The sequence below is a fragment of the Sinohyriopsis cumingii genome, chromosome 12 (genome assembly GCF_028554795.1).
Source record: "Sinohyriopsis cumingii isolate HCF-2022 chromosome 12, ASM2855479v2, whole genome shotgun sequence".
Taxonomy (NCBI): domain Eukaryota; kingdom Metazoa; phylum Mollusca; class Bivalvia; order Unionida; family Unionidae; genus Sinohyriopsis; species Sinohyriopsis cumingii.
The window spans coordinates 73,126,984-73,271,162 of NC_142972.1; the positions used below are offsets into that span (position 1 = coordinate 73,126,984).

General features: G+C 35.1%; 2 protein-coding genes across 6 annotated transcripts in view; both read right to left on the reverse strand.

Annotated features, from left to right (window-relative positions):
* Positions 1–1,406: 1,406 nt before the first annotated feature.
* LOC149786741 (uncharacterized) lies at positions 1,407–72,547 on the reverse strand. Of its 4 annotated transcripts, none has more exons than XM_089977249.1 (14): positions 72,393–72,547; positions 43,364–43,462; positions 42,027–42,065; positions 33,373–33,502; positions 26,563–26,681; positions 22,822–22,951; positions 20,539–20,690; positions 18,342–18,468; positions 16,316–16,467; positions 13,774–13,900; positions 11,544–11,695; positions 6,742–6,831; positions 5,871–5,960; positions 1,407–5,298 (listed from the first exon to the last, which is right to left on the reverse strand). In XM_089977249.1, exons 2-14 carry the CDS (start codon positions 43,364–43,366, stop codon positions 5,191–5,193), a joined length of 1,419 nt encoding a protein of 472 aa, XP_089833375.1. In that variant the 5' UTR covers positions 43,367–43,462; positions 72,393–72,547; the 3' UTR covers positions 1,407–5,190. The 4 variants fall into 4 exon arrangements, with proteins under 4 accessions (XP_089833375.1, XP_089833374.1, XP_089833376.1 ...); XM_089977248.1 differs by having other exon boundaries at positions 26,563–26,684; positions 72,393–72,546; XM_089977250.1 differs by lacking the exon at positions 42,027–42,065 and having other exon boundaries at positions 26,563–26,684; positions 72,393–72,546.
* Positions 72,548–131,004: 58,457 nt separating this feature from the next.
* Positions 131,005–144,179, reverse strand: part of LOC149786742 (uncharacterized) — a 48,381-nt gene continuing 35,206 nt past the window's right edge. For both annotated transcript variants that reach the window (XM_089977253.1, XM_089977252.1), the window contains exons 8-10: positions 142,472–142,623; positions 137,733–137,822; positions 131,005–137,229 (exon numbers count right to left, since the gene is read on the reverse strand). In XM_089977253.1, the coding sequence (XP_089833379.1) occupies positions 137,146–137,229; positions 137,733–137,822; positions 142,472–142,623 (326 nt within the window). In that variant the 3' untranslated portion in view covers positions 131,005–137,145. The remainder of the gene's footprint in view (positions 137,230–137,732; positions 137,823–142,471; positions 142,624–144,179) is intronic.

Consider the following 144,179-nt stretch of genomic DNA (forward strand, 5'->3'; position numbering starts at 1 on the left):
TGCCGCCATGGATACGTTGTGAAAATCTCGAATTTTGCAGCACTGAACACAGGCAGCCTGTACGCACCAGTAACTGTTACGGTACGTTTGAGAGTTTTATTTTGCTGTGGCCATGTTGAGAATACAGATGATACTGTGTATGCCAAGTTGGTAATCTGCTTGTGTGACATTTAAATCAGACTAACATTGTTAACGATCTCAGGAATTCCACCCACGATGTCTTCAAGTGTTTTTTTTTAATCGTGTCAATGTTAGGCTTGATATCAGGGAGTTTAGCGTCAACGGTGAACGGATGACCAAATAATTCATCTGCGATTTCATTCAGATTCCAAACATTTCGACGGAGATTTATCAACACGCTTACGTGAACATCATACTTGGCCGGCAACATAGATAGTTTACCATCTACGGTGTTTAGTTAACGTCAACGTATTGTTTCGTTGCGGGATCTTCGTCGGATGTTGGATCTCTCAAAACCACTGTCTTATTCCCGTTCATGCTGAGTTCGCCCGTCATTGTGTCGCCACATATTTTTTCAAACGATTAGCAACGCTTCTGGTAATGTCATCTCTGATGGTTGCAAACGATATATTTGAGTCTCTGATTCTACCGTCGTCGGTAAATGCTGTAATGTTATCCGTGTCCTCACCAAGCACTCGTCGAACTATATCATTCCATTGAATGTTGCTCCTTTTTAAAACACCATGCTGGCATTGACTTGACTGCGTAAAGCGGAGCGATTATCAGCGACACTCTCACAGCTGTCAGGGTCAATGTCTAATTTCTTCAGCGAGTCCTTGATGGTGTCATTTCACCTATTTGTAAATTGCCAAGAAATAAATTGTATTCACAGTATACAAATAATGTATTTATCTAGAAGAGAAAACGAAAATGTAAAAAATACTAAGGATTTTTTAAATGAAATCCAAGATTGTCCATAAAGTTCTATCACAACTCCAAATGTATACGATTCTAATTGAATTCGATTTGTGTTCTGAATAAATTCAAATATTGAATGTGATGATATACATGTAGACTCGAATGTGCATTGTCTGTTTACTGCAATCGTTAACATTTGTTTGATATATCAAAATAATAAATGACCCTAATCGATTTCACATTAATCCCGGTTAATGCTTTTGTCGACGAATATTATTGATGGCTTTGAAATTTCAGTGATAATTATTAAAACAAATAAATACACCAAAACTAAAACCTTAACACACCAATAATTGTAATTCCGATTCCGATATCATGCCTGAAATTAATATTATTTTGTGCACATATCATTGATATGTAATGATAAAACACACCAATATAACCAGGACATAGGTCAGTTACCTTTATGGAATATTCAAAGTTATCGCAGATTTAGGAATTTCCAAGTTTAAAAATAATGCACTACATTTAGAAAGAAATAAGGATGTTTATTTAAAATAATGAAAATCTGAAACTCAATATAAAACTAAAGAGAAAAAAAAGTATGATGTATTATCTTGTTTACAAAATAAATGCTATTGATCATATCTACCATTACCTTTATTTCGGACTTCGTTTACTTACAAAATACATATATACATAGCATATACTCATTACGAAGAGTCAGCAAACGGTATACGTAACGGAATATGTAATGTGTGTTTCGTGAAGTCAACTCACTTCAGACTTGTCATCATTTCTTTGACATCAGATACTAGAATACCATGTTGAAATAATATTAACATCTATGACAAACCAAAATAAAAATTGTTTTCTCTCTTCAAAAGCGATATATTATATATACATTAACATTCAATTTGAGATCAATACTATTTTAACCAGATATAAATCTATGTAATTTATATGATTGATAAATGAGAGTTCATAAATTAGGTTTCCAATAAGACGCATCTCTTTATAAGGTATATCGTCAACAAAACTGATTTAAGTTATAATAGCAAATCAGATGACATAAATCATATGTTAACCATCATTGGCTTATTAATCATCTCATTCTCATGACTTTCACCATAATAACGAATAACATGTATAATATAACTATCGAAAGAACACATGCCAATGAAATTTCGTGTTTCCGCTTCAAAGTATTATGAATTTTTTCAATATACTTTTCCATATTTTATGAACTATATTGCAGATTTATGTTCCTCTATCTTATATTTAGAAAAAAAGAATAAATGCTTTTGTACCTTTGATAAATGTGTATATTGTGTATTTGTTCACTTACAAAACGTATTGGCTAGTTCTTAACAGCTGTTAACCAGTCCTTCGAAAGAGGGGAAACTAATATTTGATGAAAATGATGGAATGTATTGTATAATGACAACAACTGTTACTGACATTAAACAATGTGTTTTATGCAAATAAATGCATGTCATATATATTTAATTTCCATGTATATCACATATCTTTACCCAACGCATGTCTCTCATAAAAAGATATCTCGTTTCTCAAGAGTCGTTCCTTCTGAATCAGTGGTATATTTGATCTTTAATTGTAAAACCAATATACCTATATTTTCTATTTTTGGAAGGTGTATATATGTATATCCTTATCATGAGTTATATCCAGTAGCAATTACTATTAACACAAACTCATCGCTTATATGGTCAACTTTCTAAATTGTAAATACGCATGTCAACATTTTTAGGAAACCCTTATAATAGCTTTTTGACTTTCATTGAGCAGGATCTGTACTCGAGACCATATAACATGAACACTATTTGATTTTTTTATATTTCTTTTCACCTGATGAAAATTTCAAAGTTTCTTTCCTGAAAATACCTTGAATTTAGTCTCGCCACAGATCGTGATCAGCTTCAAGCATTATTTTCATAATTTGTCTACACTGTCTTTGTATTATTTGTCAAATTGAAAGTTATCATTTAACTTAAAGTATCCTGGACAGTGCTTGCTCTTAAAAGACTCCATATATCGAGCGTCCCCTTGCAAAGATATGCAATGGTTACTTATCTTCCATTATCTCGGATTGATATCGCAACGTGTTTATTGCGCCTTTAGTAACCATCTGACAACATATTTGTTTTCTTCAAGAACCGATTAGTTTTAATCAATGATAGAATATAACGATCTTTGTAGCATTAGTACATTAAAATTACACACTTTCCTGGTCTAGTACTGAGTTTAACAAAATGTCGTAAAAAGAGATCCAAAGTGCGTGTGCAATCATAAACCCGACTTGTGTGCCTCTACAGTTTCTTCCACATAACATACTATAGCATGGTGCCTCTCCATGTAAAAGGTAATTTTCATTGTCTTTGGAAGATTAAAGGTATATATTATTATATGCCGGTGTTTATTCTGGAACTATAAATTAATACAGTTTTATATTCTTCTTCATTTTTCTTCTTCTTCTTCTTCGTCTTCTTATTCTTCTTTTCTTTATTATTATTATTACTATTATTTTTATTATTATTATTATTTTTATTATTATTATTATTATTATTATTATTATTACTATTATTATTATTGTCTTTCTGTTGGTGTTATTGTTGTCTGGGTATAATTACCAATATGCATGAAAAGTAGATTATTTGAAAAATCGTAAATTTCCTGTGTCCGTTGAAAAGAGATAATAACCACTTTAATATATTTTCTGGGTTGCATGCCATAATAGTACCCAATGAGTGTACACACTACTAACATCAGTCAGTTCCAATTATAAACATAACCTTTGTACATCATTGCTAGTTTCTAAGCAGCTGTAATCTGCTAAACGTTCAATAAGATTTGAACACAGCTCAGCTGCTACTTTCGAATAAAGATGTTGAATCAGCCACCTAAGTATCTATTCAAGTTCGTGAGAAATGAAAAGTCATTTTGCAACAGGAAGAAGGCACATTGTTTGGACAAAGGTCTGGAACAATGCTAAAAAGAACGACTTGAGGCGGGCGAAAAAAATGGGTCTGCTTAGTCACAAAATGCATGCCGCCATGCCATTATAAAATGAGAACCGTATCGCAAAACGGTCATAGATTCATAGTAACTCACCCTAATTAATTAATATATAAGTACATGTTAAAGATTGTGACCATAACTTTAATGTCCAAGGGCAAGGGTGCATGTAAACATCTGAATGGTTTTAGCGTTATTATTACAGACATATTTAAACAAGTTTTAAACAAATGAAAATGCTTTTTAACCATAGCCATAACATAAAATGTATTTGGCTATCAACTTAATATCATTATTATTAATGTTAAGAATGAGGAAAATACATCAAGGTGTTTAGGGTAAAAGTAGAAAGAAAAAACTAATCAAAACATTAATAATTGGTGTCATAATGATTAGTGTCATCATAATTGGTTTCAGTTATGATAATAATGTATAAAGGGGTTCAGGGAATCTGCGCAAGGTAACACATTTTGCAGACAATTTACCGTTGAAAACGCTAATGCTTTACAAACGTAAGTGTAGGTAATATATTACTTGAAATGTGTATTGTGCTATATACAAACAAATGCCAAATCATTAAATACAGTAAGCCAGCTCTTGAATAATGTGTTTAATTATATGACAAACAACTGTTCTAACTACAATATATGTCTTTTGTACTTGTAATATAAGGCTAGATTAGAATATTAAAATATTAGTAAAGGGCATTTAAATTTGGAATTTCGAGACATGTAAGAAGATTTATTTGTATGATTGTATCGATACCTTAAAGAGCACAAGTAAAACAGTGTATACATTGGTATGTGTATGTTGAGATTATAATTTGAGGAACATAGTAGATGAAAATGTCGAAAATCAATTTTTTTCAGTGCCTATTGTTTCAACTATAGAATAACGCCAAATCATATTTTTCATATTTGTAAGTGAATTATATTTGACTGTTTCGTTCCCACAACTGTAAATTCATTTAGCACAAAACAGATGCTACTTTTTTGAACAGAAGCAGATTAATGAATCACACCAGAAAGGTGCTTCATCTCTGTAAATGAGATGTGCTTAAAGAAAAAGAACTCCAGTGAACGTTTACGTACAGTATCAGTACACTTGAAAATCAGTATATTGTTTACGAATTTCATTCTTTTTCGTGAAATATATAGTGCCCCAAATAACATGGTTATGCAACTCATACATAAAGAAGACAAAAATCGGCATTTAGATACACTGTTTTCAATTTTTCTGTAGACATCATGTTTTATGTTTGATAATGTTCCTACTCTACTCTGTTAACATTATTACATTCAAACACTCCTCTATAAAGTCACTCCCACGTTCAGCTTCATACTCCATGTTTAGACACAGGTCATCTCTCAGTTCGACTTGCCCCTACAATATTAAAGATACAGTGTAGAATAACGTATACAGTTGCATTAACGGTTTCATGGTATCACTTTCCACATGATGAAACAAATGCTTCTGCTTAATAAACACAGATATAATCTTACAAATATTAGCATAAACGTTATTTGAGTAATTAGGTATGCGATGTCGAATTTTGCTTTAGTATACAAGAAAATAAAAAAAAATGTTACAATGATCCATGAAACTATCAGTTGTTAAATGACTTAGGACAACCTTTTCAATCTAGGTAACGGAGCTATATTTTGATCTTCTATCAGTACGCTAAGAATGTAATAAATATTTTAGCCATTGTGTCATTATACATCAAATATTTATTGCCTTCAATGACAAGAACATAGGTATGTATGTCGGTTTAAGGGTTAAGGGGCCGATATATATATATATATATATATATATATATATATATATATATATATATATATATATATATATATATATATATATATATTTAGATTCAGGATCTTTGATTTAATATGTATATGTCGTGCTTTACAGTTGTCTAATGTAATGCTGTGTTCCATCTCTGTTGGTATTACCTGGTCAAAGAATTCTTCTATAATGTCACTCCCCAGTTCAACTTCACACTCGCTGTTTATGTGTGAGACATCCCTTGATGATCCTTGCCCCTAAAATATTTAAACATATTGGTATTATTATTTAACACCAAATGAGAAGCTTAACTCAGTTAAATAAAAACTGATATTTGTGTAAAAATAAGCAAATACTCTTTGTATGAAAAAGTGAATAAGAAATATGGTATTTCGCTTTAATCGCACGTAAATAAAATATGAGATGTTACGATGAAAATGTGTGTCAGGGCATACCGTTACTGTCAGAACATCAGCGTTTACATATTTTTCAAAGCAAGGCAATAATTGTTCATTCATATGATTAAAGCTAGCGTAATTTATTTACTGAAGTCTGCTTACGATAAAAATTCATTCTGTCAAACAATGACCACAAATGTTAATTTACAGTTGTCTGTTAAATGAAGACGTAAAACTTATAAAATATTTAATGATGTGAAAATCAATACTTTGAAAAATAATTCCAATCCGACCACTAAAATCTAAGATCAATAGATAATGTAACATTCAATTTCCCTAAAATGGCAATAAAGTTTATTATTATTATTAAGTTTTGGCGCCACCAATAAAGGAAGTAGAATTAAGCAATGATAACAAGACCCATGACAATATTTAATTACTTACCTTAAGCTATTTAATTTTGAAAGTCTTTTGAAATACTTTGAAGGGTATCCTGTTTGCTGTTGAACATAGGTATATATGTCTTTTTAAGGGAACGATACATATCAGGATTTAGATTCAGGATCTTTGATTTCATATGTATATGTCGTTCGTTACAGTTGTCTAATGTAATGCTGTGTTCCATCTCTGTTAGTATTACCTGGTCAAAGCATTCTTCTATAAAGTCACTCCCCAGTTCAACTTCACACTCGCTGTTTAGGTATGAGTCTTCACTTGATGTTATTTGCCCCTAAAATATGGAAACATATTGGTATTATTATTTAGCACCAAATGAGAAGGTTAACTCAGTTAAAATAAGCGAATACTCTTTGCATGAACAAATGAATATGAAATATGGTATTTTACTTTAATCGCAAGTAAATAATACTTGAGATGTTTACAATGATAATGTGTCAGGGCATTTCGTTACTGTCGGAACATCAGCGTTTATATATTTTTCAAAGCTAGGCACTAATGTTTCAGTCACACGTGTCATATGACTACAGCTAGCGCAATTTATTTACTGATGCCTGCTTACTATTCAAATTCCTGCTGTCAAACAATGACCATAAATGCTAAGTTAATGTTGTCTGTAAAATCAAGACGCACAACTTATAAATTGTTAAAATGATGTGAGAATCCCTACAGTGGCAATGCAGTTTCTTATTATTATCAAGTTTTGACGCAACCAATAAAGGAAGTATAATTAGGATATGGTAACAGGAGCCAGGAAAATATTTAATTACTTGCCTAAAGCTATTTAATTTTGTAAGTTATTTGAAATACTTTAAAGGTTGTCCTGTTTGCTATTAAAGCAAGGGTGTTGACGACGCTTTTTGTTCAAATTTCACCAAGCTAGTTTTTCTTTTATTTGACAGAGAGAGATGCTTATAAATTGCTTCATTAGTTCAACAGTGCTACTGTTTCCGTCCGGATTCAAAGAAGTGTGTCTCAACGTTGAATTGTAATGTGAGATCATATTTAGCATCATATTTTTAACCTTATCAAACATAGTAGCAATCTGATAAGTATGATATGTACGTTTCAATTTGAATGAGTAATTTAAAATTGTTTTTAATGGTATGTGTTATATTTCAGTTGTTAGTTTAGGTATTCATTATATTAATTATTTTCATGATTGTATTTCACTTTTGACATTTCTATTAATCGACTGATATTTTATATGATTTGTTCTTCATGGTTTTTGTTGATATACTTTGTGCAGAAATTTTGAAACTCTATTTCATTAATTGATTTTTCATTATTTGTTGACTGAGGTTGACAAATATATATTTACCTGTATTTAGTTATTTTGTCTTGAATTTTGGGCTGGTTTTGATTTGTGTTAAATTTGGTATTGTTTTGTTGGTTTCTGTCTAGATTGTTTTGATATTTGTAACTTGAAAGGTTTGATAATTTTGGTCAGTTTGATTTTAACAACGTATTTACAACTCTCTTTTAATTTTTTTGTTATATTTTCAATCGTTGTCAATTATGCACTCTGTTTTGCATGCTTTAAAATATACATTGTTATATGCTTCATTGTTTCTCTAATTCTATTATTTAAAGACTTGATTTAAAATTAATATGTTTTTGTCTTTTATGCTGTGCGATTACTAAGAATGTTTAGTTCAAAGATTTTTAATTGGTTTTATCTGCTGTGTTCGTTAACATGTTTCATTCGTTTGTATTTTATGTAGCTACTACTCTCTTTTACTAGGTCTCATGGTTTTTGTGTTTACATAGATGATGCCAACAAGCATGCTACAACTATACACGGAGTCACATGTTTACTTTTAGTGAAAGGTTGCAAGATATATAGTCAAACTTACAACTTACAAAACAACCCAAACACCAAATACATTAAACTATATCGAACTACATTATTATCCTATCGGATTAATTGAATAAACTGTATACCAGGCTTAAAATAGTCTACCTAATGGGATATTTACATTAAGTTGTAGGTAAATGCTTGCAATGGAAACCTGGACCTATATATAACCCTAATTATCTTCATATTTTATTATGCGGTTTAGTAATTTTGGTTCTTATTTGGGGATATTGGTAAAAATTACGGTGATATTTATTGTCATAAATAAGAATACAATACATACTAACACACCCAAATACATACACTAATATGTTATATCCCTATTGTTGCCACATTTATGCCCTCGTATGTATTGTAAAATATTAGAAACGCATTATATTTATCCTTTATATTATCTCAAAGCTGCAAGACTTATGAATGTTATTGTGTGCCAAATAGACAGCAACATGTCAATGCGAAGTATTTCTGATACATTGTATACTCATGATATAAATAAGTGAAAACATAATTTTATATTGCTATTGTAATATTTATATTTTCTATTCAGTAAGAGTGTGTTAAGTGTTAAGTATGTTTACTTTGTACTGTTTGTTGCATTTTCAATAATTATTTCTTACGTACGTCTATATTTTGTAACAGACCTTAGTCCCAAAAGTCAAGTTAATTGACTATTAGACCAGTGGAATTTATTCTGTAAACAACATAGTACGTATTTAATATTTCTATAGCATTATATAATAAACACACGGATACTTATTAAATGTAAATATATTTGCTTCATATTGGCTTAAAGATACACCCTTGATTACAATGTTAGAAAGTTCCAGAAAAGAAACTTTCCGTAAAGTTGACAGAATGCTTCCAGAAAATGTTCATTGCCATCTAAGTCAAGTGGCTGGGTATATGCAATTGTTTCCTTATGGCTGTTCATTCCTGCCTTAACATAATGTTGCCTTCAGTTTTTAACTGGAATGTACTTATTTATTCAAATTATTATTCAATGAAATTAGAAAGAGCTCAATAATGTTTTGGAATAAAATACAAATTATTTTGGCATTATAGTAAATACAGTCAAAGAAACCGTGGATCATATTATTGTGATACATCACAAGACTGTTTAGTCCAGGGAATAGGCACCGTAGCTTATTCGAGACAACAAGGGCATAGACATACTCAATATGAAATTCACTTGGAACTTCACATACCTGGACTTGTGATACAGCTTTAAAGACACTCTGAGATTTAATTAACAAAACAATAAGAACCTTTTATATTTTCACTTCGTACTCTATGGAAATAAATTGCTTGCTATATTGTACAAATCTTGAGGGTTTATTTTCGTTTATAATATTTAATTTGATCATAGAGTATTATAAGATCAAGTCTTAACTAACAAGATAAACTGAAAGTGTCAGTACCAGTCACAATTGGTCAAACTGGACTGAAATCTGTATTCCGATATAATGGTCATTGCAAGAACTATCTCCGACATGGCCTAAATCTACATCGTATGTTCATTATTATCTTGGAACCGATGATAAGTCCTTCTAAAAGTGATGTATGTAAAGTTAATTACAAGAACATCTTCATAATGCACTTGCCTGACTTGTGATTCAGCTCAGTGACTGTGTACGCGTAATGTGCTTTAACGTATACTGCATAACATTTAGCTCTCCAATGCATACACTCAAAAATTGATATGGGTACATCCTTCGAAAATAAAGTTCGCTGAGACGACCCCATTAATCACATTAGTAGTTTACTATGTAAACGGACCGCACATATGAAAAGACTTTCTTCTTATTATTGTTGACAACAAGAAGTCAGAGTAAAAAGAAAACTGATTACAAGTTTTGCGTAGAATTACATATATTGTTCAAATAAACAAGGGGGTATTAATATTTTAGAACGCTAATTAGCGATCGAATGCAAAATAATCGGAATAAAGAAGCCACATTTTCATGCGGAGTTAGATACCTGTGATATACAGGACTATTGAAGGCCATTGGATTGGTTAATGAAAACGACCACTGAAGCTCTCAGTTCAACCACTAGTACAACTTTCATTCGATGGTCTTTTATTAAGAGAACATAAGCATCATACCAGCTTTAATGCAACTCCCTCACAACTAGTCTTCTTTATATTTCCAACATGAAGTACAACCCATCCTTAAGCAGTAACAAAAAACTCATCATCAACGATCTATCACATAGATGATGCGTATTCATGCGGTGACTGCATATATTCGTCGGAAAACATGAAACAGTTATTTTCACTCAGCTATATATACTTCTTCGAACTGACAACCTCATATGAAACATGTGTGTCTGAGACAACCTAAGCTAAGAACAACATTACACAGTGTCACATCATGAATGCTATATATGTAATGCCTCTTTGCAACCAACATATAGAGATCAACATACTGACGGTTGGAAAGTGGGAATCACTTTACTTTCGGCCGAACTGTGAGGATAGCATATCTGCATATATGAGCAATCGAGGTGTATGACATGTCTATTAAAAGTCCAGAAGGTTCTCATCAAAGGCATGTGCACTGCAAGCAGCACATTGCAGCGATTCTGATTATATCAGACATGGGAAACGCACACCCTACCATCATCGTCAGATAATTATCATGGAAGCAAGATAACTTCAAACCTTTATGAATGTCCACTCGTCAGTTCAAGAGGAGGCACGGTAACAGACAGACGTACGGAGGGAAAGTGGGCAGCACGTTATCATTGTTGGACATGCTCATGCGAACATGACTTCATGGATGAGTGGTCAATACATGTGACATAGCGATCAGAAATACTTCTTTATGTAGAAATTAAAGCGATCTTAAGTGCATCATGCAAACTTGTTAGAACAATTGAGATTTTCTCTTTTACTGTTTGTATGATGCATTCCTACTGGATGGTCAGGCTGATCAAATTACCAGAAGCTGACTTCGAACTAAGTAGCATATAATCATTATAATTAGCCTCTCTGGTGAAAATAATATTTACCTCAGTAAAGTTATCAAAGCTTTAAGTAGTTAACTACAAACCTACACAACTATCAGATCACTATCTTTACTGAAAAACATTACAAATATTCGAGCACCAAAACGCTTCCAACATACCTCATTTTCTGTTGGCGTATAATCTGCCACTGGCTTTGCAGAGGTCCCTATTTTGGGAATTTCTTTTGGAACACTTTCAACATTTTCGCTCCCAATATCCTCAATACAACTTGGTCCTGTTAGGAGTGGTTTATCGTTGATATCTCTTTTAACTGCACCAACATAAAATTAGAGTAGCACTAAGGGTTTACTGATATTGTAAATGTTAAATGGTAACACAGTATCACCGTTGTTGCAATAATTATCTAGGACTCTGCATTGCATAGCCAAGACCATGATAAGTTCTCATTAAGTATATTCTACTATACTTATGTCGTAATAATATAATGATATTCACATTGTTTGAACTGACCAAGTGCAAAATACTTTTACAAACGTCAAACAGTGCACTATGCGCAGCATATACAGATAGAGAGGGAGATATAGGTATGGAGGGAGGGAGGGAAGGGCCGATAGAGAGACATTGATGAAAGAAACGTTGTGTTGTTCAAGTTGCAATGTCAATTCCCTGCTTGAGATATATTGCTTTAACGCCTTCAGAGATGCCTAATGACTAGATGTTCGTATACACAAAATGTGCCCAAGGTAATCATGAGAAACATCCTATGTGTTTACACGGAAATGTAGTTTCTGCTAGGGATGATTTGACAATGTGAATCATAAGATAATATAACGATCTACTTTTTATCTCCGATATTGTCATGGTTGCATGACTGAAAAAATGTGTCTATGTTAACATCGATAATAGTGCTAACACTACCAAATCAAGATACATCAATCAAGTTCCTACTTTAAGTAATAACAAATAAAAAGCTTTTTACAAAAAGGATCCATCTGATATTTCTGTAAAAGTATGATTCAATAATTGCGGATTTGGTTGGAATATATACGGTGTCTCCGTGAAAAAGGCTGTGGTAATGACGGCAAATACCTTGACAACTCCTACTTTCGCTGGCGATCTACTGATCACCAATATTTCCATGGACATCAGAGAAACAGGGAAAGTGTTGAAAGCGTTTTCAGCAGGAAACGTTACTGCTATGACACTCCCAGTTCCGAACAAAGATTGAAAATTGGCATTCCTAACTGTGCACTTCTTAAATTTAGGTTGACGATTCCTGCTAACAGGTGTGTTACTTGCCATACTTTACGTTAAATCAACAGTTTGTTAGCACATTGCGATAATGTGGGCCAATGGTACATTAGGATGTTAGAGACTACAGGCAATTCAAAACTTTGAATGTGGCAACTTATTTGGAATACGACTGGACTTTAGTTAGAACATGATACATTTGGACTAGTGATCGATCATTTAGAGCTATGTGGGATTTAATTCACAATAATCTAAGTTCTTTTTAATTTGTTTACTTTTTTTCTCGGAAAATAAATTATTTCTTGAATGTTAAAGAACGTGTCAGTTTCCGCTCTCTTCTCTTACTTAGCTTACAACCATACAATTGTAAAATTACACTGGGGGCTGATCCAAGGTACACAATTTGCGATAACGGTACCTGACAGCTAGCCGAAAAGCAAGACCTTTTTATTAAATAACGGAATAAAGAGTTGTTATTTCATTAATGCTGAGTAGTGTACAGTCTTTCTTTGGTTCAGATTCAATCACCTTCACTTCCTCGAAATGCAGAAAGAAAGCGTGTTATTTCTCATTTTCAATTAGCAACGTAAAACAACAGTAATGTAGTAAGATGGTGCTTTCTATAAAACATCAACACAAGTTTGATGATTATGTATAATTGAATTTACCTTTAATCTAAAGAATGCCAGGCGAAATTTCATATACGACCTCGGGAAAATTGGTATAATTACACTAGTTTGTAGTCCATTCGTGATCATATTGAAATAATCTGGAAGGTCTAGGTTTATTGAATTGCAGGTATATATGAGTGGTCCGTATTTCATCAAGTACAAATAAAACGATAAGAGTAAGGTCTTAGCAGTCGATAAAGAATTCCAGAGTAACTTATTTTGGAAGCTTTTAAATAGTATAATTTATATCGCATCTACATTTGCTGTTTCGATTTTTAGCTCATATTTTGGCAGAAAGAGAAATAAATGTTGCCCACAAATTTAATAGCAGTGTTAACACAGCATGGTAGCATTGCCCGAGGAAAGTGTATACCATCAGCTCATTCGGCTTACGTGGTTTATACAGAAAATATAAGACAAAACATTCACAACGGAAAAATCGGAAATACAGAAGTGTTTCCTCTACCTATTTCGTCCTCAGGTTTCTCAACAGAGCTATCTGTCACATCTTTAACATAATCAACCGTTCTTGTCAAGACGATTGAAGTCGAATCATGCACAAAAGTATCATCTGTGTTGTTTTCGTCTATCACCTGAAGAAATTGGAATACATATTTCATGCGTAACTGAACCTAACATAACGATACAGATTTTTATGTTATTTGTATCTATGTTTACAATGTACTTAAACAGTTGGCATGAAGTTTCTTTTTGAGAACATATATATATATATATATATATATATATATATATATATATATATATATATATATATATATATATATATATATATATATATATATATATATATATATATATATATATATATATATATATATATATCTTTCCTTTATCTATCCTGAAAAGAATGTATGTTTAGTTGGTTTTAACGACAGTTGAGGCACATTGTTTGATATATCGTTCCGAGGAAACGGGAGCGCAATGTCGTTTCGTATGGAAATGACAAGGTAATCGACCCAGGAACGTTCGAATGTGTGTAGAAGCCATGATCTTTGATTACAAATATTACTATTTTAAAAGATAATTAATGATTGATCACAACATATAAGTAACGTATGTATTAAGGTCCACATACATATGAATATACTGGCGTGATCTTTTAATTAATAAACGTTGGATTATTACTACTGGTGAATACATTATATTAACAAAATTGAACTAAGATCAATTATCCACTTATCCAAATTATAATACTTAATTTCACCATATAGTATTATTTGATAAGTTTTAACTAACAAGATAAACTGAAAGTGTCAGTACTAGTAATCACTGATCAAACTGGACTAAAATCTGTATTCCGATATAATGGTAATTGCCACAACTATCTCCGACTTGGCCTAAATCTATATCGCATGCGCGTTATTATCTTGGGACCGATGATTAGTCCTTCTAAAAGTGATGTATGTAAAATTAATTACAAGCACATCCTCATAATGCAATTGCCTGACAAGGGATTGAGCTCAGTGACTGTGAATTAGTAATATGCTTTAGCTTATACTGCAGAATGTTTAATTCTCATATGCTTAGACTCAAACATTGATATGGGTACATTCAACGAATTAATCTTCACTGAGACGACCCCAGTAATCCCAAAAGTAGTTTACTAACAAAACGGACCGCACATATGAAACTACTTTCTTCTTATTATTGATGACAACATGAAGTCAGAGTAACAAGAAAAACGATTTCAAATGTTTCGTAGAATTACATATATTGTTAAAATAAACAAGGTGATATTAATATTTTAGAACGCTAATTAGCGATCGAATGCAAAATAATCGGAATGAAGAAGCCACATTTTCATGCGGAGTTAGATACCTGTGATATTCATGACTAATGAAGGCCATTGGATTCGTTAATGAAAATGACCACTGCAGCTCTCAGTTCAAATTCTAGTACAACTTTCATTCAATGGTCTTTTATTAAGAGAACATAAGCACCATAACAGCTTTAATGCATCTCCCTCACAACACGTTCTTTTTACATTTCCAACATGAAGTGCAACCAGTCCTTAAGCAGAACAAAAACCTCATCATCCACGATCTACACAAAGATGATGCGTATACATGCGGTGACTGCATATATTCGTCCGAGCATATGAAACTATTATTTTCACTCAGCTATATGCACTTCGTCCAACTGACAACCTGATACGAATCCTACGTGTCTGTGTCAAGCTAAAGCTATGAACAACATCACACAGAGTCACAACGAGAATAATACTTTTGTAACGCCTCTTTGCAACTGACAAAAAAGATCAACATAATGACGGTTGGAAAGTGGGAATTACTTTACTTCCGGCCGAACTGTGAGGATAGCATATCTGTATTTATGAGCGATTAAGGTGTATGATGTCTACTAAAAACACAGAAAGTATCTATCAAAGGCAGTTGCTCTGTAAGCAGCACAGTGCAGTGATTCTAATTATAGCAGCCAGGGCATACGCCCAATCTACCCTCATCTTCAGATGGTTATCTTGGAAGCAAGATCACTTCAAACCGTTATGAATGTCCACTCGTTAGGTCAAGAGGAGTTACGGTAATATACAGACGTACGGAGAGAAAGTGGGCTGCTTATTATCATTGTTGAACATACTGATGCGAATATGATTTAATGGATGAATGGTCAATACATGTGACATGGCGATCACAAATACCTTTTTTATGTAGAAATTCTAGCGATCTTAAGTGTATCATGCAACCAAGTTAGGACATTTGAGATTTTACCTTTTACTGTTTAGATGATGCACCCCTAGTGGATAATCAGGCTGATCCAATAACCAGTAGTTAACTTCGAACTAAATAGTATGTGATTATTATAATTAGACTATACTGCTGAAAATGTTGTTTGCCTCAGTAAAGTTATCAAAGCTTTTAGTAGTTAACTACGTACATCCGAATCCATCACAAGCCTTATACAACTATCAGATCACTATCTGTACTGAAATACATTAGAAATATTCGACCACCAAAATGCTTCCAACATACCTCATTTTCTGTTGGCGTATCATCTGACGTTGGCTTTGCAGAGGTCCCTGTTTTTGGAAGTTTGCTGGGCGCACTTTCAACATTTTTGCTCTCAGTATCCCCAGTACTTCTTCGTCCTGTTGTGAGTGGCTTATCGTTGATGTCTCTGTTAACTGCACCAACATAAAATTAGAGTAGCACTAAGGGTTTACTGATATTGTAAATGTTAAATGGTAACACAGTATCACCGATGTTGTAAAATGTATGTAGTCCTCTGCTTTGTATAGCCAATAACATGTTAAGTTCTCATTAAGTATATTCTACTATACGTATGTCGTAATAATATAATGATATTCACATTGTTTGAACTGACGAAGTCCAAAATACCTTTACGCACGTCAAATAGTGCACTATGCGGAGCATATACAGATAGAGAGGGAGATAGAATTATGGATGGAGGACGTAAGGGGGAAAAAGAGAGACATTGATGAAGTGAACGTTGTGTTGATCAAGTTGCAATGTAAACTTACTGCTCGATATAAATTACTCCAACGTAACCAGAGACCCCTAATAACCAGATGTTTGCATACACAAAATATGCTCAAGATTATCATGAGAAACATTCTATGTGTTTACACTGAAATGTAGTTTCTGCTAGGGATGATTTCACAAAGTGAAACATAAAATAATATAACGTTCTATAGAGTACCCATAATAATTTCATGGTTGCAGGCATGAAGAAATGTGTCTATGTTAACAGCTATAACAGATCTAACACTACCAAATCAACATACACCCCTCAAGTGCCTTTTTTAAGCAGTAACAAATAAAAGGCTTTTTACAAAAAGGATCCATCTGATATTTCTGTAACAAAAGTATGATTCAATAATTCCCGATTTGATTGTAATATATATGGTGTCCCATGGAAAAGGCTATGGTATTCACGGCAAATACCTCGACAACACATGCTCTCTCTGGCGATCTCCAGATCACCATTATTTCCATGGATATTAGTGAAACAGGGAAATGTGTTGAAAGCGTTTTCAGCACGACACGATGCTGCTAAGGCACTCGCAGTTCCAAACAAAGATTGAGAATTAGCAATTCTCATTAGGCACATGTCAAATTCATGTGGAAAATTAATGCTGACAGGTATGTTACGTGCCATACTTTATGCTACATCAACAGACTATTAGCACATTACCATAATCTGGGACATTCATACATTAGCATGTTAGAGACTACAGGCAATTCAAAACTTTGAATGCGGCAACTTGTTTGGAATACGACTGAACTTCAGTTGGAACTTCATACATTTGACTTGTGATCGAAATTTTAGAGCTTTGTGGGATTGAAATAACAATAATCTACGTTCTTTTTTATATTTACATTATTTTCCGTACACTTTTGCTTTGCTTCAGATTCAAACATCTGTCACTTCTTCGAAATGCAGAAAGGAGACGTGTCAGTTCTTATTTTCAATCAGCCACATAAACCAACAGTAATATAGTGAGATGGTGCCTTTATAAAACATAAATACAAGTTTGATGATTATGTATAATTACTTTTACCTTTAAGCTAAAGAATGCCAGTCAACATTTTTTATAATTTCTTGGGAAAGTGTGTATAATTACACTATGTTTTTGTCAATTCGTAATCATATTGAAGTAAACTGTATGTCTAGTTTTATTGAATTGCAGGTGTATATGATTGTTCAATATTTCATCCTGTACAAGTAAAACGATAAGACTAAGGTCTTAGTAGTCGATAAATAATTCTAGAGCAACTTTTTTGGAAGGTTTTTAAATAGTATACTTTATATCGCATCTACGTTTGCTGTTACGCTTTTTTACTCATTTTTTGGCAGAAGAAGAAATAAATTTTTCCCACAAATTTAATGGTAGTGTTAATACAGCATGGTAGCATGGCCCGAGGAAAGTATATACCGTCATCACATTTGGCTTACGTGGTTTGTAAAGAAAATACAAAGAAGGAAGACAAAATATTCACAACGGAAAAGTCGCAAATACAGAAGTGTTTCCTCTACCTATTTCGTCCTCAGGTTTCTCAACAGACCCATCTGTCACATCTTTAACATTATCAGCCGTTCTTATCAAGACGACTGTTGTCGAATCATGCACAAAAGTATCATCTTTGTTGTTTTCGTCTATCACCTGAAGAAATTTTAATATTGTTTTCATGAGCAACTGAACCTAACATAACTATACAGATTTTTATTTTATTTTGTACCTATATTTACAATGTTCTTAAACAGTTGGCATGAAATTTCTTTTTGAGAACATATATATCCCTTTCCTTTATCTATCCTGAAAAGAATGTCTGTTTAGTTGGATTTAATGACATTTAAAGCACATTGTTTGATATATCATTCCGAAGAAACGGGAGCGCAATGACGTTTTGTATGGGAATGTCAAGGTAATCGACCCAGGAAGATAGGGTTTGTGTAGAAACCATGATCCGTTGATAACGAATATTACTTTTTTAAAAGACAATTAATCATTATCACAACATATAAGTAACGTATGTATTAAGGTTCACATACTCACATATGAATATACTGGCGTGATTCTTTAATTAATAAACGTTGGATTATTACTACTTGTGAATACATTATGTTAACAACATTGAACTAAGGTCAATTATCTACTTATCCAAATCATAATATTTAATTTGACCATATAGCATTGTTTGACCAAGTCTTAACTAACAAGATAAACTTAAAGTGTCAGTACTAGTAACCACTTGTCAAATGCTTACACTCACAAATTAATATTGATACATTTATTGGAATTAATCTTCACCGAGACGAACCCATTAATCCCATTAGAAGTTTACTATGAAAACGGACCGCGCTTATGAAACTATTATCTTCTTACTATGGATGACAACAAGAAGTGAGAGTAATAAGAAAAACGATAAGAAATGTTGCATAGGAATTACATATATTGTTAAAATAAACAAGGTGATATTAATAATTTAGAACGCTAATTAGCGATCGAATGCAAAATAATCGGAATGAAGAAGCCACATTTTCATGCGGAGTTAGATACATGGGACATACATGACTAATGAAGGCCGTTGGAATGGTTAATGAAAACGACCACTGCATCTCTCAGTTCAACCTCTAGTACAACTTTCATTTGATGGTCCTTTATTAAGATAACATAAGCATCATAACAGATTTAATGCATCTCCCTAAAAACTCGTTATCTGTACACTTCCAACATGTAGTACAACCCATCCTTAAGCAGTAACAAAAAACTCATCATCAACGATCTATCACATAGATGATGCGTATTCATGCGGTGACTGCATATATTCGTATGAAAACAAGAAACTGTTATTTTCACTCAGCTATATGCTCTTCTTGGAACTGACAACCTGATACGAAACCTATGTGTCTGATCCAAGCTAAAGCTAAGACCATCATTACACTGTGTCACATTATGAATACTATATATGTAATGCCTCCTTGCAACTGACAAATACAGATTAACATAATGACGGTTGGAAAGTGGGAATTACTTTACCTCCGGCCGAGCTGTGAGGATATCATGTCTGCATTTATGAGCAGTCAAGGGGTATGACATGTGTACTAAACGTATAGAAAGTATCTATCAAAGGCAGTTGCTTTGCCAGCAGCACATTGCAGCGATTCTGATTATAGTAGCCACGAGACACGCCCACTATGCCCTCATCTTCAGATGGTTATCTTAGTATGAAGATCACTTCCAGCCTTTATGAATGTCCACTAATCAGTTTAAGAGGAGTTACGGTAACAGACAGACGTACGGAGGGAAAGTGGGCAGCACATTATCATTGTTGAACATAATGATGCGAATATGATTTCATGCATGAATGGTCAATACATGTGACATGGCGATCACAAATAATTGTATATGTAGAAATTAAAGCCATCTTAAGTGTAACATGCAACCAATTTAGAACAATTGAGATTTTACCTTTTACTGTTCATATGATGCACCCTTAGTGGATAGACAGGCTGGTCCAATTACCAGTACTTAACTTCGAACGAAATAGCATGTGATTATTATAATTAGACTCGTCCAGTGAAAATGTTATTTGCCTCTGTAAAGTTATCAAAGCTTTATATAGCTAACTACAAACGTCCGACAACATCACAAACCTACACAACTATCAGAGCACTATCTTTACTGAGAAACATTAGAATTATTCGACAACCAAAATGCTTCCAAACATACCTCATTTTCTGTTGTCGTATCATCTGACATTGGCTTTGAAGAGGTCCCTGTTTTTGGAAGTTTGTTTTGACCACTTTCAATATTTTCGCTCTCAATGTCCCCAATACCACTTCGTCCTGTTATGAGTGGCGTATCGTTTATGTCTCTTTTAACTGCACCAATACAAAAGCAAAGTATCACTTAGGGTTTACTGATATTGTAAATGTTAAATGGTAACACAGTATCACCGTTGTTGTAATAATTATCTAGGTCTCTGCTTTGTATAGCCAAGAACATGTTAAGTTCTCATTAAATATATTCTATTATACTTATGTCGTAAAAATATTATGCTATTCACATTGTTTGAACTGACCAAGTCCAAACTACCTTTACAAACGTCAAGCAGTGCACTACGCTCAGGATGTCCAGAGAGAGAGAGAGAAAGCGAGAGAGAGAGAGATAGAGAGAGAGAAATGGAGGGAGGGAAAGATGGAGGGAGGTAAAGAGGGAGGGATGGAGGGATAGAGAGACATTGATCAAGGGAAGTTGTGTTGTTCAAGTTGCAATTTCAACTTACTGCTCGATGTAAATTGGTCCAACGTCATTTAGAGACTCCTAATAATTAGATGTTTGCATATACGGAATATGCCCAATTTAATCATGAGAAACATCCTATGTGTTTACACTGTAATGTAGTTTCTGCTAGGGATTATTTGACAAAATGAAGCATACAATGATATAACGATCTACATTGTATCCCCAATATTGTCATGGTGTCAGACCTGGAAGAAATTATATATGTTAACGGCGATAACACATCTAACACTACCAAATGAAGATAAACCCATCAAGTGCCTGCTTTAAGTAGTAACAAATAAAGGCTACAAACAGGATCCATCTGATATTTCTGTAACAAAATTATGATTCAAAAGTTGCGGATTTGTTTGTAATATATACAGTGTCTCCGTGTAAAAGGCTATGGTAATGACGTCGAATACCTTGATAACATATACTATCGCTGGGGATTTCCAGATCACCAATATTTATATGGACATTAGAGAAAGGGGAACATGTGTTGAAAGCGTTTTCAGCACGACACGTTGCTGCTAAGACACTTTCAGGTCCGTACAAAATTGAGAATTGGCAATCCTAATTGTGCACTTGTTAAATTCATTTGGACAATTCCTGCTAACAGTTATGTTACATGTCATACCTTACGCTACGTCAATATACTATTAGTACATTACCATAGTCTGGGCCAATGGTACATTAGCATGTTAATGACTACAGGTAAATCAACACTCTGAATGCGGCAACTTATTTGGAATACGACTGGACTTTAGTTGGAACTTCATACATTTGGACTTGTGATTGATCTTTTAGACCTATGTGGGATTTAAGTCACAATAATCTACGTTCTATTTACATTTTAACTTTAATTTCTCGGAAAATTAATTATTTGTTGAATGGTACAAACCGTGTTATTTTCCGCTCTCTTCTCTTATTTAGTTTAAAACCATATAGTTGTAAAATTACGTGGTGGGTCGATGTGTTGTACATAGTACGCGATTACGGTATCTGACAGCTACCAGATAAATCAAGACCATTTGATAAACTAACGGCATAAACAGCTGTTCTTTTGTTTATGCTGATTAGTATTCCCTCTTGCTTTGCGTCAGATTCAAACACCTGTCACCAATTCGAAATGCAGAAAGAAAGCTTGTCATTTCTCATTTTCAATCAGCAATGTAAATCAACTGTAATATAGTAAGATGGTGCTTTCTATCAAACATTAATACAAGTTTGATGATTATGTATAATTACTTTTACCTTTAAGCTAAAGAATGCCAGCCGAATTTGTATATAAGAGCTTGGGAAAGTCGGTATAATTACACTACTTTGTAGTCAATTCCTAATCATATTGAAGTAATCTGGAAGGTCTAGTTTTACTGAATTGCAGGTAAATATGATTGTTCAGTATTTCATCCAGTACAAGTAAAACGATAGGACTAAGGTCTTAGTATTCGAGAAAGAATTCCAGAGTAACTTATTTTGGAAGCTTTTTAAATAGCATAATTTATATCGCATCTACATTTGCTGTTACCTTTTTTGACTCATATTGTAGCAGAAGAAGAAATAAATTCTGCCACAAATTTAAGGGCAGTGTTAACACAGCATGGTAGCATTGCCCGAGGAATGTGTATAGCATCATCTCATTCGGCTTAAGTGGTTTATACAGAAAATACAAGAAAGAAAATAATATTTACAACGAAATATTTGGAAATACAAAAGTGCTTCGTCTACCTATCTCGTCCTCTGGTTTCTCAATGGACCCGTCTGTCACAACATCTTGAACATTATCCACCGTTCTTATCAAGACGATCGTAGTCGAATCATGCACAGAAGTATCATCTTTGTTGTTTTCGTCTATCACCTGAAGAAATTGGAATACATATTTCATGAGTAACTGAACCTAACTTAACGATACATATTTATATTTCAATTTATTCCCATGTTTACAATTTACTTAAATAGTTGGCAGGAAATTTCTTTTTGAGAACATATATATCTCTTTCCTTTTTATATCTTGAAAAGATTGTATGTATAATTGCTTTTAACGGCAGTTGAAGCACATTATTTGATATCATAATGTCGTTTGTATTGGAATGTCAAGGCAATCGACCGAGGAACGTGTGTAGAAACCATGATCAGTTGATTACAAATATCACTTTTTTAAAAGACAATTAATCATTGATCACAACAGATAAGTAACGTATGTATTAAGGTCCACATACTCACATATGAATATACTGGCGTGATTCTATAATTAATGAGCGTTGGATTACTACTACGGGTGAATACATTATGTTAAAAAAATTGAAATAAGGTCAATTATCCAGTTTTGGACTTTACAATTTAATTACTTTTTCGATATCAGGATCATTAATCTTTATCATACTAAACTTTAGCTTGATAATGTAAATCCATTTCCCAAATTTGACCAAAATATTATCAATACTATGACCTCTAGAAAAAAAGGTGAGCATATGAAACGCATGATCACCCAACTCAATAATGTTTGTCAAAAAATACTCCTCCGTAATATTCATAATCCAAGCTGAAATTTTAACTTGTATTACAAGTACATCATACATATGGTCTATAGAGTGAAAAGAAAAACATTCAATCAAGTTTAATATCATTACATTAATATGTGATCAATGCTTTCAGTATCAAACACTTCGACATAGTTGATGAAATTAACCCAAATTCCAAGGTTGATAAAAATCGTCTTCAGAGTGATAAGCAGCTCATTCAATCACTGAAGAAACATTTCATTAATATGGCCAGATGTTGGACTATGTCTACTACTTCGAATACAATTACAACCAGAGCAAATATTTAAAATATAATTAACATTAGTTCAAAATCTGTATTGATAGAATTGTTCCAACCTAAGGAACTCAGATCCAAAATCATTTAATTAGTAAGGTTATTCATCACACATACGAAATAGTTCGACATCTCCTTGATGTACACTTTACATGTTAAGTTTCCTCAAAATCGTAACTGGAAAATGACCTCCATATTAGTAACAAAGGAATGCTGGCGCACAGACTATGGAAAAAAGACTCAAGGTAATCAGAAACGTTCACATGGATATAGGTCCAGGTGAGTAAATAATGTTCAGTAATGCAAGTAGTTATGTCAAAGATGCAAACGTTAAAGTTGATGCTTCCCGCCATTGTTATAATGTGATAAGCATAATGTGATTAGAATCTTTAGTTTGAATCTTAATCGTAATTTAAGTCGTAACACAGTCATCCGAAATTGAATTTAGCACATTCACCGACCCTGAGAGACCCAAACATAATAAAACATGGCAACAAAATATCTGCAATTTTAGATAACAAGAAAAAACATGTAAACGACATCAAAATATTGATTATATAAGTGTTACATTAAATCACCAGCGAAGTTATTATGAATACAAGGTATTCGTAAAAGAGAAATAAAACAATTAACGATGCGATGGCAGAAAATTCGATTAAAAGAAATAGTCTGTTGGAGGGGCCATGTAAGAACAAGATTATTGATCAATAAATGTAGATCATCAAAATTTGTGGGCTATATGTCTCATATCAGCTTGCAACAGACTGTTGATAGGAATTTTAGTAAACAGTGTTACACTGGCTACTAAAATCGATACATTTCCTTGTTGAGTCATGTTGGTGAGAGATACGAGATTGCTGAAAGTCACTGATTTGGTTCATACAAACGTACATTGAAGTTCTCAGTTCAAATTCTAGTACAACTGTTAATGAGATATTTGTTTATAGAACGTACACATCATATTAACTGCAATGTCTCGCCATCGCAGTTCTTTCTCTCTTTCTAGTGTATATTCTAATCTCAATTTCTCTTCGCTAAGCAGCGAACAACGAATCATGATGCAAAACTGCATAGATGATGAGACTTATAAAACGTGGTCCAAGTATATGTGAAAATCAATTTTGCTTAACTATTGGTACATCTACCAATTGCCACCCTGACAGGCACCTCAAGGCGTGTGAGCCAATACTAGTGTACATGGCTATGACATGAACCCTATAATTGCAATGCCATTTGAAAGTCTGCTCTGCAGTTTAAGCGTAGGTTTTGCAACTAAAGGACAGATGGAAATATCAACGGATGGAAAGGGTGTATCATATTAGCTCAGGCCCACGCATGTCTGCATAGATGCGTGATCAATGTTGATTAATGTCTACCATAAGTACAGAAACTATACTTGCAATACAGTCTTTTCAAGCGTCCCATTACATCAGCCCCGATCATAACAGACAGCAGACATGCCGGCTAACCCCCAGTTTACAAATCATTATCTTATAGGCATCGTAGCTTCAAACTTTTCTGAGTCTCCACTCCTCAGTTGAAGAGGAGATATGATAATAGACAGACGATGGGACAGTAGGCAGCACAATATAATCGTTCAAGCGTGTGAATACTTCCCTGTTGTGGGGTGTTTGTTTGGACAATTTTAAACACTCTTGTCCACACAGTGCCTAGCCCTGTTTCTACTTGTATTGAGCGGTTTATGTTTGATATGTTGTTTAGCTGCAAGAAATTTAAATGTATCATATTCGCACAGAGAGAATAGAAAATAACATGAAACTATCTGTCTAATATTTCATCTTTGATTACAAGAAAACCATTTAACTAAAATCAAAATGTTAAAAGAAAATACTGCAAGCGTAGTTAAGATAAATAAAACGATATTTGCCAACAAAGCTAAATAAAACAAGTAGAGATCCAATACGAGATATTCCGAATAAAAAAACTGATTCCTGTGGCGCCATGTACAAAGAGGTTAATTAATCGCAAACGGTTATTGGAGTGATTTGTCAACACTGTTATACGAAATTTCGTATTAGCTTTCAATACGATTGATGCTAGGATAATTCGTAAACACAGCCCACACTAACAACCACTCACACGTAAAGTAACATAGTGCATCTTAACTAAAATATGCTCCAAGTTTCATGATTAACGTATTAAATTTATGATATGTATTTATTCCTGCTTTGACTGCATGCAACATTTGACCCCTAATTATTTGAAATTGTTGTGGTCATTTAAATTATTGTACTAATCTTTAATATCATCCAAATGATGGCATTGGTGGGATCTTATACAAAGAACACCTCTTGAAGTTGGTGAAAGAGGGAAGAATCACTCCAAAGTTGTGTGAATTTCCACTGACAACGTTATGATTAGATGTTATAAGAGACACATGGATGGAATGCAGATGGGTGGACAGTGAGTATAACATCACGTCTTAAACATGTGAAAGCCATACATAGATTTGTAAGTTATAAACGTGGATTACATGTCTACCTCAGGTATACAGACTTTACTTTTGATAATTTATATTATCTTCGAATAGCGCTTTAACGTTCCCTTGGCCATCTGGACCAAACAATAACATCTAAATATATGCCAGGATATTATATCGATTGGATATTAAGCAATAAGTTTACAACACACCGTACCACCTGGAACCAGCTTTTCCAAATTCCCACGGTTGCGTTTTATTGGATTATCTTTACAAATGTTTCCGAATCCAGGACGAAGTATGTTCTTTCCGCTATGAGTAGCTGTATCGTCTTCTGCAAATAAGGTAACACTATTTACTTTTCATCCTTTCCTTTCATCTCCCGTAATAAATCGATGCATTAAAGGAAAGTATAGTGATTAAGATAACTGCGATCCGATGGAAGTGCAGAAACTTAAGATAAAGAGTTATTTTTATTTTGAACTATTTGCAGAAGTACAATAATATTTAACGTACCTCACTATAGTGGTGTCATTGTCGCGGCATAAATGGTAACTTGATATGATTATTTTTCTTTACAACATGGTCGATATTCACATCGACCTAAATGCGCCAGTCTACATATACATCTATACAATGATACAATTTACTATACATATTGCAAAACAAAAACACAGACAGAGAGCATGATAGACCATTGCCAGCGAAGCATTACATTCCCATTAAATTCATGGACATTTTGTTGCCTTCCCCACCAATGGAACCTAACTATACACATACTAATTTAGGCCAAAGTACACTTTTGTATTGTTGCTAGAATGGAGAATTTCCGAGGATAATTGGACAAAGTAAAAAACGCAACATAATTAATTCAATATCATGGTTTAAATACTCTCACCAAGGTCGTTATGACTACAAAACTGACATCAAGGTTTCTTTCACAATTAACATATATAAAACAATCACTAACAGTAGGAAAACACCATATGCATAGCTAAAGGCACAAGAGGAAATCTCGAAAAGGGATATAAAACGGAGAACTTCTAATATTCAAACTTGTGAGAAAAATAGAAATATTTCAGTGACAGCAGAATCTTAATGTTGATGACTCAGACTCCATGATCATCGTTGAAGTGAATAGGAACATCAAGAGGTATTTGCGTAGTAACATAACTGGAAGCATTGTAAAAACTATATACCAGCGCTCAAAGCTGCATCATATTAGTTGCATTTGTTACTAACTAGTATACTTTTCGAGTGAAAGTGTCCTCTCGCAGACATGAGACTAGCACAAATACGCTATAGTACCTTATATGAATCGTTTTACACTCATGAAATCAGCAGATGCAATTTACAGGAGTACATCGTTATCCTCAATTGTTTTCGTACCAATCGGAAGGCCACTGTTATTAATTAGCTCCTTCATTTGACTCTTTCGATTTCTCACTTGACTACAGTGACCAGTGGCGTTCAAATTCGACAAAATTAAGGCCATGTTATGCACTAGCTGGTTTCTTAGCTATGGATTATGTCTACTTTATTTATTTGTATCATCAGTCGTGTAGTTCGGTTCCTCAACTCATAACAATGAATCAAAACTGTCAAAATTATAAAATTCAAAGTTTTATTGTATGTGTCTCATCCTGTGCATTCCTCACCGAGCTAGTCTTTACCATGAAATTTAGAATAGTCAAACAAGGGTTATGTTTTATCAAATGTTGGTTCCCTACCAAGTGAATATAATTTATGGAATTATTTTTTCATTATTCGGTTCGTTTGAATATGTGCTTCATTAGAATACCCCTTTAATGTCTAGAACACGATATGTGTTATATTTTCAGCAGTTGGTTCAGTACACCTGTGAATGCCCACTGCATGTATTTGTGACATCATTTGCAAATTGTCCCATGACTTAAAAAATAGTTATGTAAGAGTTATATTTTCACTAGTTGCTTTTATACTGCAGTATACGTATGTTGTATGTACTTGTTTATTCGTTTTTGTAACTGTGCTCTGTGCCTAACTGGACTGGCAATTTTATTTATATAATTAAATATGATATATGTTATTCAACAGTTCTTTCTGTACACAAACTATGTTTACTGTACATATTCTCTTCATTATGTTTGTACTTTGTTTTCGCCCTTCACCTCTGTGTATCATCTCTTTAAAAATGGTTTTAAATATTTATCCACCAGTTGTTTCTGTTCTACTGGCTATGTTTACTGTATTTTTTCTACACTGACCTATTACTTTAACAATAGTCAAATGAAGGTCCATTTTCCACTATTGTGTAGTATTACTCAGCAAATATCGGCATCCCATTTAATATAATTCTGCATGTGCCTATTTCTATATGAATACTTGTGTATGGATATGCAAACTGATTATTACAGTAACCAATTGTTTCGTCCTTTCGACGCCGCAGTCATTTATGAGGTATTACAATCGGGAAAATATGCCCAGTTCACACCATGGAGCAGGAAAGCTCTAAAGTGTCTACATGAACACGTATGCACACACGATTGTTAGCTAAGTATAATACAACCAATGTTCAGTACCTATCTTCCACAACATATCGAAATTGTCATCAAACTGGAAGAGAAGCAAGCGTGTTGGTGGTGTTATAATCCAAGCTGTCATCCTATATTAACAAGAGATGAAGCTCAGGTTGAAACAATACACGAGTAATATGTTCTAGTAAAATCTCTCACTGCTTGCAATCCTTAAACAAACAAGCTCCTTGGGTCATAACCTCCAAGACCCATCTGGCAGCTCGGCCTATGAAAGAGTTCCAATGATTATCACTTTATTATGAATTAAAATAATAATGTAAAGTATTTATAAACGAGAAGGTCAGGGTCTGCTTTATGAACAAGAGACATGATTGCATTATTCCAGGTTGTCATTTCGGTTTCTTTTGACAAACTAATATTATGGTATTATTTTAATAAATGCCTACCAGTGAGTTGTAGTTCAAACAGTCAAACAGGTGTATTTGATAAACTCTTATCAAATCCTCTAATGTACACAAGCATTAGTTATCTGATATATATATATATATATATATATATATATATATATATATATATATATATATATATATATATATATATATATATATATATGACACGTATGTTGAACAACATTTTAATAACCTAAACCTAGTGACAAAAATACCTTTGATCGCTACCTGACAGAATGTACGGCAACGGCCTTTCCAAGGCAGAGCATACAAATTTTGCGTGCTGAACAACCATACCTCTCCTGGAATACGAATTGGTTTAAGTGAAAATGGAGATTCAGTATGCACCTGGATAAATGCATCAATGTAATGCATTAATACAATCGTGTCTATCTAGAGATGAAATCACCCTCAAGACAGCTGCGATAAGTCATATGTATCTTTAACATTGCTTGTTCTGTTGTTGTTTCTAGCCCGGGCTTTCATGAGTCGGCTTATCTAGTTGGCAGTCTTCATTCCAAATCGAATCTTGTATTAAAAATGAATCGGAAGAACATTTGGTGGTTTATATTCAATGTTAAGCTGTTCTAACCATATATATTTATACTAGCCAGATCATTGTGTGATTTCGGACTTTCTGTAAGATGTAGATACATCCAGCACTGTGGGGAAGTGGGATGAGTTACCTATGCATTATACAAGGACACCTGTGATCAGATCTGGGTTTTATCAAAATAGTAAGCGTCCAAAATTGCACCTCATCGTCCCTGCAGTTGGGATCCGGGGAGGAACACTTATCCAATGAATACTTATATTTCAACACCGACGGTTAAACCTAACTTGAAAGATAAACGTTTAATTTTCCAGAGATTAAAAAAAAAACATGTGATACTTTTGTCAAAATCGCTATTTCAGACTTAAATTCATTTGTTCATGGCAAGTTAGGCAACAGATAATACAAACAAATTGTCAATGCCCTTTATAGCAAAGTCATCCCAGTTGAAGACAATCCTATTAAAAGTTACACTAATATGTTTTGTTAAAACATGCTTAACGCCGCGATTCAAAATATGTTTGAGGAGTTTACTTTAAACACTTCGAGTGATCTTGTTTCTACTAATTCTAATAACTCATCTCGCCTTCTTTATAGATCATTTAATCATTCAAGCATACACTGCATGTTCAAGTTCTACTTTGCTTCACCATTTGGGTATGACCATGAGTCTAATGGCCTGAAAGACCTTTTTTTCCATTTTCGGTATTCAAACACTCCTCCAAACCATGGCAAATACTATGATGTTCCAAACGTGTATTCGTCAAAATTCCAGATATCGTATTACATAGCATGTCGACCAATTTCTCGTAATAACTGTAATATACATTGTTTAGCGTAGTTGTTCATACTTTTCGTAGACGTTTAATAATTATGGTGAGTAAAATAGCAAAACACAATTATATATGTATCCATATATCTGAAGCTGCCTTGGATGAATAATAACTATCAAAAACTTTAAAAAACACAGCGCAGGACAACCCTATATGTTGTCTATTGCAGCCTAACTCATTACTCGTGTCCGTCCATAAGGCCGTTTGCTAGTTTATTTCTCCATCAGTAGTAATACACCAGAACGGCTGTTTATGTGGTGAAGCAGGCAGCCAGAAGCCAGGGATATAATTTAATACAGAACTTAGACGAGTAATGCCTTTGAGGCTTTTAACCATGATCATCTTTAATCCAGCAATTTCAGAACTGGGGCTTCTTTTGAGATTGACATTATTGGAACATGTTCTCTCCATTTCATAAGCGTTTTTATGCAAATTTTAAATAGCATTTTTGTGAGTTTTATAAGTTCTTTTAGTTCGTTACATGTTATTTTGATGCAAACTTCTATGATGGGCTTGAAACTGTTTAAAACTGTGTTTACTTCTTTTTGACCTGAATTCGCTGTTCTGTAAGCAGCTAATATGTTGTTTAAGTATTGTATATGTGTATGGGTTTAAAGTTAGAATTATTGTTAACAAACGTAAAGATTTTTTTGGGGTTTAAGTCTAGATTTCGGACTTTCCTTGCTGTATTTCATATAATACAGGTTCTGTATTTTTTTAATGATAACTAATATTCGCTTTTTTTATAAACATCATCATTATTCTAAAAGCTTATTTTCCATTAAGGAAATAGGTTTTTGTTTTAGACAATGCTAATTGTGATCTGACGTCAAGTAGAGAGCTATATTAATTTTCAATTGAAATGATTTTTCAGTCATGCTTTAGGATCTAGCCCTTTCAAGTTCTATTCTATCTTGTATCCGTTTGAGCTGAACTTTCTTTCGTCAGATTATTGAATTCACATGTTTATATTTTCTTGAAATACAAAAGTGCTCTGATACAATTCTTGGATGGAGACATTCACTGGAATATATAGTGAATTCGAATCAATAATTATGTTACTGTGAATCAGTAAAAAGCCTTTGGCATATCAACCCTCTGTAAGCTACCACATACATATCATCACCTTAAGTTTTGGATCTAATTTGGAATTCTGCTCAATTGTATTCAGGACTTTAAAGTCTTAGAACCTGAGTCTCAAATTCTTAGATTATTTTGGGATTTAGTTTGCTAATACCTTAAGTGCCCGAGTTATAGATGCTAGGGAGCAGACTATGCATAACTTTTATAATATGACCTTTCCATTGTGATCCATTTGCGTATACCGTACATTAACCTCCTGAGAAGTGTACCAGAGTCAGTTGCAAAGTTTCGTTTTTGACCTGCATAATCCACTCTTAGATTGGATCATTGCGATACACGGGCGGTACGATTCAAACATGGTCCATGTAGGTATAACTGCCATTTTAACTGCCAGGACGTATGTAGGTGCTTCTGCGAACTTTCCGCTAATTAGTAGAAACCACCTCGATTAGACTATACTATACCACCTGAGCGGTCATAAACACAGCATATCTCTGTTTCAGGTATTACCTCATAATGATAAAACCGCAAAATGTAAAGATAACGTCATTTGTCTAATGATTCAATTTATATCACGTCTACTTATATAGACTTTGTAGAAACAATTTTGCTATGATGTTAGTATATACTGTCTTGTCTTAAATATCAATAGCATTCAATAGAATGTTAAAAAAGAGGCTAGAATCAAGGATATTTTAAGTATGTATTATATTTGTGTAGGACGCTATGTTTCCTTTATATTTCTGCTATGAATGATATTGGGGTGCAGGTGTGTCTTCGCTAAATTTCTCTTCCTGCAAAGTAGTAAGTACATAAATAATCTGCTTGTGTGTGCATCTCTTTCCATCATCTCATCATTCGTAATTATGTTATAGCGTTCATTTGTATTCCTACCCAGTTTTCTTCTCTCTGTTGTACCTTTTGAAATGTACTGTGCTCATGCCAACGCATAATGTAGGTACCATTATGGTCTAGGCTTTGTTAACAGAAAATGTCATGAGAATAAAACGAAAGTTCGTTTATAGGTGAATAGGAAGCCAGGTGAAACGTCTACATAAGGTTTAGAGAACCCTAATCATGCATTTAAATGGATGCGCAGATGCTGATTTAGATGTTATCCGTGGAATTATTGTCAGATTAATATCTTATTAAAATATCATCATAATGTAATAAAAAGTTCTTTTAGTTTTCTATATTAACATCTAATTTTAATATCCTGACATTAGTGCCACATTCAGCTGAGTTCTCCTATGTATGCCTAAAGGCGATCAAATTATTTGACCACTGCAAATCGAACTTCAATTGATCACCTAAACCTAGGTTGCTTTTTATCCTAGATTTACATATCTTGTAGTGAAAACGTTTCAAACCAAATGTCAACAATCAAACTATTTTAACTGTAATAATCCATGCAGTGTAGTTACCCACGTTATGGCAGGAAAGGCAAGTAATTTTACCTTTTAATATACGAACTCTGTTTTATATCATTCCCCGTGGAAGACCAACACTCACTGCTCACTCAGACAACACAGGGCAACAACAAAATCATTTTGAATAGAAGACAAAACACATATTTGTAGTACTGTACCTTCTTTATCTTCATTTGCCCGGCCAGGTTCATTTCTCATAAGTCCTTCGAACATAGCAGCTAGTTGTTTTACTTTGGGTTTAGTTGAAACCTCTACAACTATGTCATCTTCGTTGTTTTCGTTTAACTTCTGAACAGATAAAAAATATATTTTGAAGTGTTAATCGGCTACTAGTTTTATTCTTTGATAATTGGTAATGATTCATTGTTCACATCGTATAAATAGGGAGTCTTTCAATCCGTACATACTTACCTATAAATTTAGTGATATTCTGTAATATATGGAAGAACGTTTCTTACTACGGATGAAAATATATCATACCAGAAGTGAAACGAAAACGAAACATTTCTTTGTAGCTAACATTAATTACATTATCTGTGTCTATATAAAAGTATTGTTCCAAATCGTTGCAGAGTTTGCTAATATAAGATTATATTTCAAATTCGACCAAAACATGATATGGATATGACCTTCTGAGTAAAAACCAGCTCAGAAAACGAGATGCAAAACCTCAAAACTCTCTCAGTGAAATATTGTTTTTGATATAGCTTTGACAAAAGCCCAATTTTCAGGTTTATTTAAAAAGATATAAAAATATGGTCTGCAAAGCAGAAAAAAAGCTGAGCCAGACTGATGCATAATATAAGTTATGAATAGTTGTGTACGTTGCTCAAAATCAAACAATACTGAGCGATTGATGATGTAAATCCAAATTGATCAATATGATTGGATCAGAAATAATGTCTTCAGAATAGCCAAAAGTTCAACTGATAAGGTGGAAGATTACCTCATTAAGTTGTGTTAATTTGCTATTGACTAAACTTTCTATTATCATTATAATATAAAATCACATTTCCATTTTAATGGATATCGATTCAAACTAAGGTCTTCAAAGTAGTGACATGCACAGGAAACCCATGCACAATCCCGCACTACTGTGCATGAATATCAGTCATATCGAGAAAGAAATCATCTTTATTTACTCCTATGTTGCATGTTTGTTAACACAATAATCCGGCAAATGTACTTCATTGTGTAAACGAACAAATCGTGGCAACGCAGGATCATCACATAAGCTCACTTGTCTCTACGACTAAATGCGTTAATAATGTCCAGCTAACAAAACGTATGAGCACTTTTAGATTTATAACCTTTGGAGATACATTAGTCAGTCTGTGAAAGGTGAATTGTTATGTAGAATTAGACACTTTTAAATACTTAACTTCGCGATTAACTCTATGACGTAATTTTACTTACGCCATTTTGTTTATAAGTTTACTCAAATGGTTTAATAAAGTAAATAATTATTTTAATTCAGTATGACTCAGCAATATTTGCTTTATTTATTAAAAAAAAAACTTTTGGAAAAATGTAGAAATTTGCATACGATAAATGTTTTAAAAAAACCAAGATAGAGTAAGACATGTTTAATGATGCAATAAATACACATTTTCTTCATTGGGTTCAGATTGTAGAGTAAATTGATTATTGATGCTTGAAAAATTCGTCTCCTATTTGGGGCATACATATTATGAACCGCAGCCTGACGATATTTATCCTTATACATTCTGCCAAAATAATATCACAACGATATGCATTTCGCTTAGATGGAAAACGCGAGGAGCCCCAGTTTATATAAGCCACTGGGGTCACAGAGATTGTGATATTAAATCTTCGAAGATTCGCCCTATGTTCTTTATAAACCCTGTATGAGGTACAATCCTTACACAATATGGGGGGGGGGGTTAATGCTCAGATCATTTAATTGACAAGGCTATTCCGGGTCAACGAAACGGTGAGAAAAAATATGGATGTATATGTCAATCATTCCCACTCATTAAAACTAAGTACTTATTTTCAACCGCTTTGTGATGTTGGAATAAAAGTTGTAGATATAACAGGCCAAAAAATGCATGGAATAATTCTTAAAAATATATCGCAGAATGATATATTAACGTGTGGTGTAATTTTATGACTGAACGGTTTACATGCAGAGTTAATAGCTTAACGGGTATTGGCAAATAATACAGGATATGATATATGATGTTGGAATATATCTACATACATAGTATTAAAATTAGAGACCAAGAGAAATAAGTAATATAAAAGTAAGTTGTTTGTATGTAGTATTTATTAAAAGGTACTTATAATGGACATAAATTAATTGAACCAATAAATGCTTACCCGCTTAAAAAAGTCCCCTTTCTATCGATAACACATCCGATTTACAAACTGAACGGAATTGATATGGTGTCATCAAGTCGTCGATATATATATATATAGATATATATATATATATATATATATATATATATATATATATATATATATATATATATATATATATATATATATATATATATATATATATATATATATATATATATATATATATATATATACATTACACACATTTTTTATATATATCTCGAATAGCATCTACGTACAGCATACAACAGTTCTGTAGACATGAAACAGGAACACAATCAGAGTGAACGAGACCAAAATTGAACTTAATTTGATTGCTTAATTTTCTCCTTATGCACGCCGTTTATTTCGGAATATACACCAATTGACAGAATACGCTACTCATTTTCATCGATTTGGCATTTTCACATGACTTCGCCCAGCCAATAGGATGTTTCAGAATTAATTCTAGAAAAGTTTAAACACCATCAGCCAATGAGAAATAATACCAAATGTACCATTTAAGACTTATTATAAAGATTATGGTTACTAATTTTCAACACGTACGTAAACATTTATGTATAGATCGATAGAATATGATGCTCCTATATGAAAAGACCGTGTATGTTTCATGGACGTCACCGTCAACCAAAATTGTTTGTGTAGAAAGCACTAGGCTCTCATAATGTTCCTCGACCATATTAAAAGTATACAATGGTAACTACATGGAATATACTATCAATCAACTGTGGTTGCAAATCATAGGCCATCATAATAATATAGTATCCACAATTGTTTATTTTTTCAATACCTAGTAATTAATCATTTAGAAAGTAAATAATACCATTATTCAGACAATAATTAGCGTATTTGAACGTCGCAACGCAGTCAAATTAACCTTAAACAGGGTACCTTGAAAAGCATATGTTTTATAATTTGTAACAAACCGAATATAAAAATGTGAAAATTGCCAATGAGGAATTAATATCTCTTGTATTAAATACGATTTTTTGTTCAATTCGGTTGTATAATATATATTATCTCTAACTCTGCCTTGTACAATTTAACCTGGTTTTCCTCTGTGATAAAAAGATAAGAATTAGGAAATGGGAATTTGCAAAATCGTGTAATGTAGCTCATAAAACTAATTTTTAAATATAATCAACCCAATAGAATCAATGCTTGAACATTTGTATTCATCTTATGCTCACATACTCGTTCCAAAGAAGTAAATTGCTTATTATGGCAATATGTACAATCGACACCTCTTTTAGTCGTTGTAGCTGAATAAGTTTTCATGGATATGAAGGGTTTGGCTTTTTCGTATATTGCCTTCAATATATGAAACTCCATAATTCAATGTTTTGTTTAAAAATTAAATTATTGTATTTTGAATTAATATAATGTTTAATCCAATCATAATGTACAAATGTGAATATATAATAGATGTAATTTAAATATAGTTGGAAAGGAATCTTAACTTTGATTCGGTTGATATTTTCTCTCGAAAACTGGATATTACATTGTGTGCTATATATATTAACTAAATCATCACGGTCAAAGTTCAAATTTAATTCGTTACAATCATTCAGTGGATTGCTTATTTAACAATAGTATTCTGTATAACACTTTGTTATTTTTTGATTCGGGTATGACTACTATGTCAGGCAATAGTTGATAATCTAAATGAGTTTGGCATGAGTATAATCGTTCGAAGAAACTTGTATATTTTCGAGAAAAGATTTTAATCTTTTGAAATAACCTTTGCAAAAGCGCTCTGAATTTCTGAGATTTCTTTATTCTATATATTTCAAATCCATCCATTTACAATTTACATCAATCATATGAAGAACTGTGATACGGGAAAATATAATTCGTGCTCAGTTTTAGTTATTTAGGCAATTCAAGACCAAATAAAACAAGAAAAACTGACGCAGAGTCACCGGGTTTGTGAATTGAGGATTTATAATCACTTCAAATATTTTATTATTCGACCCAGCTGAAAAACATGAAAAATCCATTTATATAACAATCTACATTTTATCCCAGCAGTTTTATGACTGCAGACTTGACAACAATGTTTCAGTCCCATTGGTCAAAATATAGCCAAAACTATGAAAACATGATACAAACATCATAAAATCGTTAAACAATATAAGTACAAAAATATCAACGAACACACAGGCATATAGATTGTTCATGACTACTTCAAATGCAAAATGTGAAAATGGACGTCACGTTCTAAAGACACTAGCTTAATTTCTTCCTCCAATATTATCAAACGTACAATTAATTCCTCATCTCTAATTTAATCAGCGTTTCTTAGTATTATATGACGTCTGCAGCGGTTTCGGGTAAATTGTAAGCAATCTGGCTTACAGTAGCTAATAATAACAGTGCTATCAATTTTTTTACTCTAACACCCGATGTCTGTATCTACTTGATAACTATAGCAGTAAGAAAACGCACTACAATAGCATGAACATCTACAACAGTTATAACGAAATCAAAGTAAAGAAGACGAAATTAATAGGTTAAATCATATCCATATCCACATACTCTGCCTATATATAAGCAGAAGAAGTATTATGCTACGTATTAAACACATACTATTTACCAGTTTGTACCTTTCATATCTGTATTGTGCCACTTAATGAGGTTCGACACAGACAACATTCAGAGAAACAAGCAAATTAGCTAGCAAGTCACCTTTAATGGAATAAATGGGGATGACCAAACGTTGAATTCGCATCACAACATAAACATTGTGCTTGCTAGATAAAAATATGAATCGAAATTACTGTGTTCTTTAGATTCAAAATGATGTTAATGTATAAAATACATAGCTAAAAGTTACCAAATTTCCAAATTATTGAGATCAAGAACACGTTGCATTATCTCAAATTGATGTTAAATGAACAATTAAATATGCTATATGATGACATTTACACAATTATACTTTAATGGTTTATGTTTGAAAATTAAAAGTTCCATGATTAAGAACTTACAAACTTCGCAAATGTGTATACTGAAATAATACAAAGAATTGAAATATGTTAAATGTGAATGCATATTCATGGCTATCCTTATCTATGCTTAAATATGCAAAACGCAAAACTGTTCAACACTGTATAGGTACAATATCTACTGACTCTCTGCGAATGCAGTCCATGTCTAAACAAATACCATGTTGGTGAACCTAGGGAAGCCTACAATAAAGCAATAATTAATCTTACCTATGCACTTGACACTTTGTTAGCTGTATAAAGTTTAGGAAGGTACGACATATTATATTAGGATATACGGTAAGCTACAAGTTGTATTGTTTACAAAAGAACATGACATAATGAAATGTAACCATTATAAAATATTTTTAATCCTGTTACTTGGTACACGCTGTATGCAAAATCATGACATCACAAAATGGAAATAAGAGTTTGAGGCTTAATATAGCTTAAGGGGAAAACGTACCTTTAAACTATCCATTTTATTAAGTAGTCTGAAGAAAATCAACTCAGGTTGGCCACGATCAACTAGTATCCATATAGTGGATCAACATAGACGAATATAATGGCCTTTGTCGAAAATTAATACCACCGACAATAATACAATGTACATAAAGGACTTAAATAATGTACATTAGGTGGCAGTAAATTAAGAGTGTTATTATGGAGAAAATCTTTGCCCTACCAACCTCAGAGTAAATTAGCGTTGATTTCTATTACGATTAAACAAAGAATTTCTATCTGGTTCTTAATGCATACATAAAACATGAGCAATTATTAAAAATATTGTAAAACACATGAACAGAAGACTGTATGAATGAGGTCTAACATAGTGTCTAAAACAAACACAAGATCACTCATTTCCATGGACAACAGTAATAGATGGAAACATAATGTATTAGATTAGTTACAGTATAAACTAAAGTTTCATGGTACCAGCGATAACCGGCAACTAATATATTTGATGTGATTGAGACGAATACAAAGATTGATAAAAATGATTTATGGATATGCGTCATGAAGAAGATATATTCAAGAGCGTTGTAGTATACAATCAACAATTTAATAATTTAAGACAGACATACAAAGAGATGATATACAAAAGTAAAGAAAATGTAACATGAAAGAGATTATTAAATTCAACGCATCCCAAAAAATGCATTTTAATCAAATGGAAAATATTTTAACATAAATATGATAAGATCATACAATCATGAAATTCAGTTATGCTGGTAATTTATAATACAAAGGTTAGATTAGCTGATAAGTATGCGTAGGTATTATAAACACAAGCGCAATATACAACAAGATACTAGCTCTTTCTGGAGAGCATAATTCATCCACGATTATCCCAAGAGCACCAAATGCATCGCCCCCATAACCATACCCAACTGAAAACATTATTTTTTGTGCATTTTGTTTGATGCCGTTATTGTTGTTTCCAACCGAATAACTATCTCAGTCTATCTAACCAAAAAATATTTCACTTTTTTCTGCAAGCCAGTACTAAGACTGATTATCTTTTGCTCGTGCTTCATTGTCTGAAACTAATGGAGGTAGAGCTGATCAGACAAATATAGTTGCTTGCAATTGTATGTCTATTTAGTCAAATATGTATATTAATTATACATTAATTACATTCGCGCAGTTCACGAACTGGGATCTGTAATTTAGGTGTTACAGCAGCCTGTTTACTTTTTACCTAATCAATCAAAAAATATTTCAGATTAATACCTTGCTTTATAAAATTGAAATGAATTTGTGATTTAGATTGTCAATATTTATTTCGCGTCGCTTAGTATCAAAATGTCTATATAAACTTTGATAACTAGATCTCTTAAAATTACTTATTATGATATAGCTCTTTGTGAAGTTACTAACCAAAATCTGAATAATTAGTGTTAACATTTATTCCACGTCTATACTTGTTTGCAGAAATTGAATTTAATTTCGCAAAAGAACTAAAACATGAGAACACGATATGAAACTGTTACAAATGAATGAGCTTGGAAAGACGTTTTATGAAAACACAGAAAGCCTAAATGATAAACATATCGATAAACCAGATTATAACGCCTGTATAATGTTTTCCATATCTGCTGATATCACGTTGGTATTTAGTTATATTGCTTATGTGACGTTGTGAACATGTTTTTCTTGCTTTGTCTTATGCCTCTGATTGTGTTGGCACTGGACTAGTCCTTACATGTTGTAAATTATGGATTATGGATTAACATTGAACAGTCTAACACATTCTGCTAATTGGATGCATCACATATCGAAATGGTTATTATCTTGTACCTGGAACTGTCTGCTCAATCATAGGTTGATTACAAAGTATAAGGGTCAACACCAGTTACCATGCTAAAGTAGATGTCTACTATGCACTAAATGATTTGACCATCCAAATCTGTTGTTTACACAGAGTTACGATTAAATAAAACATTTCAATTCCACATAATCATTTTCATATCCTCAGCTTATCAGCACTAGTGTATTCAACACGTATTGCACCTATGATAGGAATGACCGCCTTGAAATAGTAAGTTCGGTTATTACAGGGAGGAAACACTTGTAGACACATATCCGCTCACCCATGATTATAATTAACTACCATTGCAGCTATGTACTATGGTCTCACAGGATAGTTTCTTATTTTGATACCTTCATATTGTTAAGGTATAATGCATGAACCTAATTATCATAAGCCTAGCATTTATACATTCACAGAGAAGCAAAATATGCAATGTGGTTTAGATTTACTTTTGAGTTAGGCTTGGAAATGGGTTGACTTGTTTGGTGACTGCCTGTCACAGTGTGACTAGCATTGGAAATCAAACGCCTAACTTGGACTGCAAATGAACAGCCGACCTGGCTTACCTATTTACGTATGTCTGCTACAGACGTAAATATCTAACACTCGAGATGCTTGAGGGGTGATGAAAAGTATGCTAATTTCTTATAGTACTAGTGAATTTTATTCATTTATAACGCGTATATGGATTCGTGTAGCCACCTTGTCAGAGAAAACTATTCATAATAGCTCTTTGCTGTCAGAATGAATGTAAAAAAGAGGGGCTGGTGGCAGTGTTGGTTCAGTACAAAAGCCACCAGTTGTATAAGGACATAACCTGACTAACACTGTCAAAAACTCAATTCCTAATCTGCAAAAACATCTTACTAATTTAGATGTAACAGTAAGCACGAAGCACTTGGTTCGGACTTACTGAGATTACTCAGTAAACATCATGTTCATCTGCATATTGGTTATTCGTTCCGAAGCAACTTAGGAATATCGTCACAAATTAATATCTTCCTATAAGGTATGCACAAAAATAAGGCAATGCACACGACTACGCATTCCCAATATGGGAAGACACACACAGTAAATGTAAAACTGTAAATTTATATCTTTAACGCAGTTTTACACCTATAACATATGATCAAATGCTTTAACGTACCCCATTGTCCACCTTGCTTCCCACCTTTAGGTTGATGGCCTGAAAATTTTTTAAAAACATAGAGCAAATCTCTTTCTCTTTATATCTATCTATCTATCTATCTATCTATCTATCTATCTATATATATATATATATATATATATATATATATATATATATATATATATATATATATATATATATATATATATATATATATGTGTGTGTGTGTGTGTGTGTGTGTGTGTGTATAATCCCACTCTTCAATTAAATTGAACCATTATGCCTTGTGAACTTTCTATTAGGCACATCGTCGTAGATAATTGTTTCCAATTGAAAATTCAAAGCCATACATTTGCATAGATTTGCTTGGACACGTTCTTTGTTTTATTATACCCATCTGAGAACAGATAATTTTACCTTGCAGATTTACGATTGTCCACAAACAATATGTGATAATTTAAAAACATGATAGATTCATTTAGTTTCCATTTCATTTTGACTTGCTATATTGCGTTATACCTTCAAATTAATGTTGAGGAATTATGTATGTAGAGAAAGAAGTCACAAAGCTCAGAAGGAAGAGAAATCGCCTTTCTCACCATAAACACAGTGCTTTTTACATTTAAAATATAATACACTTTGTGTTTATTACCAAACGTATATACATATATATACATATATAGATATATACATACAGAAACACATACATACATACATACATACATACATACATACAAGCATACATACATACATACATACATACATACACACATACATACACACATACATACATGCATACATACATACATACATACATACATACATACATACATACATACATACATACATACATACCTACATACATACATACAAACAGACAGACAGACAGACAGACATACAGACATACTTACATACATACAGACGTACAGACGTACAAACATACATACATACATACATACATACACACATACATACATACATACATACATACATACATACATACATACATACATACATACATACATACGTGCATACATACAGACAGACAGAAAGACAGACATATATACATACGTATAAGTTAAAACATAATTTAACACTTGTCGCAATTTAACAACTGCCTTTCTCTATTGTTAATAATAAAACAGAAATGCCAAGATGAGTGAGGTCAGAATATTCTTTTCCGATTTATTTACCGTCCTATCCATTTTGTTTCTATATATTAGTATGTATTATGTAAGTTTATTACCTGAGAACGTTTCTAGGAATGTATATTGCGCAATGTTTAGTAATATAAAATGTCATCTATCGAAACACCAAATCGTAATGTAAGTTCTCATTATGTACAACTGAATTACCATAGTGATGATTATTCTTTCTTTGGTGCTCTATTTGATCACTTCTGATCTGGAATTAACACCAACCCACCAAGATGTGATGTGCATGCAACGATGGAACTGAAAGAAAGAAAAACAAGTTTCCACAATATTTATCTCTTTGATTGCACAGCAGAACTATTTCAGAAATAGCCTCTTTTGCAATAAAATGAAAATGATAATATTTAAAATGTCGAAAATTTTAGCATGAATGTCAGAATATGGGGACAATAGGAAATTAGTAGCCCAGATCGTAATTTGAGTAATAAAGTGTGATCAACAGGAATACAGTATCAACGGAGAAAGCAAATACGCAAAATATGCGCAATCGTTCCACCTGCACACACACTTTAGCTGATCAATAAGCAGTCGAATTAACTTGCAAGGTACTCTTACACAAATACTAGAGTGTAAAAGAAGGGAGCCAAACAAACGTTAAACCCTTGTCAACAAAACTAAACGTTTCCCTACTGTTTCACGTCATATAACTTCCCCAACTTAATTTTATGTAGAAAAATGAAAACCTTCGCTACTATCCATACAATCATAGTATTAAATTGCATAGAGTGAAATGATAGAAATATACATAGGGATGTTGCAGATGCTATCATAAAAAGGGATTGAGAGCCTGTCAAACGCACAAACAACATGAAAGTGAAATACAAGTTAAAGCCGATATAAATTACACTAAATACCGAAATTAACCCTGTCCTCGTAGAGTAGGGTTGCTCATACATAGACGCGTACTATCACATAACGATTTGAGTGCACAAACACACTATGCACACAAGGATAGGAGTCATTACGCAATAATATACAATCGTTACTAATATTCGTCATAAACACATGCAAAAACAAAGAAAGAGCACATGCACTTACATATTGAAAGGTCCTATCATACACGCATCGGTTGAAGTAGGTTCTCCTCTACCATCTCCTTACAAACAAACCTGCTATTCGTATAGTCTCAATAACTCTTGTGATTAAGTGGAAAATAGGTAACAGGGTCGTATTGTATCAACGCTATTGAAGTCAACCAAAATATTGCAGTTATCTCTGATGACGTTGGGAATCTGAATGCATGGTAGTGTGACGTATATCAGGTGGGTGTTTTTTGTGTGAAAATAGTCTGGCTTTACTTGTTAGTCGGTCAAGCATTACATCATCTTATACTACTTGATTATTAATATAGCCATCAAGATCTTCACCGATGGAGCATCATCGATGTCAAAAGGCAATAACTAAAACAATCGATTAAGCATGTTATACCCATACCATTCACGTATAATAATCGAGATCTACAACATCCACATATCGCGAAAGTCCAGATGATTCACACGTTGAAGTCTGTAAAAATCTCTCAGTGATTCACTCGCCAATTTGTTGATAAGATGATACATGAAGGGTAAGCTAGCGATAGAAGTTGACAATTAATCGCCGATTATTATAATATGGAGAAAATGTATTAAAGGCCAGAATGATACCTGAGGGGCAGAAAAACGATTAGTAAACTCGCTGCTGCGGCAGACGGTTCCGCAGATTCGTTGGCCCGACAGGCAATATGGCAAATGTGTATGTCTCTAGCAAATCAGAGGATCAGCTCTCCGCAGTTAACCCCGGAGTTGACATGCACTTCGACTTCGGTTACATTCAAGATAGGTCAGCATCACATTCGCATGTGAGTGGCCGAGACTAGTATTGCTTCGGTCCATGTTAAATTGTCGTGAGACATTATGCGAATGCTGACACAAGATTATTGTGTTACAACACGCACATTAACTAATTTGTCGTTGTTTAAACTCCATGATGAACTCGGGCATTAAGATCAAAATCGCGTTTATGCTTTTTGTCATTTCTCTGAGAACAAGCTAATGTTTTTCACAGTGTTAAACGCTGCACCACATGGTATTCTGAACATGATTATCTTCGTCAGTTATCTATGATAACCCTCCGTCGTTGAAACATTTTTGTAATCATTGATACTTTTAAGCATACTAAATTGGACTATTCGAAACAATCATCGACTATCCAAACATTTGAATCCGAGATTGTTAGTCCCTGTAACGAATGAATGGTTATATCATATCCCAGAGGCAATGGTGATTTGAAATCAGTTGATGGTTGCGCTAGCGCTTTATCAACAACATCCACATCAACGGCAACATCATTAAAAACGAACTTTCGTTTCTTGTTGGACCCAGGAATCTCAACATCAACATTCTGTCGACGGGTATCTGGTAGACGATAATACAACAATACACGTAAATCTGGAAATCATTCTCTGTGAAATGAGAATAAATACGTTGAAGGGAATCACGAACTTTTTTCCTATATGCGACTATAAGATCGCCAGGCCGATACAGGTTCCAGAAATCATGAATCGTTGACTTTTGAATTATTCTGCGTATTATCTCGCATTAAATATGATCAGATTGTAGTCGTATTAGCACAATTAGCTCTCTATGCAACTCATCGGCGACCTTAGTTTCTTAAAGCATTTCTTAGTAACAATATACGGATTCTTTTAACCAACTATGTGATGATTCTCTGACAAAGGGTGATGGTTGACCATGATCACAGTACATGATAATAGCTTCGTGGTTGATCCGCAAGCGGTTCTTGTCGATAACCAATCAAGATACATTTTAAGGTGTTCAAACCATGCGCTCGGGTGTCCACACAACACAGCGCCATCGAAACAAAATGTGATAATTATGAGACTTAACACCTCGCTGCTTCATCGTTCTGGCAAGTTAATGAGTTGGGGTTAGTACTGTCATATCTTAATCCTAAGTAATTATAACTCCCGTATGGTTTTACCTGAACCACCAGGATAATTAAGATATACCGTTTTATGTCGCAAAATAGGATCATACACCGATGGAGCCCCAATGGCTTCGACAATTGTTCATATTTGTAGTACCCGGGAACAGGTTTATAACCTGCTGACCTTGAATAATCAGGTATAATATCATTTTTACCCACCAGTAAGCCCAGCAAGCATGTTTCAATGGAAGTTCGTCTGATAGCGTTGTAGCATGAGTCCGTGGCGAGTCAAAACAGTAACCTTAGGAAATCAGTTGAGCATCAATAACAGGTTTATCGAAACATAAGCGATCATAGAAAATCTTAAATGAGTAAACTGCGACGAATAACCATCATAGTAGCAGATAATAGTAACCAAAGACGTTCAGTCTGGTAGATTTAAACGTTTTGTATCCACAAATATCAGTGATTAATTGCGTTTAGCTGTGTGTATTACCGATGAGGCTCCATGTGTAAATGTACCAGTGATTGTTAGACTGATAGCTTTGGTAAATGAAATATCCTTGCTGTCATTGCTTTCTGGTCCTGGCATCCATCCCTCGGTTTGACTCCTAATCAAAGGTCAGCGATTGTCAGACATAGCAATATATTGGCATCAGGTAGATATCTCAATAGCAGAATTTAAGCCCAACCACGTTTATTCTTTGCACGGTAGTCCATGGGATTCATCTCTCGATTTCATTCCTTAAAATGACCACCATACATATTCTCAGCAAATTCGAATGATTAGATCTCGGCTAATCCAGTCAAATCAAAATCCACCGGCACCTGTGTGTTGGATGTCCTAAGTTCTCAAAATGTTTCTTACATTGACCCAAGCTTGGGGGATAACACACGGCAATATCAACCGAAATGACGTCGCGGTAATCATACATAGTATTCCTGAGACCGTAATATCCATATGCAATACAGTAACTTTTAATATCTTAATGAAATTCTCGAGGATGTTGGTTGCCGTGCATTTTTCTGCCGGCAAACGTGAGCATTGGCAGATAAGATAGAAAAACAATTACTCAGCAATTATTTTCTTAGAATTGTGTCGGCTGTGCATTTTAGTGCAACCTTGGTCATTTGGTCATGCAGAGATTCAGTACAATAAAGTTCAGCAGATGGAAACAGGAATTGATCAAATCCATGATTATTGTTGGATTGAATGCAACTAGACTGCGAGACACTACAAATCCGCACGCTGAAACAACCACGCCGGCACAGGATCACGCTTGCTGATAATTTATATGCAATTAAGAATATCACCGAGATAATATCTAAGCCGCTTTTCACGTGGGAAGAGTGTTATACTTGGTGTTCATGCTTGAGCGTTATGATCTATGAATATTATCGGAGAATCTTTCAGTTGACACTTTAGCGTGTGCAAGATCTCCTTGGCTGTTGTAGTTACCGTTATACGGATGTTCAATCTCCAGTCTTGCTCTCTGATGCCCTCCGTCCACTCGTTTATATTCTGTGTCGTAGATCTGTAAGACCATTTCCTCGTAAAGCGTTCATGAAGCGTTCTGTTATTCTCTGGGCTACACAGCTGAAAATAGCCTTGGTCATCAAGGATCTAGCACCCCGCGTCAGTTGAAGAGCATCAACATTAAGTTCATTTAGTGGATAAATCACCTAAAATGGTTTGTCAATGCCAGTCAGCATACCCGGCCTAAACTGTCTGTCTAACACGACAACACGTTGGCTGCGTTCTGATTCCCGGACGGATAATCAAAGATTTGTCAGTGTCGCCACCTACGTTAACGAAACATTTTATTCCGAAAAAGTATATTTGCGTAGATTCACTAGTGAATCCAAGGTAATGAGTGTTTTCCGCTGTTTTTGGTCATTCATCGTAGCATCAATGAAAATATGATCTGAGCGTTAACCACACATGCGCTGCATTAACGGCCCTGTACTCATTCTTGGCCTTGTGGATACGAGTGTGCAGTCGATCTGATACTAGTAGATTTATTGAAAATTTACACTTGGTTAATCTGTCGTGATCGAATCGGGAGGTCAAAGGCTTGATAGCAGATAATCTTGCAAACTCTTCCATTATATAACTAAGGGAAATATATATTTTAATTAAACGTCAACATACTTTAGTATACAAAATGACTTTATGAGCAAAGGTCATATGCAAGTAGTTGATGATTGAATCAACAACACCGTGTTCGAAACCTTGTTTCTCCGATTGTTGTGGCTATCATCGACAGAGTATTAAGCGCGATAGTTTCGGGCAAAAGCCGTGTGTGAAGTTTTGACTTGAGAGGTCAATCATAACTTTGCCTAGCGTGTGGTGGCAGAAAATACAGAGCTCAAAAACAAGGTTATGATTAAAAAATTATGTACCGGCTACTAGTGGTCAGAATGCTGGCGATCGGGCTGCTTGCAGTATCACTGGTCCAATAAAGGACGCTAGAGATTATCACAATAGATTTTCTAAGTAAGGGAATCGTTAACATTTTTTGATGGTAATATATAATTTAGACAGATGATCCATTCTATACAAAAGGAGCAAGGAATGTTGATGAATTAAAAAGGCATTCCATCATTAGTATTTTCCGAGGCACTAGGCGCTGGTGTGCTTAGGAATGACAATGGCAAAGACGGGTTGGTTCTGTTGGCAATACAGGTTATCACGTGTTTACTATTGGAAAAAATACTTTAATAAATTGATTTATTTACACTTTATCGGCTTGATCAATGGTGGTATTGTCGTTGACCACGTCAAGAGATATATTCGATAATCGTTCAGGAAATCGTCAGGCTATTACTCAGATTAAGAACGATAAGAAAGATAAAACAGAATGGATGAGTTATCCACGGTTAGTTAGATCTGTGACCCTTCAGACAGGTAAGGATATTTAATATCCAAATTCCGTACATCTTGTCGCAGGCAGCATAAAGAGCTCAGCGTGATCGAATCAGTGTAATCAGCGAATATGATTTCAATATCGTACGCAGAACGTGACACATTCCATCGCGTATCACTAGCCATTTAGTGATTCACTAGGAGGACTGATGTTTGTACTCCAGTGTCGAAGAGGAACAATTCAATGTCATCGATTCACTGGGGGTGGGTTTATCGATGGCTGATCAATCCGCTAGGGTGAGGACTATAAACTGACTTGTTAGCCATGTGTGCTAATAGTTTAAATGTTTTCTTGTGTGGACAAAATACTAATGCAATTGAATATAAAACTGGTATTTGCTAACAACATGAACTATCCAGTAATCGGCAGGTAGAAATTCAATTCCCAGTACTGGCCTATTTTAATATTCATTAAAACGGTACAATTTCACATCATACATTGCGCAGTGTCTTAAGGGATATAACTCCACTGGGACTAAAGTCGGGACTGAAAAGCACCGTTTTCTTATCTCTAAGCCACGCCCCGATTCCAAGAAATTGATGGGAAAGAAGTCAGACTTACGTGTTCATATTGTATCCGGGTTACGCCGTTGTACAAAATTAGGACAAGATTACCATGATGGGTTGTGCTCTGCACATCTTATTGTAAACCTAGTGTTTGCCATGAAGGAATTTCGACCTTTTTCTCCTCAGGATAGCTATTATGCGTAAATTGCCAGCGACTCGACCGTAAACTGTTTACTGCTAGCAATTAAAGAGTTTACGTTGTGTGACAAATTACTAACTACCAAACATAATTTGCGATTGAGTTTATTATAGTAATAAATCACGACCTTGACATGATATAACATAGGTTTCGCTATGACAAGCGACCGCCATTGCTATTGGTTCTGTGAATCGGCTGGGTAATAACAATAGAGGCCTCTCTTCATACCTATATACAGGGAGGGATGTGTCATTTTTCTCAGCAGTGTAATCATACATATAACTTCCCAGAATACGATATTGAAAGTAGCAAAGTGGTACAGTCCTAGAGCGTCTAACTGCCAATCTCAATGGCGGTTAATCAGTACGCGTTTGAATCACAACGACGAATCTGTTTCTATATAATTGATGAGAAGAGTGTGATTAGAGGTGATATCGTGAGTATAATTTGATATCGAGCCTGGTGATAAATACTGATCGATGTTAATTGCTTAACTCGGCAATACATAATTCACATTGAATCTGCTAGAATGTCGTTTGACAAACTAGAGCTTCACAAAAGAATAGTGCCTACGTACAATTAGTGATGATCATCAATTAAGCTTTTTGGACGTAAATAATATACAAGCAATACCAGCTTACGGCAATCAGTACGTCCAGCCAAAGGGAAATACTTGTTAAATGACATCACCTTAGCCTGGTCATCTCCCTTTGTGCTAACACATCAGAACATGTTACGTTCTATCATTTAGATTGAAGGAAACATTGATGAATTATAAAAATGTTACTGCGATTAATTCTGCCATTAAGTGATTACAACACGCGGGCATACAACATATTGCCCAACTTAATCTTAAAAAAATCGCATGTGATTTTGAAATATTACAATAACGAAAATCCGAAGGAAGATACACACTTCCATCGGAGTACAGGTTCTAGAGGGTAATGAGACAATCTCTAGCGATTTTCGATGATACACAAATTCAGCAATTCGTTAGTTGCCCGAATAAGAACAGCAACACTAGCAGATATTGCCTTAAGAGCAGGTTGTATTGTGTCAGTCAATTGCTGAACCACACCTAGGTTTATTTATGACTGATGATACATATACATTTTCACTGTTTTCACGCAATTCTAAAAATGTGCTATTGTTAAAGTCGTATAACTATCATACTATGTCATACGTAGCACTTATGGGTTTAGTGGGAAATGTAAAGTAAAAACAAGTATTACCTTAAAGCTAGAAACAGATTTACAGGTTGTCACTCACTGTGCTATTTTATGCCTAAAATGTAATTCAATAGCATTTCCAAAGGCAGGACTAACCGGATTCCAAGATGAAAGGAAAGATAGTTGTTATCAAAGTTAAGAGAAATTATATTCGTCTTCAGACCGTTCTCTGAAAGTGTCAAGGTAAGACCAAAAAAGAGGATATTTCGGACGCAGTGGAAGCAAATAAATAAGAAACCACTCAAAAGAGTAACTTAAAGCAGGACAATCATAAGACACATCAGGTAAATCCATTTCAGTGCAGATAGGCAAGAAGAAAACAAAACCGATATAATACAAACTGCTGAACGAGTCCAAACGACGTTTATGCTGACATTTTGTCATATCACATTTTGCCAATGTAATGTCATGATATGGATTTTGTTGAAGTGTTTATTACATTGCTCGAAGTTACAGCGTTATGAACCCAACGATAACTTTTCTCGACAGCAGACATACAGATAATCAACAATGACATGTTCGCTTTTTCGTTGTTGGATTTATGATGGAGCTTTATACTATCACCGTGATAGCACTTGTGATTAAAGAAACGCTGCACACAGCGCACGCAATGTACAACTGTGAATATGTTCCGTGTGTGATGTCAAGGCAGCATCGTCGGCGAAGAACAATTCAAGGATGAGTACCTCTGTGACTTTAATATTAGCACGGAGACGGGCGATGTTGAACAGCTTGCTGTAGGCCCTGGTGTGGATGTATACTTCCTCGCTGTAGTCCTTGAAGGTGTACTGGAGAAACATGGATAAGAAGATGCCAAAGAGCGTTGGCGCAAGGACGCAGCCTTGTTTGACTCCGCTGATGACTGGTAAGGCTTCCTATGTTGCGCCATTGAAGCACGCTGTGTTTTGCATGTTCTCCTGAAACGAAATGAGGACAGCAAGCAAACATGGGGGCCAGCCGATCATCTACAGGAGTCTGAAGAGTCCATTCCGTCTAAACAGGTCAATCGCCTTAGTCAGGTCTACGAAGGCAATGCAGATGTGCATCTGCTGCTCGCGACACTTCTCGTGCAACTGACTTAGAAGATCATGTCTACAGTTGACCTGCCTGCTCGAAATCCACACTGGGAGTCTGGGTAGACGCGCGAGGCTAGGATCTGCAAGCGCTCCAAGGCAACACGGGGGAAAGCCTTTCCCAGGATGCGGAGGAGGGAGATGCCCCTGATGTTGTTGTTGTTTTTGTACAAAGTGACGATGTAAGCGTCACGCATGTCGTGTGGGATGTATTCCTGTTCACAGCAGAGGCAGAGGAGTATGTGTAGGTGCTGGAACAGTGCTGATTTTTCGCTCTTGAGGACTTCAGGCGGAATGCCGTCGCTTCAAGGAGCCTTTCCACAGGCAAGGCAATCGATAGATTTTTTTCGAGCTCTTCCAGGGTGGGGTGTGTTTCTACATCTTCCATGACAGACAGGACTGGAATGGCATCCAGAGCAGTGTCAGTGCCGTTGCTTTGAGTTGCATATAGCTCAATTTAATGCTCAACTCATCACTGAAGTTGTTTTCCCTGGTTTGTGATTACTTCGCCCGACATGGACTTAAGAGGGGCGGTGTTGTAGTTGATGGGTGGGGGCAGTCGCATTTTTGATACCCTCATAGATTCCTCTTTCATTCTCGGTGTTGGCAGCTATCTGTATATTGTTGCAAAGGTTCAGGCAGTAGGTGTTGACACAACGGCGGGCTTTCTTCTGAGCGTTGTTCCTGGCAATCCTGAGGGCTTGTAGTGTTCTTGGGCTAGGTGCATCCTTGTATGCAAGGAGGGCTTTCTTCTTTGCCTCAGTCACGGACTCCATATCCTCCCAGTTTGCCTCATACCAGTCAACATTCTTTCGCTTCCTCTTCCCGTAAGCTGTGATGGCTGAATTTTACAGAGTCACGGAGATGGGACCACTTGGAGTCAATGGTGTCATCCGGCGTCACTATGGTGAGGGCTTCCTGCAGTTTGCTGATGAACTGCTGTGTTTCTTGTACAGCAGGTGTTGATGCGTGGGTGACCCTTGTTCTTGGCGTGGTGCAGCTTGTTGGGTAATATTCGCACCTTGCTGTCCACGAGGGATTGTTTCGTGTCGCAGTCGGCACTGTGGTAGCTGCGGGTAAGGAAGACACTGGCCAGTTCCGCACTCCTGGTGATGACGAGGTCTAGCTGGTGCCAGTGGCGTGAACGTGGGTGTCTCCGTGACATCAGGTGGATCTCTATGCATTTCAACCAGTTGTTGGTCATACATACGCTGTAGGAGGGGCACATCTTCAGCAGTCGCTGACCATTCTCGCTGATCTTACAAGTGGACCAGGCCTCATGGTCAGCTCCACTCTTCACTTCAGTTTCACTATTGGGGATACTGGATATTGCCTGATCCAGAGCCTCATAAAACTTGTCTTTCTCCTCGTGGGCGGAGCAGAGGTTTGGGGTGTACACGATGAAGATGTTGACCGGATGTTGACAGACGGTGGGCAATGATTCCCTCAGTACATAATGACGGAGGATCAATGAAGTCGATTAGCGTGTTCTTTACGGTAAAGCCTACACCGTGCTGCCTAGGTTCATCCGAGGGCTTCCGCATCCAAAGAAACGTGTATTTGGCTTGCATGATGGTGTCGCTCTCAGCCAGTCGCGTCTTCTGGAGGCAGGCAACGTCGATGTTTAGTCGGGAGAGTTCTCTGTCAAATGACTGCAGTCTTCCGTGCATCGTCGATCTGCTGTAGGTCAGCGGTCAATCCAGGACACGTGGTCCTGATGTTCCATTTTGCAAAACAAAGAGCTTGGGTCTTCTTCATTCTTCTTTTAGTATTTCCTGGTGCGTAATTTTGTGGCCCACGTAATGATATTTTTCTCTATGCTCCATGCACCAACTGAAGCAGGCAGGCTATGGAGGGCGCAGCACCTTAACGACTGGGGGCTGCCCAGCTTGAGGCGGGAGGTAGCTGTCCAGTGAGACCTGGTGATCTCTCCCACCGTCAAAAGTAACACCTGGCGCCAATCAAGCTTTGACTTAGAACTGGTAAACTGCTACGTCTCGTGTTGTGTCGACGCCGTACGACGAATCTTACTTGTCCTCTCCAGTGCAGCTACAAATCCTGGGCAGGGTCGTATGGAGAATCAACTGTTGTCCATATAGCAGATCTCCCCTCTCCACGCAGCTGTTGGGCATAAGGGAACGACGAATGCCGATACAGCTTGGCACCAACGGCGTCGCAGGATTTACCGGAACGACGTTGAAGTCAATGTCTAACCACCTTAGGAACTCCGTCTCCGGATTTTATGTCGGGGTTTACCCCAATAGCCTTTCCCATGAGTGGGTACAAGGCAGCAGAGGTTTGTAATCGGCGATTTCCTTCTCCTGGATGAGCTACCATCCTAAGTTTATGAGCACCCGAAGCAACTGGATTTAAGGCGCTGATGTCGAATCGGATGTGTTTGTCACGGAATGGTGTAAATGTTGTTAATTAAATACATGTACTCGGGTTTCTTTTCTTTTTCTCTGTACAACGATACCCGAGGGTGATTATGATATGGTCTATGTATTTCGAAATCGTGAGTACGATTCGTCCTGTGCCACACGTGCAAGGTGCCTTTGATAAAGAATAACGAAAATTCTAAAGGTATAAATACGTTACTACATGTAAAGGACCTTTACAATACTAATGGTTTTGTCAGCAAGCGGCCTGCTAAAAGGATTCGCACAACTCCAGCTGTAGGGTTGAGTGAGTGTTTTGATGGTAGGAATACCCGGGGTGTCCGGTGTTGTCAGAGGGTAGAAACGTCCGTGTGTCCGGAGCGTTTAAGGTGCCGGAGCGTCTAATGTCTAGCGTCCGGAATGTCCAGAGGGACTAAGGTGACCCAGCTGTAGAGCCGTCAAAGGACCAGGGGGTCTGGAGGGTCTAATATTTCAAGTGTCCGGAGGGTCTAATGTTTCAAGTGATCATAGTATTCCGAGGGTCCGGAGTCTATATTGGTTGTGAAATTGATTCAGAGGAGCTGTGGAGCGGATAAGGTGCACGGGTGACGGAGTGCATCTCCACACATGTATTTTTAGCTGTATGCTAATTTTGGGTTAGTAAGACCCAGTGTATTATTCAGGACTGGAAGGATAGATTGTATATCCGTTCTTGTTTAGTGACATAATTTCGCTACCTGAGCGAATACATTTTTTTTACTATGTGTAAACGCTTACATTGTTTACTATTTGAGTGAACTATATTCACCTTTCCATTACTGAATTATTTGTGAAATCATTTATCCTGTATTTTAGGGTTACTGAACTAAATGTATTTGCATATTTTTTTTCATCTTTGAAACTGTGCGTTTTTTGTTAAATAGATCCAATATTTGGATTATAAATACGCACACATCTTCATCATCCACTACTCATATAAATCGCCACATTAAACCATATATCTGTGTCGTCAAAACGTGTTCTGTTGTTAATCCGAGATATCCCACCCGGTTATCTTGTTACAGTGTTCACGGTCATTGAGCAACATTTATTTAGCAAACGAGTGTATCTGCGGAGGACTTTTGACTGCGAGTCACCACTACGATCTTGCAATCGCTCCGAGCCTGGACAGATACATCCTTGCCCTCCCTACCTTGACCACAACAACATGTAGTTTGAGCGATGATGCAACTGGTTCCAGCAGGTGAGTTTATGTGGACCAATCAAGGGCGTTTTTGTTATTGGTGGCTACTGGAATCTGCCCTTTATCGACTGTGGTTGGCAACTGTCACTCAAGGCACAATATCATTTAACATATGCAACCACCAAAACCTAATGGAATGATTATTCTACCCTATCGTAGATCCTTTATTCCCTAAATGTCGATTAATAATACAGTCATGAGCGGTATGCAGGACATTAGATCCTTAGCAAGCAAGTACGAATAATTGCGAAATTAACTCCTGCGTTGGTTTGTTCGTAATAAAAACGTGTAACAACCTATTCTTCTCCTGATAGCTGATTAAATGTTTATTTGTGTCCCTACGCTCTCTTATATTTGCGTTAGGTAATAATGGAGTTAACATAGGGTTGGTGTTTTGTAACTACGCGAGGTTTTAGACTGTCATCCAGGTCAGAGAAGATAAAAAAAAGTCGGAATCTATAAGGGAGGCGTTGGTGTCCATTGATGCTACCCAAACGCTTGTATATACTGGGCAAAAAATTTTCTTATATGCAGGAATGGGCACAGTATTATCGACGTTCTCAGTATTACCTATGATAAGATCGCTACTGGGGTTATTGATTACACACACCTTTATTTTGCCCTTGAAATACAAAGGTATCTACCCATATTTAGGTAATTTTTCAACAGTGCCAGGAAACGTGACACAAAAAGTCGGTACCTCGCCTATATTCATTAGGGTGCACTGATGATTAGCGTGTCCCCATTTTGGTACACTAAGTGTCCCTTACAAGATAGACGTTTTGGGTCCCTACTCTACCCTTGGAAATCGGGAGTGATCTTAAACCGTCATGTTTCTTAGCTATAAGCACTGGTAGATAATATTCACAATCAAATGTTACTTTTCTTTTCCGTTTTGATTCGCTCACACCCAGGGCATCCATCACAAGGACCTGTCCTAAAGTCATCGTTAGCGATAACTGATTTATTACAGTCCATTTCAAACTGTCCTTGCTAATTACACTTATATAGAGCATTCGAGCTATACTTGCTCTTATCAGCTTGCTGTGTTAGACTGTCAGGTGCTGTAGGCCTGGATATGTAGGGTTTTGCATATGTGCTTCGGTGAAACGTAAATCCCCGTGCACCTATGTGGCCAAGCTTTCTAGTTTTAAATTTAGACTCGTATTCGACAGCAGACAGAGTGAATACGGTTGATTTTGAATCATTGTCTAACGGTTCCTTAGAGTAGGTCTCGCGTATTTGGCGGCAATTACTAGCATGTCATGAAAATTACTGAACTGATTTTCACCTATGTAAGTGGAAAGGTCAAACAATTGATCTAGCAATGTCAAATCATTGAAACCTTCATGAGCATGTTCTATATCCGACTTTTCAATCCATGTTTCCAAATAACCGCTGAAGCATGCGGCGAAATCCTGAGCGGAGTCACCAACTGTGTGTTCTATCTAATATCTCTTCGATAAGATGTTCCTGTTTCAAGGAAGTGGGATAATGTGGGTTTCTATCACAAACGTAATTAATACAAAAGTGCATGGTTCCGTCAAATGTGGTATATCGTCTATGGAGAGAGGTATACCAACAAGGTTTTCAACTTCGGATACATGAAATGACGCCTAGGATGCCAGAGTACAAACATTAGGCATAGAGGCATTTAGTGATGTTATAGCAAACTTTAGCTGTATTAATGAACTTGCTCATCAATATTAATTAGCAACGGTTGATTACATGTATTCAGATTGTGTAGTGACATTTATTCTAACTAAAAATGAACATTTGTCTGTTATTAAGTTAATATTTGGGTGTCGTAAACTATATAAACTAATATATTTCAAAAAGTCAATTATCAAAACCTTTCATTATCATGAGCTGCACAATGATAAATACATAATCAAAGGTTTTCAGAGGGATAACCCGTTAAAAATGATAATGATTTTGATAAGCTAAGTTTAAGTTTAAAGAAAACATCAAATGCGTACATTAATTCTTAGGTCGAACGTAACAAGTATTATAAATGCTACTATTATACTATAGTATTATGAAATAAATAATGTAGTCCAAGCAAAGCGTAGTCAGTAATAATACCTATTAAAAAAAAAACAGTTTCAGATGTCATAAATTGTACGATTGTTTCCCCTTTTGTGGATGATTATGGCGAGATCGATCAACTGTTCGCTCTTTTATATTAGCATAGCTAAAGTTTTGATACATGATCTTCTTTACAAACTCCATCATGTGCTTCCGTCTAAATACATTTATGCATTTATTGGAATCAGCAAGCTGTCGCGTTGATGTATCAAGTAAAACTAGTTAGCCACTAATGCATTACCTATGGAGGTGATGATCATAATATCGTCCTTCTTTATGAAAGCACGAGTCCTACTTTTTGCCATCTGAGCTAGCGTGGCTCAGAATAAATGGATGATGGAAAGAATATGTGTTTTAGAAAGAAACCTTAATTCTAAAAGTTGTACGAAACACAACACATCTCAATTAAGGGAATTAAATGAAGTGCTAGAAGTGAAAAACGTTAAACTAAGATAGTACTTTTCGGCCATTCTCGAATGGGAATACAGCTCGTGACGATACATTTAGAACTCTTGAATTGTGTTATTGGGCTTAATTGTGCAGAAGACGTTACAACTATATTGCTTGTGTGATATTTAGTCATGCATAATATTGTTTTAGAGTTTAAAAACGAAACACATATTATTTATATTATGGAGACGCACTTATTCGGAAGTCTGAGTAATTTGTAGCCAGGTACCTTTGTTGACACTGTAATTAGATCCAGAAACTAGCCTGTTAAGTGAAAGATTTCATGAGAGGTGATTGCTGGTCTAATAGCACGATAAACTGGAGAACATAACCTAAAAAGAACAGAAGGTAACTGGGGAATACTCATTGTTATATGGTTTAAAAATACAATTAATCTCCTTGTCATGCAGTTTGAAGTTGTAAAATATCACCCTCATGAAATTACATAGGGAGTATACATACAGTAAAGCTAGAAGTTTGTGACATTATAATACATTAATTGTAAGATCACGAAAAGGTTATATGATACAGACGCTATCGTGCATGTAGAAAAGAAAAGAAGCATTTAATTTTCAGATTATATCTCAAATAAACGGACATATAATTCGACTCTTTAGACTCGGTAATATAGCTTACCCCTTTTCAAAAAGAGGTGGTCACACATCTGTAATAAATACATTATACAGTAGTTAAGGTAAGAATATTCATGACAACATTTGCTTAGTTTTTAATTCAATTTTTAAATGAATAAAATTTATATGATTAATGCTATATTCAGATCTCAAACTGCAATATTATCTTTGTCATGTGGTTTATACACATATGTGTACTTTCATATCTTCCTAACATATCCAAATAAACGAAATATTCCTAATATAAGATCAGATATCACAGTACGACCACATATCATTATCATAGTTAACACTTGTACACATGCATATACATTCTCGACTTGTGACCAAGTGATATAAAGTGCTCACCATTACTTATAACTGCCATCTCACCTCTGGGCGCATTGGTTCCAGTCTCGGCTACGGAGAATATTGGAATGTGAGACAGTTTGTCAGCTGCTTCCCTTTGGGCAGGTGGTTCTTACTGGTGTTATCCATGGTTCTTTCCCCTACCAGTCATACTTGCCGCCATGATTAACTTATATTCCGCTGCGACGTGGCGTTAAACCCAAATCAGCAAGATATTCGTCTTGTGTATCCTATTTATTCTCATTTTCATTAATATTGCATGAAGTTGCCTTTCGTTTAAGACCATCACAAAATTTGCTCAAGTATTGTATTGCAAATATTATGACATAATTACATGCCATTTGTCTTTAAATCATGTCGAATTTATTTCGATGGAATTCATTTTTTTCAAGACTTAGTTTTAAATACTAGGTAAATCTTGCTATCTGGATTGTGGGTTGCTCGGCCGATAATATTCAATTTCAGTAACGTGAACTCTAGAAATTGGGCTCGTTGATAAACATATGCAACAGTCTCAACTTTGCGACGGCGGCTTTCATCTCAAGCGACAAAACATATAATTGTTCAGCCCGGATGACTCACAGGAATTTGTATAACTAATCGGTCTTCCCGACTTTAACCGCAACATGTAGGTTGAGCGATTATGCAAGTGATACCAGCAGGTGAATTTCTATGGATCAATCCCGATGATATGGACATAGGCAGTGAGGGCTAGTCATTGTTGATGCAGCCATTAAAGATTGCCCTCGATCTGATAGCATTTGTGATTTACGATCATCCGAATCAAACATTAACACTCACCTTGGTTATTCATATCGCACAACCTATTTGAGACCGATTAGTTGTACAGATTTCATTACGGGTCATCGGGGCTGAACAATTGCATGCTTTGAAGCTGGTGATTTACTATTTACTATTACGATGGAGACTGTTGCGTATGTTTATCAACGAGCCTAATTTCCAGAGTACAAGTTAGGGAAATTTAATGTTATCGGCTGAGCAACTCAAATGCATAAAAGTCAAGCTGAGAAGCTGCGAGCTTCTTTCGAAAATACACGAAGACTATAACTAAGGTTCCAACGAGGGGTCAAGAGGTCATAAAATACAAATCGACAATCATTTTCAGAGATATTCGGGACGTTTGAGAATTATAACTGATAAGGTTCATGTTGGACTTGTTCCATAATCTCATTTTAAGGTTACCACGTATATGCCTTTCCTCTGTTCGAATTATGTTTCATTTACGGCATGTATTCCGTGTCACAAAAGAGAACATTGCACACAATCATCAAGGAGTTTGGTATATCGTTCTCGTTATTTACCTCTTTTGACAATTGAGAACAATTGTTCACCGAAGATTAAAAACAACCAACGTTTAAGTAAAGGAAAACAAAGTCAGTTGACAAAGTAACAATTGACGAAACAGGAGCTTGCGCCTAGGAAACATTCCAGATAGCAATAGTTACCTAGTATTTAAAATCTAGTGTTGAAGAAGAAAAAAATGGTCGTTTAATTGGACATAATTTAGAGAAAAATAACAAGTAATTATATCATAATATTTGAAATACAGTACTTAAGCCAACTGTTTGATGGTCATAAGATAAAGGCACCTCCATGCAATATTCAAAATACGTGAATATGTGCATGACTCGTTGCACGTATAACCATAATTCCATTTGTGTAAATTATGTAGCGATGTTTTACATCCTGAAGAAATATACCTATCCTTGCCAAGTAAAATACAATAACAAAGGCTTAATCGACTACACTGTGTTTGAGTTATTTTCTTCACGAACTGTTTATAATATAGTTTTGACCCTGCAACATTGCTGCGTACTGCTTTCATTGGAAAACCGTGAAAAGCACAGCTGTACATTTTTTATTGTTCATTGATACAGACAGGGCATTTAAACACTTTATTATAAAATGAAAATGAGAATAACTAGGATACACAAGTCGAATATGTTGTTTATTTCGGTTTAACGCCACGTCGCAGTGGAATGTAAGTAAATCATGGCGGCAAGTATGACTGGTACAGGAAAGAACCATGGGAAACCCCTGTAAGAACCACCTACCCAAGGAGAAGCAACTGACAAACTGTCTCACATTCCAATATTGACCGTAGCCGAGACTCGAACCAATGAGGTCAGAGATGAGATGGCAGTTATAGGTAATGGTGAGCACTTTAAATCACTTGGTCACCTGTCGCAAATGTGTATGCATGTGTATATTGCACACTTATAAGTGGTAAGTATGATAAAGATATGTGGATGTACTTTGGTATCAGTTAGATATTATGTTTGGATTATTTCGTGTATTTGGATATATTTGGAAGATGTGAAAGTACGCATATGTGTGTGGACCATACAGCAAAGATAATATAGCAGTTTGGGATCTGAATATATCATTAATCAGATAGATTTCATTCATATAATGAATATTCTTACTTCAATTACTACGGAAGGTATTTATTACAATTTGTGGCCTCATTTAGAAAGGGAGTAAGCTATAATAACTAGTCTAATGAGTCAAATTATGTGTCCGTATATATCGTACAGAAACCTGTCTTTCAGATTTTATTTGCGATATATCCTGCAAATTAAATGCTTCTTTTATTTGTATTCATGCACGATATCGTCTGTATCATATAACCTGTTCAATATCTTACCATTAATTTTCTTTTACGGTAACAAACTTATAGATTTACTCTACTGCCTCTATCATCCCTGCATAATTTCCTGAAAGAGATATTTTACAACCGCAGCCTACATTGCCAGGAGATTAATTTCATTTATGAAGCAGATAACAATGAATATTTCCCAGGTATCTTCTGTTTTTATCAGATTATTTTCTCCAGTTTATCGTGCTATTCGACGAACAATCACCTTGTATGAAATCTTTCACTTAAAAGGCTAGATTTGGGAAATAATTACACTGTCAACAAAGGTACCCTGCGACAAATTACCCAGACTTCCGAATAAGTGTGTCACCACACTATAAATAGAAAGTGTTTCATTTTCTAACTCTGAAACATTATTCTACATGACTAGATATCACACAAACAATAGAGTTGTGATTGAAATTCTTTTCCTGCACAAGTAAGCCCAATAACACTATTCAAGAGTTCTAAATGTATCGTCACGCGCTGTACTTCCAGTCGAGTATTTCTGATAAGTACTATCTTAGGTTAACGTATTTAACTTCTAGCACTTGATTTAATTTCCTTGATTGATATTTGTTATGTCTTGTACAAATTTTAGAATTAAGGTTTCTTTCTTAAACAGTCACCATCCAGGGCGTCCTATTTGATGTCTACCTTGGATAGTTTGTTAAAGGTTTTCCAATGAACTACTTTCCTTAAATTAAGGTCAAGGTAGACCATTAATTCCTGATTGATCATAGAGATTATGTAGCTAGCGTTGTCTTGCTTATCGACATCATCTTGACTTGGATGTGCATAGGATTTCATTCTCTTCACACGAATCACTTGCTTTTAGCTACATTACCCGCACAGAACGTTGTATGTCACATACTCAGTCGTTTAACAACTTGAAATCACCCTTCCAAGTACTGCAATTATTTTCTCTAACATAAACGCAAACGAAATAACCAGGTTTGAACCGTTCGCATTTCAATCGGCTATCGTATTATCTCTTCGTCATTAAGTTTCGAGTGAAATATGCGGAATCCTGAACAGCTGATAAGCAATCATTAAGCATTGCCAAGTGTTCATTCCAGTTTTCCGGGTTATACCCGTGTTTTATTCTAAAATGTGTCAATTGCACTTTTAAAACTGTATTTGATCATTAAAGCGCAAAACATTTTCTAGTGAGTCCATGTGCATGTTATAATATGGAATTCCAGATCCTAGTAGCTGTAAGACTCACTGCCAGATAAAGCCCATTGTCTTCTTGAGTCTGTTTATCCCATCACATATATTCAAATGCACGTGAGCTTGGTTTCATTCATGGGATCTCAGTGACAATTCCTGAACTTGCTGGTTAATTATTTCTTGTAAAACCATAAATAATGATACTATCTGTGATTGTCTTTTTTATCCTTACGATTTTCCAGGATACCTCACAATATAATAATCAAGATGCGGCCACCAAATTTTGTATATTTTCCGGGCATTGACATTTTATAATCCACTTAAGATGGCAACGTCATTGTGTTAATGTCGGAGGCCTAAGAAAGTTTGTTCCCTGATGAAAATGTTCCAGCTAGCTTTTGTTCTTAACATATCATTTTCTACAGTTTATGGTATTATTAAGCAAACATAGGCCTCGTGTGATTATAATACATAATAGGCTAGCTTTGGGAGCTAATCACAATGTCAACAAATGTATTTTGCTACAGTGCATATCTACATTTGAATATATCCTGTGTGTGTAAGTACAGTACAATATCATAGGTACATAGTTTTCAGTGGGATCTTAAAACTACATTTGCCAACAAAGTAAGGACTACTCTGATTGTTTTTGGCATTTTTGTAATACAAATGACAGGATATTAGATTTCCTTGTCTGTTGTGACTAGAACTGACAATACGTTCATCTAATCGACATACAATTGATATGTCTGTAAATGGGACAAGTGCTAGTCATGGTCTCTCTCTCTCTTTCTCTCTCTCTCTCTCTCTCTCTCTCTCTCTTTCATGTACGCTGTATCAATGATATACCACGAGTTAGATTTTAATGAAAACATATATACAACGAGTGGTGTACCATTGATACAGCGTACATATTGTACACACACATACACAAATACACACACACACACACACACACACACACACACACATATATATATATATATATATATATATATATATATATATATATATATATATATATATATGTAATCATTAACTTTTATATCATATACATATATATATATATACATATATATTTATTTTTTTCAGTTTCGATTGATCTTCACATTGTTTAAGTCGATATAATATACACTTATGATTTAAACATGAAATATGGTCTCAGTGATAAAAGTATAGCATTTCAAACACTTGGTTAGCTACGCCATTTATATAAATGCTTAGCATTAACCTACCAATGCATGGCAATTAATTTGGAATATAAACTGAGGGAAATGACGAACAAACAAGGGGTAATTAAAATATTTTAATATAATTACAGTTGATTTAAGTCATTATTCTAATTTGGTAACAGTAACACCGACCATAAACTCTCTCTCTCACCCTGGTTGGCTTGACTTTAAAACTCTCTCCCTCTCTCACTCTCTCTCTCTCTCTCTCTCTCTCTCTCTGTGGTCAGTTTAACTTTAACCCCCTCTTCCTCTCTCATCCTTTGGTCAGATTGACTTAACTTGACATAAACAAAAATCATCTGCGCTCGTCATTTTATAGATTGTAGCCCTTTTCTTACTACGGTGGTCCAGACATTGATTTTGCTAAGGCAATTTTTAAGATAGTTCCCTTAATTAATTATTCACTTACACAGGGGAATACCAGTTCGGTAACTTTCCTGACATGATAGTAACTGCCGACAAATATGTGAGGCCCACTCTAACGAACCGTTAGCCAAAGATTCAAAAACAGCCGTATTCACTCTGTATGCCGTCCAACACAAGTCTAAATTTAAAAATAAAACGTTTGGCCACAGAGGTGCAAGGGGTTATCCGTATCACCATAGCGCAAGTGCAACATCCTACATATTCTGGTCTACAACACCTTACAGTACAACAAACCAGGCTGATATGATCAATTATAGCTTGAATGCACTTTATAAGTGTAATCAGCCAGGACATTTTGAAATGGACTGTAATAAAACAGTTATTGTTAACAATGGAATTATTACGGGTCCTTGTGATAGATGCCCTGGGTTTCAGCGAATCACAAACGGAAAAGAAAATCATCATAAGAATGTGACTATTATCTACCCGTACTTGAAACTAAGGAACATGACGGTTTAAGATCACTCCCGAGTACCATATGTTTAGTACAGACACTGAGTGCACCAAAATGGGGACACGCAAATCATCAGTGCACGCTAATGAATATATCAGAGATACGGCCTTTTGTGTCACGTTCTCCGGTTCAGTTGAAAAATTCCCTATATCAGAAATATCGATATATACCTTTGTATGTCAAGGGCAAAATAAAGGTGTGTGTAATCAATAAGCCCAATGTCGATCTTATCTTAGTTAATACTGAGGTCACCGATAATACTGTGCCCATTCATGCATATCAGGACATTGCGTCCCCAGTATAGACACGCGTTCGGGTAGCAATAAGGGAAACACAAATACTTCCCTTATAGAATCCGACGGTTTTTTTCTCTCACCTGGATGACAATCTAAAAACTCGAGTAGTTTAAAAACACCGATATTATGCTACCTGCATGAATACCTAAGGTAAATATAAGTGAGCGTAGGGACACAAAGACACATGTAATCAGCTACCAGGTGAAGAATGTGTTGTTACACCATCTTTTTTTTACGAACAAATCAACGCAAGAGTGAATTTCGCAAATATTATTACCTGCTTGTTCACAATATAATGTCCTACATACTGTATTATGGGTCAACAATTACGTATAAAAGGAACTATGATAGGGAAGAATAATCTTTCCATTAGCTTTCGGTGGCTGCATATGTTAAATAATATTTTCAATTGTGTGACATTTGCTAAACACAGTCGATAAAGGGCGCATTCCAGTAGCCCCAGTAGAATAACAATGGATATGAATGACAATCTGTTCATGCCATTTTCTTCCACTTTAACCTGTTGCATAGAACTGCCACCGCTTTATATTGACAATGGTGGATTTTGCAACTCAATATCTAAAAGTAGAGAAACGAATAATAACGAACTTATACGTCAACTGAAAACTGCGTCTGAAGTATATTTACAAAAAGTACTTAATCATAAAATATAAAACAGTTCATCAATAAAATATTGTTTAATATTATTGAATGATGTTTATTATTATTGAATCATTTAAATTATTGTTTGATATTATTGAATGTTATGCTTGTAAAGGAAATATTAACAGGGGCCTATAAATTCGTTCTTTAGACGAATGTAAGGTTTTGTTACCTTCACTGAAAATAACAATTGTTTGATATGTATTCGTGTACTTTTATCCTTATATGTTCATTTCTACATAACACACACTACTGTATCTCAACTTTTAGAAGCAAAACATTATATAAATACGTTGTCTTCCACACGCCTTGAGGTAGCCTATAGTCAAACTATAATGTATTTATAAACTGTATATTCATCTGTAACTATATAATATGGACATTAAAAAAAAGAAAACACTATTGGTTCAGCACTTTTAATGGACTTTTGATAAAATATGAAATATGTTTTTGAAGCAATGGCATTGGAGAATACAGGGACGAAACACTGACAATAGGTATTGTACTCTCTAGAAAATCAGTGTCTATTTTTAAACGAACGGGGAAATACTGCATTACACTGCAAGCGGCTGCGTTTGAAATGGGAGAATGTACACGTTTATAAAAAAAAATATACCTATACTGAGCAAATGGCAACACATATTAGTATTAGTTGTGCAAATGCCACTTACCACCACTTATAGTCTGAAACTATGGTTATCTACATCGTGAAAGATTCGAGGATATGTATGATGAATGCAACTTCCAAGTCGATTTTGGGAACACGTTTGCACATAAACTTGGACGAGAGTCGAAGTATTTTTGCACATTTTCATTGTTTAAAGTAGCTACATATGACTATACTCTTTCTCTCTCTCTCTCTCTCCTATGCAGATGTATATTCAATTCCATGTAGGGACGCAACACTGGGGGACATCGATGGGGTTAATGAAGAAATTCAAAAACGTATAGAAAAAATTGAATGAATAAAATAACGTTATATGAATATGTGTTCATATATACCACTAAAGTAAAGCTAGTCACATTATTACTTTGACTATATTAATTTGACTTAGGTTTCGGCAGCAAATTGTGTCCATACATATTTTAAGTACTGTATACTATGCATACATGGTCACTATAGTAGACCGACATGCCTGTCCTTATTTCTGCGAGATAATCATACGAATATCTCGCCATAATGTTTTCTAAATAACTTCGAGGTTCAGAGATTTTAAATAGAAAATATATGCAGTTACAGCAATAGACGACGAATCATCTGATACATTTAAAATAAATGCACTCATTAAACATATATTACCTAACGGTGGCAGTTAGCTAACACTAATCGCAAATTCTGATGATTGTAACGTCCCCACTCATACCCCCACAATATGACACAGGGGTGATACACTCCTGCTGTCTAAACATTTGAGGCGAGCAACTGTTACTGTAATTGCCATTGTTGTGTATTTAATTTTTGATCTCTCCTAGGGACACAGGGGGGAGGCCAGTCAGAACTTGCAATGACTGCACAGTCATCAACGAGAGAATAAAAAGCATTAAAAATAACTATTCAGTAAAACACGGACACAAAATGTCAAATTATTTATGACTATGTCTTAAAATATACCTTTTTGTATTCATTTTAATGTGGTACTTACAGTACCAGATTACCCATTAAGTACACTAAGTATGTGCTTACGGCACCAGCCCAACAAAGCCACCAGGAAAAATAATTATTTTCTGCTGTTAAAATTAAATGAATTACATATGATTATTTCGATCTGAATGTACGAATGTTTTGATTTGGAATGGTCACAACACTGGTATTTTCCATCGTTTTTCAGCTTTTGATATTTTTTTAAATTTCACGTTTCATACTGGGGCTGGGTACTATAATATTTTAAGTGATGAGGGCCAGGAAGGCCTTAATCTGGCAACTGTTATGTATTATCATTCTCTTTTCCACGATATCATACAAATAGGATGCCATAACAATGGAAACATCATGATACGGTTTGAACTGATAAATGCCCATAACGATGACATGCAGATAGTCAACCGATATCCAGGGGAATTAATTCATGTCACCAGTGGATGCATCCATCTTTAAGTACAATTTGGGATTATTCAAGCAAGTTGTCATATTGAACCAGGATTTTAACCTTATTCGGTTACAGGAATTGATTAATTTCAAGCCATACAAGGTGGAAATAGTCATTATCAGATAAGGAAGAAGGAACATCACAGTTAAAATATGAATGTTTTAATTAGCTTACTCACATTTTGTAAAATTGATTTAATATCTGTTGTTGAAAAGTTTTCAAACTATTTTGTTACAGACTGCAGGGCTTCATTAGTTAAGTTGGAGCTTTCCAAATGGAATTCGCAATATGTTATATTTGTCTTTATAAAACTACTACACTCTGCAATGACAAATGGGTTATTTCACAGACTGGGACATTAACAACATTATTTTGATGCCCATATATTCTTTAACACACAAACAAATGTCTGTGAGAACTACATGTTGACGGAATTTGAAGCTGCATTGTTTGTGGGCCTTTTATCGCATCATTTCAAGTATTTTAGTAGATACGCCAAATTGTCGTATCTGAATAAAGTCTCATTAGTTTGATGCCTCTCATACGTTTGTAAATATTAACTTTGGCAGTCATAATTAGTATATAACGATACAAAGAGCGTGCGACTTCCTTCTAATCAGTTTTTGAAGGAATGGAGCAAGAACATATTTTATGAATATTATTTAAACGGAAATATCTCGGCTTAGTATGTATTAATTATCGTAATTCATGTTTTAAATTATTAATTCTTGGGTCATCTATTATGCCATGTTACATCCCAAACTTATTTATTTCAGAATTATTTTGCTCTGAATGTATTGTATGCGTGATATGTTTTATGGTTAGCGAGATCCGCCCCTATGCTGGCTTCCCTTTTAAAAACAAGTAGGCCGACATTCTATTAGTATTATTATTTATACTGTTATTGTTAGTGTTATTATCATTATTATTATTAGTAGTAGTAGAAGTAATTGTGGTAGTAGTAGCAGTGTGTGTGTGTGTGTGTGTGTGTGTGTGTGTGATTTGGATTTCTAACGTAGATTTAGCAATGTCTCAGTCATATCGCTACGATGTCTGCAATGTGACAGTATATAGTGATGTCTAGCACTGCGGCATCATGCCGCAGACATGTAGCATGATGTCCCACCCAGTCACATTATCCTGACACCAGGCTGACCAGTCCTAACAATAACCTATTAATGCGGAGCGCCTAGCGGGACAGCTGATAGTAGCATTTTTGAAACTCTTTGGTATGACTCGGCCAGCGATCGAACTCACGACCTCCCGCATCCGAGGCGGACGCTCTAACCACTAGGTCGCCAGGACGGTCAGTAGTAGTAGTAGTAGTAGTAGTAGTAGTAGTATTTTAAATAGCATTAGTAGTCATAGTAGTGGTATTAATATTCAAGCAGTATGTTCTTTGAATAAAAGATTTCCATCTGTAAATGCTATTATATTTATGATTTTCAGTTGCTATAATCAGTGAGTGTATAAAGTTATGAGGTTCATATTTAATGAACTAAACAAAATGTGTCATTGCAATACATATGCAGTATCTAGATAAATAGATTGACCAAACTTGTTTTGTTTAATTTTAGTTTTGCTGGTTGGGGGATTAGGAATGATACTAGTATCCTTTTCAATTAACAATCCGTACATCAATTCAGTTACTTCAGCTTCCATTCTGATCGTGGGACATGTTTCCCACTGTTTGGAAACAAACTGTGTAGCTCTAATTTCACCAACTGCTAGAAAAAGCATTGATTTATTAGTAAAATTAAAATTTATGTAAGTGAAAAACCAATTTGTCTTGTTGTGGAGGAGTGATTAGGAAATTGTTAAGTCTTAAAATATTTAGCATCAACAAACATATATAAAAATATACTAAGTAACCATGAAATAGTAATCACTGGTTCCACTACAAAACAATTTCTTGGCCACTCTGCTCCAGTTTCCTTTCAGATGAATATCATACCCATAAAACTAGTACACTTTAGGAACTTAAAAATAAAATTATTTGTAAATGATTGAGGTTCATATAACTGAATTCATACCGTTTTGAGTGTGCATTAATTTATTTGGGTTGTGAAAACTGAACAGATAATTAAATGGTTTCAAATCAGTAAATGGACAGTTCATTATGTTATGCATATTCAATTAAAAAAGAAAGAAGAAAAAAGAAATATTTGGAGGACTTCAAGCCAGGTAGTCTGTGTGGTATGTCATCGCTTTAGCAATTGAGAGGTGTAAGCCATTAAAAAATACTGTGTATATAATGCTGAAAACACATTTTTAGCAAGCTGATTTTTATAACTGTAGATGGTTCTTTGTTGTTTGATTAGTTCATGTTCGATTTTCCAAGAATAAATGTTGTTACAATATGGGGAAAGATAGAGTTAATACAATATAATGAAATATACGCTGGTTACGATTGTTTCCTCCATGTGAAAATTGCCAGCTTCATTAATAGGTCGCATGTAAGGAAATGCACTACAATATTGCGGATAACGCACAGAGAAATTAAACGGTTAAGTGTTGTGATTGAAATAAACAAAACTATTTAATCTCTTTAATTTCTTTATGACATAAATAATATATATGTACTTAACCTATAGTTTCACAACATGCTTTTGTGGAAAATACAATTCCAGGTAATGTTTACTCCACTGAGTCTCTGTTTACTTTCGGTTCCAAATGCCCCCTTGAGCGCCCCTTCAAAACATCGCCAGTCCACGGAAATTTACAGATAATAAATAAATAAAGAATAGAATCAAAACTATTGTTTCCAAACGATCTAAGCGTTTTCTTCTTGTTTTTTTTTTTTTAGTAAAACATTAGCAAAAATAATTTAGCGCAATGAAGAAAATAAGGTTATAATTGTTAACAGGTAGCAGGTACTGTGCAACAGTGGAAATTACAGCGTTGCCTAGACGGTAGAATTGAAGGATTATTTAGTATTTTGTGATTAGCACAACCGTAATAAAAAAAAAAAAAAATTCACAATAAATACTCAATCAGTAGACATTTATTCTTGGAGCAGACCTGCGCTAACATATTATTTCTAGTTTCAAAGTTGAACAAATGGAGCATTATGTGCTCAATTTCCCAAACCAGCCAATATTCAATGGCCGTGATTTTGTTATAAAATATAAATTTATAAATATATTTTATGCAAAAGAGTGTGATTTATATATTTGATAATACAATGAAACATATAATCATGAAAGTGATAAGTAATTATTCCTCCCCCCAATAAAAGAAGAAAACAGGGGCAGAAAAAGCCCTTATTAAATATATTTGAGTTAATTTATGTGTCCAATGCCAACCGTCAGTACAAATATATAATATTGTGATAAAAAACCTCTAGTAAATTGATATAATATATATCAATTGCCCATTTATTCCTCAATTTAAATAGGGTGGGTTATGCTCTCTTGCAAGTGCTTGTAATTTCACGGAGTAGGTTATGATTGGTTTATTATTGTTTGTGTCTGTGTGTGGGTACTGTTTGGCTCATAAGAGATGACGTGCCAAATCGCCACTAAGACTAAATTGATTGAAGCTGTAGCCTCCATGGACAATGTTATGAAACATGATTTAACTAATAATTATAATTTGCAATCTCCACACAAACATGGTGAGGTAAATCTGGTAAAATGCCACAAAATATATTACAATTTAGAAAGTGTATAGTAACTTTGAGTTTTTGAAACATTATTTGGATTTAGGTCAAATTTTGAACGTTATGTATTTGTAATGACATAAATAACGTTGTTAAATTTTACAATTTCGGCTCGATTGATATTTTCTTCCTTGTTAAAATAAAAACGGTTAGATCGTTCGCAAAGTGGTGAAACTTGCAGTTACCCGAGATAGCTTTCTAGCAATAATTTTTTTACAGTGCATACATTAAATTTAAGGTAAGCACTTTCTAATCTAGTTCTTTAGTTGCTAGACATGAATGTAGATTGTGAATTCAGCATCAAGCTTGCCAAGACGTCTGCACAAACAAATATATTAGATACATGCACGGCACTATGAATCGCAAACCGGCCTACCTTTCTCTTCACAGTGATGTTTTGTATGAACAATCTGTTCTTTTGTTGATCTACCGGTAACTACAAACATGCAACATCGTCTGCACAAATACACCATGCCAGATATATCGTTTTCTTGCAATATGATATATAGACTGATACTTACAAAATTTCTTCAAAAATGTTCAGTAGCAAGCTCCTTCAATTAATTTTTCCAGTCCCTTAGACACAACTGTTGATTAAGTTCCTCACACAAAAAATAAGCTGACTAAAATGCACATTTATACTGTCCTACCAGACGATCTCACAGCTGCTGAATAAGGATTACGTTTTAGTGACATGTGCTATAAGCATTATCGCCTATTGTATCAGCCAATCAGACTAAGTGTTATGGTTTTGTGTTTGAGAATGAGCAGGGTGTCCTAAGAGCAAGATTTGTTTTGACAATGTGATAAAAGCAACCATAGACATAAAAAAGGGAAACCGGATATGTAAAATCATTGCCGAAATAGAAATATATGCCATGAAAAGGAGCCTTGATTATATAAATAGGGTCAGTCCCAAACCTTTCCTACCAAATCAAATCGCTAAGGTGGCCAAGCTGTTTCATACTCAGGTGTGCGAGGTTGCGGTTTCGAACCGGGGCCGAGTTATACCAAGAAAATATATAAATGGTACCTAAGCTGCCTCGGCAGGCGCCATCTTTAGGAGGTTCATATTATGACTGGTGGGCCTGGTGTCAGAATAATGTGACTTGGTTGGATATAATGCCACATGTCTAGCGCATGACGATCCAGTGATAGACATGACTATAAACTGTCACACTGCAGACATCTTAGGGATATGTTGAACCTACGTTAAACATTCAAATCACACACATGCAGTTAGCAAACATAGTTATAATCAGTCACTTTCGGGAACACTATAGATTGATCGCAAATGTGTGTGTGTGTGTGTGTGTGTGTTACCTTACATCCTGAAAGGCTATATACGATTCGGTGTATCCTTGATAATCCACGAGATGTGTATATATTTTACATTTAAAGGAAACGATGCTTGTATCATTCAAATTTAAAAAAAAAACGTATACAACGAGTGGAATATAAATTATACAGCTTATCTGCTATACACGTATTTCACTTATTTCAAGTAAAAATGCACATACTTGCATCCCAATAAAGTTAACATTGGCTACATTCAACTGAGTACTGACGGAGTGCGTTGACTGTTCCCACACCTGCTCAGTAGGTTCTCTACAAAATGATGATCTGGATATATTTGGCTATTGACAATACTCTTTGTAAACTGATAAGATTATTTTTCCTATTTCGATATAAATGTTAACAGAAATGGTAGGGCAAGCCTATAATTTAAAAATAAAATATTCGTTAAATCAAGCAAAAAGGACACTACAAAAACAGCAATCTTTAGTTACAGAACGCTGAACAAGCAGTCATTTACTTCACAGGGAGTATATTGAAACGAGTGGGGAATATAATCTAAGCGGAATGACAAAGCAACAATTAGTACTTAAAACATTTAAATGCATTTCCAGTTGACCTCTAAGTCATTATTATGCTTTGCTTAACATCGCTACCGACCACATGATTGGTGGTTGTTGCGGGAAAAAAGGTATTAGGTCATGTTTAATTTTTCATCACTGTGTTCCTATGTTGGTTGATTAGTCTGTTGTTTTACCAACTAACAGTGGTTGTGATAGAGGGGTTATGGAGCCTATTGATATTTAAATCCATAAAACCAGAGAGTTTATAACCTTATTACGAGTTTTGTTCTCAATATTTGTGTCTCCGAATCATGACATTTACCATACATCATCGATAGGCTTTTGCAGCAATGCATCATTGGCATTGTGCTTACAGTAGATAAATCATATGGAAAATGTACACATACCGTTACGATACCCCAGTGTGTTTGTAGGTTAGGTGGTGCAAGTTCAGTTTTGTAACTTTCATGAAGACGAAATTCGTTTCTGTTGTTCCCCTTAGAGTTGCACTTTTTTTGTTCCTTACGCATGAACGACAGAGCAGTGAAATCGGCAAGTGAAGAAGACACATTTTCCATGACAATACTAGCATGTTTTAATCATGTAGAAAACGAGGTTAGCAATATTATTCTCGTTGTTTCTTGTATGTCGTTAATGTTGTTGTTGTTGTTGTTGTTATAGGGTTTAACGCCATTTTTCAGCACCAGAAAGGCTATACATGGCGGCCTTTATTAATGGTGGAGGAAGAACCCGGGAAAACCCCAGAAAGAACCACATACCCACGAGAAGCTACCGGCAAGCTTTCTCACATATCCACATTTGCCAAGCCCAAGAGTCGAACCCAGGCAGACAAAGGTGAGATGGCAGTGATCCGTGACGGAGAGCCCTTTAGACCACTCGGCAGTCGTTAATGATTTACCAGCCGGAATTCATCACCGTTAGAGATAACATAGAATCAATATACTACGGTTGAAACCATATTAATGCGATGGTGGCGACACAATCTGATATAAGAACTGTAATTACTGGTATATCGTATTCCTTTATAACAACACTTGAATAGTCATGTCAAAATTCACTATAATGAGGGTAATTCCAAGTCTTTGCAGGATGCTTCCTTGCCGCTTGTCGTAATTTAGTCTCTGAAAAAAAACAACCTATTTGCATAGTAAGAAAGGTCTTCAATGGAGTTTTTGAATGAAAATAATATTGACAAGGTATTAAAATGCCTAAAGGGTTGTAATTAAACGGATATTCTATATGGCCACTATGGTGTACCTCTTGAAAGTATTGTTACCTCGACTCCTCTGAATGGTGCTATGTCAGTATTGGTTTTTACTCGTAGACTTCCTATGATGCCTATTTGGACCAAGATGATAACGGTGCCAGCTCTACAATGGTTGTCTTGGTCTTCGTGCTGCAATAGGTCCCCTGACATGATAGTTATAATGACATGGCTCTTTCACAAAATGACTTATAACAATCTAACAATGTCTACATGGTTCTAAATGAAACTGATGCCAATCTGACATGCATTTTGTCCACCATACTTGGCATCATGTTATTTGTATTGTGTGTTTCATTGTAAATTGTGGTTTCATATTTGGTAGAACATACTCATATTTTGGGTTTTGCTCATGTCAAATGCAGAATCTCAATTCTTGTGCAGTGCGTCCAGTTTAAAAAACGAAATCACATAGTTGAAAAGTTCAAGTCCTTGGTCATGACTCGAGTCAGGAATCATTTTTATGACAGTAGTTTTGTTTTCATGTTTTGCATCCTAATTTAATCTTGTGGCAGTAATGAGGCTTAAAATATGCATTATCGGTTACATTTCCGACTTAGAAGTGTTAATGTTTTGAGTCTGAAATCATAGCATGTACCTCTTTCAATGAAGCAGAGCTTTCAAAAACAAAACAAAATTTTGAATGATGATATCCTTGCAAACGTTCTGCAACATGTTGCATCAGCATTATTGTGTGATGACAGTTTGTATGATCGGTAAGAGTTTTGTGCTTTTCTGTACACAGTGAGTGAATACAAATATATATTGAAATACTAAGCTGCCTTTCCTTTCATGATCTAATGATATATGTCATGTGTGCATATAGCCTGAAAAAGAGGCAAACTTGAGTCGAATCCATGAAGTTGCTAAACTACTTCAACTTTACGCAAGAAACCTGCAAATTGCGACCATGACATGATTTCAAATCATGAATACTGGAAATAAAATTTGTGTATATGTGGGTACCAAGTTTGTAGATCATTTCACACGTTTTAATCCATGGATTTTGATCCCACAGTGCTTCTTCTAAGAGAATTACGTTTGCGTGAGTGGAGTATTACCGTTAGATACTTGTATAGTTCAGTGTAGAATTAGAAGATTGGCAGATGGTCAACTATGAAAGCAAATATAAGCGAAATGTTATATAGAGAGAGAATATTTAGAAAGTACAAAAAAAAAACTAAACCAGCACGTGAGGATCAGACATAATTAGTTACCAGTTAAATGTCTTAAATCTCAGCACTGATGCATTTGTCGATACTGTCAGTTCTAAACAGATAATAAACATGCAAACTGGTTAGTGTCGCTTGTATTAAAACAAAATATAAACATACATATGTTTATGCTATATTTTCTCATGTCGAATATCCTAACTCGATACTTTTTCGACTCAATTCTCAAATTTGTAACCGTTGCTTTCAACACTTTGCGACGTTTTGAGACTTGCTCTTTAAACTCAATACTCTACTTGATAATCGCTTTTTAAACGCTATTCTAGCTGTACTATTTTTGTTGATTCGATATTCGCAACTAGAAAAAGTAGCCGCTCTAAAAGACTTGAAATGTTCTGTCCGAAAAGAATATCCATGAATATATTGTATATCCTTTAGTGCTAACAAGGTGTTCAAAGTGATCTGCACCATTTCAACTAGACACTATTCAGGGTGCTTTGGTGAAAATCCAAAAACATTGTGATTATCCGTTCAGGCAGTCATAGTTTGTATAAGATAATCATCATTTAAGTTTGGATCAAAGTTTTCAAACGGTATGTTTGTTATAATTAGCATCGGCATAGCCATCTATTCAAGACGAGTTGCAATAACAATATTTTCAAGATCGTCTCCAACGTGGTGTCCCATCGGCATCACATTCAGCCATGACCAACCATATAATGTAATAAATCCTTAAATGTCTATTCAATGTAGATATGATATTCGAACTATGAAGAATAGCGATATCAAGATGGCTGCCATGATGGTATAGTGGAGGTAGAATCAGTACCGTCTCCATATAGGACCAGCTAAACATCATAAGAAAGCTAGTGATGTAACTTCCTTATCGGTTTGATCACTGATCATTGCGTACCAATAATAAGCTTTTCAAGATCGTCATCATGGTGATTAGCAGACCATTTATCAAGAAACAACTAGACAAGTACGATGCCCTCTGATGACATCCCATTAATATTTGATTTTCATCCAGTAGTAACGATAACAAGATTACACAATGTCTCTATTTGTTGTGCCGGTACAATATTCGCGAACGATTCTTTATCGAAACGTAATAGTACCACGTCGCTGAGACATCAAGTCTATCCACGTTTTCCTTGTTACTCGACAATAAACTATGGATGTCAGAATCATAATGCTATGCGGTGGATAACGTAATCGGACGAAGGTCTTTGTTCCAAGCAAATAAGTTGACAAATTTATTAGGGTTGACTCGTTCAAGATTTACAGATGTAAGTAACCTGCACAGCAAATTCAATGTTATTACAGCTAAGATTGCCCAAATGGTGTGTATATTTGCAGCGCTGCCTCTCTCGTCGCTTGCATCAATGCAAGGCAGATGATATCGCCCATTCAAAATATTGTTTACAGCTGCATTGTTGTATATTGGCATTAGTATATAACTCGAAACGCTGGAAGGTTTATACTGTGAAATATAAACTTCAGATGTCATGATTCTGGCTTGAATCCATCCTAAACAAGCGTTGGCGTATGATTTCCAGATTTTCGAGGATTGTTGCAACAACCTTTCCGATTTAATTATTGATAGAACCAGTTTCTTTCGGCTCGAGGTTTCAGGGCGCCGCTGAGAAACCACTAAATTGTAATCGTTAACCCATCATTGTTTTGGGAAGTGGTTCATTCTATGAAGTTAAGCCACATAATCAAGTGTAATCTGTTTTATAATTCTGGAGATGACAGCGTGTTGTAGTGTTGATATGATTCCAGGAAGCATGCTCTAGGGAATCTTCATAGCGCATTTGCCTGGACTGCATGCATGTGGGATGATTGGATGATAATCATTGTAATTACCAACACGCTTCTCCAACATAGACTCGGGGAACATTGACTCCTTGGAGAACATGCGCGGCAACATCAATAGCATGAACAACAGTAGTTTTTGTAGTATCTGAAACAATTAGCAATATCAGCAATAGTAGAAGTAACACACATATTTGCAACAATATCAGCTAAAGCACTGGTACTGACAGGCACTGTTAAAGTAAGGTACAAGTCATTGTGTAGATAGACGAATCAATTATATTTTGCTTCCAGCAAGAAGAGTGGAGCCGACTTATATATTAATGCAGAGGTTATGTAAGCAAGCATTGTGATTTGCACAGTAATGTGCCACTATGTTTGTCACTACAAAGACCCATCGACTCGAACAACAGATGAATCTCCCATGTTTAACACGTCAGGTTTATATTAACATTGCTCCACTCATAAGACTACATTTTTGGTTCGGTTATGCCATATTTTATGATTCAAATAGTAGATACGTACTAGTAACAACTCTACAGTGATGTGTGATCGTACTTATTACAACAAGAGATTTATCAGGTGAAATTAAGAAAGTATCGCATCGAAATGAGTGGAAAATTAATGCTAGATGCTCACTGCTTAATACGTTTATACAATTTTCTTTAAGCATCTTTAATTAAACTTAACATAAACTTTTAATTAGTAGGCACAACAAAAGCAGTATATACCACAGTGGGTACCGATACAAATTATGTTATTCGGTTTAAGTATTAAAGGGCATTTATTATTCGAAATGACGTTCCGCGCGACTGAATCTCAACCAAAAGGGTGGATGTTTGCAAACTGGAGGGACCAAGCCTGGTCGGCAGCTGTTATATGCCCCTCAAGAGCTTATCATGTCTCAACGTCCTTTAAACTAGCAATACATGCAATGCAATTAAAACAAACAGAAAGCAGTAATGCCGGAAACAAGATGTTACCAAACTTTCAGTAAGATTTGCTTGTTAATCTCTTGAGGTCTAACTGTACCTTATCACACTCTCATTTATGAAGGATGATCATTTATATAGCCAACATTGTTACAAGGGGATACTGGCAAATAATTTATCGCATTTATTACTGTGATTTTGATTAAAGAACATATACCAGTATGTGTCGGAAATTTAAATATTAGTCGTGACCAAGCTATTGTTGACCTATTTAATTGTACACTCTCAGAACGGTTATTCAGTCGCCTGTACCCGAAGGGGTTATTGATAAGATCTCTTAGTGCATAGCACTCTCACTCACAAACTAGAGGTGCCCCTATTCGGTGGTTACCCACTTTAGCGGTCATGGATCAAAGATAATTCTCACGATTTAATTGTAAAATCCCAGAAAGTGTATTCGGTCGTCAGTACACGCAGGGACAATTGATGACATCTCTGAGTGCAGAGCACTCTCACTCACAAACTCTACGTGCTACCACTCGAGGTTTACCCGCTAGAGCGGTAGTGGATCACATAGCATTCTCACGAATAGGTAGCACGGTCTATTTGTCATAGCTATACAAAACGATGAAATTATACGCACGATTGTATTAAAGCCAGCTAATGCGTTTATATTAAAATCATTCACGGTTATGGATAAAATGATTTCACATCCCACACCTTGAAGACAATCGCAGACAAATTAGAAGGTGAGTAACATGGTTCTACTGACCATGTGTGGTCCATCGATGTAATAAAGTTCCCGAAACTGATTGATACGTTACCGTGTATCGTCAACAAAGAAACAGAAGCAATGTAACGCTCTTCTATCAAGCAGGGTAAACAAAAATTTGGTGCATCGGTGTACACTCATGTGTAAGAATTCACTTCGGTCTGACTGCTGTACAACAACACTTGATTTGGATTTGCTCAGAAATTTGTATTTTGTTTGTTGTATTGTTTGTGGACGCGTTCGTTTCTTCCGATAAAAAGTCGAGATTTTGAAAATCTGCTTAGGTGATACAATGACCGTTCATCGTAATTTGTAGCGCAGTGAAGGTTTTGCTTGATTCTGGCATTATCGTCCACTGTCGTTTTACACTGATCCTACCATAGTAAAGGTCACGGTCCATAAGCAGATGATGGGTGTTCAATGGATGTATGCAACGTAAAATGTTTCTTTCTGTTTGCTTTGTTGGTTAAGAAAGCGGGCAACATATATTATACATTCATACTGTGAGCAAATCTAATTTAAATATATCACACAGCAACACGAAATCAGTCTGGAGACATCCATGCTGGCCATGTGTGATAGTGGAGGCCAATAGCTGCCTAAACATATTACGAAGTTACAAGCGGGGTAAAATTACACTACCTGAGATCGCATTGCTTGACAGAGTTATCTCCCTTCATATGTTTGTATTTAACACAGTTGGGAAATTTGAATTGTTACTTTTTGTTATATTTCTTCGAAAATGCTGATCTGGTAATGTGGGTGAATATCAAAATATTTGCGGGCTAGCTTCATTCATTGAAATATCATTACTTCGCTAGTCTCTATATTTATCAATTTAACGACACTTTATGCAATTGTTTTGTGCTAACCAGTACTACCACACTCTGAATTCTGACTTTGTGTAACGACCCGCATATTACCCAAGGAATTATCGAGTCTTCTGCAGTTGATATGATCAATCAGAAGACCGTCTTCAATTAAACCGTGAAAACACTCGTAAAATGACCTATGCGAGTAATACTATTTAGTTTCCTTAGTATTTAACACGAGATAACCCGTATTAGTGACAGAACCAATTGGTTTTCTTAGCGACATTTTCTGATTACACTATCACGAGATGCTTCATAATCATTGATGATATGATGTGTTACAAATTCATTTTTCTCCAATATATATAATAATAATATTTGTCTAAATATTTATTTTGAAACCTGGCGAAATAGTCTTCAGTGTAGTTATGCCGTTGTCATTATTTTCATTTTTTATCATAATATCCTTTTTGCTCTCTGTATTTTTCACCAACACATTGCACACACAACTGCGTTTCTTCTCAACCCACACCACTACACTCCAAACAGGGTTTGGTTTCTAAGCTTCCTCTTCGTAAACTTTGCAGGTGAAGCCCACAGAGCTCGTATTCGCAAGCTATGTTACGGGGAGCTGTAAAACCTATAATAAGCCATTTGCATGCATTGTTTGTTTGAATCAGTATATATATATATATATATATATATATATATATATATATATATATATATATATATATATATATATATATATATATATATATATATATTGATCTTAACATAAAAATTCTCGACTTGCGGAGGCGCTCTCTGGTTGATCCGATATAAACTCTTTTAAAGTATTCGTGGTGCCAAGAATGAATTTCGCGTCGATGGTACAGCTCATGTATAGTCAACATTTAGAATCATGCGCAATGTAGAAGGTGTTGTCGATGCTAGATTGAATGACCAGCGAGCAGCACGATTATTAATTATTAATTTTATCGACAATCAAAGATATCATGTTAGATAAATGTATTGCGCAAGTAGGCGATACTTGGATTGTCCGTGACGAGCGTGACCCTGTTCGATTACATCACACTGAAAATATTGCTACGTTAAATAAATCATCCAAACCAGGAATGTAATGATAAACCGTATTATGAACGCAATTATTACTTACCCTGATAATGAGTAGGCTCAAGTGGAATATGTTATATTTAGTGGCTTTATCAGTAGATAATCAGAAATGCTACGATGTGCTCAAACATTTTAATGAAAATGCAAAATTGTTGGACGATTATGGTAATGATATTATTTATTTTATCACCGATACTGATGTAGCCCTATCTGTAGATGGATACTGATGTAGCCCTATCTGTAGATGGATTTATTAATAATCTCGTAGTATATAATAATAATAATAATAATAATAATAATAATAAGAAGAAGAAGAAGAAGAAGAAGAAGAAGAAGAATAAGGAGGACTTTGTATAGCGCCTAATCTTTAGAAGTTCTAAGAGGCTTACAACAATAGACAACACCTACAAGATAAGAAACATAATCATATTATTACAAACACAAACAGCATGAAATTAGTAAAACATTACACAATAAAAAACATGCTGAGAATATGTTAGGTAGGAAACATTTTTGTTGTTCTTGCAGTCGAAATAAATGAGTTTTGAGAGCCCTCTTGAATGTGATGACTGTGTCTTTGTGTCTAAGTTCAGTGGGCAATTCATTTCACTTTGATGCGTCCTGGTATGCAAAAGAACGCTGTCCATATGACCTTGTTTTCATACTTGGACTAATGAGTATACGATTGTTAGAAGAGGAGCGTAAGTATCTTGCTGGTGTGTACACATGAGTGAGGTCAGATAGGTTTGTAGAACTGGAGTCAGACAATGAAATGTAGCACAGAGAACACGTTTTGTGTTTGATTCTGGATCGAATGGATGCCAGTGTAGGGTACAGAGCAGCGGGGAGGTGTGCTCTGATCGTGGTACTTAAAGTGTGATCCGAGCAGGTGCGTTTTGAACGTTTTGAAGTTTTTGGAGTAGATATTGAGATGAACCAGAAATAATTGAGTTACAATAGCACAGTCTTTAAAGTACTAATAAACTCACAAGTGTTTTAGTGCTATCAACGGAAAGATATTTGCGACATGAGCTGATGCGTCTCAGCTCAAGATATGCAGCCTTGCATATGTTCATGACATGTTGGTGCAATGTGAGAGTACTGTCCAGAGTAACACATATGTTTCGTACTGATTGTGTGAATTTAATGTTGGCGTTGCTGATATTTATTGTTTGAGGTAAAGAATGTCAATGAGAAAACCTTTGTGTTGTGATCAGAATGGCATTAGTTTTATCATCATTAATCTGCAGCTTGTTACAAGTCATCCATGATTTCACATCAGAAATGCACCTCTCTACACCTTGGATGGTAGCATCGGCTTCATTTGGGTGGCTAGATTTGTATATGTGGGTGTCATCAGCCTACAACTGGTTAGACACTGGATGATTATCTATGACACTTGAGAGCGACTGAGTGTACAGAATGAAGAGAACAGGTCCAAGAACAGACCCCTCTGGAACACCACACAATAGATCAACTGTGCTGGAGTGTATTCCGTTTGCAGATACAATTTGTGTCTTGTTGATCAAGTAGGATTTGAACCATGGTAAGGCTGTATCATGAATGCCAAATACTTCCTAAGACGGTGAAGTATTATATTATGGTATATTGTGTCAAATGCTTCAGACAAATCAAGGAGGGCGAGGACTGTAATCTTTCCGCTATCCAACGCAGAGAGAATGTCATTGACTACGTTTAGATGAGTTATTTCAGTACTGTAGCAATAGCAATATGCATATTGTTCATTGCTAAAAAGACTATTTAAATTTAGGTGAGATACAAGCTGGGATAGAACCATTGTTTGAAATGAATGGGAGATTAGAAACTGGGCGGTATTTTTTTTTATATCGTTATGGTCTAGTGTTGTTTTCATCAGCAAAGGCTTTGCAATGGCAATTTTGATAAATGATGGGAATTCCCCAGATGAGAGAAAGGTATTAATAACATCAGTTAGTGCAGGAAATACTGGATCTAAGCACTCAAGCAGTAATGATGTTAGAATTGGATCAAGTTCACGTGACTTTGTTGCACTTTTCATCACGATTGTACGTACGAAATCCATAGAGACAGGATCAAATGCTTCTAATTGTTGCCGCTCAAATTCTGTATTCCAACTGTATTGTGACGACGAGTCAATTGAAACTGTGATGTCAAGGTTATCTCTAATGGTACAAACTTTTTCACGGAAGAAATTTGCAAACATGTCCGGAAGGTCGACTGGAGAGAAGGTAGTTGTAAGTGGTGTTGATTTGTTCCTTGACATTAGCTTGTTAGTAATCTCGAGGAGCTCTTTGCAGCGAGAACTTTCCATGATCTTAGTAGTGTAGTGGGATGATCTCGTTGCATGGACTATATTTGGGACATTCTTCTTAGTTTTATCATCATTAATCTGCAGATTTGCTTATGAATAGTGAGCCTGGTGGAAAACCAGAGCCTCTCAGCTTTACGGCGGTCTTTTATAGCAGTGCGAAGCTTGTCCCTAATACTGCTATACCTTGGAGAACACTTTTGAATTGATATTCTGCACTTGGTAGCTGGGGCATGTTTGTGAAGTAATGAACGCATACATTAATCGAGTTTTTCTGCGGTAGGAGGTAAGCACGTTGCTTGGTTAGGTTGGATGTCGTGCATTAGTTTGGTTCTATTTATCATACGGATGTTTCTCATATTAGCTGATAAAGGTGGATGGTTAGGGACTGATACATCAAGATGGCATATAATGCAGAGGTGATCTGATGCAAGGTCATGGGATACCAGGGAGGACCGTAGAATGTCATCATCACATCTATGAAGAATCCAGTCTAAAATGTGACCATGTTTATGGGTGAGTTGGTTTACTGACTGTTTGAGGTTGAAATCATTAATGGAATCAATGAGTTTATATACATCTGAGTTTCCTGGACAGTCAAAGTGAAGTCTCCAACCATAAGCAGGATGCCACCTTTCGAATTTCCATAGTCCAGGAGATTCGGAAACTGCTTCAAAAAGAGAGAGTCGGCCAGCTTGTTATATATGTAATGCTGGACAAACAATCAAATCCAGCTTGGATACTTTCTCGAGGCAGACACACACAAAAACACGGATGTAATTTATGTTACTTATTGATTGTACACATGCCTAAAGTGATCAGAGATAACTGTACTACTTTAGTTGTGTTTAATGGAGTTGATATACATACTATGCGACATATTCCTCAAACTTGATGTTCAGGGGCTATGGAAACCTTCAAAACCTTCTTTTCAAAAGCTCAAGCTACCGCACACGTATTTATAACGGTACATTTGCATGATCCTCAGTCGCAGTATCGCATGGATCTTGACACAATCTTAGGTTAAAAAAGACATTAGTTTTTCATTATTTTTAGATTTCTTAGCAGTATTATCTCTATCTAACTCTGAGTTAGAATCATTTTGGTCTCGTCGTATTATTTATTATTTTTTTGCGTCATCTATATATTCTTTTAATTCATTTCTGATTCACGTTCAGGAGTAGGAGACATTATAATAATTCCTAATTCAAACTTTTTATCATAACACCAGCAGGAAGGGTACGACAAAAATGAGTGTCAGACGGGTAAACAGAAAAACGCATACAAATTGGAAAACACGAACGACAAAGTAACAATAATGAGTATATAAATAAGTACGGTTATTTGAGGTAGGCAGATCTTGCAGTCCAGCGAGGATCATTATGGGAAAATGATTTATATACTGTGCTTGTTTTAAAAAAACTTAGATTTGGAACTTTTCTGTTTCATCATTTGACATACACTGCTACTTTGCATGATGGTAATCTGGCAAGTTATTCCTTGGCCTCATCCACTTGATGTTATCTGCTACTACACATACAAGAAACATTGTGGTCAGCAACTTAAACCTGGTCACGACCACTGTGAACATCATTAAAAAAACGTGAACAACAATAATTAGTATTTGTTGATGATAAATATTGTATTGGCTTATTATTCAGATTAGTGAATGTATTGCAATGCAGGAGTAAACTGCCGATTATAACTGCCGTTTTCTTTTTATCTCGCTGCAACCATTTTAGTTGTACTGAATTGCAATTAGAACAAATATCACAGAAATCACATCACTTATACCAATTATCTTCTAGCGCGAGAGCAATTCTAAGGCACATCAACACTCTAAATACGACAACAACACCAAATGCTACTGCTGCTACTGTTAAGAAGATCAAGAACAAGAACAATAGCAATACAAGAGGATAAAGTATAAGATAACGTAAAAGACCGAAGAAGACGAAAAGAAGAAGAAGAAGAAGAAGAAGAAGAAGACGAAGAAGACGAAGAAGAAGAAGCAGAAGAAGAAGAAGGAGAAGAAGATGATGATGATGATGATGATGATGGCGACGATGTACAAGATACAAAGAAGAATTGATGAATTAAATACAAATAATAACAAGAATAAGAGTATAAAACAAGTTTCGCTTCTATTCGATTCACGTAGATAAATGTTTCTGCCCATGCTATAAGAAAATATATTTGGTTTTATATGATATGTTTGGTCATTTCTACGTTATATATGATATAATAATATAGATACTATATTGGACTTAACAAGATTGACAATCAGCAAAATGAATGGTTTAGTTTGGGATTAGGTTGTGATAAGAGATATAAACAAATGGAAATTAATGTAAACAATAAATATATATGTACATGAAATTTTACGAATGTGATGCATACGATTTAAGAGAATATCTCTTCAAAATGACTGTACGCAAAGTCTACTCGCCACTTATATTTAATTTGCCTTCGACGACCTGCAGTTCTTTCGAAAAATTCAATTCTGTTTGACTTGCAATATAACTTTTGGAATTATTTTTGGACTTAATATATAACATGTACGTTTATTTTAATACTGTACTTATAACATTGAAGAAAGAATTCTATTTGTTAAGTGATATAAAACGTTTTGGTTTCGCTTCTTTCTGTTAATTTCTGTAGAGTCGTAAAGGATATAAAAGGAAAAGCAGCAGGGAGGGCGAATCCTACAACATTTTATAGGGTTCCAAATGTCAAAATAAACCCTCCAAAAAAGGGGCTTTCAACCGGAAATAAACCGTCGACTACGTTTCAAGAGGAACCTTTGGAGAAAGAAACCTCCCAGGAGGTCCTCCTGAGTTAGTCTAAATACGGTTTCTGGTTGAAAAACTCATTAATGGCGCTTCGATTAAAAAATGAACCAAATTCGTTGTCGTAGCCCTCCCGGCTGCTTAATTAAAAATTGTTATACCAAATAATGGTACACTCGGAATCCTACACAGCTAGACTAGCTAGAGAGCGAGAAGAAGCACTTAAAAATATATCACCGTAAAAGAGGATTTAAAAAAAAAAAAATGTGCAATCGCGACAGGAAGCACAAGTTGAGTACGCAGCGGAAACGGAACGGTTGTTTAAACCTATTACCGCGGTTACTGGAGATGTTTTAACTGCTATCAGGGGACCTAAAAAGGAACCAGGTGAGAAACAAGAAAGTGTTATTCAAGTATTAAAAGAATCTGCTGAAAAAATGGCTGCGGTTCAGCCTCAACCTGAAGGTGCTGTTAGAGAACCTGAAAAAGGTAAAAAGAGGACTTGATTTTAGGGAGAAATTTACTGAATCGGGTATAGCAATAATAGAAAAACAAGCAGCTGAAAGTCGTGATGAACTAATCGAGTTTGGTGCGTTTGCTGCTGCTAGTTATGATTCAAGAAACGGTTTTTTAAAGCCTGACTATGTCAAAACTACAGGTAGTAATGAATGGGCTGATTGGGTGTATAAAGTAAATAAAAATATTGATCGATTAAACACAAAAAATGTGTCTTATCAGGCATATTTATCAGGAGTAGACAAATATTACATGATGACAAAAAAAAAAAGAAAGAACGAGAAGCAGCACTGGAAGGAAAAAGAAAAACTGCGAGAACAAAAGAAAAAAGAAAAGGAAGAGAGAAAAAAGAAAAAACCTAATATTGTTGTTCCGCACACTGATGTTTCTTCTACACCTGAAGAAGAAGAAGAAGAAAAAAGAGAGAAAGATTCCTCCTATCGACTTCCTCGGCCACTGCAGCAAACAGAACAAGAACAATTCTGGTCCAGATTACTAGATCCCGAAGAGACGTTTTACGATTTCTCTATATAACATTTTCGAGGAAAATCAAAAAACATGTTAGTCCCTATTGCTGCGAGACATGATCCTGGTCTTTATTTAAAACCTGAGTATGTTGAGAAGATGACACGTGAGCAGTGGCCTGCTGCAGTATATTTTGCCGCTAAAGGATTACCCTTTAACCTAAATGATCCAAAATACCTGAAATATATGGAAAAGGTAAAAAAAGAACAAAAACAACAACAACCTACAAAAAAGGCGAGGGTTTAGGAGGTGATTTTATTCCCTGCCCTGATAGTATCTTCAACGACGTTTCGAGGTTAGAAGTTCTCATAGGAGGAAAACGAGCCGGAAACAACTCACCAGAAATAATTAATGAAGCAGCTGATATTTTTCAGCAATTGTTTCAAGGTTGTGTTATGGATGCTGGTATTTACCGAGAACTCTTTGATGAACTCGTTGATGATTACAGCCATTAAACAATAGTAAATAGCATAATGGTCATATATAACAGACATACACCTGTGCAGATCAGAGCAGTAAACTCACGATTACCAATCTACAGAGCAGCTTACGGAGACGGACTTGGTGATGTAACTCAATGATTATTTGCAGGGTTAGCACCAAAATTGGGTCCTCTTGCAAAACAATTATCGATGAAAGCCATTAACGTGGTTAGTGAAAAAGCTCCTGGTGCAATTGGTAGTACTGCTGATAAGGCGCTCTCGGCGATCAAAGAAAGACTAGCGCGATTAATAAGATGAAAATCAGCACCGGTATAGTTACCGAGTACCGAAATTATGCCCGCGGATGTCAGTAAGGTCATAAATCAAGCTGCAAATCAGAGACTAGCAGCGTTAGAATCTGACGCATAAAATAATATAACAGCGAATTTAATAGCAGGAAGTGGACTTCGTGTTCGACGAAGATAATCACCATTTGGAAATACACGCAATAGTATAAAATGTTCAAGCGCATATCCGACACAGCATTTAGCATAGATGAGCCGGTCGAGCGAGATTACTCAGTGCGTGATTATCAGTTTTATTCCTATGATGCAAAAGAACCAGATAAACGAGGGCGTATCGAACTTCAGGTTCATAATACAAGTAGATATGTTCTATCCCACGAGGCTTTTATTGAAGTGGAAAGTAAACTTGTAAAGACGAAAAATAGTAACTACGATGCCAATGACCGAGTTGCTTTTGTCAATAACGGGATCATGGCATTGTTTAGCAGCGCCACTTACATGATTGATGGAAAAAATATCGAATCGATTCAAAGTGATGTTGATGTTGCTGCAACAATAATTGGTCTAGCAAGATACTCTGACGACTACACAAGATCGTTTGGCCCATCAATGTTGTTTGCTAAGGATACTACCGATAATGCTGACCATATTCAGTATACTATGAGACGACCAAAAAAACACTCTGCCGCTGCTGATGACGCAGATGTGGAGGCGGTGGTTTTTGGTTCTAACCCCAACAAAATGTAGGATTTGCAACACACCGAGGAATGTTGTCAGGACTCAGCAGGAATTTTTCGTGTGCGATTCCACTAACTCAGATCTTTGGATTTTGCAGAGATTTTAAAAGGGTTATCTTTGGAGTTAAACACACAATCGTGTTTTACAGAAAAGAAAATGATAATGATGTGATCTGGCGAGGAGCTGGTGTTATTGTTGCTGCTCCTAATGATGATGCTCTTCTTGCTGGCAAAGTAGAGATAACAACACTTTCACTGTGGATGCTGGTATTAACTCCATCGTTCATGGAAGAACCGCGATTACTTTCTTTTATGAATAAGGGTGGTAAATCATTGTTATCGTGGTTAACAGTGACACAGATTCCGCTCAAATTTCTTCCGCGGGTTTGTTTACTTGGCATACAGCATCACAACAGGGTATTTCTGCGCCACGACATATTTTTATTGCGCTGCAAGGTAAAAGTCGGGAAAATAACCAGAAATGATCTCATATGATATTTGACAAACTTGATGTTACTGATATCTCGTTGAGAATAAATGGGCAACAAGACCCATCTGAGCGCGTGCGTATCATCGTTCGCTGACATTCTTGGCGCGTAACACAAATGTAGATACTGGGACGCAGATATCACAGTTTGATTTTACAAATCTATATCCGGTGTATTACTTCCCGCTGGAGCATCTCGATTTATCCAAGCAGTCTGTCGTCGACATATACTTTCGAGCTCAGATTTGTAACCTACCAACAATCGCGGCTGGTCCGCCAACTACTTATGATCCCTGCAAAGCAATCGCGGTCATACTCAGTGATAAAGCAACGCTACTTGAAGGTATTAGTGGCCGAATGAGACTCGTTGATGCACCAGTGGAAAACATGTAGCATTGCTAAAAGCAATGTGCAGACAATTAGATTAATCGTGTTTATTATAAAATGTCATATAGTCACGTTAATGTCACTTTGACTTCTGGTCAGTTAAAGAAATTACAATCGAAAAAAGCAAAAGTATGTGGGGCGGCGATAACACTAAAAAATGATCAAATCGCTAGTGGCCGTCCAAATAAGTTATCGCTGACTAAAACCCAACTAAAACATTTCAATAAAGCAAAACAAGCAAAAACCGGAGTTCAACTTGATTTCGCTCCAAAAGCTATCAAGGATATGGTTAAAATATTTGGTATATTTCCTCTTCTCGCAGCAATACCAGCGCTGATAGCTGCTGCTGCCCCAGCTGTCGCTAAAGCAGCCGCGTTGAGAGCTGTTGGAACAGCTGCTGGGGTGGCATTAAAGAAAGCAACTGGAAAAGGATGTAAAAGAAAAGGACGGGGTCTCAGACTTCCAGGAACTCCGCCGTCATGGTACCCAAAAAGGTTTTGATAAAACACAAAGTGTTTTCACCGATGTCAAATGTTGATTTGCTCGATGCTTCTAAACAATCAAATATAAAAAAAAATTTCAAAGGTGTTTTTATGCGAGATCAATTACCACAACAACCGAATAACCCAGAAACCGGAATTATTAATCTCGATGACAGTAACGATCCAGGAACTCACTGTGTTGCTTACGCGATCGATCCGCGTGGAATTATCTATTTCGATTCTTATGGGTTAACACCGCCAGTTGAATTCCTGAAATATGTGCAAAGTATTCCAACCCCAGTTTGGTACTCAACGCTGCCAAAACAAACACTGACCGATCCACTGATATGTGGCCGTGAGGTATTAAACGTTCTCACCGCGATATCAAAATCAACCAAAATGCCTCATAAAGTCGTGCATGAGTATACCGCGGGTCAATTTAAACAGTTTTCTATAAAATAATGGTAGATATTTACGGAAGATCTCTTCTCAACAGAAAAGTGAAGCGCACCGATATAGATTTATCAAAATATGCGACCAAAGATGAAATCGATGATCTTTTATCGTTATCCGGGATAGACCCAGATGAGGTTGTTATTTTTCAGGACCGATACGGAAAACTAAAAACCAGTAATATCAAATTAAAGACATAGTTCTCAGGGTTCTCGGAGCTACCCAGTACAACATTCCTATGTTCACTGACAGCGGAAAAATCAGAGACTCAAGTATATCGTTTATAGACATCAGAAATCAAATCGCAGCAAGTGTAACTAATCGCCTAAAAAATACCGCTGACGCAGTGACATGCGAACTTGACATGAACGGAAGATGCAGTGACAAAAGGACACGTAGACATTAACCACTGCACCATTAACCATAAAATATCCACGTTGCAGAGCGAGCATAACGATCACGTATTGTGTTTTCAAAATTTCGTAGAAACTCTCAAATAGCCTGGACACAGTCAGAAAAACACTTGAGGATGTTATAAGTGGAATTCCTGATATCGTTAATAAAACTAATCTGATTAAAATTCACTCTGGGGTTATCCCTGCGTAGATTATAAACATTGTATACAATATATCATCTGGAAAATCAACATGGACCCCGGAAAATAATAATATCAAATATACCGCAACAGTTACTGGTGTGCACAGACTGTCTGTGTTTTCCAAGGAGGAGTTTGAGATTTTCACAAATTATCCCTGGCGACATTCCACCGACAGGTTTTCCGGGGTTGTTACTGTAATATTAAATAAAGGAACGGAATAAATATTTATACTGGAAGCCGTCGATAATACATTAGTCTCAGCATCTTACTGGTGGTGTTTGGAATTCGTAGCTGAAACATCTGAATTGGCTACTGCGTAAGATAATAAAGGACCCTCTTGACGAAGTCAACGACGACAGCATCAACAACAACATTGGATGCGCAATAATATAGATACCATCAAGTGCGCGAATGGCAATCAGAGTTAAAAACCCTCATCAACAAATACAACCTAAAAGCAAAAAAATATAAACGACGAGCATTCATCCTGGATGCGCTAGTATACTCGGTATCCGCGTTAGTTGCATCCACCGGAGTAGTATTATCAGCACTAACACCAGTAACAATCGTAGTAATAATCGTCTCTTCATCAACTGCCATCACAGGGGTTTTTAATATAATCGCGAAAAAAATATCCTCGTGCACGAGCACAAAATACCACGATTACGTCTTGCAACTAAACACAGCCACAGCCGCATACTCAAAATTATCGTCGTTGATATCATCAAGCATTGATGATACAACAATATCAGATTCCGAATTCGCGTTAATGGTTAAGATATGCAAAGACGCACTCGGCATTTAAAAACAACCAAGAACAATAATGACAGAATTACTTCATCGAGCTCTGCTCGACATAGTCGAAAACACAACCCCGAGAAGAACTTCATGATAACGGTAAGTTCGACTAACCTTGAATTTAGTATTAATTTTCCAACTGCAATTCCCCGTAAAAGAAATCGCGCTAGCACAATTACGAGTATGTTACAGTTGGCCCAATATCAGATCAAAATCGTTCGGTGGAATACCAGCGAATAATTCGTTCGTGTTTGCACATAAAGATAAAGAAGATGGTACTCCCGACTGGGATGTCTTTGGGATACCAACCCGGTCATATCAAATCGAAGAAATCAATGAGGAATTACAGCTTCGGATAAAAAATATAACAGGAAAGAATCCAAGATAACAATTACTGTTCATGGACCAACCCTGTCTTGTACGATTGAAATAAGCGCCCCAGACTACGCGGTAGATATATATCAGAGTTCGATCAGAACAGTGTTAGGATGGCCTGAAATACCACCACCAACACCACCGATACCGCCGGAACCGAAAAAGTCTGATTATGTTACGGATAAGACTTCGTATCACGATCTGGAATCATTGTACAAGACGGCGATGGATCGTATAAAACAAGCACAATTGGATGATCGATTTGTATTTCGCGACAAGGATGATATGGAATGGGAGTTTGTTTCTGAAAAACGTCAAGCTGGAGAATCAAGTATTGGTATTACTTTAAGACAAATCACTGAGCATTTTAAAAATATTAATCAATTACATAAAACACAACTGCAACAACTACGGCAAGGTTCCAAAGAACATCTTTTTGATATAACAAGTTCACGCAGCGAAATCATTAAACTCGTGGAAGTATTAAATCAGCTTGTATCCGACATGGAATACATTCACCGGCGATTACTTGGAGCAATAATTACCGAGAAGAGTATTTCTAAACAACAATTTTTAACTGCATACAAAATAACCGAAGCTGAATTGGGAAATTTTAAATTTCACGGATATAACCCAGACGAACTAAAAAAATCCGTCAACGATCTCATTGATGAATATTTTCCTGACATACTCGCTGCGTGGAGAAGAACACTGCCACCAGCAACTATTCTCCGGCACAACAATGACTCGGAAGGGACAGGCAGGTATGTATCCCCGGAAATCGTAAATATAACCCCTGTGGTCGCGGTCAATCTTGTGTGTGATATAATGGACCTTAGCTACAGCACAGACAAGACAGTATGAAATCAAGCCCAGTAAGGATTTGTTCTTTATTCATTCACCCCGAAAGACCCACCTGGATATTTGATTGTGCAAGAGCCGATCAATCAGGTATATTTGCAGTGTTATAATCCACTGTTATTAAGAATAAATTTCAAACTAACAGACCAATCTATCCACCTTCTGGATTTAAGAAATAAAACTCTACATATTAATCTGCTTGTGATATCCAGAGATTTTCAATCTTTGACAGTCAGGGTTAAAAAATTTATTTTTTACTGAAAAATTGTCCAATTTCTCAATTCCAGAAAGCAATTACCCCAGCATGGCAAATAAAATCATCCATTTTACTGATTCCGAAAAGCAATTACCCCAGCATGGTCATGAAAAATCAACAATTTTCCATGAAACATAAAATTTCTTATAATAATAAAATTTTGATAATATTGATTATCTGACAGGGATTTTTTTACTGAAAAACTGTCAAATTTCTCAATTCCGTAGGGCAATTACCCCAGCATGGTCATGAAAATCATCCGTGTTGCTGATTCCGAAAAGCAATTAATCCAGCATGATGATCAAAATCATCCGTGTTGCAGATTCCGAAAAGCAATTACCCAAGCATGGTCATGAAAAATCAACAATTTTCCATGAAACGTAAAATTTCTTATACAATATTGATTATTCGACAGGGAAATTTTACTGAAAAGCTGTAAAATTCCTCAATTCTGCAGGGTTAATATACTTTCAGAATCATAAAAATGAACCGCTGCATAAATTCAGTAAAAATAAAATTATTCTTGACAGACTTTGATTTCTAATTGATGAAACGAGTATCATATATGTACCAGCATGTGAAGGTTTTAATTCGCGACAAGCAAGCACTTGAAAAATATATCAAGTGGGTGTTTATGCAATCCCCGGTCAGCACGGTTGATTTGGTTATTGATATGTTCGGTTATGAAGATTTTTTATTAACGCAGGGACAGTTAATTGAACTGCAAAAAACGTATTTGTATGATCACATGTGACAGAGATCAGATTTTAAATTACGCGCACTCGTGCATTACACTTAATCAACTGAAGGAAATATTATTTAACCCTGAGGATCAAACTGATCCAAATCCAGATGCAGATGATACAAGTGAAAATAACCTATCGGATTGATTGATGCAGGTCAGATTGACGTGGGTAAAAAAAAAATGTGGGTGAAATATTTTTTTTCTGTCAGTGCGAGACCGACTTCTCCTTTCGATTTCATTTCCACGTACCTAACTTCATTTCCCAGTAATTTCGTCCTTGATTTCATCCTTCATTTGATGAAGGGGGTTTAACTCACAATCTAACATATTGTTTTCAACTGTCTTACACGCGTACCGATTACCTCCCTGGCCTCATACTCTTGGGATAACACTAACCTGATTTTTTCTATTGACGGGACAGAGAGACAAATTCATCTAGGTGCTGTTCTTGTATTGTGGCCAGTTATTTATACAACGCTTTCTGGATTTTCTTTATAAATTTATACTGAGCAGGTCAAATATACCGACCTTCCAATGTAGCCTCATATAACGCTTCAAAATCAGACATGATTTTTTCAGGATTTAAGTCATCAGATATATTAATTTTATTTTCTTGTAATTTTTTAATAGCAGCAATTATTTAGTTCATGTTTATATAATTATAAATTTAAAGTTCCAAGATTTTATCTTCGGATACTTTTGTCTTACAGATCGTTTCTTGTCGATTCTCGACATTCTTCGTGATCCGTTTCTTTTTGGCCGCATTCTTTCTGAATGAACCCATGTGACTTAGAGCTTTCTGCATCCAAGGCAACTGTTTATTTTCGGGGAGCGTATTCACAGACATACCTCCAGCGAATTCTCTAAACGAAACCGAGGCGAAATGTTACAGTATTCAGAAGGCTGTCTGTGTTTTCATGTACATACCCTCCCTGGATTAAGTCCCAGGGGTGATAAAACGTCACCCCCACGATTTAACGTGGAGGAGATATGTACATGAAGGGCCCTTGCTGGGTCCCCCCAATTTATAAAGAAAAACCATATTTATCGGTACCGTCGACACAATTTGTCCGTGACGAGATTCGATCTGAGGACAATGATAAGTCAGGAACCAAAGTAGGCTGAGCTAACCACTACACCGCCGATTACATCTGAGAATATAAGATTTAAAAAACATCATATAGGTAACTATTGACAGAGGTACAGCTGAATTATGTTCTGAATTAGATTTTAAGTTCTGAACTAGATTTTAAGTTCTGATTTTGTGAAAATAACATTCATTTGTACTGATAATTCTTGATTTTATCAAACGCGGAAGTGTTAATACGAAAATAGACTGCAGCTAGTGTGTATACAATAAGACGGTTACAATTGACTGTGAAAAACTGTATACAGTTCTGCCCGCCGCTGGATAATGCACCTTTACAGGTAATCATATGTTTTGTGCAATCTCCTTGACGAAATATTTACCTGGACTGACAAAGGCAAGGTGAAAATAGACTGCTGGTACGATTGGCTGTTTAAAAAACCTATCTATAGTTCTGCTCGCTGATTTACAGGTAATGACCTTGACTCGGTATAACTGCGTCATAGACTTTAACACAGCCGCTACAGAGTTATCTCCGTTATCTGCATCTACATAACGAAATAAAATCCAGCTATGAAACCGGTGTGAAAACGATGATTTGTATATTTTATCTGCAACACGTTTGACCGAACGCGACTGAATACCGAAATACTTGCTAGCCACGTACATTGACTTAAATAATTTTTCTTCACCAGTGTTTATGTTGAGAGATCTGACAGTTCTGGAAATTTTTACAAATTTAACAGTACCTCCTGGTGCAGAATTTTCGCTCTGTGAGATGGCTTGTAAATTTTGAGGACAGTTATTAAGTTTATTTTTTTCTATATGATCGATCACAAGACCATCTTCGATCACCCCGTTAAATACCTCAAACACAAAACGATGACAGAGATAACCGTTATTCCCAGCTCTGAACTTTAGATAGCCAGAATTAGTAACAGTACCAACTGGTTTTTTCAACCTGCAATGTCTGACTATTCCATTACGATTCGCTTCGTAATTCTTAATGATGGGGTGTCGGACAAATTCCTGGGTCATTATAACAATGTTATTTGTCTAATTTATATTTGTCTGAAAACTTAGTTATATAATCGCACTCACATTTTAGCATATCATTTTTTTTTGCCATAATATCTTTTAAGTTCGCGGTACCGCTTGCCCCCACAACCCGCGCATAATTGTGTTTTACCCATGACTCCACTACCACATTGTAAACATGGTATTGGTCCTGAACACCCTCTTCGGATACTTTGGGAATGTTCTCCTCAGAATTCTTTTTTGCATGATTTGTTACAGATAGTCACAGACCCCAATTTGAGCCATCTGCATATATGTTTCTTATTTAAATGTTTGCCTTCAATATAATATGGAGGAGTTTGAGAGATTATCTGCAATCAAGCCCAGGAAAGCTTCTAGATTTGATCTTGGCAGACTAACCCCTGATTCGCGAAGGCGAGCCCTGACTGATCTGTTTGATATTATCAGAGAGGCCAAAAACGAATTTCGTAATGATGGAGCATCTCACGTGTGGTCCACATTCAAAATTGTACCCGGAACTGACTCTGTCAATGTCGACGAAATCAAAGACGCTACAATGAACGGAACACGAGCGAAATTAATTATCGATTATCTCAATCAGAAATATTTGTTCAGAGTAAAGTTTATTGTGCGCTCGGATGATGATACTTGGATTATTCGTGACAAACGTGACCCTGTCCTTGCTGATGGAAAAACAGTTATGTTAAGTAAAGATTCCAAACCAGGAATGCTGACTGGGATTGACAAACCATATTACGTTCGAGCGTATCCTGTAACAGCGGTCATTTATGGAATTTATCCGATAAAATAACCCAACATTAATAAACTTACCCCAATGAGATTTTCAAAGTTGAATTGTGTGGCCGAGCGAGTAATAGAATATTTTAAAAATGCGAAGCGTGGAAACGGCTTCACTGATCTGCGACGTAAAAAAATCAACAGATGGGCTGAACTGGTTAAGGACAAAGGAACGTCAATAAACGATGTTGCCAAGTTAGAAAAAGAATTAAAATTCCCCATAACCGTAACAACGATAACAGGGGAAGTATTATACATTCAAAATATAATCGAAATGGAACTCCGATAAACATCATTGACCACAATTCTCATGCTTGGGGTTCCGCAGTCACAATATTTCCACGAAATCGTGTTGTAAGACATTACTGGTCAGAAAGTTTTTGGAGTGGTATATTTGATGCTATTAGCCGAATAAGCAGAAACGAACCTGTGTCAGTGTGGTTGTTTAAAAGTTCCGAAGAAGGCGAGTATGATCAATTTGTAAGACCTAACGGCGAATTATATCGTAAAGAATCTCTCCACGAAGAAATGAGAAAACTCGCACAGAAATATTCAGAAAATACTGAGCAATTATTAACCAATTGTTTTACAGTCCCGTCAATTGCTGCCCATGCTGCGAGAGAAAAAAAAAATTCATGGAGACCAACACGCGCTGAGTTCCTTGAAGATGTCCAGGATAGTTGTATCGAATACGGACACGACGGTTTGTGGAACACCAAATATAGTATCAGCGATATGATTTCCGTGGACATGACCTGGAAGTTTTCTTGGGATGGGCGAGTGTGCTGGATATTGTGCGAGATTTGGTCATACTTGTCATGAGATGGTAAGAGTATCAATTAATGGTCCATTACCCGATTTTTCCCTGACAGAATTTGCTCGTGTAACGTGATTTAAATTCACTATGAATCTTCATCCGATTTGTTATGTTTGGTTTGGCAGACACTCATTGGAGAAACGTTGGGCACCAGTAGTGTTATTACGATATATGCTTGACAAAAGAATACTGATATCCTTGACGGTCAGTGAAGCAATTATATCGTACCGAAAACAAACTTCGGTTTGGTTACCAACACCGGAGTGTATCAGTCTCGAAGAATGTGCACAAGAATAGCCAGACCTGTCTGCGGATGTCATTGTTAATATTCTTAAAATTAAACTTAGCAACAGTGAAAAAACAGCTGAAGATCTCAGTAGAAGAATAATCGGTAAATTTACTCAAGGTGGTGCATTTGATCATAAACGACATCACTCACGATTGATTATGGATGATGCTGAATTAGATTTTATAATTAATGATGTCACTGCGAGAGATATACTTTGTAATCGGGAAGATGCTTACGTGTCTGACGGAACAAAATTGGGCACAATTGTTAGTTACATCGAAGGAGAATCGCCTCAATACACCCATTTAAGATCTTCGATGCTCACTTATGTTTCTATAAATTTACTATCGATGATAAATAGATTTCCTGACACTTCAGTTAGAGTTGCAACGGATTCATTTTATGTCGATAAAAAATATTCAGAATTACTGGCTCGTTTCACAAGCAATGATGTATCATGGAGTTCATGGAGAATAAAAAAGAAATGTTACATTGTTATTGTGAATCCGCTGATATTGCGGTTAAAGATAGTTATTGTAAATCAGAATTATCAGAAATGTCGAGTGCACCAACTGTGTACGATCCAGTATCCAGACACAAAACGGTTTATTTGAACGGGGCGGGTAGATCTGGTAAGACAACTCGAGTACTCGAATTATTTCGTGGAAAATCGGATATACTGGTGCTAACACCAACACACAGACTTGCCAGGGAGATGAAACAACGAGGAGTCAATTCTAGTACTTATCACAGTTTTTTCAAATACAGCGGCGGTGTGTGGACTCCAGATCGAATGGGGGAGAAATATATTCCAAAAGTTATTTATCTGGGATGAAATATGTACGGTACAGTTAGAAACATTAAAAACATTTCTCGATTGGTTATTAACAAAAAATACAGCTGTGGTTATGTGCGGCGATCACGGTCAACCACCTCCGTTTGTTGGACCATCTCCACACGACTGGTTGAAGAATTTTGTTGATTATTACGAAGTAGTGACTGATGATCATAGATCTCTCGATGCAGAATTAAAGGAATTTAAAACATTAATCAGACTACAACCGAATAAAATTCAATGTGAAATTATGCGCAAGGTGATTTCGGAAACCTCCTTGAGCGACTTTTGGAAAACGTGGAAACCAAACGATTTGATAGTGGCAAGTAGAATGATAGTCAGAGACACACTTCAACGGCAGTTATTTCAATTACACAAGAACAAATTCCCAACACTGCCAGTGCCATTGAGTTATAGACCAGCTGATACGCGGTTACAGAATATTGACGTTGATATACCAGGACAGACCGAGAAACAGAATTTAGTATTAAATGATGTTGTTACAGTTGATGTCAATGTTGTTGAAGATGCATTGCGCGCCGATAAATCCCCGTGGACGCTAGGATACGCAATGACGATACATTCATCTCAAGGACTAACTATCTCTGATACAGTTGTTTGGATCGTTGATGATCGAATCAAGTGGTCAAATTTAGTTTACTTGGCTGTGTCCAGAGTCAGAAGAATATCTCAACTGCGAAGGATTATCTTGGAAGAGTCAATGGCTGATGAAAATAATAATGAAAACAACAGTGATATCATTAGAAAAAAATTAGCTGGTTACAAACAAAGTGACAAAAAATAATCGAGAATTTGACATTGATGTTGAATTTATCATGACACTGAAACAACAGCAGAATAATCACTGTGTGATCTGTAATTGTATGATGTTATAGCAGTATTCGGATAAACATTCAAGACAATTCACCGTAGATAGAAAAGATAATCGTCTTGGTCATACACGAGAAAATACGATGTTGACCTGTCTTGAGTGTAATCGAAGTCGTGGTACTAGTTAAGTGATGTGGGCGGTAATTGTGTGTCCTTGGGAATTACTTGTAATTACTCACGTGTAAACCCACGTTGAGGAGCAGTTGAATCCAGCCTGTAGATTGCTGGTCTACCAGTAGATCTAGTTATGTTAGACATCTTGTGTGTGGTAATACTCCAGATAGGATCAGTCGCTCTTATTTTACCACCTTCAAGTTCACCTGGTTCATATAAAGATCTCACAGTGACATCACCCAGTATTGTCTGTGCTCAAAAATCACGTCGTACGGGTATATGTTTTTTGGTAATTGCATTAATAGGTTTCATATTGGTTGTTCTAGTAATCTCATTATTTAATGCAGCTATCACGCTTGGTAATCTTGCGACTCATTCGCGAGATCTTTTATCTTGAATGAATTCCATCGCTTATTGATATCCAAATAACCACTCAGCAAGTGTTCGATTAAATCGCTCAACAATTGCCTGATCACGGTGAATTTCAGTATGTCCTCGTCTGATGGCGACGTTATGTTGTTCCATCAGCGATGATACTGCACCCTGAAATTCTTTGTCAGGATGAACTTGTAATAGATTTGGCCATCGTAGACCACCTCGTTGATAAATTCGTTCAAACGCAGAAGCAACCTCAGATGCTGTTTTAATCGTTAACGGTTCCGCATCTTTGTATCTACTTGCAACATCAACTACAGTTAACGCGTACTTGTATGTGTTTTGACGTCTTCGGAGTATCGTGTGGCAGAAATAATATGTCAGCCTGATGAACTTCATTTGGCACACTGACATTGAAATGTGCAAAGTGAATTTGTTTAGGCGGTGGTTGGTAAATTTGCCATATTGCCTGTCGGGATAACCAATTTTTAGCAGTAACTCGCGTAACTTTTGCTGCTTCAGCGAGTTTACTAATTGCTGCTCTACCCCTCCAATATCCTTTTGGGGAATAATAAATCGACTCCATTATAATTAATTACCAGCACCTAACGCTAATGTACCTTTCATGGCGGATTTTATTACCCAGCTAGCTAATTTTTCCTTGAGAGATTTATCAGTGATGGAATTTAGCGCGTGAATTAATTTTACATCCGTTAGATGCCTTTCTTTTATAAGCTACATCATGAGCATGACACGCCTTATCAATAGCGTTTATCGGATACTCACCTGGGTTTGATCGATCCTGGTCATCAAGTCTGATATCAAGTCTGGTTCTAGGGCCACAGTAACTATATCCTGGAAGATGTTTTTCTCCAGGGTATTTAGCAAACGGAGTACCGGGTAGTTTTGTTAATTTTGGTGCAATAACACCCCCGTGTTGCTTTTTTTTTGACCTTGGTTTTGACCTTGGTTTTGACTTTGGTTTTGATTTTGGTTTTGATTTTGGTTTTGACTTTGGTTTGTCACCTGACTTGCCAGTGGAAATAAATTTAAATTTCTTTGTACCGCATCGTTCACACTTGCCCGTAACCGCAGATCTATTATTTATGTAGTAATGATTGTTAGATCACTTGTCGGTGTGCGCGCCCTACATTTCACACAATATAAATCCATATTCTTTTTATATATTTTCTAATGGAAATCACCGACTTTTCTGCTGCAAAAAGACGAGAACCAGTTAAGCATCACGCAGCGCTACCATATTCTGTTCGTATGATTATTATAGGTCCATCTGGAAGTGGCAAGACGCAGTTGTTACTTAATTTAATAATGAAGTGGATGAAATGGGATACGTTGTATTTGGTAGCACCATCTGTAGACGATCAGCGTTGTTATGATGTAATAAAAGATTATAATGGAAGCGCAAAATCATTAAGCGGAGATGATGTTGTTGAATTTATAACTAACATTAATGAAGCGCCAAGTATCGATTCTATTGATGGGTCAATTAACAAGTTGGTCGTATATGATGACGTAATGTTGGACAAGCAATCAAACCCTGCTCGGATATTTTCCAGAGGTAGACACACAAACACTGATATAATTTATGTAACCCAACGGTATACACAAATTCCTAAAGTGATCAGAGATAACTGTAATATTCTTGCTGTCTTTAACGGAGTTGATACTCATACGTTACGAAATATTCATCAGACCTGGTGTAACGGTGATATGGACATAAATAAATTTAAAAATTTCTTTAGTCGTGCTAAAATAACCCCATACGGATTTGGAACAATAGATTTACATGATCCTCGAACACGGTATCGAGTTGGTCTTGATAAAATGTTTTAATTAAGCAGCAGGGAGGGCGACGACAACGAATTTGGTTCACTTTTTAATGAGTTTTTCAACCAGAAACCGTATTTAGACTAACTCAGGAGGACCTCCTGGGTTCCTCTTGAAACGTAGTCGACGGTTTATTTCCGGTTGAAACCCTTTTTCTTTGGAGGGTTTATTTTGACATTTGGAACCCTATAAAAAGTTATAGGATCCGCCCTCCCTGCTGCTGGAAAAGATAAATTGAAAATGCATCAAATAAGGCAATGCAATGAATAAACCTTGCCAAGCATTGTTACATGTTACTCTGACAACAACAAAAAAACGGGGACATTTGATCGTGATTTTGTGAGTAATAATATGTGTCAGTTCATAGACGTAAGAAAATTAATACTATAACATATGTTAACAGTATGCATACACCTCTTGGTGGATTGTCCCAAAATTCTCTGCTAAAAATGTCAATAGGTTTAACATGGAAATGATTTGAATTTTGTTTGACATTTCATAGTGATGTCTAGCACTGGGGCATCATGCCACAAACATGTAGCATGATGTCCCACCGGAGTCACATTATAGAGCCACCATGCCTACGATTCCTAATACTAACCTCATAATGCTAAGCGCCACTCGAGGCAACTGTTAGCACATGTTTTACAAGACTTTGGTATGACTCGGACTGGGATAGAACCTGAGACCTCCCTCAGCGGAAGCGAAAGCTCTAACCACTATGTCACTGAAGTAGTCAACATGGGAATGGTTTTATAAGGACAAAGGTGTATATGCACAAAGAGTATGCGGACAAATCGGAAACTTAATGTTATAAAATGATTTAGAATCAAACACACATTCACAATCCCTACACATAAATCACTATGCAGCACTTATTATTGATTACGATCAAACTGCACAAATACTAACCCCTAATATCCTGCATGTTTGTATACACACGTATTATACTTAAATAAACACAAAAATAATATCATGCCAGTCAGGAAGTGCTTACAGCGCATTAGTGTAAATTTTTACACAAATTATTAAAAGAGAAGTACTCAAACAAACAAGCGCATGTTTGTGAAAACGAAGGAGCACGTCTCTTTTCTAGAGATCTGCATGGTCTTGAAAATCGCCGTTAAGTTTAGTTAATTTCCTCCCACGTATTTTCCTAGATAGCTTTTGCACCTACCGTGTCGGGCTTTGCAGCCCGGACAGTTTTGCTCCATTTGATTCCTGTCCGAGATAAGTATTCCGGTTACACTAAGTCCCAGTGAGGGCTATTGGGTATCATTGTTTTCACTTACGTTCGTGTTTTTTTATTATAGACCTCTGTATCCGGCTTTTAGTTGCCTTATTCCTTGTAAGGCTTCTAATCTGGACGAATAAGGCTTTTGAGGCTCTTTTGGCTTTGTAATCAGTTCTTACTAACTCTGTCAGAATTCATTCCAGTTACAATTATCTCATCGTGCATGACCTTTTTCAGTCTCTCCTATCCTCCTCCTCTCCTCCGTCCATGCTACCTCTATGTCTGTGCACAGAATGTAAGATATTGTCTGCATCAAATTTTACCCACTAATTATATTCCATAAAATATATGTTATAAGGGAAATGTATTACATTCATTATTTCTTTTGTGTGTGTGGGGGGGGGGGCAACACAATCATACACACCCAAAAATAGAACAAAATAATTGACAATTGACTCATATTTGTTTGCAACAGATATTAATGACTATGAAATGGGCTCCTTTGCCAATTCTGTGTTACCCATTATTATAATTAGTGTCATACTATAATACTATTTATATGTTTTCCTATCCCCAAATTAAAAAGTAGGTACAAGTGTATGTAATATTCCGAATAAGTGAGCAAACGAAATGAGATAGAATTGGTGGCTTTCTGTGGTCAATCAATTCTTCTTGAAGACTAATATCATTCACGCGTTGTTTGCCTGTGTTCTCTTTCTATTCTACATATTTGTCTTCTTTCTTCACCTTGTTGTTATCTGTGAGACGTGTTTTGATAGTCGAGTTCTGGTTGCGTAGGTAGTTGTGGTTCCAGGTTGTCAGTCTTGGTTTCTAGGATGATAGTTGTGACTTAATTATTGAAAAGAGCTATGGAGAGGAGGTATTATATACTTGTATAAACTTTATACGTAATATCTTTTCTGTTTTATTATACTGTCACAATACAACAGGATACAGACGGGTTGTATTGGATTTATTGAAGAAACTGAAATTTCGTGAATTATATGTTTCTTTGCAGTACATATCGACGATGAATGACACCGTACGAGTGCGCATAACGATGGATGTATTAGAAAGATGTACATTTAGTTCAACAACTGATACAAGGTAGTTATATTGTTTATGACCAGAAAGACTCAGAATTTGTTATTTTAACAAGTAATGAAACAAGAACCCACTTATGAAAATTACAAAAAATATGAGATACATGTGGATCTATCACCATGGTTGACCACTGTAGACAATACTAAATCGATAATGTTTAACTGTATCACCACGGTATCAAAGTTTAGGATTTATAAAAAAATGTAAGAATAATGCGTTTGTCTATCACCAAGCATGTTACATGTAAATATTTGTATAAAAATGTGATAACATCATTTTCGTCTAGAAGTAAGGAGTATTTATTATTGATTTTCACTAATACATTGATATTAAATGATTTTGTTCAGTCCCATATTGATACTGCATAAGAATGATAAAAAACGGAACTATAAATATCGAGGCGTCCACCTGGCTATAGCAACACATTTCCAGCATCACAGCTCTCGTCGAATGGTCAAGGAGTCACCAAGCATTGTCTGCTCCACTCAGCCTGCCGCATGATCCTTCAGTTGCCTCCTTATTTCCCGAAGACCCGTTGTTGCAGACGCTTTAGTCGCTCACTGCCAGTAGACCAGTATCACTTCACTTGGACCGATATGCAACATATCAATGAAGGCGTTTAGTGGATTATAATGTGGACGTGTATATAGTTCATATCGCGTGCATGTTCCTACTGCTCTGCGAACAAAATAGCCAAAGCAAAGCCAATAACTCAGATTGGACCGCTATCTAACATATCAGTGACAGTTATCTAGTAGTCTCTGTCAACTTGATATACAAATTTGTGTGGTTGTGAATGCAGAGCTGAATGTGGGTCAAGTGCAACTTTGCGTAATCAGTGAAATAAACCAAGATAACAGCAAATAATCCACTAATACCCGCATGTAACATGACAATGGTATGTATCTCTATGACTATGCGTGCCTTACACATACGTTTAGGTGGATGTGTTCAACGACATGATCACATACAGGTTGAATGACCATTATATTCAGTCAGATGTTAACCAAAATAAATTAAAATTCTCAGTGATATCCTATATATATATATATATATATATATATATATATATATATATATATATATATATATATATATATATATATATATATAATATGCTAATTACAAACATCTGGGGCACAATGCGAATTTGTACGTATAATACATACGTTTCGTGTGCCTTAAAGTATGTGAATACGGTAAGCAAGACAAAACCAACGTAAATTTAACATAACATGAAATATGAATATTTATATACGGATGTGGACACGTTGGTTACGTATTCTTTCTGCTTAGTCAGTGAATCAAACTAATAAATGTGGTCATGTGTATAGCATATAAATGCAACATATATTGTGGGTTATGCATAAGCGTGACTTACGCGTATCTTGTACATTTCAGCACTAAATAGGCTATACATGAATTTCAATTTAAATGGTGTATGAAGAATCAGGACAAATCCCGGAAAGAACCAACGATCCACAAGAAGATACTGGCAAGCTTTCTCACGTACCCTCACTGGCCGTGCCTGAGACTCAAACCTACGCAGACGGAGGTGAGATGGCAGTGATCTGTAACGGTGGGCGCCATAGATCACTCGGCCACTAGGGGCCTCTAGGATGTAATTGTGGTATTTAACGCCATTTCGATGCGCAAGTGAGGTTATACCTGACATTGTAACGGGTGGAGGAGACCCTGGGAACAACACTGTCAGAACCAAATAACTAAGGGAAGCTGCTGACAAACTTTCTCATATAACCATAACGGCCGAGCCCGAGGCTCAAACCAAGCGGACAGAGGTGATATAATAGTGATAGGTAAGGGCAAGCGCATCAATTCACTTGGCCACTTGGTCCCACGATAACTTCAAGTAACATTTTGCAAAACTAATTTCAGAAAACTCCAGCCCCAGGTGTTCAAAGTTGATCATAGTGGTCCACTTTTATATGGGTATCTTAGTCAGTCTAGTATGATACCACATCATGCCAATTCGTATAAGTGCAGGTTCAATATAGACTGATACATTTAAAACAACTAAGTTTATCGTGCATAAACTTAAGTGACAGTTGGCCACTGTTGGTTTGACGAGTGAGTCCATTTAAATTCTCGTTTTGAAAAATAGGGTCCAATATATATGTGGTCTATTAAATGACCCTGGACTCTCGCAAGATAATTATACCTAAAAGAGAAGTTACCAAACCAAGGTTTGTTCCGTTGCAATTAGATTTCCCGAGATACATCCACATACAAGCTTTGATAGATGTAACTTAAATGGGCACGTGATATTTATTGTAACTAATGCGTGACAAACAAAACAAACAAACGAAGAAACCAGTTAATGACTAACTACATATCAACAGAATCGCCGATAATATGGCACCTCATTTCACGTTTGTATCGGCAAGGATATAAACATACATCATATTCTTTATATTTTGTTTTATTCAAGTATTGAATGGCAAACAATGCACATACGTGTGAGAATTGAGGAAGGAGTAAGTTTTGTGTTGACTGTACAGTTTTGTCGTTAGAAAATATACATAAATTATGAGGGCTTTTCATACACGCAAGTTGTGTCAACGTATATATTCGCAAGAGGAAACAATACATTTTCCTTTTGTTGCTTAATTGCTACAGCCATGTGCAAGGGATGTGAATCTGTTTTGCCTACATTAACAAGTATGTTCCACTGCATTCCCAAATGCTCTCTAATCCTGGAATAGAGTGAACCAAATTAGTCTGATAGCTCAGACGAAGATGTAACTACAAGTTGCTATTGGAGGGCTTACTTGAACACTCACGACCGTTTTTTCTTCTTTAGTTTACACAAACATGGTGTATATTTGCGGTCATAGATCTTTACTGATTAAGATGACACCTATCGCCAAGTTTTATGACAACCGGAAATAAAAAATTGTTAAATGGGTTCACACACACATACACACACACACACACACACATACACACACAAAGTAAAATATAACTATTACTTGGACACGTGCTAAAGCAGAATATTCATACAAATGTCATATCAAGGTCATGAGGACTTTGACATGTAAGGATGTGATATTAAGATACATATATCCAATACTCTAGCTTGATGATTGTATAATAAATAGAAATAAATAAACAAAACAAAATTTATCACCGTGTAGTATATAACCTGGGACCACCATGATCTGCTTTTGTGATGATTGCGTAATCCTCAAGATGTATCGACTCACGTTCGTTACGGCAGGTACAAATCACAAACTGGATGGAAATAAATTTAGTCAAACAATAATTTTATCAAGGAAATACAAATAATATACATTTCTGAAGAAAGGTTACAACTCTTTCCCACCTCAAGAAGAAATGGTTGGATTGCAGTGAGCATTGTTGCATGCTTTTGTGCTTAATGATTAACTACCAGTTTCGCATAACGTTGCTGACTTATATTAACTTTTGACATAATTTCAAAAAGTGTTATCAAAGAATGTTTGAAAAATAATGCAAGTTCAAAATATATTTCATTAATTATATATATATATATATATATATATATATATATATATATATATATATATATATATATATATATATATATATATATATATATATATATATTACTCCAAAAAAGTCACTGATGGTTATAGGCAATCCTCCAAGGTCGTGGTGGTTTAAAGGTTTTATCAATACTGTGTTAGAAGCTACACAAAGGCGCACAGGAAGAGTAAGTTCAACTTTGTTTAACAGCATCACGTATAGGCAAGGCAGAACCGTTCTCTTTCATGTCGTACTATTAGTAAATGAGTGTTTTGATTTATGTCTTGTTATATGCCCAATATTAGTCGCGTTGGCCTTCCTGTGGGCGTATTCAACCAATCTTGGGTCTAGGTAACTGACTGAGGATCTTACTTAAAGAATATATGAGAGAACCTTTTTGGTGTTTCTTACAAAACATATTCTTTTCTGAATATTCTGTGAGAATCAAAAACATTAATTAATGTTTTGTGAAACAGTAATTTACTGAATATTAAATGTTAGAATGGGAACGTTTTCTATAGAAGAAATAAGAAAAGCTTGTACACAAGAGTTATTTTCGAGCATGCATATTGCACAATGCTTATTTGATGTTTCATATGCTATCCTCACACGTCTTAAAGAAATATAAATCACTTTTGTTTCAACTTTCCTTATGGGTTATGAAACATATCACGATGTAAAACCTTACTAAGATTGATGAACATCGCATGCTTAGCAATCGTTTGCCAGCACGAAGATTCGTTTTACACTGATTTTAAACAATTAAACACAAGACATATTAATAAACGAAAATTATTTCACTATTGCCAGCTTACCTCTGATATAGCTCGTGATGATACATGCCACACCTAAACATATATTTCCATACTATATCGACCCAATAGATGTACATTTGCATAAAGTCAAATCGGTTAGAACTGAGTTAAGCTGGAAAAAATAAACAACCCAAATTAACATTTGAAAGCAGGACAGGTAAATTGACTATATTAAGACCATGGTGATAAATATGACGAAAAATATCACTCTAAATGCGTGTCTGGGACAAAGAAAAAGACCTCAATTTGATATTGGACTTGAGCGAACACTCTTACATTATAATTGCCTTGACAATACATTTATAAGGGTAGAACAGGAGGCCAGGTTTTCACTCATGGCGTACTTCATAATGAAACAAGCAGCACGAATGAAAGTACCAAATGCATTCCTGCATCTGAACACTAGAGTGCGTGGTTCACAATTTGAAATGAGTTTACCCTGAAAATCACAAATTAATTACAAATGCATTTGCCTCATACCTATAACGTGGTTGGTCATAGTGATGTTTATATCCATGGGGTTGTTCACAGTGATTCCACAGCAGCCTAAGTTATATTTACAAAGCATGATTACATCAGAATATTATATTGCACAACCTAAACTATTTTCTCATTGTCTTAACCTAGAAGTAATAAGCATTTAGTATAAACTAGGTGAATAGTGGGCAATTTCTCTTTTAAATAAAACCTTCCTCTCCATAATCCCTCCCAATGATGAGTAGTTTTTTGGGAAAACGGCACAACTCCTATCAAAATAGTGTAAGTACAATGCATCCTTCCGCACAGTGTGATATAATTATAGTCTAATGTATATTTAATTAAATTGTTTCTTTGTCAGTTTATTTTTCTATTTCATTATATGCTATTGTATTGTAACATTGTAGGCTGGACTTGACCTTGCCAAAAATTTGAGTTAATTTCTGCCTGACCTGATTGAATCAATTTATTTAATTTTATGTAAACAGCTAATAGATAGCTAATTTATTCTTTATGTGAATGGGTTTTATATCATGATCTATTTAATAGAAGAAGTAGATATGTTTGTTTAGGTCAGTGTTTTAGGCTTTCCTCAGTGACTTTTACAGGCTATGCTATTGATTTCTAAAACATCAGGATCATTCTAGAGAGTTTTTTCATTACGTAGTTTTCTTTTAAAACTGTTAATTGTGACCTGAGATCAAGTAGAGAACTATATAATCTTGTAATGTTGAGTACTTGGTCATTCGTGGGTCAACATCTAGCACTTTGAAATTGTATTATATGTTGTGGCTAGTATTTTTTATTTATTTCGGGCTGGAATCTGTTTTCTTCAAACTATTGAATTCAAGTGATTATTTGCATTGGAAATAGACACATACCCTGATAAAGCTATTGGATTCACTGGAATTTACAGCATAGTCGAGCCTGGAATTATATTTCTCTGATTCATCGAATGACTGTTGACACATCAACACTTCATTAGCTACCACTGGAACGTCATCGACTTTGGTTTTGGGATGTTTCTGGACATTTCTTAAATTTTATTCAAAACTTTAATTTACTAGAACTTGTATCTGTAATTCTTGGTTTATTTTTATTAACTCGCAGTACCGTGTCTTTCATTCTTTTCTGTTGCTTATTTTAAGAGCATGGATTCGTAACAGAAAATCGGTGGCTCATCTTGGAAAAGAATTTCTTGAAAATAATTAAGAAAACTTTGTTTTTAAAATTTGGATTTATCAAAAGGTTGAATGGAAGTTGGAATAGTAATAAGGCTTGAGCTTCAGACATGGAAAGACGATAATCAAGTGCAACTAACTATAATGGAAAGATATAAGAGAGTGCGATTGGAGAAAGAGGAGAATCAAATGCAATTAGTTTAAGAGAGAGAAAGAGAAGGAAAATGCTATTGGAGAAAGATGATAGGATAGAAAAGTGTAGTTAAATAAAGAAGAAAAACACGCGCTATTGGCGAAAGAGGAGAGAGGGAACAAATGCATTTACATAAGAAGAAAAATAATGCCGTTGCGTTTACAGAAAGTAACAAAAGCAGATACACATTTAGTTGTAGAAAGAGGAAAGAGAAAAATGCAAATGGAAGAAAGGGAAACCCCAATTTAGATTAAGATAATTGGAACTGGCAAGTGAAATGCAATCCCACACTTTACATGCAAACTCAAGTGTCGATGTTGCTAAGAATATTAGGTGTTAGTATGTAGATAAATATTTCCTCATTCTGAAAACAATGCTGACAATTCGAAATGACTAAGAAAGCATTGGATTCAGAGTTAACTCTGTGGCAAAGCTAGAGAAAGATATGCTTCCCTGTCTGTAGAACGAAGTGCAAACTATGATCAGATTAATAAATGGATCTTAAAGGTGTGTGAGTTAGTTATTTAAGCATATCGGCAAAAATTCAAGAACTATTGGCTCGGCATAAAACACTGTCACTGTGTTTAATTGAAGAAAGCCAATACAAAGCGATTAGTACCGTCATTTTTTTGACAAGGAAAACGGGAGAGTCATATGGCGATTTAGGCAGTTCAACAACTCCCAAGTCAAACATTATTCTAACTTCTTCATCCACTGTCTCTCGCGCATTAAATGGAACTGGGTAACCCCTCAATCATAATTGGGTCAGATGTACATAGCTTTATTGTTTTAGCCATACAATGGTTGTGCATAATTGTATATCAGTGGAAACATCAAAATATTTACTTAGGAGCTCTTTGATCTGTTTAAAATGATATTTGGGAAAATCTACACTTACAGTCACACGATAAATTCCTTCTTGTTTGCAATGCAGGGGATATGCCAGTGAAGCATCTATCGCAGGTTCTCAAATAACTGTGTCATCTACAATAACAGCTAAAACACTACATTTAATACTCCTATTTAATACCCCTTTTTTCTAACGTGTCCTCGCGCCTTTCTACATGTTGCATGGGCTTGACAAAGTCCATAGCCGTTCTTTTAAAAGGTGTGAAGATCAAATGCATTTGGCCTAGGGGAACACGTGAGAAACTCCCTTCATAAACAATCTTCAGACATAAGTCACAAGACCGACTAAACCAATTAACGTCACTATTTACATTAGTCCAGTAGAACTCCGCCAGTAATCTTCTAGTAGTCGTTCCCGTACCCAGAAGACCTGCCATACTAGATTCATAGGCTACCGTCAATACAAGAGATCGGTATTTTTGAGGTATTTTTGCCAATATTTCTTTCCCACTTTTGTGGTAAACTCCTTATGAATTAACATATTTATTTTGACAAACTTTGAACTACCCCCTCATTTGCAGCCTTTAATGTAGTTAGACGCGATGTTCTCTTTAATCGAACTCGCGGATAAGTCGCCAACCTGATCGCGGAGGAATTTATCATGCAAGATTCCTTCGGTTGATTAAGATCTGCGAGAGAAACTGGAAAGTACATGCCAGATGGCACGCGACGAATTAATGAAATCGGGACGCAGATATACCAAGCATTATAACCGCAGAGCGCGAAATAGGAAATTTCTTGTAGGAGATCAGGTTTTATTGCTTCTTCCTACTAGCACAAATACGTTATTAGTCCAGTGGAAAGGTCCCTACGAAGTTAAGGAGGTCAAGAATGACATGGACTATAAAATTGACATAGACGGTAATTTAAAGACATTCTATGCTAACATACTTAAATTGTACATCAAGAGACAGAGCGACAATGTAGAAAAAGGGGTCTTGAATGTCGTTTGCACGGCAATCATCGACAACAAAAAAGCAGAGTGGGGACCACCACAGGATATAGCTCTTTGCGTACTGAAAGATAAACTAATCAGTGCACCTATATTAAAATTGCCAGATGTTAACAAAACCTTTATTTTAAGAATAGATGCCTCTGAAACAGGGTTGGGAGCAGTTTTACTGCAAGAGCAAGATAACAATAAGTTGCCCGTAGCTTATCCGAGTAGAAAATTGCTACCCAGGGCGAAAAACTATTCAGTTATTGAGAGAGAGTGTTTGGCCGTAGTGTGGGGAAAAGGGAAGTATCATGCATATCTTTATGGGAGAGATTTCGTTCTCGAGACTGATCACCAACTCCTATTGTATTTAAACAAGGCCAAGGTCTCTAACGCTCGATTGATGCGTTGGGCGCTGACACTACAACCATATGGCTTCCGTGTAGAGGCAATAATAGGGGTTTAAAATATAGGAGCAGACTACTTGTGTAGGCATGATTGGAAATTTGGATATTTTCTTTTTAGGAAATCCAGATTGCGGTATTACCGGTGCAAATAGTGCAACATATCGTTAGTAGTTATTTTTCTTTTATTCTGTGAGGGTTTTAAAAAAATGTGTACATTTTTTTCTCTTAGGTGGAGGTATTGTCACAGAATTAGGCAAAGAAATAACTTGGTTTTGTCTTAAAACAATTCGCCTATTTATCGTTGTACATGCGTACAACGTTATCTAGGGTGAATGTGTTTTTCCAGGTAAGCGACTGTATTAAGATGCACCTAGACACAGATTACTTGTGACAGGTATTATGAATAACATGATATGCACGGGTATTCTACCCTGACTTGTACTCACTGTCCTATGGATTTAAGTAAGACCAATTTCTAAAAACCACACTGGTCGTTTTTGGATCACGTCAAGGAGTATACACTCTCCATTGTTCTCCGGCCCTAGGGGTAAGTGTTAAATTTACATTTTTATTTGATATGCGAAGCTTATTCGGTTTGTAATGTCTTATCGCGTAATAATGTGTTCATTACAACGCAGATTTAAAGTATTATCATATATCTAGAGATTATACAGAAACTATTATTATGTCCAATTTGGTTTTATTGTAGCTGATTCTGTCTGATTCTGACTGTGTTCGTAGCTGACTGTGTTTGTAGCTGACTGTTATGGTAGCTGACTGTGTTTGTAGCTGACTGTGTTTGTAGCTGTGATTGTGTCTATGAAATGTGATTGTTAATATGACTAGAGCGGTCTGAAGCTGTCCGAAGCCGTCTAACGTTGCTTGGAGCTATCTGGAGTTTCCAGAACATTTAATGCTACGTGCTGTCGATATGTTTATATGTATGTACGCATGTCTGTGCCACAGACGTAGACGTAGCAAAATTGAAAAAAAGTGCTGTATGCTGTCTGTACGTGTAACGTATGACTGTACTCGTAGTGGATTCATAAAGGGTGCTAGCGGTCTATAAGAGTGTGGACCAATCCAAGGAATCGTGCGATTATGCAAGGGGTCTAGCAGCATACGATTGGATCAATTGTTCGTCCATTGCATTTTCGTGTGTTTATATTCATAAGATTATCGTGAATCTTAATTGTGGTAAGATTGTTGTGAATCTTAGTTGTGGTAAGATTGTTGTGAATCTTAGTTGTGGTAAGATTATTATGAATCTTAGTTGTGGTAAGATTATTATGAATCTTAGTTGTTGTAAAATTATTGTGGATCTTAGTTGTGGTAAGATTATTGTGGATCGTAGTTGTGGTAAGATTATTGTGGATCTTAGTTGTGGTAAGATTATTGTGGATCTTAGCTGTGGTAAGATTATTGTGAATCTTAGTTGTGGTAAGATCATTTTGAATCTTAATATAATTTGTGTTCGAGATTATGTGAATCTCTTATTGTGTAAAACACTGTTTGAGGTGTATGTGCAGTCCATGAGGGTTCTTGGATCTGTATGTCTTCATTTTGATTTAATTTTTATTTTGTTTATTTTCGATGTGTGAATGTTGTGTAGAGTGACTAGTTGCATTTTTACATCATATATTTGTCATTATTAATTCATTCATAAATTTCCATCTTTCTCACTTTGTGTTTGTCTTATTTATTTAGTCCAAAAACCCATTCGGTTGCAATTCTGCGACATCTTGGTCATTCGTGCGTCAACATCTAGCACTTTGAAGTTGTATTATATGTTGTGACTAGTAATCTTATTTATTTCGGGCTGGAAATTTTTTGTTCAAATTATTGAATTCAAGTGATTATTTGCTTTGGAAATATACAAGCACTCTGATTAAGTTCTTGGATTCACTGGAATTTAGAGTATAGTCGAACCTGGAATTATATTTGTGTGAGTCATCAAACGACTGTTGACACATCAGCGCTTCATTAACTACAACACGAACGTCATCGACTTTAATTTTGGAATATTTCTGGACATTTTCTAAATTGTCTTCGAAACTTTAATTTACTAGAACTTGTATCTGTAATTCTTGGATTTTGTTTTGATTTAATTCGCAATACCGTGTCTTTCATTCTTTCCTGTTACTTACTTTAGGAGCATAGACTCGTAACATTTAATTGGTGGGTCATCTCGGAAAAGAATTTCCTGAAAATAGTTAAGAAAACATTTAAATTTTAAAATTGATTTATTCTGCTTTTTTTTGAATTTTCCAAATCTCATGTATTATTTCATATCTTAGAAATCTTCAGTGAAATCAACAAGATTTTAACAATGTTATCTAAAGCGGACACCTTTATTTCAATTCCTGTGCAAGAGCAGTTTGATTCGTTAAAAAAGGCGATTTGATTCATCATGCTAAAATGTATCTTTCTGAGGCAAAAATATCTTTCACGAACCAAGCATTGCATATATTTTCGAGCAATATTTGGCCTTTAATGTAGTTAGACGCGATGTTCTCTTTAATCGAACTCGCGGATAAGTAACCAACCTGATCGCAGAGGAATTCATCATGCAAGATTCCTTCGCTTGATTCAATGACGGTTATCTTCCGAAACGCGCATTTCTTCCACTGGTTTCGTTTGAAAATCTTCCATAGTCGGCTGTCGGGACCCTTCGTCGTTTACAATTGTGAAGTCGTAAATTGGATTATACATACATTGTGCATCAACTGTTTCGGTAAAGAAATGAGTTTCAATAATGTATCTTGCAACAGATACGCGATCGATCTTATGATCGAGTAGCATGCATGAAGTCTCTATGCTCTGCATTTGGTTATCATTAACGAGATTAGGTTTGATATAACCGAACCTGTGCAACTGCTATCACGTAAAACTGCTTTCATCCCATACAGACATACAGACTGCCAGGCAGACAGACTAATATACCCGCACACACATGAGCATGCAGCTAAAATAAAACAAAACTGGTCATAATAACATGTACGGAATTAAAATATATTGATACATGCTTCTAAATTATACTCTTAATAGCAACTTGTAACAAGTCAAAAGTGCCCAACGTTTCAAATCCGCCTAGTGGTAAAGACAACATTTCACGCTACAACTTTACAACTGAATATGCCTCACTGCTCAATTAAAAACAAATGTAACACTTGCCCAAAAAATTGTAGAAAAAAAATTGCGAACGTACATTATTTAACATGATCAAAAATGACCAGTGTGTCAATTAGAGAAGAACTTGCCTTAAATATATAGGACAATGAGTATTAGTTAGGGTGAAATACCTGTGCACACAGACTTTTATGTGCCTCTCGCAGCAAGCGATCTACGACAATAAACATGCTAGTTCAGTGGCCTAACTAGAAACAAAAAGCAATTATCCACCCTATATAAAGTTGTACCCATGAACGACAAAAATAATCAAATCGTTCTTAGGCAAAACAAAGTTATTTCGTGCTTTTTTCTGTGACACTTTCATTTACTTTTGTTTGTTGTTAGGGAATAAGTTCAAGAATCTTTAGGATTCAGTCGCGTTGAACTGGGTTTTGGACATAATGTGCGTTGATCACTGAAGTTGTTAAAATAGAAACCTCTTTCTAATAAAAATACCGAAATTAATGTTCTCGATTATGATTTCAATTCTAAGTACAAGTTATCAAATGCGTTGTAGGTTCATTGAACTAATCTGCACTTTCCTCAGTCAAAACTGAAATTAAGGTATAATACAAATACAAAGGAATACAGTTTTCAATACTCCCGGGAGGCGAACACAAAAATAATTTTGCTATATAAATATGTTAAAGAAGTATGTTGATGAAGATTGCCCGGTGAATCAAACAATTTAGTTGTATCTGTCCCACAAACGGGAGATTTAAGCGATGGAATGCAATCGGACTGTATTAATGTTGGAGTAACAAATCGTCGAAATTCAGAACTTATGAATAAACTGGACCAAAGATTTTAACATTTGTAGCAACAATAAAAGAATGAAATAAAACGGTTATTACTTGAATATGACCTCAAATTTCCAGATGTTCCTACGAGAATAAATACAATCATCCATGCAAGAGAAACTGTGCATTCCACACCAGTGAAACGAAACCCACACAGTAATGTTTCAAAGAACAAATTCATTATGTTCTAGAGAATGATTTCATTGAGCCAAGTAAGAGTCATTGGAGTTCAGCATGAATAGGTGTTCCAAAACCGATAATACATTCCGCACGTGCGCTAATTATAGAAAGGTGAACAGTTTGATTAAACAAGATTCAATTTCATAACCAAGAATAGATGAATCCATTGATTTAACCGGAAATGGAAACTGTCACCAAATTTTGCCTCCTGAAAAGGTTTTAACAAATCGCACTGACAGAAAGTGCAAAAGAAATTTCGGAATTCATGACTCCAGATGGACTTTATAAATGGATGCCGTTTTGACGAAAGGTTCTCCAAGTACTTTGCATCGTTCAATGAACATGATCACATATGGGCTAGATAACCTATTGCTTACATCAATGATTTCATCATATACAACTACACCTAGAAGGATCATTTAGTAACAATTCAGACGTTCTTTAACAGACTCATGGATGTCAATTTGAGAACTAATTTATTAAAATGTGAATTTTGCCGTGTTTTTGTAACATTTGTTCGATACATATTGGGACATGGACATGTTAAAGCCAAAGAAACTAAGGTCACCATTGTCTTTGAATTCCCTGTGCACATCGGTAAAAAGCACCTGATGTGATTTTGGGGTATGGTTTGATTCTATCGGAAATGTTCTTCCGACACTTCCATAAGTGCTGAACCCCAATATATTTATTGAGCATAAAAACCAAATTTCGCTGGTCCGAATAAATGTCAGAAGGCTGTTGATAAGTTAAAGGCCACTTACGAGTGTACCCGTTCTTTCAGATCTAAATTTCAGTCAATCATTTAAAATGTCTTGCAGTTGGAGCAGAATTGGTTCGAGAAGATAAATATCGTGTAGAACATCCAGTGTGCTTTTTTTAAGTAATTAAATAAGCACCAGAGAAATTGTTCCACAATCGAGAAGGAATGTTACGCTATGATATTGACAGTCCAACAGGGTGAAATCTACATTAGTTCAGCTCCTTCTCCAATGATTGTGTTTAATGATCATAGACCCCTTACTTTCATCGGCAAGATGAAACACAATATTCAGAGATTATTAAGGTAGAGTTTGATTTTGCAGGTATAACATATTGAAACAAGGAAAGCAAAGGGAAAAGACATTTTAATAACAGATGCACTTTCACGTGTATGGAAATATATCGTTCTGTGTATAATTTATGTCATTCATAAAATGTCATCAAATGCATTTTTACCACATTATAATTGACTTATAGTAAAAATAAATCTTTATTGCGTAAATCTTTCTTTGTATGGGTAGTTGCTATGTATATTCAATTAATTTTTTTGTTATTTTTAAAAAAATCTTTACTACTTGCTATTGAAACATTACATTGCAGCATGAACATTTTGTTAAAATTATTGAATTCAAGTGATTATTTGCTTTGGATAAAAAGGTGTTTTGATAAAATTCTTGGATTGAGATATTCATTGGAATTTTATAATATATTCAAACTTGGAATTATATTTATGTCATTCTACAAAAGACTGGTGAAATATCAACCCTTCAAAGGCTACCACATATGCGTTATCGACTTCAGTTTTGGGATTTCTTTCTGGACTTTTACTGAATTTTATTCAAGACTTTAAATTACTAGGACTTGTCTGTAATTCTTGGATTATATGAAGATTTAATTCTCAGTATCATACGTTGTTTGGTTTCTTAGTTTCACTTTGTAATCTAGAGAAATATATTTGCTTCATTTTGCAAAGCTTGTTTTTTTAAATATCTTGTATTACTTATTTTAAGAGCATGGACTCATAACAATATGATGTAAAGACGTTTTACCTATGGTAAATATGTTTCCGCATGTGCCGTCTTGCTAATGAAAATATAGTGAAACAAATGTAAGTAATTCATTTGCAATGAATATAAATTACGACCAAAATTTGGCGGGGCTTTTCCTTATCACAAGTCCAAGTGATAACAAAGTTTGATAACATTAAATGATTAATTAGCAAGTTACTGTGCTAAAACCATTTTGTTGTTTTACTTCCAGTTTCTTTGACGTTTGCTGTTTTGACTATGACAGTAAAATATGTTTTGTTAGCTACAAGCTTTCACCAAACTGGACAACTATATGTGTTGCAGAAATATAAAATTTGTTCAGAATCAACCCGAGTGAATATTAATAATTGACCCGGAGTTGAAAAGCTTTCTTTTTATGCCATTTGCAATCGCTTGGCATCTAACTAGAGGAAAAGTGTAGTTATTGTGCAGAAACGTAAGTTCAATGAGATGTATATCTTCATATTTTCTAACGTTTACGGTGAAAAACATAAATATGTATTTGCATTACATAAAGGAGACACTGAATGACGCAAGTAAATAAAGTTTAATAACTCTTATAGAAAATATGAGAGCGTAAACATTAGACAATAAGTGCACAATTACTCATAACCATTTATGTGCAAAGGTTCTCGACCATTCAAAATATATTTCAAGTCAAGTTGTACTGATAAGTTTTATCCTTACCCTGCTACATGTTATAAAACAAAAAAGGACATTAAAGAACAGCCGTTGAGTGTGTTTTTTGATTATATATGCGCATCTGCATGTCATGGCCATAATCTTTAACATATGATACGGCAATCCTATTAGATATGTAGTAGTAGTTAAGTTAATGATCTTATCAAGCTGAATTTAGTGACAGGATAATAAGGGCAACAATTATCATAGTCATCTTAAGGCCATACTGATAATCTTTCCCAAATTTCATGGTACACCATCAACACGTTTGGGCTAGTTGAGCTAATAAAACTGGGTCGTGCAACAAGAATAATAAAAGCAATAACCGTACCATAAATTGTTTTAATAATGTGTGTGTGTGTGTGATTTGGATCTTTAACGTAGCTTTCACAATTTTTCAGTCATATCGCTACGATGTTTGCAGTGTGGCAGTTTTTAGTGATGTCTAGCACTGGGGCATCATACCGCAGACATGTGGCATGATGTCCCACCCAGTCACATTATCCTGACACCGGGCCGACCAGTCCTAACACTAACCTCTTAATGCTGAGCACCAAGCGAGGCAGCTGTTAGTAGCATTGTTGTAAGTCTTTATTATGACTCGGCCAGGGATCGAACCCACGACCTCCCGCATCCGAGGCGGACGAACTAACCACTAGGCCACCGGAGCGGTCGTTTTAATAATGTTAAAGGTTAATAAGCGCATATTTTGGTAACAACCATACTATATATCAAGTTTCTGGTACCTGTAACTTGTACCTTTTTTCTTGGAGGACAGTTGTCTGTAATATTATAAATCTGAGTGACTTTAATGATCATCTTTGTAACCAACAAATCCTCAGCATTTATAGACTACATTGATATGGTGTTATATGGGATATGGCTTGTATTACGCATAGTTGGTTATTAGGATATAAATCAAAACCATGTATGTGTCACATGAAAATTAAGCCAACGGATAGTATCAATACAAAGATAATGATAAAATTTTTCAATATGTTTATGCTCATAATATAATCCATACAAAAATCAATCCAACCATTTATATTAAATGGATTGAAATTGCAAATAAAGCAAGAAAGGCATACAAAGGCATAATGAGTTAAGACATTTGGAATCAAAAGTGAAAACAAAGCAAAGCATGAAGCACATCGGATTCTGATATTGCTCAGCTTGCTTGCATTACTTAACAAATGATCATTTTACACCACATGACCATGCAGCAGTGCAGGAAAGCATGCGGTATAAAACATCAACGAAACTTTGTATCATGTTGACTTGACATATTTTAACATACTCTGATGTCTTTCTTTATTAGATGAAGGCATGACTAATATGCACAAACTTCTGCTCTTAATTAAATTCATCCAAAGTGTTAATGAAAAGAAACCCATCTAATCAGAATATTAGTTTCGGAGTAGAGAAAGCCTACGCCTATAAAATAAACAAATTACCTTAATGATATGCATTGATCTAGTTCATTCCTGAAACAATCAACGATCATGACTACACGACAGTATTTTTCAAGTTCGCTCGGAACCATATCACAAATATAAACTCAGGTGTGGTCAGTTGCTAACTAATTAGATGTAAGAGTATGCCTTCATTGTAATGAATTCTGCTTATTATGATATATTTCTATTATCCTGATGAAAGAAGAAAATTTGTCAAATTTTGAACAAAGTCATGAATATATTTTCCTAAGTGGTATCAAACATAATCAATTATACGCAAGGTAGCAACAGGTAGGGTGAACAGACCAGTTTTGAAGCGTCCAAATACATAGAAAAGCCTTCCTAAAAAAAAAGATTAAAATGACGTAAAATAATTTATCAAACCACGTTGAGGATTCTCTTCAAGAGTCCCTCTCTAAAAGTTCCTATTGGGGGTTAGTTCATTTATTTCTCTGACTAACAACTCATCAAGGGCGTGAAATATATTACGAAAACGAACAAACTTAAGATCGCATCCTCTCTGCTGCTATTAACCAAATATTTTCTCAAGACCCACATAATATCTTGTCCTGAGATCATGTAAATTTATTGCTATAAGTCCGTATTGAGTAGCTTGCGCTCGTGAAAAGAAGTTTTTAAATTTAATTATATCCCTGTCACCGCTGCACCAAGTCTGACGAATATGTCTTAGTGTGTGAGTATCAACTCTATTAAACTGAACTAAAATATTACAGTTATCTATGATCACTTTTGGTATGTGTGTGTATCGCTGAGTAACTTAAATCACATAAGTGTTTTTATTTCCGCCTCGACAAAATATCCTTGCAGGATTTGATTGCCTGTCCAGGATTATATCATTGTATACAAACATATTAATGAATCCGTCTAAATCATCAACACTCAGTGCTTCATCAATATCGGTTATAAAATTAATAATATCATCGCCATCTTTGTCCAACAATCTTGCGTTTTCATTAAAGTCTTTAAGCACATCGTATCATCGCTGGTCATCTACAGACGGGGCTAATAAATAGAGTTTGTTCCATTTCAGCCATCTCATTATAAGATTAAGCAGTAATTGTGTCTTTCCACTTCCAGACGGGCCTATTATAATCATTCTAACAAAATTTGGCAGCGCTGAATGATGTTTAACTGGCTCATGTTTTCGTTTCGCTGAGAAGTCAGTTATGTCAATGTTCTATAAATACATCCAATTTATAGTGTTTACGTTGTGGAACTAAAACCCCAACTACTAATTTATCCACTGTTACAGCAAAAAATAAAAGAATGTCATACGTTGGAAGATGTGCAGTATGTAATATAAATAAATTTTCGTTTTCACCCAGAACTTAATGTAAAGACGGTGGTGATATTGCTACATTATTGCCACAATTCCCACGAATCCCATGGAATAAATACCCTGGAGAAAAACATCTACCAGGGTATAATTATTATGGTTCTGGTACAGGACTTGATAACATAATTGACAATCAAAATCAACCAAAACCAGGTGTGTATCCTATAAATGATAAAGATAAAGCATGTCATGTTCATGGTGTGGCATATAAAAATAAAAAACCTACAAGAGAGACATATTGCAGATGTGAAGTTGATTCATTCGCTAAATTCCATAAAAAATAAAAACATCACAATCATTATCTAACTGGTTGGTAAGATCCGCGATGAAAAGTAAACTCGCGTTAATTATTATCAATGGAGTCAAGTTATTACGGTCCAAGGGGATACTGGAGAGGTAGAGCAGCATTTAGTAAACACGCTGATTCAGCGAACTTTGAACGTTATACTGCCAAAGCGTGGTTAACCAAACAGGCAATATGGCAAATGTATCTACGACCACTGAAATTTATTCAGTACGCACATTTTGATGTTAGTGCTCCTAATGACGTTCATGAAGCAGATATTTGTTTTTACCACACGATACTATCACAATTGGAAGAAGGCAAATAACATACAAATACGCATTAACTGACTTTTACGTTGCAAGTAGGTATAAAGAGGCAGAACCATTATCAACTAACATCATCTGAAGTAGCTTCTGCTTTTGAATGATTTTCAGAGCAGCCAGTATTCGGTAATCTTACAGTAAGATATTTATATATGAACCTGGTGAACTTGAAGCTGGTAAAACAGAGCGACTGATCCTATGTGGAGTATTACGACACACAAGATATCTAGTATAACAAGATCCACCGGTAGACCAGCAATCTACAGACAGGATTCTTCTGCTCCTCAACGTGGATTTACACGTGTACAATTACAGGTGATACCCGAGGATACACACTTACCACCGCGATAACTTAACTGGCACGTCTACGCCGATTACACTCAAGACAGGTCAACTTCTTTTTTTGTGTATGACCAAGACTATTATCATTTCTGTCTACGGTAAATTGTCTTGGATCATTAATCGAGTACTGGAAAAATATTACACATTTACGGCTCGCACAATGATTATTATGCAGTTGTTTCAGCTCTATGATAAATTTGTCATTAAGGTCAAAATCGCGTTGTTTTTTTTTTGTCACACTATTTATAACCAGCTAATATTTTTCTTATTATATCACTATCATAGAGGACACCGCCAGTGGTTTCTGTAGCGTCTATGATAATTCTCCGCAGCTAAGATATTCTTCTGACTCTAGACACTGTGAGATAAACTAAATTTGGCCACTCGATACGATCATCTACAATCCAAACTCGCGTATGAGAAATAGTTAACCCTTGAGATGAGTGAATTGTCATCGCGTATCCTAGCCACCATGGAGAATTATTTTCTTTTAGCACATCCTCAACAATATTGACATCAACTAAAATAATATCATTTAATACTAGATTCTGTTTCCGTGACTCTGTCAATGGTTATTGTATATCAACGTCAATATTAAGTCCTCTGGTAGATGCTTATCGATAACACAGCGTAGCTGGTAATTCTGAAAACGTTTCTTTATGTAAATGAAACAACCGCTGTTGAAGTGTATCACGAACTATCTTTCTACTTGCAACTATCAAATCATTTGGTCTCCACGTTTGCAGAGAGTCGTTCATTGAAGTCTCTAAAATTATTTCACGCATTATTTCACATTGAATTTTATTCGGTTGTAGTCTGATTATTTTTTTTAAACTCCCTTAATTCTGGATCAAGTGATATATGATTATCATTTATTTCTTCATAATAATAATCAACAAAATTCTTTAACAAATCATGTGAAGACGGTCCTACAAAAGGTGGTGGTTGACCGTGATCATCACACATTATCACATCAGTATTCTTTGTTAATAACCAATCAAGAAATGTTTTTACTGTTTCTAACGACACTGTAAATATTTCATCCCAAATTATAATCTTTGGAATGTACATCTCTCGCATTCGATCAGGAGATAATGCGTCACTCCTGTACCGATGAAAGCTGTGATAGGTACATGATTGCACTCCTCGTTTCATTTTTCTTGAGAGTCTGTATGTAAGTGTTAAAACTACCATATCTGAATTCTGTCGAATACTGATTCGATCGCTCGAGTCGTCTTACCACCCCCACCCCACCCCGTTTAGATAAAGTGTGTTTTGTGTGGATAGTGTATTATACAGAGATGCCGCAGATGATAATTCTGATATGTGATTATTTTTGCAATAAATATCCTTAATCGTAACATATGCTGATTCGGAATAATTATCAAACATTTCTTCTTTTATTCTCCACGAACCCTTAATGCAACAGTGTTTGTAAAACGAGTCAGTAATCTCGAGTATTTTTTGTTTTGATATAAAATGAATCCGTTGCAACTCTGACTGCAGTGTCAGGGAAACTATTTATCATTGGTAATAAGTTTATGAAAACATTGAAGATCTTAATGAGTATACTGAGGTGACTCGCCATGAGTATAACCAACAATTTTACCCAGCCTTGTTCCGTCAGATAAATAAGCGTTTTCTCGACGTACAAATATATCTCGCGCTGTTGTATCAGCGATTATACAATCGCATTCAGCATCATCTAGAATTAACCGTGTATGATGTCGTTTATGATCATATGTCGCACTTTGAGTGAATTTACCAATAATTCTTCTACCGAGATCTTTTGCGGATTTATCATGATCAGGCGATGGTAACCAAATTTCGGTATGCTTCTGATATGATATAATTGCCTCACCTACAGTCAACGATATCAGTATTTTACAATCCAGCATATAACGTAACAGCACAATTGGTGCCCAGCTTTTTTCTGAAAAATGCCTACTAAACCAAATATAACAAATAGGATGAAGACTCTTAGCAAACTCGAATGATACCATACGAGCATCCCCGGTCAGATCAAAATCGGGTAATGATCCATTTATCGATACTCTTGTCATCTCGGTTGTGGGGTGTCCAAATCTTTTAATGTATCCAGAACACTCCCCCATTCCAAGAAAACGTCCTGGATAAAACACAACCATATCAACGGAAATAACGTCGTTGTAAAAATATTTGGTATTCCACAATCCGCCGTGTCCGTATTCACAACAACTTAGTTGTACGTGTTCTAAAAGTTCAAATCGTGTTGACTTCAACGAATTTGTCTCTCTTGCAAAGTGAGCTGCAACTGACGGAAGGGTGAAACAGTTGTTCTGCAACTTCTTCAATATATTGTTTTGAGCGTTTCTGAGCAATATATTTCATTTCTTCGTGGAGAGATTCGTTAGGTCGTACAAATTGATCATATGTTTCATCGTCGGAACTTTTAAATAACCATTCTGACACAGGATCGTATTTATTTATTTCATTAATAAATCAAATTCGATCTCGTGGAAACACTGTTACTCCGCTGGTCCAAGCGTGAGCTTTATGATCAACGATATTTATTGGAGTTCCTTTCCATTTATATTTCGACTCGTACAATACTTCCCCTGTTATTGTTTTACGGTTATTGTGAATTTTAATATTTTGTCTAACTCAGCATCATCGTTTTGTGTAACTCACTTATCCTTGACTGAATCAGGCCAATTGTTTATATTTTCACGTCGTAGATCTGTCAGACCGTTTCCACGCATCACATTTGTAAAATGCGCTGTTACTCGTTCGGTTACACAATTTACTTTTTAAAATTTAATTGGCTTCCGATTATCGACACTTGGTTTTTCATTTGTCTGATATATTCCATAAATAATTGTTGTTACAGGATACGCTTGCTCATAATACAGCTTGTCAATGCCATTCAACATTACTGGTTTGGAATTTGCACTCAGTATGGCAATTTTTTCACTATGATAGACAGGATCATAGTTGTCACGGATGATCCAATTATATGTTTCTGTTAACACAACAAATTTTACTCTGAAGAAATATTTTCGATTGTCAAGATAGTTAATGATAGCTGCCGCTCATTTATCGTTCATGACTTCGTTGATTACTTTGTCATTGCGTATAACTTTGAACATTGTCCATACGTGAGATGCACCATCTGTGTGAAATTATTTCTTGGCGTCGTTAATTTTATTGATTAAACTTTCGGAACAACTAGATCTTTTATTGGTAGGTCAGGATATATTCTGTCGAGATTCAATTTTCTTTAGAGGGTTTGATTTTGGATAGTATCTCGAATTCGTTCATATTACATTTAAGAGAAACGTTTAAATTGAAATATTATATATACGACGTCTCAAACAAGATATCATTGCAAATGGTTGATGAAAAGTTCATTGACTCGATGTAATACATCTTATATAAAAATAATTATGCGGGTATCACGTGCAAAGCGTTCGTAATGGGAGTTTAGGACCAATACTGTATCTGCGATGTGGCGTCGGGGATAGAGGCAAAACACAGTTGTGTGCACAATGTGGTAGTAAAACATATAGGGAACTCAAAATATATTATGATAAAAAATAATGACAGTGACAGGGCTATACAGTGTGCAGAGGATTATCTAAGTTTTCAAAGTAATCATTTAGGCAAATTATGATTCAAAAAATAATATTATGATATAAAATAATGGAGGACTTAACAAACCAGGAGTTTGTGAAGCATCCTATAATAACGAAATACGAAGCAACTCGTGATGGTATAATCAGAAACTGTAGGTTGAAAAGACCAGTTGGTTTTGTTAATACTCATGGTTATCTCATGTTTTCGTATGAAAGGAAGAACTTTTATCTCTCATACATTTATATTCGAGACTTTTCATGTGGTGATTAAATATGGTCTTGTGATCGATCATATTGACGCAAACACTCGTTATAATTCGCTACATAACATTCGGGTTACTACACAGAGGTAGAATTCTGCACGGGTAGGAACTGGTAAATACATAAAAATTCCTAGAGCGATTAAATCCATTAATAAAGAGACCGGTGAAGAGATAATTTTTCAATCAATGAATGCTGCTGCAAATTACGTTCATATTCACTCGCCTTCAGTACAATTTGTTGCCGCAAATATAACCAGATCTGCATTCGCAAAAAAATATAAACAGAAAATAATTTTCTGGCATTGATAGAAATAATTTTCAACCGAATGATCTCCGGTAGACGTATTTTAAGTACGCCGCTTATACTCATAACCATTTTATTTGATTTTTTCCGAGCATTTTTATAACGTTTTCAACGTTATTTAAGGGAGATGGCTATCGTCATCAGAAATATTTATCATCAGAAATATTGATCATCATCAGAAATATTGATCATCATCAGACATTTTTTATCATCATCAGAAATATTTTATTATCCTAAATTCGTTTTTCGACAATATTTTAGTCAAACTTTTCAATTTTGTCGGCTATTTTAGTTGACTTGTCAAAAATATTCAACAAATTACGGATTTTCGTTGGGTTAAACTCGCTAAAATTAGCTCAATTTACGGATTTTTAGCGATTTATCGATAAAGTTGACAAATTTGACTACATTTCATGAATTTCAGGAAACGATGATTATTTTCACGGTTATAAATCTTAAGATAAGAATCTTATGATTTTACATACAGATTTACATATAATTCTTCCTCACGCATATCAATTAAGCGTTTAAGGTGATCGATGAATTTGAAATGTATTCGTGATAATACACTATTATGATACCGTAGATAAAGAGGATTGGTTGGCTCTTGCACGATCAAATTCCCAGGGGGTACTTGCGGAGTGAATGTATATAAAATATATCCTTGTTGAGCCTGATTCGACTTTTCAAGATCTATTTGATAAGTGCCATGAATTACATCACAAACGAGATTAACCGCGATCGGTGATATTGTACTAACTATCCCGGGTAAAATATGACGACCGCCTCCGTACGGATCATTGTTATATTTGAGAATACCCGCTGGAGGATTTAATTTTCTCCACACATCGAGTATTTTTCGATAAAAATTTATCGATGGTATGACTGACGGATTTTTTAAGTTTATCTGGGTCATATTTGGGAAATTTAAAACTTGATATATCAGCTTCTGTTATTTTATATTTATCAGCGAAAAAATTCTATAATTACTTGGTGATTCAAAAACCAGATTTATAATGTTATGAAAATATTGAATGGTATCTCTGATATGATTCAGAATTTCTATTTGTTTGATAATTTTCTCCCGCATAGATATCAAATCAAAAAAATATTCGGTAAAACGCTTGCGTAAATTATTATGTTGTTCCTCATGATCATGATTCAGAATTGCGATAGCATTTTCAATATTTAAAAATAATTATAAGGGTTCTTGATATTGCTACTACTGTGTAAAAACCAATAAAATTGACCATCTCGATCACCATGAAATCGGTCCCTTTTATCCCAATTTCGTTTTTCTCTGTTCCAACCAAAAACTCATACAAACCATTTTAACTCCATGATGCAAACTATTTGCTGATGTAAAATCAGCCCGAGTTGGATCTGACATCGATGCAGGTACCGATAGCGCGACGTCAGGCCAACCTCAAACAGGTCTTATCGATGATTGATAAATATCAACGACTTCATCTTGTGAATGTATTTCAATTGCAGAAGATAAGGTTGTTTCATAAGCATTACATTTTATTTTTCATTCTTTTCCGGTTATTGATCTGATTCTGCGCTGAAATTCTTCATTGATTTGCTCAATCTGATAAATGCAAGTTGGTATTCCAACAACAACCCAGTCAGGTGTTCCATCCAGTTTGCTCTTATTAGTAAATACAAGCGAATTATTTGCTGGCAATCGACCGAATGATTTTGATCTGATGTTTGGCCAGTTGTAATAAGCTTGTAATGTTTATGTTAAATTCAGGATTGATCGAAGTTACTGAGATCATCGTGGTTTTCTGCGAAGTTGTGTTTGTCACGATTTGTTGGAGTAGCCCTTGCGATGTCATTATTGAATATATTTGTACCTTTAATACCAGTGCCATCGTGATATATTTTAATCATTTCTGAATACTAAAAATCAGAAATTATTCCTTCACTAAGACTTGCTGATAGCGACGAAGATACCTTGGAATATGCTTTTTTCGCTGTGTGTAATATTTTCATATAATCATTTAATTTAATTCGTGCAAGTACATATTTATTTTTGCGATAATATTAAGAACACCTGCAATTGTTGTTGTAGCTGAACTACAGATTGTCACGGTTGCTGGTGCCATCAATATCATTGTTGATAATAACACACCGTACCAGCAACAACAGCGGATACTGAATATACAATCATTTTGACGATAACTAATCGTCTACGATATTTCTTTATTTTTACCATGTATTGTTCGACGGTATATTTTTGTTTGATTTGCCATTCACGTGCTTGATTGTACCTATAATGTCGCGATGCATCGTCGATTGAGGTACTCATTATACTTATACAGTAACTAATTGAGGTGTTTCAGCTACAAATTCTAGACACCACCAGTGAGATGTTGCCGTTAGTTTCCCATTAGCTGCTTCCAGAATAAATATTTATTCCTCCCCTTTATTTAATTTGATAGACACAACTCCAGAAAAGTTATAAGTTGAATGCCGTCATGGATACGTTGTTAACAATTCCAATGTTGCAGCACTGAACACAGCCTGTACACACCAGTAACTGCAGCAGTATGTTTGAGAGTTTTATTTTTCTGTGACCATGTTGAGAATCCAAATGATACTGTGTTCGCTATGTTGGTAATCTGCTTGTGTGAAATTTTAATCAGACTAATTTTGTTAATTATATTAGGAATTCCACCTACGATGTCTTCAAGAGTTTTTTTTTAATCGTGTTCGTCTTGATATCAGGGAGTTTTGCGTCAACGGTGAACGGATGACCAAATAATTCATCTGCAATTTCATTAAGCTTCCAAAAAATTATAGTTCATTGATATGCTGACATAATTATCGTTAACTTGAAATGCATGGAAGAAATAAACCTAACGAGTTAAACATAGTATACTGACAATACCTAGTTTAGATGCAGGCTGCTCTACAGTACACTTTCACAGGCTGTTATTTAAAGCCTGGTGATGATAGTGATCCATTGAAAAGAAATAAAGCCAGATGTTCTATAATATATGGCAGTGTCAATTTAATTTGGCGGTATAGTGTGTAACAGCATGACTTCGAATAAACTATGAGAATTTTTGTCATGGAGATAAGTTACTAATATCGATATATATGATTTGCGTGCATTTAATACCATTATCGTAAACTATGACGTTTAATCCAAGAAGGTACGCTATAGATATATCCGAAGTTCACTTGAGTAGTAATTCTTTTTAATACCCCACATCGTTATGAGTATTGATATTTGAGAAAGAATAATCTGCCTTTGTTTATAGTCTAATATTGTCATGTCTAATTATGCAATACACGAGTTTTGGAAGAGTGATATGACCTATGATTGTATAAGCAACCCAAGTACTAGATTTGTAACAAACATATATTCAAGATGAAGAAGCATGCCGGATACATTTTTCTGTGAGTCAGCAGAATAATTGAATGAAGGAACAGCGTTCATTACATGTCATTAGATTAATATCAACTATGAATAAATCGTACTTACAATACGGATGTGATAATTAATACAGAAACAGTAGATAACAAAAAAAAATTTAAGAGTGTGTGAAATGACACGCCTAATTTAGACAAAAATATATTACCTGATGATACCGATAATTAAACAAGTTACTTTCGGGAAACGATTACAGATAATGTTTATTAGGCTTGTTCCTACAAACAGAATGTTGGTATAGTAACAGCGATCAATCTATTCAATGTAAGAATTAATAATATAGCGGTATTTGCATTTAAGCAAGGACGTTTTTCTGCCGAGTTTTAAAACAAGCTTATTATGTTAGTCTGATAACGATTCAAAGAAATACTGCTTCTTTTCAATATATTCGTCGGCAAATACATAACATGATTATTCATATCTATTTTTAATGTATCATATAACGAATCCTCGCAGTCTCTGCAAATATCACCGAGTCCAGTGTTTGCCATTTATTTTAAGAAACAATTATATGGTTAGTCTCAGAATTGTTGCTAAAAAAATATATTAATTAGATTTGTGGCTTTTGTTTCTCTTAACATTTCAGAACTCAAATATATCCGTGTTTCTTAGCGGAGTTTGAAGAAACATTTAATGTTGCCTAAAGATGTCCTTGTTGTTCTGTAAGCGTAGACCTTTGTGTCACAGTAATCATTTCTTGACATATTTATAATGTGTCATCTATGAACTACAGATTATAAAGCTTCAAATAAGAATGACCCATCGCTACTACTAATAGACTAAGGTTAAGGTCTAATTCCTGAAGTATTTTCGACAGTATTATTTCAGCAAGATTTTTTTTAAAAAAAAAAAAAAACATAATTATATAACTAATGGTAATGTTCTATTAAATGATTTTACAATTGGTGATTAATCTTTCTGTCGATTTAACATTTATCTTCCTATGTTGAGTATGGTCCTAATAAAGTATGTCTCGCACTTATGATTAGAAATATTAAGATTTCACGTCAACAATTGGCAACATGTGTTGCCACTTACCAAGTTTTCTTCATTATGTCTCAAATATTGCCAGTAAAACGCATACATGTCTCAAACTATGTGAAAATATATTTGAAAGTGATCATTTTTGTACTGAGGTGAAATATAACTGCTATGTATAATTTTTAAACATATATTTTAAGTATACATTTCAATTCAGCGCAAATTTGTGTTAGTGGTTCAATTGATTCACAACTAATTATTAATGTTAGACAAATAAATATAAAACACAAATCCACATTCCCATCAACTGGTAAGCATATTTTTTATATATTATAGTGTCAATTTACTGATGATATGCAATTCGTAAATAGAGAGTAATGTTTACAGACTAACAGCAGTAATTAATAGCAGAACCATTCTAATTATTTTCAAGCTTTAAACTGATATTGATCTGTAATTAAAAAGTAACCGAAAAGGACAAAAAACCGATAATATCTGTAAAATTCAAAGAATAATGTATTTATTTATTTATCTAGAAGAGAACAAGAAAATGTAAAAAGACTAAGAGTTTTCTAAATTAAATCCAAGATTGTCCATAAAGTTCTAACAGAACTCCAAATACATAAGATTCCAATTGAATTCCATTTGTGTTCTGATAAATTCCAATATTGAATATGATGATATATATGTAGTCTCGAATGTGTTAATATGTCCATTGTATGTTTGTTGCAATCGTTAACAGTTGTTTGATATATCAACATAATAAATGACCCTAATCGATTTCACATTAATCCCGGTTAATGCTTTTGTCGACGAATATTATTGATGTCTTTGTATTCCAGTGATACATATTTAAAACAAATAAATGCACTAAAACTAAAAACTTACACCAATAAGGTTAATTCCGATTCAGATATCATGACCGGAATGAATATTATTTTGAGCACATATCATTGATATATAAAGATAAAACACACCAATAGAACCAGGATTTAGGTCAGTTTCCTTTATGGAATATTCAAAGTTATCGGCACATTTAGGAATTTCCAGGTGGAAAAAAAATGTACTACATTCAGAAAGAAATAAGTATGTTTATCTAAAATAATGAAGATCAATATAAAACTAAAGAGAACAAATTTACTAGATATTATCTTGTTTACAAAATAAATGCTATTGATCATATATACCATTACCTTCATTTGGGACTATATTTAATTACAAAATACATAGCTTATAATCATTACGAAGAGTCAGCAAACGATATACATAACGGAACATTTAATGTGTGTTTCGTGAAGTCAACTCACTTTAGACTTGTCATCGTTTCTTTGACATCAGATACTAGAAAACCATGTTGAAATAATATTAACATCTATGACAAAACAAAACAAAAATTGCTTTCTCTCTTCAAAAGCAATATATCTACATTAACATTCAATTTCAGATCAATACTATTTTAATCAAATATAAATCAATGTAGTCTATATTATCGATAAATGAAAGTTCCTAAAGTAGGTTTCTAATAAGATACATCTCTTTATAAGGTATATCGTCAACAAAACTCAGTTAAGTTATAGTATGAAATTTGATGACATAAATCAGATGTTAACCAACATCGGCCTATTAATCAGCTCATTCTCATGACTTTCACCATAATAACTAATAACATCTATAACATATCTATCAAAAGAACACATGCCAATGAAATTTCTTGTTTACGCTTCAAAGTATTATGATTCTTTTCAATATATTTTTTTCATATTTTATGAACTATATCGTAGATTTATGTTCCTCTATCTTATATTTAGAAAAAAAGAATAAATGCTTTTGTACCTTGGATAAATGTGTATATTGTTTATTTGTTCACTTAAATTACATATTGGCTAGTTCTTAACAGCAATTAACCAGTCCTTCAAAAGAGGAGAAGATAATGGTTGATGAAATGATGGAATGTATTGTATAATGACAACAACTATTACTGACATTGAACAATGTGCTTTTTGCAAAGGAATGTATGTCCTATGTATTTAATTTCCTTGTATATCGTTACCCAAAGCATGTCTCCAGTAAAAACAATATATCGTTTCTCAAGAGTCGTTCCTTCTGAATCAGTGGTATATTTAATCTTTAATTGTAAAAACAATATGCCTATATTTTCTATCTTTGGAAGATGTATATATGCATATCATTATCATGAGTTATATGCACTTAGCAAATACCATTAACAAAACCTCGCCGCTTATATGGTAAACATTCTAAATTGTAAATATGCATGTCCAACATTTTTGAAATCCTTACAATAGCTTTTTGACTTTAATTGAGCAGGATCTGTACTCGAGACCATAAAACATGAACACTATTTGAATTTTTTAAATTTCTTTTCACCTGATGAAAATTTGATAGTTTCTTTCCTGAAAATACCTCTAATTAAGTCTCGCTAAACATCGCGATCAGCTTCAAGTTTTATGTTCATAATTTGTCTTCACTTTTTATTATTTGTCAAATAATGATTTTAACATAATGTCGTAAGAAGATATCCAAAGTGCGCGTGCAATCATAACCCGGGCTTGTGTTCCTGAACAGTTTAATCCGCATAACATATTAAAGCATGGTGCCTTTTCACGTAAAATGTAATTTTCATTGTCTTTCGGAAGATTAAAGGCATATATTATTATATGCAGGTATTTATTCTGGAACTATTAAGCAATTAAGTTGTATATTCTCCTTCTTCTCCTAGTATATTTTTTTCTTCTTCTTCTTCTTCTTCTTCTTTTTTTTCTCTTACCTTTATTATTATTATTATTATTATTATTATTGTTATTATTATTATTATTATCATTATTATTAGTATTATTAGTATTATTAGTATTAGTATTATTAGTATTAGTATTATTTTTGTTGTTATTGTTGTTGTCTCTATGTTGGTGTTATTGTTGTATGGGTATAATTACCAATATGCATGAAAAGTAGATTAGTTGAAAAATCGTAAATTTCCTGTGTCGGTTGAAAAGAGATAATAATCACTTTAATATAGTTTTTGGGTTGCATGCCACGATGTTCCCCAATGATTGTACACACTACTAACATCAGTTAGTTCCAATTATAAACACAATATTTGTGCATCATCGCTAGTTTCTAAGCAGTTGTAATCTGCTCAACATTCGATAAGATTTGAACACAGCTCAGCTGCTACTTTCGAGTAAAGATGCTCAATCAGCCACCTAAGTATATATTTAAGTTCGTGAGAAATGAAAAGACACAATGTTTGAACAAAGATCTGGACCAATGCAAAAAGGAACGACTTGAGACAGGGAAAATAATCCGGCTCTGCGATGCCAGTGTAAAATGAGATTCGTATCGCAAAACAGTCATATATTCATAGTAACTCACCCCAAGCATCAATCAAACCCAAGCATGGAATTAATATATAAGTACATGTTAAAGATTGTGACCATAACTCTAATGTCCAAGGGTAAGTGTGCATGTGAACAATTGAATGGTTTTAGCATTATTATTACAAACATATTTAAACAAATGAAAATGCTTTTTCACCATAGCCATAACATAAAATGTATTCAGCTATCAATTTAATATCATACTTATTAATGTCAAGAATAAGGAAAATACACCAAGGTGTTTAGGGTAAAAGTAGAAAAAAAGCTCAACAAAACATTAGTGATTTGTGTCATAATGATTAGTGTCATCATGACTGGTTTCCTTTATGATAATATTGAATAAAGGGGTTCAGAAAATCTGCGCAAAGTAACACATTTTGCAAACACTTTATTCTTGAATACGCTAATCCTTTACAAACGTAAGTGTAGGTAATATATTACTTGAAATGCGTATTGTGATATTTACAAATAAATGCCAAATCGTGAAATATAGTAAGCCTTGCTCTTGAATAATGTAATTAATTATATGACAAACAACTGTTCTAAGTACAATGTATTAGTTTTGTGCTTGTACAATTAGGCTAGAATAGAATATTAAAATATTAGTAACGGGCACCTACTTTTGGAATTTCGAGACATGTAAGAAGATTTATTTGTATGATTGTATCGATACCTTAAAGAGCACAAGTGTAACAGTGTATACATTGTTATGTGTATGTTGAGATTATAATTTGAGGAACATAGTATATGAAAATGTCGAAAATCATTTTTTTTTCAGTGCCTATTGTTTCAACTGTAGAATAACATTAAATCATATTTGTCATATTTGTAAGCGAATTCCATTTGACTGTTTCTTTCCCACAACTGTACATTCCTTTAGCACAAAACAGATAATACTGTTTGAACAGAAGTAGATTTATGAATTAAACCAAAAAGGTGTGTAATCTCTGTAAATAAGATGTGCTTATAGAAAAAGTACTCTAGTGAATGTTTACGTACTGTATGAATACACATGGAAAGCAGTAAATTGTTTGCGAATTTCATTCTTTTTCGTGAAATATATAGTGCCCCAAAAAACATGGGTATGCATGTCGTACATAAAGACGACACACATCGGCATTTATATACACTGTCTTCAATTTGTATGTATACATCATGTTTTATGTTTAATAATGTTCCTACTCTACGCTGTTGACATTACAACATTCAAACACTCCTCTATAAAGTCACTCCCAAGTTCAGCTTCATCTCTCAGTTCGACTTGCCCCTAAAATTATTAAAGATATAGTGTAGAATAACGTTTACAGTTGCATTAACGGTTTCATGGTATCACTTTCCACATGATGAAACAATTGCCTCTGCTTGATAAACACAGATATAATCTTACAAATATTAGCATAAACGTTATATGAGTAATTACGTATGCGATGTCGAATTTTGCTTTAGTATACAAGAAAATAAAAATAAGTACTACAATGATCCATACAACTATCGGGTTGTTAAATAGTTTCCGTCATCCTTTTCAATCTCGGTAACGGAGCTATGTTTTGATATTGTATCAGTACGCTAGGAATGTAATAAATATTTTAGCTATTTTGTCATTATACATGACATAATTATTGTCTTCAATGACAAGAACATAGGTATATATGTCTTTTTAAGGGAACGATACATATCAGGATTTAGATTCAGGATCTTTGATTTCATATATATATGTCGTTCGTTACAGTTGTCTAATGTAATGCTGTGTTCCATCTCTGTTAGTATTACCTGGTCAAAGCATTCTTCTATAAAGTCATTCCCCAGTTCAACTTCACACTCGCTGTTTAGGTATGAGTCTTCACTTGATGTTATTTGCCCCTAAAATATGGAAACATATTGGTATTATTATTTAGCACCAAATGAGAAGGTTAACTCAGTTAAAATAAGCGAATACTCTTTGCATGAACAAATGAATATGAAATATGGTATTTTACTTTAATCGCAAGTAAATAATACTTGAGATGTTTACAATGATAATGTGTCAGGGCATTTCGTTACTGTCGGAACATCAGCGTTTATATATTTTTCAAAGCTAGGCACTAATGTTTCAGTCACACGTGTCATATGACTACAGCTAGCGCAATTTATTTACTGATGCCTGCTTACTATTCAAATTCCTGCTGTCAAACAATGACCATAAATGCTAAGTTAATGTTGTCTGTAAAATCAAGACGCACAACTTATAAATTGTTAAAATGATGTGAGAATCCCTACAATGGCAATGCAGTTTCTTAGTATTATCAAGTTTTGACGCAACCAATAAAGGAAGCATAATTAGGATATGGTAACAGGAGCCAGGAAAATATTTAATTACTTGCCTAAAGCTATTTAATTTTGTAAGTTATTTGAAATACTTTAAAGGTTGTCCTGTTTGCTATTAAAGCAAGGGTGTTGACGCCGTTTGGTGTTCAAATTTCACCAAGCTAGTAGTTTATCTTTTATTTTTTATTTTACATAGATATATATATAAATTGCTTCATTAGTTCAACAGTGTTACTGTTTTAGCTCCGTTTCAAAGAAGTGTGTCTCAACGTTGAATTGTAATGTGACATCATGTTTAGCACCATATTTTAACCAGATCAAACATAGTAGCCATCTGATTAGTATGATATGTAGGTTCCAATTTAGAATGAGTAATTTAAAATGGTTTTTAATGGTCTGTGTTATGTTTCAGTTGTTAGTTTAGGTATTCATTATATTAATTATTTTCATGATTGTATTTCACTTTTGACATTTCTATTAATTGAATGATGTTTTATATGATTTGTTCTTCATGGTTTTTGTTGCTACACTTTGTAAAGAAATTTTGAAACTCTATTTCATTATTTCATTTTTCATTATTTGTTGACTGAGGTTGACAAATAGTATACGTTTACCTGTATTTAGTTATTTTCTTTCTTGAATTTTCGGCTGGTTTTGATTTGTGTTAAATTTGGTATTGTTTTGTTGGTCTTTTTCTAGTTATTTTGCCATTTGTAATTTTAAGGGTTTGTTAATTTTAGTTTGATTTTAACAATTTAACAATATACTTGCAACTTTCTTATTTTATTTCTTAATTATATTTCAATCGTTGTCTATTATGCATTATGTTTTACCTGCTTTAAAATATACATTTTTATATGCTTCTTTGTTTCTCTAATTCTATTATTTAAAGACTTGATTTGAAAGTAATGTCTTTCTGTCTTTTATGCTGTGCGATTACTAAGAATGTTTAGTTCAGCGATGTTTTAATTGGTTGTATCTGCTGTGTTCGTTAGCATGTTTAATATGTTTGTATTTTATGTTGCCCCTACTGTCGTTTACTAGGTTTCATGGTTTTTGTGTTTACATAGATGATGCCAACAAGCATGCTAGACATACAACTATACACGGAGTCACAAGTTTACTTTCAGTAAATAGTTGCAGGAAAAATAGTCAAACTTTCAACTTATAAAACAACCCAAACAACAAATACATCAAACTATATCGAACCACATTATTTTCCTATTGGAACAGGTAAGACGTCACAGGAAGATTTCAACGGGTTAATTTAATAATCTAAATACCAGGCTTAAAATAGTCTACCTAATAGGATATGTACATTAAGTTGCAGATAAACGCTTGCATTGGAAACCTGGACCCCTATATTACCCTAATTAAGTTTATATTTTATTATGCAGTTTAGTAATTTTGATTATAAATTGAGGATATTGGTAAAAAGTACGGTGATAGTTCTTGTCATAAAGACGCATACAATACACATAAACACACTCAAATACATACACTAATATGTTAAATCCCTATTGTTGTCGCATTTATGCCCTCGTATGTATCATAAAATATTAGAAACGCATTATATTTATCCTTTATATTGTCTCAAAGCTGCAAGACCTATGCATGTTATTGTGTGCCAAATAGACAGCAACATGTCAATGTGAAGTATTTCTGATGCAACATATTGTCATAATATAAATAAGTGAAAACATAATTTTATATTTCTATTTTAATACTTGTATTTTGTACTCAATAAGAGTGTGTTAAGTGTTATGTATGTTTAAATTGTACTGTTTGTTGCATTTACAATGATTATTTCGTAAGTATGTCTATATTTTGCAACTGACCTTAGTCCCAAAACTCAAGTTAATTGTCTATTGGACCAGGTGCATTTATTCTGTAAACAACATAATACGTATCTAATATTTCTATATCATTATATTATAAACATACGGATCATTAATAATTGTAAATATATTTACTTCATATTGGCTTAAAGATACAACCTTAATTATGACGTTAGAAAGTTACAGAAAATTTATTTTCCATAAAGATGACGGAATGTTTCCCGAAAATGTAAATTGCCATCTAAGTCAAGTGGCTGGGTACATACAATTGTTTCCTTATGGTTGTTCATTCCTGCTTTTACATCCGAAATTGGAATCGGTCTCACTGTTGTCTTTAGGTTATAACAAGAGTGGATTTATTTATTCAAATTAGTATTCACTGGAATTAGAAAGAGCTCAATAATGTTTCGGACTAAAATACAAATTATTTTGGAATTATAGTAAATGCAGTCAAATAAATCGTGGATTTTATTATAGTGATACATCACAAGACTGTTTAGTCTAGGTAATAGGCACCGTAGCTCATTCGAGACAACAGGCGCATAGACGAATTCAATATTGAAATGTTTCTCGAACACCGATAGAATTCACTTGGAACTTCACATACTTGTACTTGTGACACAGCTGTAAAGACAATCTGAGATTTAATTGGCAAAACAGTAAGAACTTTTTATATTTTCACTTTATACTCTATGGAAATAAATTGTTTGCTGAATTGTACAAATCTTGAGGGTTTAATGTCGTTTATAATAATTAATGTGATCATAGAGTATTATTAGATCAAATTTAGCTAAGAAGATAACCTGAAAGTAGTTGCAACCATTGTTCACACTGGACTGAAATCTGTATTCCGATATAATGGTAATTGCCATAACTATCTCACACGTGGCCTAAATCTATATAGTATGTCCATTATTATCTTGGAACCGATGATTAGTCCTTTTAAAAGCGATGAATGTCAATTTAATTACAAGCACATCCTCATAATGCTCTTGCTTGACTTGTAATTCAGCTCAGCGACTGTGAATGAGTAATGTGCTTTAACTTATTATGCAGAACTTTTAATTACCATATGCATACAATTAAACATTGACATGGGTACATCCATTGAAAATAATCTTCTCTGAGACGACCCCAGTAATCATATTAATAGTTTACTAAGTAAACGGACCGCACATATGAAACTATTTTCTTCTTATTATTGTAGACAACAAGGATTGAGAGTACTACGAAAAACGATTACATATGTTGAGTATAATTACAATTATTGTTCAAATAAACAAGGTGGTATTTTGATTTTAGAACGCTAATTAGCAATATAATGCAAAATAGTCGGAATGAAGAAGTCACATTTTCATGCTTATATAGGTAAGTATAATATAAATGACTAATGAAGACCATGGGATTGGTTAATAAAAAAGACCACTGAAGCTCTCAGTTCAACCTCTATTACAACTTTCTTCCGATGGTCTTTTATTAACAAAACATGGTCATCATATCATCTGTAATGCATCTCCCTCACAATTCGTTCTCCTTAAATTGTCCAACATGAAGTATAATCCATCCTTAAGCAGTAACAAAAAACTCTCATAACCCACGATCTAGCACATAGATGATGCGTATACATGCGGTGGCTGTATATTTTCGTCGGAAAACATGAAGCTGTTATTTGCACTCACCTATATACACTTCTTTGAATTGAGACCCTGATACGAAACATATGCGTCTGAGCCAAGCTAAAGCTAACAACAACATTAAACATTGTTACACATTGAATACTATATATGCAATGCCTCTTTGCAACCGACAGATAGATATCAACTTACTGACGGTTGGAAAATGGAAATCACTTTACTTCCGGACGAACTGTGAGGATCTAAATGTATGCATATATGAGCGGTCACGGTGTATGACTAGTCTGCTAAAAGTACAGAAAGCTTCTATCAAAGGCAGTTGCTCTGCAAGCAGCACATTGCAGCGATTCTGATTATATCAGACATGGGAAACGCACACCCTACCATCATCGTCAGATAATTATCATAGAAGCAAGATCACTTCAAACCTTTATGATTGTCCACTCGTCAGTTCAAGCAGAGGTACGGTAACATACAAAGGTACGGAGGGAAGGTGGGCAGGACATTATCACTGTGAACATATTGATGCGAACTTGATTTGATGGATGATGTAACGTGATTATTATAATTAGACTCTACTGGTGAAAATACTATTTGCCTCAGTACAGTTATCAAAGCTTTATGTAGTTAACTAAGTACGTGCGACACCATCACAAACCTACACAACTATTAGTTCACTAACTGTATTGAAAAACCTTAGAAACGTTCGACCACCAAATTTCTTCCAACATACCTCATTTTCTGTTGGCTTATCATCTGACATTGGCTTTGGAGAGATCCCTGTTTTTGGTAGTTTGTTTGGACCACTTTCAACATTTTCGCTCTCAGTATCTCCAATACTACTTCGTCCTGTTATGAGTGGCTTATCTTTGATGTCTTTTTTAACTGCACCAATATAAAATTAGAGTATCACTTAGGGTTTACTGATATTGTCAATGTTAAATGGTAACACAGTATCACCGCTGTTGTAATAATTATATACTGCCTCTGCATTGTATAGCCAAGAACGCGTTAAGTTCTCATTAAATATATTTTAGTATATGCTCATTTTTCCCCGTTAACTTTACATTGTCGGAATCGTTCAGTATTCCCCGATACTGAACGTGCGCGATAATACACATATAGCATTCACGTGAATAAAGGAACTAATTTCTATTGTAAACAAACAATGACGCAGACACCAGCACTTCAGATTTGTAAGTTACAAATCATATACACTCGCGTAAGAGGCTTTTTACGTTGTGGTTATTTAAATTTCTTTCTGAATGAACGAAAACATGTTTCGTGGACTGCAAAAAAAACCCAGCTGTTTGGGCCCATTCCGCGTTGATACAATGTTACGGATTTAGGCTAGCTACATTATATAAAAGATGGACGATTATGTCCTTACAAATAAATTACAAGTGACAAGGAATATACTGTATTCTTTATCTGGTGATAATAATGGCAAAATAAAATATACTTATAGTTTTACATCCTGAGTTTCCTCAAAATGTTTTTTCTTAATTCTGCAAATCCGAATTACATGAGCCATGATATAGGTTTTCAATCTGGATTACACATTTCGAAAGTGTGCTGTGATTTCGATGATACGTGCAACTGCATCCTCCTTACTGCACTCAAAATTAAATACACATTAAATTCCATAGCGTCTTTTTGAAAATTGCAATTGAAAGACTTCATATTTTTCCCACGATATGATTTCAAACATTCAATGACATAAACAGAAACACATTTGCAGACGTAAACACGCTTCTCCCGCGCCACTTCAACCCGATGTTGTTCATGTATAATTTTCACAGATGAATCTAGTCCAAAATCACAAACTTTCGTCGAATCGAAACAAAATACCAAAATATATTCACTCCAGATCAAATGGAAAAGTCGTTGCAATGAGCATTCATTCACAACATGACTGCAAATTTCAATTTTAACTAGACACGCCATTTTCTTACGAAAGTTATGTCGACCGCGCGACTAAGTTCAAATTTATCTGGGCGGAGCTATGTGCGCATTAATAATGATGTCAGTTTGTAATGTCAAATCTGCGCTTGTGTATTTAGTTTGGAATACGGCATTCATTCATTTATGTTTTTTTCTTGTAGTGTATTTTGTTTATATAACTAAACCTTAGGTAGAATTTTAAAAAATGAGCATATAATAAAAAAGGTTACTGCATTTGTATGGGAAAATATGAACTCGTTTTGTCGGAAAGATATACTGCACTCACAGGTTCGTGCAGTATTCATTCCGAAAACTCGTTCATATTTTCCTATACAAATGCAGTAACCTATAACTACTATACTTATGTCGTAATAATATGATATTCACATTGTTTGAACTGACCAAGTACAAAATACCTGTTCAAACGTCAAACAGTGCACTATGCGCAGCATATAGTGATAGAGAAGGAGATATAAATATGGAGGGAGGGAGGGAGG

Excerpts from the sequence above, each read along its gene's own strand:
- LOC149786741 (XM_089977248.1), bottom strand. Across the intron at positions 22,952-26,562 it reads AGCTGGTTCCAGGTGGTACG|GTGATAGACGAAAACAACAA; the intron begins GTGTGTTGTAAA and ends CAATTTCTTCAG. Across the intron at positions 20,691-22,821 it reads GAAACCAGAGGACGAGATAG|TTAAAAGAGACATAAACGAT; the intron begins GTAGACGAAGCA and ends GTATTGGTGCAG.